Raw genomic sequence first — 144,179 nt, 5'->3', positions numbered from 1 at the left:
AGTAGAAACATCAACAATAATCAACGGTTGCGATAGACACCTATAAACTGTTACATGCTCATAATATCACTTTAGTACATTAGACAATATGGTGGAATAATTATTGTTAAATTTATTAAAAATAATATTTATCATTGTATTGTTGAAAACACATTAAGAATCTATTATTGACATACCATAATTATATTGCTGAATATCTTCTTTTAACATATTTCTGGTCTAAAGAAAATTCCAGGTCACCTAGTTCACGGATAGCGTCTTTATTATATAACGATTATTTTACTGACCGCGAACTCCGGTGAATTCTTGTATATAAACTCTGAATGTCCGCGACTTGACCCGAAACCTCGCGGGTTGAAATGCAATTCTTTAAAGTGAGGCCTCGCTTCCACTGCTCTTTATACTTTTACATGTTAACATGTTGACAGGAATATGGAAGTAAGTACTAAATATGAGAACATAGCCTTTTAAGTATAAACGCTTTTGCGTTGGTAATACTCTGAAAATAAAGGGTGTACGCACAAACTGTATTGATGTCGAGAATTGAGTGTAAAACTGTTCTATCTATTAAGCCTTTTCATTAGAGATAAAATTGTTTCACACAGTAAAACAGTGTTACAAAGACGCGGATATGTTTCCAATGTTCTGGTGGTATACTCAAATCAGCCAATGGAATAAATGAAGTGTATTCATTCGTACCTAGCCGCGGGAAATTTTATTTGAATTTTATTGGACACTTACAAAGGTCAAGTCAGGGTGAAAAGCTGGCTTATGCAGCTTACGCCGAAAAAAAGGAAGCCCAGTCGTGTATAGCTGCCATAATATAACCATTAACTTGCAATACCAACCATCATGTACGTATTTAGACGTATATGACTAAACCGTACACCCATCGCTGAATGCGCCAATAATTTGCTCGAGAAACAGTGTTTCATCTGACACCGGTGTAGCCTCGATGTATGCCATCGGCACAATGGATTTTTCTTTTCACCGTTTAAATGAACAAACTGTCATCAACTTGATATACGGTTAAATACAAGAGTTGGCGTAAACTACTTGTTGCCCAGTACCCGCCCTTCAACGTGGTCATCATGCATATCATCGGCCCGATGTGATCCGGTATGAACAATTCCAGGGCACGCTGATTGTGGTTTGGCCACCTGTATTTCTAGCTCACTCATGTATCCCTGCGTATCTTATTATTTTTGTATTATAAACACTATACGTACAACTGCATTTTTGTGCAATACATCGACGGAAGTTCCACGAATCGCAGAAATTCCTGTAAGATTACTTATCTGGACACATCTGGATTTTGGTTGCGCAAAACAGTTACAGCTCGTCAGAAAATAGTTTATATAGTTAGGGTGCAGATATTAATCAAGTGGTAAATGCTAATCAGGTACGTGTAGTTAATACACATACCTGATGCTAATTAAGGCGCAATTAAAGGCCAGACATTTGCAGCTCGGAAGGTATCGTTTACATTTATAACGCCTAATGTAAGCTAAAAGTGGAAAAGAAACAAATTTTTTTAAGTTCATTAACGAACTCGAATAATGTGAAACGGTAATTAATTTTACAATGCACTTTTCCTGGAGAAGACGGAGAATAAATAGGTACAGCTAGACGCATATATAACTAATATTATAAGTGAAACCGGACAAAAGTTATTATCTGGCATGGGATTCAACGTGAACATGTATATCAAACTGTCCTCCAACAATGGCGGACACACAAGCGACAATTTGTTGGACTGATTGCTTTAGAAAGTACATCGGAACATATCAAACGGGATAATTCAAACGACAAAAGCTAAGCGACAAAAGCGAACGGATTCGGTCGATTTCCTCGAGGTGTGACGAGATGAAAGTTGCGGTCATAAATTACATCCGGGTCACTGATAAGTCGTCTGCGAAGGAATATGTCTTCCCATATAAACACTGCCTCAAGTTACAAGTTGTTCTGTTTGATAGAAGCCTCTCGCAATATTTCCCGAATAATCCGACTTAAAAAAGAAACGAAGGACCTATGAACTTGCGATCCAATCCTCTTGAAAAATGACCCAATCCAGGCGAGTGTTTAACAGTTTAACATATTAAGTGGTCTTTTGAGGATTCTGATTCATTTGTAGATATTTAAGAGAATCAAACAGTGAATACACGTTTTACCTTTTCTTGCCGTATTGATTGGTTGCCTAAGGCTACTATTCCATCTGTCCGCATCCGTATCCGCATCCGTATCCGCAAAATCATAATACGGACGCTATATTCCATTTATCCGCATACGTCGAACGTATCTTTCTTTTTTGGAAAAACTTCTGAACTGAAAACATGCATGCAGAAGAATCGTTTTCCCAATTTGTGTTAATTGGTGCTGCTGTTGCTCACGCGAAGAAGTGTAAACGTAAACCAAAGCACAGGTGGTGGTAGTTCTGGCTTCCATAACTTTAAATGTCGCTTTTTATGATTTTTGACTGGCGCGACTTTATACAGGTCTGTCAATACTATATAAACTGTACGCTGAAGTTTCTTTAGCTAAGGTGGTGGGCACGTGCAATAGTAAGAAATCGCCAAACATTTGGAACTTACAACCATTTACTTAAAAAACTTGAACTTGCTGTTGAGGAGTTTAAAGGTTACTTTAGACTAAACAAACAACAATTTGGATACATTCTCTCTCTAGTTGAAGAGTTTATTTCAAAGAAATCGGTTACAAGACAGACCATTGGAGTCAAACAACGCCTAGCTATTTGCTTGCGGTAACTATAAATATTTTGTTTGTGTCAATAATTTGAATTTTATATACGTTTATTCAACTTTTAATGTACTTACATATTGGCAACGTAAACTTAATCAACACTCATAAGCATAAAACAATAACAAATGATGCATATAATGTATTTAGAAATAAAATGTTCTCGAAAAGACCTGTGTTTCACTGTACTTGAGACATTAAACGAACAAAGAAAATATGTCACTTTAATTTGTCACAAAATTGTGGACAATCGCTCGTTTTACTGTAAGGTTTCCATAGCAGCGCTCAAAATGTTAAGTCCTGTTTGTTGTCCGCCGGTCTGATTGTCCTGTGCGTGTGCCACAGGGTAGGCCACATAACTAGCTGTGGACATCTGCTGGAAACCATGCTCTTGGTTAACAGATGACAATAACGATTGTTGTAATCTATGATCAGGCACGGGCTGGCTGTAATTGTTTAGACCTGTAGGATATGTAGGTGGTGACAAAATAGCGTTCGACTCCGCGTTATACAAGTTAATAGAAATCTGTTACTGGAGCCATGATTGCCTTTCTTTGGACAACTGTTTGGTACAAAGTGCACACTTTTCATTATATGGATAAAACTGAAAATTATAATTGAGATAATTGGTATGAAGGACAAGCATGAATTTAAGTAGATATAAGGTACAAATCATCATTCTGTCTGTAAAAGAATAAAAATGGTAAAAACCTGAAACATCATCTTCTAGCGCCTTTGCTATACTTTTCCAAACATTTGAGGTAAAATCTGAGTCACGATATGAAGAACTGCGTTGATTGTATAGTTCCAGGTAATTTTTCACCTATTCGATAAGTTTTTCGGTTGATTTTTGAGATGACAGCTTTCCCCTCATCGTGCTAAATGCCGTCCGTATCTCGTCTGCACCCGCATTAGAATGCTCAGTTGAGCGTTCTTTTGCGGATACGGATGCGGATGAATGGAATAAGCGCAGTGCATTTCAACTGGTTCTATTTTATTTGCGGATGCGGATACGGACAGATGGAATAGCAGCTTAAAAGGTTGGTGTCATTAACTTCAGCCGACGTATAGTTGTTTCCAGGGGCATAGCTAGCATTTTTTTAACTGTAGGCCCGGCTATGATACATAAAAACGAGGGGTCCTCCCCCTGATAATTATTAAATCCTATAACGCCTGTGGTGAGATTCAAAGCATATCTAGACAAATAAAAAGATAATAAAATATAAGACTCTGGCTTTTTTTCTTTGATATTTTACTGTTTAATCTCAATGTCAGAGAACAAAATTTTGTTTTTTGTTCGGCATCAAGGGACCGAACCAACCCGGATTCAGTCAATGTCTTGGGATACGGGAGCAAGTGCTCCATTTTAAATTTCCGCGGTCATAAACATCATTCGGAATGTTTCTTAGAATTCCAACGATAATCGATTACACCTTACTGTAGATTTGAAGGGGAAACATGTAGACCTACGTGTAGATCTATGTAAACTTGTAACAGCAAGGCACGTGAAAAGAAGCGAGCTAGAATCTATGCACATAGAAAGAAGTAGACTTAAAATTGGAAGATATGTCTTTTGAATCTATTATCTGAGGATTATGTCAATATGAAATGCAGATTTCTAACCCCCTCCCTCCGGGTCAACATGTCAATGCATTTTTCGAAGTTGGAGCGTTTTTATTTTTTTCATGTTTCAAAAATAATTGTAGGCCCGGGTCAGTTGTGCCTAATAGCAGCTACGCCCCTGATTTCAGCCTGATACACGGCCCTTAATCACGCGCGCCACCTCTTTTTTGAGATGCATTAATAAATGAGCCAATGCAACTTCCGAGGTGGCGCCCAGGCCCGGATGTTTTGAAATTTAACGGATAATTTTACAGTGTGAATAGGTGTAATATGTTTTTCAACACATTTCGCAAAATTTAAAAAAATCTGCCAATGCAGTGCGATACAGGGGTTATAAATTCATGTAAAAATGTACAGAAACATACAATCACATCCCATTTAGAAACGTGAAACCCTTTATAAGTTGTGGCATGGTAGAATTCGTACAAGCAAATTGATGTCTTTTGCCTGTGTGACGAGCAAATTCCCTGCCAATTAAATCGCTCATTTAATACAAAACACAATTGCTTTAAACCTGTACAAGTTAATGCGTGCACAAAATCATCGGCATCTAGCTGATCTAATAGATAAATTTGCAATTTTCAAAAAGAGATGGAGCCAATGCCAAGGAGGTGGCGCTCAGATTAGGAGGTGGCGCCAATGCACTTTTATAGCTATTTTACAGTGAAATATTTTAGTGTTATTTAATACTTATTTCGTGAATTATCATACTGTATACAAATATTGATGTTGATGCTTTATTTTGAAAATGTTATACATTAATACATTGGTTTGATTGAGTATTACAAATTTTTGGTATACATGACGTACAATATGTTTTATTCATGTTGGTGACTTCTTAATTGAGTTGATCACTTATTATTTAAAAAAACTACATCTTATTATAGATCGTGTTTATGTTCTGTAAAGATTTGGGCCTTCGTATGTACATTGAAAAATAAATGTAATATAACAAATAACATTATCGATCAAATCTACATCATGTGATAATGTCATTGCGATACAACTGTTTATTGATACATCCTGCATTGGCGCCACCTCCTATCATTAGCGCCGCCTCCTAAGCATTTGCTCCATCTCTTCTGGAAAATGCAAAATTATCTACTACGTCAGCAAGAAGCCAATATTTTTGTGCATGCAGCATCTAATGTATCTTGTACACAATCATTTGATGCTGTTAGCGATTTATTTGGGTCGACATGTTCTCGTCACACAGGAAAAACTCATCAAAACGCTTTTTAAAACTCCACCATGCCACAACAAATAATGCGAATTATGTTGAAAAAAACATATAAAACCTAATCACCCTGTAAAATTGTCCATGAAATTTCAAAACATCCGGGCCTGTGCTCCGACTCGGAAGTTGCATTGGCTCATTTATTAATACATCGCAAAAAAGAGGTGGCGCGGGTGATTAACGGTCGTGTGATAGTGTTATGAACCACATCGCGGTATCGAAAGTCGGTGATTGAAATGATGTCAGCTGTTCTGGGTGTCTTTCCAAAGGAACCAAGCACTTGTTCTCACTAGGAAATTGACACAAGATTGAGTCTATGCAACTGTCAAGGTGTTTGATGTAATTTATCCAAAATTAGTAGGTTGAACCCATGGAATCAACTGTTATCAGTGAAACAATTGATGGGATTTATTATTCCAGTTGTGGGTCACAAGTCATAGTTTACAAGTATTGGTTCACCAGTCATGCTTCACAAGTCATCTTTCACAAGTCATGGTTCACAATTCATAGTTCACAAGTCATGGTCCACCAGTCTTAGCTCATAATTAATGGTTCACAAAGTGTGGCTCACCATGAGTTATGGTTACAAAACCATGGTTCACCAGTTATGGTTCACAGGTCATGGTTTATTAGCCAGGCTTTACAAGTCATGGTTTACAAGTTATGGTTCACAAGTTTTTGCTTACAAGTCATGGTTCACAAGTCATGGTTCACCAATCTTTGCTCACAAGTCATGGTACACTAATCATGGTTCACCAGTCAGGCTTCACTAGTCAGGCTCACCAGACATGGTTCACCAGTCTTTGCTCACAAGTCATGGGTCACAAGTCATGGTTCAACAGTCTTTGCTCACAAGTTATGGTTCACCAGTCATGGTTCACAAGTCTTGGCTCACAAGTGGTGGCTCACAAGTCGTGGTTCACCAGTCTTGATTTATTCTTTATTTTACCCCTTTTTAAAGTATACCATATGTGACGATATTCTCGTGAACTAAGTTTTGATACGGAAGTTGTCCTAAATGAGACTGCAGTTATCTCGTGTTACCAACTTTCATTATATTTTGTACCGCTACCTCAGGTTTTCTTATATATAAAGTACAAAATACAAGGTTCGCAGCGTAGATGGCTGAGTAGTTTTAGCATTAGACTTATTATCCAAACTTCAGGAGCCCAGGTGTGAGTAAAAAAAATCTTTTTAAAATTGTATTCTTGAATTATTCTGGAGTTTTTAGTTCCAATGTTAACATTTATCAAACTTAAGCATTTCATGACAAATTTCAAAACATGCCAAAATCTGTGAAATGGTTTCTTTAAATGACCTTTACTATCTTCTGTCTTAATTGAACTGGGAAGCCCTAGAAAAAGGACGACAAAACAATCAACTGCCCATTTAAAGATATTTTAACCGTTTCTTATACCTTGGCACTGTTCTAACCTGATACTTGTATATTGTGATGAATGTAACTCGTGTCGTAGCAATAACCACATACCAATAATCGAGACAAAACTCAGTTGTGTGGGTCCTCATTTCAGCCCCCTTGACTATCCATGCCTGGAAAAAGCCCACAAGAAATGCAACTAAAGAGCTTTACATATAGCAACATTTTGCAAATGGGTAAATCACAAGATTGCAATTACTTTTAAAAATGTACATAAAACATCACACATGTTTGTGTTTATCAATTAACTTGAGTTAAATGGTGTTGTTGTTGTTGATGTTAGTGTTGTTGGTGGTTTTGTTGTTGTTCATGCTGTTTGATTTGGTATTCATTTTATGGCTACTGTAAATTTTGCTGTGAAGTGCGCATAGCATTCCAAGTATTTCATGTAGTGCTTTATTATTTAGGCGTAAAAAAAATAATTGTTTGTTTCCGGTGGCCGGACCCTACCTAATTTTTTGCCGCCGGTCCTAATCTTTTTTAGCCCAAAATTAAAAATACAAAAAACGACTGCGTATTTTTCGGCGACGCTCAATAAACTGTATACGTTATCCGCATATTATTTTTATTGTTATTGAAGCGCACGTGGTAGCTGGCCAATCAGCATTGAGTTTGCTCACACATAATATTGGGTCATTCATGCGCAGACACTGTACACTTGGAATAAACAGTTGATCTTGTCGTCTGCCAACAATATAGCGGCCGATGGCAAACGTCGTATTTAAAGATTAACGAATCAAAAGAAGCGTAACAATAAATAAATTGTTTCTAAGCTGATTACTTAACACCTTTCTCCCGACTATCGATCTGAATTAAAGGATGATAATTAAATAATTAGTTCTATTTCGACGATGTTACATCTTTCTGCTGATTATCGTTTGAAATTAAAAGGTGATAATTAAGTTGTTTTTTACCAACAAAAAATGCTATTGTAAAGCAATATGTCAACCAAATTGTATATTTGCTAGGTTTTGCAATGTCTGCAGTCAAACGATATGCACATTTTATTTTATGTGCAAAACGCGTACAATTTTTCGGAGTGTGGTTTTCAGATACATTATTTTTCGTCGATGATAATTTATTTTCGAAGTTCTTTATAGAATAAATAGAATGACGAATACACATGCGGTGATACGGACGGTGTGGTTTATAATATTTTAAATTGTATTCACCTGAAAATACAATTGAAAAGACAATAAAAAAAGAACAATTAGTAAGGGTTCTGAATGGGGTGGGGGATCTGCCCTTTATTTCTGTTGGGTTCCTGCGGCTGTGGTTCCAAGACCCCCGGCCTAATTTTCAGGATTTCAAATTTGGAAAAATCAACACCCCTATTAAATGTACATCTATAAAATAACTTATGTTTGTACTTTGACAAGTACCATACTAATTATTTCTATATTGAAAACTGTATGTTACATTATGATATGTGATATGCCCTTGTTGTCATTAAAAGAAATATAAACAAGTTGATAGTACATCATCCAAAAATAAAAAACTGGTTGGCTCAACAAAATTTTGGGACAGCGCTATAATATAATCTGAAAATGTGGTCCTTTGAAAGCATAAACTGCATCCAAGAAATATAATAGCACACCCAGTTTGACTGGGTCTGTTCATGGTGATAATGTTACATGCAACACCACTCCCGTCCCCCTTGCACGGCTTTTGGACTATGTAATATATTATAAATTATGAATAATATAGTATACACTCCTTGATCCCAAAGGAACAGAAAGTATAACAACACTGAATCCCTATAGACACTGAGGGTCAAGCTTACTGCGCCTTTAGTTATGCCTTTTATTGGTTATAAAATGGACTATTAAAGTTGTTGCCAGAAGTCAACATTAAACTCGGAAATAAGGAAAGCAACAAATGCATAATTAATGAACAGCAAGTTTTTATTTCATAAAAGCATTTAAATTTATTGTACATACAGTTGTACACACAAAAAATGAGAAGAAGATGCACTATGTACGACATTTTCTAAAAAAAAAATATTTTAAAAAATAAAATTATTTGCCTACCTACCTACCCTAATTTTTTAGGCCATGTCAGTGAAAACAAACATAATTTTTTGTTAGGCCTTATTTTAAATATTAAATTGAATGAAATACATTTTACAAACAGATTACTTTTTAGCTCACCTGTCACGAAGTGACATGGTGAGCTTATGTGACCGTGTGATGTCCGGCGTCCATATGTGCGTGTATGCGTGTGTGCGTCCGTCAACAATATGCTTGTGTAGACAGTAGAGGTCACAGTTTTCATCCAATCTTTATGAAATTTTGTCAGAATGTTTTATCTTGATGAAATCTGGGTTGGGATTGTATTTGGGTCATCTGGGGTCAAACACTAGGTCACTAGGTCAAAAACTAGGTCAAATAATTGAAAAACCATGTGTAGACTATAGAGGTCGCAGTTTTCATCCAATCTTTATCAAATTCGGTCAGAATGTTTATCTTGATGAAAACTAGGTTGGGATTGTATTTGGGTCATCTGAGGTAAAAACCAGGTCACTAGGTCAAAAACTAGGTCAAATAATAGAAAAACTTTGTGTAGACAATACAGGTCGCAGTTTTCATCCAATCTTAATGAAATTTGGTCAGAATCGTTATCTTGGTGAAATCTGGGTTGGGATTGTATTTGGGTCATCTGGGGTCAAAAACTAGGTCACTAGGTCAAAAACTAGGTCAAATAATAGAAAAACCTTGTGTAGACAATAGAGGTCGCAGTTTTCATCCAATCGTTATGAAATTTGATCAGATTGTTTATCTTGATAAAATCTGGGTTGGGATTGTATTTGGGTCATCTGAGGTCAAGAACTAGGTCACTAGGTCAAATAATAGAAAAAACCGTCGACAATTTGTTTGTGTAGACAGTAGAGGTCACAGTTTTCATCCAATCTTTATGAAATTTGGTCAGAATGTTTATCTTGATAAAAACTGGGTTGGGATTGTATTTGGGTCATCTGGGGTTAAAAACTAGGTCACTAGGTCAAAAACTAGGTCACTAGGTCAAATAATAGAACAACCTTGTATAGACAATAGAGGTCGCAGTTTTCATCCAATCTTAATGAAATTTGGTCAGAATGTTTATCTTGATGGAATCTGGATTGGGATTGTATTTGGGTCATCTGGGGTTAAAAACTAGGTCACTAGGTCAAATAATAGAAAAACACTGTGTAGGCAATAGAGGTCACAGTTTTCATCCAATCTTTATAAAATTTGATCAGAATGTTTATCTTGGTGAAATCTGGGTTGGGATTGTATTTGGGTCACCTGGGGTAAAAAACTAGGTCAATAGGTCAAATATTCGAAAAACCTTGTGTAGACAATAGAGGTCACTGTAGTTTTCATCCAATCTTTATGAAATTTGGTCAGAATGTTTATCTTGATGAAATCTGGGTTGGGATTGTATTTGGTTAGTCAGGTTAGCGATTCAGGGCCATCATGGCCCTCTTGTTATATATTTTAATTTCATACATTATTATAATACATGATTTTACCATGTTTAAGTACTGAATAAAATAGACAGAATGCCATGATCAAAGCTGGATAGGGACAAGAACTTACTGTTGCTTTTATTAAAACATTTTTTTTATTTTTCGGAAATCTTCAATAGGGAATTATACTCAGAAGGCTGTAATTTGTAAAAAATATAAACCTGGTACTTTTTTTAATTGGGAGTGAGGCATTAAGTAAATTTGCATATATTGCATTAAGTGTTTGGCATTTTTGCTTCTCTGATAATAAAATCCCATATATCCTATAACAAGTTCATTTTTGCTATTATAAATAGAAAAAAACATGCAAAGTCAATTTTAAATACCCAAAATGTGTTTTTAGTCATGATAACCTTGTATAAGTCCCCCCGCAAGCAATATTTATTATCACTCTTATGAAAAGCCCACCTCCCTGGTCATGTGACACATTTAACCTGCAGTTAAGGTTGACAAACTGTTATCAATGAGCCATGTCCCGTTTGTATTGGGCTGGAGGTATGTGGTGGTAGTGTCGCTTGGTCAATTTAATTCAACATTTTAGGATTAGACAGTGGTATATAAATAGCATAGTGTGACTTGACAAGTGGAGATGAGTGGATTTTCAACCTAAAGTAGGACATTTTGACTATGCTGGAATAATTTTATTTCAGTGGTTATTGTTAAAAATATATAATTGCAGCGTTAGTTTTATGTAAGAATATTGTGGATCAGTTTTGGTACTAAAAGTTTAATGATAAGAACATTGTTACATTCAAAATGTGATTTATTGTGATAAAAGTTTTGTGGTATTGGATATTAGAATACTGAATATTTGTGAATATTCAAGAACATCACAAAATGGGTGCATGTTGTGGAAAGGACAACGCTGAAATAATTATTTATGTAAAAACTGGAGATAAGAAAAATGCAGGCACTGATGCCAATGTGAAAATTAAATTGCATGATGCTAATGGTCGCACAACTGGCGATCTTGAGCTCGACAATTTCTTCCGCAACGATTTCGAAAGTGGACAGCTGGATGAATTTAGGATAAAGGATTTAAAAGTGAAAAACTTTGATGGGAATGTTTTAAAAGTGGAGTTCTGGAGAGACAATGCTGGACTTGCTGATGATTGGTATGTGGAGAAAATCGAAGTAAAGAATCCTAAAACTGATGACATTTTTGTGTTCCCAATATTCCGTTGGATCAAGCCTGATTACCACTATCTGATCGAGCACTTGGACACATCCCTTCCTCAGTTCGATCACCACCAGGACCAGCGTCGTCTAGAGCTGGAAAGTAAACGGGAAACCTACCAGGTGACCCAGAAAGTGCCAGATGGACCTGCGCAGGTAGACTCAAAACAGTCACTTTTAACCAATTACCGTCAGATTCTGCATTATGACTTAATGTTTGCAGGCACTTAGAAAATCCAAATAAATGTAAGACCTTTTTTTCTAGATTCAAGATTTTAAGGCTTCATTTCCAACCATTAATATACAGATGAGCAGCAAACAGCATACAATTACTTGAAGGCTGTTCTGGTTTTATGCTGATTGCATATATAACCATTTTCTTGCGGGAAACTGGGATAATAGCTTCACAAATTGTCAATCATGTAAAAGTATGTCAGTGTGTTCTTTTTTATTTATCGTTAAATAAATAACACTTTTGGTGGACAGGAATGTCACATAATTTTTTATTGGCCAATTAACCATGATAATTCAGTTATTATGCAATTATAGATAAGTGTTATTAGTTTAACAAAGATAATAAAAAATATGTCAGGAAAATCTGAACCGGCACTTTTCAAATATTGTGGTGCAGGTTTACTAAACTTTGTGAAAAATCTTACTTGTATTCAACACTAACCTTAAAACCTTCATATTATAGCTCAAGGATTTTCTGGTCAATTTTGTTTCATGCATGTTTGCTACAACTTAAAGTTTTAACCTTATAGTTTGTTATCACTACTACAGTGTTTGTGGATGTCTATTATATATGACTGGCAAAAATGTCAATGCAAATATATAGCACTGAACAATTGTAAATCTGAATGATGATGATTCACCAAAACAATGCACTCCATATTTTTCCAGTGATTTCATTCCATAAACAAAATTATGTTTTGAAAAAAAACACATGCCTCTTAAGCCCCTTTTGAAGCTTTCAGGCGAGAGTTTTTTTTATTTACTACAATGAAAATAAAAAATTTAAAAGTGACTTGTGCACAGATTTGTGTCTTTTTTCAATTTGATATTACATGCCTCAATTTGACTGATTAAAGGAATAGGAGATATCACATATAAAAACATATGCTTTTTATTTTAGCTCATGTGAGCAAACCATGTGTTAATACAAATACAAAGATATTACTACTCCAATTTATTTGTCTCATGCTTGTAAAACTGTACTGGTATTTATTAAAATAATGATAAATCATAAATGAACACACATTTTTATTTTAAGTGAGTGGTTTTATTTCTCTCTATTATGTGTACTTGTCTTTTTTTTTATAGCATTGACAAATAATAAATTCACCAATCGGGGAAATAATCCCTTCAATGCTGTCTAAATGGATTAATATTTGTACATGTAGTTACAGAGACCATACTTTACTTTATATTTATATTTATTATATATATAATAATATAACATATTGATGACAATATTTATTTACAAAAATCAGATTGCAAAAAAAGAACAATATGGGTATATTATAGCATTATTCTTAATTTAAGCATTATTTGTCCCCTACCGGTTTCACCGGAGGGGACCTATGGTTTGCGCTGTGTGCGTCTGTCTGTCTGTCTGTCACACTTTTCTGGATCCTGCGATAACTTTAAAAGTTCTTCATAATTTTTCATGAAACTTGAAACATGGATAGATGGCAATATGGACATTATGCATGTCATTTCATTTTTTTCCCTATGTCAACAATTCTGGTTGCTATGGCAACTAATAGACTAGAAATACTGCTTAAAATGGTGGTTTTCTGGATCCTGCGATAATTTTTAAAGTTCTTCATATTTTTTCATGAAACTTGAAACATCTTCATATTTTTTCATGAAACTTGAAACATGGATGGAAACATGGATGGTTTGCAATATGGACATTATGCACGTCATTTCATTTTGAGCCTACGTCAAAAATTCTGGTTGCCATGGCAACAAATAAAAACAAATAATCTGACAATGGTGGAATTTCTGACAATGGTGGAGCCGGTAGGGGACATACATTGCTTGGCAATAGTCTTGTTACATGTTTATCTATTATTACGTAACATGAACAATTGAGTTTAAAAATGTATGCTGATAAAATCCAATTTCTTTGCCCTAAAGCAAAATAACTTAATAGGATTGTTGTTGATAATTTAAGTGTGACTTAAGTAGAGCTTTTTAGTTAACAAATATGCAAATCTCTTAAATCAAGAGGGTCAATGATTCAGATCTAAATATATTTTTGTGGGCTGGGTATCCATCATCATTATAACCTGAAACTGAATTACACAGGATTCCCACTAGCGAAAAAAGTTTCTGCCTCTTAATTTTGCTTTTTCTAAAATGTTTTCATTTTAAATGTAATTCATTGGCACTTAAGAACCTATCCCCTTATTGTTATATTGTATTTCCAATACTTAGAAAACTACAGTGATTTTTTTTGCTTTAATTTGTTCCAGCCTGTGCCATTTGAATTGGGAAAATTAGCGCAATAAACCGTGAAATTGGGAAAAATAGCGCGATAAACCATGAAATTGGGAAAAATTAAGCATTATAAATAGGATTATAAGTAACAGAAGTGATATTGTTTTCAAGTGCATGTTCAGGGAGTTTTCTAGAAAAGGAGTCTGGTCAAATTGGGATTTTTTTTAATCAATAAAAGTGGCAAGTTTGGGAATGATTTATGGACAAAAATGACTAAATTCAAGTTATATATTTTGTAAGATGTATAAAAAATAAAGTTGAGACCTAGATTTAAGAAATCATAATTAAGTTATATGAGACTTCTTTCTAAAAAAAAAAAAAAAAAAAATTATTTTTTTTTTTTTGGAAGTTGGGCTATTTTTGGGAAATTTTGGTCAGATTTTTGGTAAAAAAAGTGTATTTTTGCGATTGGGAAGCAGCCGAAAATCGGCTGTAAATTTGAGCAAATAAAAATCACTGAACTAGTAATATAAAGTTATGTATACATTTTGCCCATTTGGTTTGGGATTGGGGGTAAGTGTGAGGCTAGGCCTGAGGCCAAAAAAAAAGGTCAGTTTCGGGTCGCCAGACCGTGTCTACCGAATCGGCGCTGACCCTCAACATTTAATTGGGGTAGCCAAAAAAAAAATATTTTATTTTTATTTTTTTTTCGTTCATATAAGATGTAATATCAAGCAATCAAAGCATATATATACATGTATTTCTTATTAAAAGCTTTAGTAGCCTTTCATTTTAGTACCCTCGCCTCCCCCCCCCTCCCCCCCAAAAAAAATAAAAAATAAAAAAATAAATAAAAATAAAATCTCTACAGACTGTTCCAGATTAAGTTTTTATCATTACAAGTTTATAGTAAGTGCTCTGTCAAAAAGGAGTTTATAAGAAAAAGAGTATAATGAGTTTATGTCCTGATAGTTTCTGAAATTTATTTGTGTGCTATATTAAATTATAAATATGGAAAATGATATTTCAATTAAAAATCAAGGCAATAACTTATTTTATATAGCAAAAACAATATAATTTAATATGACATATATATGGTTTTCTATGATTAATTTTTCAATTGAAGGAAGTGCATTTAGAAACTCATTAAACATTTTCAAAGAAATGAACTGTAAAAGAATTTAAAAAAAATCACTCACACAAAAGACCAATTATACAAACTGTTTGCAATGGTTATATAAAGATATGTGACTTATAACCTCAGGTTCACAACAGGCCAAATCTGATTTAATACATGAGATTATCCCAGTTGTTCTTTCAAAAGGTTTAATATGTTTACTTATTATTCAATTTTGCTTTCAGTGCGTTTAATGGTTTAATTATCAATACATACATGTATTTCTAGTATGAGGATAGGCTTTATGCGGTCACTTTATTTTGTGTTTTAAACCTTAGTCCATAGAAAATGATTAATATTATGACAATAAATGTTATTATAAGGATATACGTTATAATGAAAGTTTATAACATGCAAACAAATATGTTTATAATATTTAAGTTTTAAGTTTAAAAAGAGTGATTCCAGCATAATCTACACTGTGTTTGGTATGAACATCTAATGATCTATATATTATACTCTATGTACATGTTGATTGATTCCACCAAGTATATTGGCTTATACACTATACAGTCATACAGATAATACATTTCAATTATTGGTCCAACTGCATTTTAACAAGAACATTTGTCTTCACAGTTTCTTGTTGAACTAATATTTGGACTCTTGCTTAAATGTAAAATAATTTATTTCATTTAATTGACAATTATCATTTAAGGTAGACATCCAGAATTGATAGCCACATAAAGCCATCATTTACCAGTACTTAACATGTTTATGTTGTCATGACCACATTACAGGTACTTTAAGGTAATAAGCTTTAATGACCAGTATTGGTAATAATTTTAAGTGCTCATAATAACTGATGATTGCAACTTAATTAGGACTTTGTGACAATGTTAATGAAACTTTTTTGACAAACGTCTGTCTACAAAATACTCACAATTATAACAAGTCTCTACTTTTACTTAGTGTTCAACAGACTTGTTTATGATGTTAATGATACACTGCTGTCTTCTCTTTGGTTGATGAACTACCAGGTCTTGTATTTAATGGTTGAATGCTAAAAGACTGCTTGACATAAATGTGGCAGGGAGCAACATTTTGACCCACTTGCTGTTGATGTTGCTTCCCAGTAAAACAACAAAATTAAGTTGTGACTCTCTTTTCCTGAACTTGTTTAACCCTTTTATCTGCAATCAACAATAGGTTTATTTTTAACTTTCACCTAATCGGAATTATTTAGTACCTGGAACAACAATTGTTGCATTGTCTTAACATTTTCAATGGAAAAATAATCAACACTTAAAACCACTTAGTGATTATTTTTACTATCATTACTTTATCATGCTGATGTGCTTAACACTTATACTTTGCTTCAATAGTGCTGTTATTTATGCATTTGCTGTGCAAAGAATGAATAATGATTAAATGTCACAGAGATTTCACACCACAAAATAATCTTAAAAAAGTATGAAAATCTTCTTAAATGGAAAAGAAATATGGGTAATTCGGGTATTTTATTTGATACACCGACAGTTTTAAACAGTAATTTGATGATGCAGGAATGTATCATGATGTCACTGTAACAGCAAATGATATTACTGGTATTCTATTACAATGCAGTTAAAAGCTAATTAATGGTTGTAACAGTATTAGTGATTTGATATGCGGTTAGACCGTTAGTAGAAAACCTCATTATATTTGTGACAACATATAAGTTACATGGGTTATTATATTTCTGGGTCTAATTTCTAATGTATTTGTGTTTAAAGCACAATATAACTTGTGAATGTTAGACATGTTAGACACTATCCACTCAATTAAATATTGAGCTTGGTTCTGTGTAAACCAGACTTTAAAAAAATAATGGGCAGACTATTCTGGGACAAGACTTTATGCACTGTGATGCTTAAAACCGTTTTTCCCATAGACCAGATAATTAATTAATAAATACATTTTTGCATTTTTTCTTGGTTATGATTATAATGCAATCTATTATGCAAAGATAAGGACAAGTACTGATGGCATATTGCTATTGCTTATATACTAGCAAAATAACTAGTTTGCCCTGAAAGGCTTTACAGAAGTGCAATATAATTAGTAGCTCTTCGTGTGACAAGTTAATCACTATTGTATTATTATTTTGTGTTAGTGAAACATCTAACACATAAAAGGGACTTGTTCACAAACTTTTGTATTTCAGCAAATGCCATTAAATGAATTTACTCACAAAACTCTAAATATTTGGAAGGTTCTTTGAATTAAAAAAATGGAAACAGATTTGTTAAAGTGTCTGTTGTAGGGTTTGAAACCAGGAACTCTTAAAGCAAAAGTGAACATGTTACCACCATAACATGCAGCCTTTTGAATTAAGCTGGCAGTTTAAATGCATTATGTAGATAATACATGATTTCATCAAATTATGGATGAAAAGTGTTTCAGTTACAAAGGCTATTGATTATTTTTGCTAATTCAAGTGATGATTATGATTAAAAAAGTATAGTTTAAACGTTTTTCCAAGTCAGGTGTGTTAATTTGCCAATTTGAACATGATGCACATTCCTTTTTGATAATGTTCTTTCGTCAAACTATGAACAAATTGCTGTATTAAAGCCCAATTATAAATTTGTCTGGATGACAAACTGTGCAGTGTCTAGTTTTGGTAGTGCAACTAATGTGTTTACTTACAAATGCTGAAGACTTTTAGTTTGCTGCTTTATAGAGGTACATTATAGAATGCATGAAATGTAGAGGTGAAATACCCCCATACCCCCAAAAAAGAATAAAGTGCTCTTGGTTGACTTTAAAACAAATTTCACTTTAATAATGTGATGATTCACCCAAAATAATGATCAAAACAGTTTTCTTACTTGTAATTACTATTATTTGATAATAAATGTAAAGGTCACTTTCTCATAAATGTTCGACAAAGAACTGCATTTTGTTGTGACAATGCTATTTCAATGCATTTGTAACAATCAGATTTGTATGGAGACAATTTCCGTAGATGAGGATAAATATTTGATAGAGATAATGGCCGGAGCATTTTGGATAATTGTGCGACAAAATGGCAATAATTTGGAGTTGTTGACGCTTAAGGGCAAAACCATACACGACTTTGATGGTTTTGTGACAATGAAACTTGTTGGACTCAATTTCATGTTGTTTGTTTCTATATTTGATATCTTGTTTAGTCATGACTTGTATATTTTCTTCATAGTTCAGTTATGGAAGGAGATTTCATTACATTTTTCTTCCACTCGTTTTCTGCATTAAATTGCCATTGTTGTCAGTGGTGAAAAATTAAATATTGTATAATATGTGTACATGTACTTGTTTTGTTTAGTAAACTGCTCTGTTTGACAGCACATTAAACTGATTTGCATCAGTTAGGTGATGGGTACGCATTTATAATCTATGTATAGCGGGCATTGACACTTTTTTGCTGAGCCACTTTGAAGCACTCGGTTTGCAGTTGAGCCCACTTAATTTGCTTGTTTTTTTTATTGAAAAACATTTCTGAAAATTTTCAACTGGTGCATTTTCAGACATGCTTGATTGATTGACTAATTATGTACATAAATTATGTTATGGCTACCCTCTTGATCATGAATATTACCTTATCTTAATAATTAAACCATCTATGTTTTATTTCAAATGATTGATAAACATAGGCTAATTAAATTAATTTCTTTACAGAAAGACCTATCTAACTGCCTTTTCAATCTCTCAATCCTTTATTAATTTATTAGATTTTTTGCAGGGTCACCCACCAATCCAGAGCATTCTTAACACAGCCCAATTCAGACAATTATTACTGCATGTGTTACCATAGTACTGTATTATGTACGTTTGTCAACTTGTTTCACTCCCTTTTGATGTGGCTGGAGTTTTTGCATTTGATTCATCTTTCAGATATGGGAAAAAGCACTAGTTGGTTGTGCATTACATTTATTTTACTTGCCCCACCTTCAACTTCACTCTAAAATTCAAGTGGAGGCGTGGTTTTTTTAATGTGTGAATAGCTTGCAAATTTTAACTTTGCACTGAATATTATGACTGTACATAAAGCATTGTTACAAAGAATAAATTAGTTTCAGAACTGGAGGCGATTTTAATACAATCAAGTTTACCTTGCTAAATAAACTGTTATAGTCTTATGAACATGTGATAAAATGTGCACAAACAAAAATGAAAGCAAATAAACAAAATTTTTAAGCGTATAATTTATAGTAATGGAGATCACAAGTGCCAGGTGAATGTTATTGAGCTATTACCAGAGTCTGGAGTGCATTAACTGTGACTTTTGAACATCATGATAAGTAATGTTTGTATACGTATAAAATACAACAAATTATCTAAATATGTTTTACTGGAATTCATTGGTTAATTCATAAATTAATAGTCCAGTAATTAAAATATATTTAATTCTTGTGCACAGCCCATAGTTGTACAATTGAGCAATCAAACCAACAAAGTATACAGCTATGCATTTTTGTACAGATATTTCTAACTTATATGAGATCACTGTCCAATTTTGATATTTGTGTACACTATTTTATTTGAATATCATACCTTTTTTTCTAATTTTCAGCCTCAAGTTAACATACACCTTCACACGCTAGTGAAACAATATTCAACTTCAAATTTCAATTTGGGTCATTCTTTGAGTTGACTGACAGAAATTGAACATTATCATATCAATTCAAAATAGTAGTCAGACGCAGTGTCTAAAAAGTAGAGCTTGCTTAAATATCTGTTACATGAGAATTATAGAATTTACTTAAAATGTGAATTTTGTAAATCTTGCCTATTTTGTCTATTCCACAAGTGTCCCAACTGATTTCCTCATCTCATCTTCGTCCAGGGTCTTGCCACCAACCACCTAGCTCCAGGCGTCTTGGTTTTGTGCGAGTCACTCCAGTTTCCCGCATGTTTTGCGCATTGTGTTGATGAAGACCTGTATTTTCTTTATGGTTGTGCCAGTGGTTCTTCAAGTCTCTGCTCCATAAAGTAGTATTAAAATGTTTTTTTATACAAGGATTATACACCTTTATCATAACAATTTTTGTTTATTTTCAGATCAAAAACATGCCCGCTGATGAAGCTTTTTCCTTTGACTACAAGGTAAGTTTAACAATAAACAATAACAAATAACACATTTTCCAATTTCAGACAAAATGACATTATTTTTCCCAATCCATTGATCTCAATCCATTCCCAAATTGGTCAAAAACACATGACCTTAAAGGGGCCTTTTCACGTTTTGGTAAATTGACAAAATTAAAAAAATTGTTTCAAATTCGCAAATCAAATTCATTGTTGTTATGATATTTGTGAGGAAACAGTAATACTGAAGATTTACCATGCTATAAAATATCCGTTATATGCATCTTTTGACGATTTAAAAACCTGAAAACTATAAAGCGTTGCAAGGCGAAACAATTGAATAATTTGGAAAGTTCTGTTGTTGTCTTAAAATTTTGTGATACTATGAGGATTGCTTATATAAAGTATAAAATACATCACTCATTATATAAGTAAGGATGGCTGAGTGGTCTAAGAGATAGTCACTTTTACTCCAGGGGTAAGTGGTTCGAGCCCAGTTCAGGGTTACTCTTTTCTTTCTTTAATTTTATTCTTGTTTTTTATGCCCCCGAAGGAGGGCATATAGTGATCGCAATGTCTGTCTGTCTGTCCTTTTGTCACACACACTGCATTTGCTCAAAACTTCTATGTTGCTTCAGATGTAACCTTCATATTTGGTATGCATGTGTATATGGACAAGGCCTTTCCATATGTACACAAATTTTGACCCTTTTGATATTGACCTTTAACTTAGGGTCCGCGTTAAGGTTTCGAAAGATGTGTTTAGGTTTCGAAAAAAACTTTTTTCGGGGGCATAATTATGTCTTCTGATGGAGACAGCTCTTTTTTACTGGAGCTTTTAAGATCCAATTTTACATTAATCAATATAAAGCATTTAATGACAAACTTCAAAACATGCCAAAATCTGTGAAAAGGTCATATTTAACAACTTATGACTTATTAATTGGTACTTTAATAGTATGGAGTGAATTATAATCAAAGTCGTCTTGTTGTAAAGTTAGTGAAAGAATTGTGAGATTTGTGTGGAAAGAAATGACAACAGAATGATTACGCTTCACAGTTAACGCTTTCCACATAAGAAGCAAAGTGAAAATGGCTTTTGCAACCAGCATAAAATCAGAACAGCCTGCGAGTTACTCGCAGTCCGTTCCTGTTTTATGCCGTTTGCTGCTTATCAGTAACTAAGGATTGGAAATGAAGCCTTTAAAAGTTTAATCTAGTAAGAAAGGTCTTTAATTAAATTTGACTTTCTAAGGGACTACAAATGCATCAAAATAGGTATTTAAGTGGTAAAGGGTTAAATGCTATTTGACAAATATAAATGTCTTGGAGAAATTATTCATTTTTAGCTCGACTATTATATATGAAATATATATAGTGGAGCTATCCTACTCACCCCGGCGTTTCCGTTTCCGTTAGCGTGCAAATGTTTAAGTTTTCGTACTACCCCATATATTTCCTGTGTCCCTTGACATATTGCTTTCATATGTTGCATACTTGTTTACCATCATGACCCCAACCTATAAACAAGAGCAGACAACTCTATGAAGCATTTTGTAATAATTATGGCCCCTTTTCCACTTAGAATATGCAGCCATTGTTAAAGTTTGCGTACTACCCCAAATATTTTCAATGTCCTTTCACATATTGCTTTCACATTTTGCATACTTATTTTACCAACATGACCCCAACCTATAGACAAGAGCAGACAACTGTATCAAGCATTTTGACAGAATTATGGCCCCTTTTGTACTTAGATAATTGAACATTTTGCTTAAATTGCCATAACTCTTTTATTTATGATCAGATTTTATTAATACTTTGACAAAACAACACTTACCTGAATACCACAATGGATTCCACCCAAACAATACCCCACGCCAAACCCAGAATCCCTGCCCCCCCCCCCCCACCCCCCCCCCCCCCCAAAAAAAATTTTTTTTTTCCCCTTTTTTTTGACAGATTGTCTAGTAAATGACCACACCCCACATTATACCCCATTCTCAACCTCCCCTACCCGCCCCCCCCCCCCCCCAATTTTTTTTTAAATATTATTTTTTCCTTTTTTTATTTTTGAAAGATCGTTTAATAAATTATTGAATATGAACAATTATGGCTTACGTTATACTGTCAAGCACTAGAATAGTTGAGCACGCTGTCCTCTGACAGCTCTTGTTATTTCTCTAGTGAAAATAAATAACCAATTATGAAATATTGCAGTTTCAACATGCCACCGCCCACCATCTCAAATCACCCATGCATGATGCGTGCTTCTGATTTCAGTGGGACATTGTGAAGAGAAAATTACAGCTAATTGCTACGAGCAAGATCGTCATGTTTACGGCCGGCAGGTGGGAGAGCATCCAGCATCTCAGAAATGTCTATACCAAAGAAGTATTTTGCGAGCCTCATGTAAGTAGCCACTTGATTGCAGGTGTCCTAAAAATGAGAAAAAATTATTTATATCAATTTTAACTGTTTCAACTGTTGTTCTATTTATTTTACATTCATAAAAAAATACATAATTGTATCCAGTTTTTTTGATGATACAATTTTTGTATCACACTCTAAAAACAATAGTGCTTTTATTATACTACTGATTTTGTATTCTCCTGGCATTGTGCCATTATCCAGGTGTTGGGCAGTAAAATTTGATCTTCCATTGGACTGGAAATCTTTGCTTTATTGTGAGTGTTATTTTATCTGGACATGCACCTTTTGCATAATAGTTTTTTTCCGTGTTGACAAATATACATCTGCTGATATACTGATAGCCTTAGGGATTAAACTGAAAACTTAAAAGCTTTTCTTGCAAGACAAAAACATGTTATTTAAATGATAGTCAAATCTGGGATTTGATATCCAAATATGGAATAATAATAATAATATATATTTAAATGACAATGAATGATCATCCAAAACTGAATGCCAATTTGTTGTGAGAGGAAATCATTGATAAAAGTGTCTTAGACCAAAATGAATTATGAATATTGTTTTCACCTTATTTGAATGATAAGATCCTTTTTTAATATCTTGTTCATTTATGATGCTATGACTTATTAACTTACGTTGAATTAAACAAATGGACTGTGCTCTGTGAAAAGGGATTTTAATGCATGTGTGAAAAGTGTCGTCCAAGATTAGCCTGTGCAGTCTGCACAGGCTCATCAGGGACGACATTTTTCGCTTTTATGGTATTTTTCGTTTACAGAAAGTTTCTTCTTAGCAAAAGTCCAGTTTAGGCGGAAAGCACAGGCTAATCTGGGCAGACACTTTACGCACATGCATTAAACCCCTTTTTCACATAGCACGGCCCAAATGAATTGCTTTTTTACAGGATTTATCTTCATAAAGCATTAAGCGAACTGCTTACATAAAGACTGTTTTTTTTGCTTTTACCATCACATCATGTAATCGCTTTATTAGTCCCCTACCAGTTTCACTGGTGGGGACTTATGGTTTTCGCTCTGTGCGTCTGTGAGTCTGTCACACTTTTCTGGATCCTGTGATAACTTTAAAAGTTCTTAATATTTTTTCATGAAACTTGGAACATGGATAGATGGCAATATGGACATTATGCACGTCATTTCATTTTGTTCCTACATCTAAAATTCTGGTTGCTATGGCAACAAATAGACTAGAAATACAGTCCAACCTCTCTTAAGCAGCCAGTCAAGGGAAACAGCCAAATTGGCTGCTTAAGCGGGGTGGCCTCTTAAGAGGGGGTTGGGTCATAGGGAGTCTGGAGTTGGCGAGTGCATGGCCAACTGTTCAATTTTTGTATAAACAAAATGGTAAATATGTGTACATGTACTAAACAATGTATAGACTTAAAATAATTTTATTTCTTCCTTTCTAAAATCAGCTAAAAGACAACATTTTCATTCAAAAAAATATTATATTCATCTTTCTAATCATCATCAATATCATCATCATCAGAATCAAGTCAATGAAAAAGAATCATTCTCATGATTCATTGTTTACAAAATGCGCGTTGTATGGCCCCAAGATGGGAACAGTTGTGAATCAGTTATGCGTGAATAACTCCCGTGTCACTATAAATCGATAATTTAATCGGTTTATTGCAGTTTTATGGCTTTGAATACCTACCGCACGAATTGGTCCCGACAGTGATCTCCTTCATGATAAAATCGTGGCCAGTTACTTAAGAGACTGATAATAGAAACCGGGTGTAATCCTCCTGGTAATCATGCTTTTCATGCATAATATTATAAAAACATTTTTTTGCCGCGTAAAGGGTTTTATCAAAATTAATATTGAAATCATTGTAAATATAAAACAAATATAAATGTTTTGTTTTATTCCCAAATGAGAATAATGATTTGTAATCCGAAACGCACTCCCGATTGTTTAATGTAAACGAGACGTTTACAAATTCTAGCATCGTGTATTACCTTTGTCCCGACAAAAGCGCACGAAAATTATGCACCAATGTACAATGTCACGCCATACCCATGGTTCGAAAGCATGCGTGTATTGATTTTTGGATAAAAATTTGTAGCACAAAGAACATGTAGATCAGTTGATTTCGATTAAAAGTTTTGTTGTTCTTTTTAACTTTTAATTAGCCGATAATTGTCATAAATGTGTGCTTGTAATAGTATGAGCTACAAATAATAAATTATAAATTAAGAATCTCCTTTCCAGTAATAATAGGTGATATTCGCACGTGCGGAAACAAAAAGATCAAACGGTCGCATATTGCTTTTAACCCAATAATCCGCCACTAATAAATTGCAATTTGAAAACTGGCTGTCAAAATGTTTATCACACATCACGCTTCAGTACTACAGAGCCTAAACCGCAGACTGGAAGTACGTATCAATTTTTTCGCCGTTGCGTCTGTGTAATTTTGCCAATGTACATGACTGACTTACTTGCGCGTGACCACTCATATGGGGGGAATTTAACATTTGGGATGCAAAATTGCTGGCCGCTGGCCGGAGAAACGGAATTACCGCTTAAGAGAGGTGCATTATATAGTGTTTATCGATGGTCGCGGCACAGACCGGCTGCCTACACGGGGTGACTGGCGATGAGGGGTGACTGGAAGAAGGGGTTGGAGTGTGCTGCTGAAAATGGTGGTTTTCTGGATCATGCGATAACTTTAAAAGTTCTTTGGCAATATGGACATTATGCACATCATTTCATTTTGTTCCTACATCAAAAATTATGGTTGCTATGGAAACAAATATATATTTTTTTAAATCTGAAAATGTTGGAATTTCTGACAATGGTGGAGCCGGTAGGGGACATATATTGCTTGACAATAGACTTGTTGAATGAATTTTAGCATGCAGAAAGGTATTTAGTATTGCCAGAATAAAAGGTTTTCAACCTTTTGTGCAAAAGGATAACTTTGCAGTTTTGTTCATGTATTTTTTTCAAAGAATGGAAGGGATTTCAATGCAACCATGCTGCAAGGAAGAGGTTTTATCTCATGGCAAAGTGGATAAGTGCTCAGTTACGTTGAGTTTTTTGTGTTGCAGGGATGTACGCGCTGGAGTAATGATCTGTGTTTCGCAGGCCAGAGGGTGGCCAGTATGAATCACTCATGCATAGAGTTGTGCACAAAGATACCAGACAAGTAAGTATTTACTGTAATGAAGCTGTTAAATTTAATATTTGTTTACATTTTCAAGATGTCCCTATCTTAAAGGGGCCTTTTCACGTGTTGGTAAATTCACAAAATTAAAAAAAGTTGTTTCAGAATTGCAAATTTTCATTTTAGTTATGATATTTGTGAGGAAACAGTTGTACTGAACATTTGCCATGCTCTTAAATAGCCATTATATGCATCTTTTGACGATTTAAAAACTTTAAAATTATAAAGTTTTGAAACGCGAAACGAATGAATAATTTGGCGTGTTCTGTTGTTATTTTATTTTTGTGAAACTACGAGGATTGCATCTATATAGTATAAAATACATCCTTCATGGGATGAGCACGGATGGCCGAGTGGTCTAAGTAGGTAGACTTTTACTCCAGGACTCCAGGGGTCAGTGGTTCGAACCCTATTGAGGTTTACTTTTTTTTCTTATTTTAATTGTATTCTTGATTACCTGAGCTTTTTAGATCCAATGATTACATTTATTTATACAAAGCATATAATGACAAACTTCAAAACATGCCAAAATCTGTGAAAAGAATGGTAGACAGTGCGCGATTGTATTATTCGTAATCGTTTTAGCTGGCAAGTTCAGTAAACCCTCTGTTCAATCAGATTGTGAGGATAGTGCTATTTATTCTTACATTTGCATAGCAAATAATGTTAATCAATTTGGAGAAATTCAAACTATCATCACCAACATATGTCTTTTTATGCCCCCAGATCGAATGATCGGGGGTATATTATTTTTGGTCTGTCAGTCTGCCTGCCTGCCTGCACGCTCGCCCGCCCGCCCGCTCGCCCGCCCGCCCACCCGCCCGCCGGTCTGTCTGTTCCAAAACTTTTACCTTGCTCATAAAATGAAAACTCTTGTGTCTATGTTCTTTAAACTTCATATGTGCATGCATCTCATTGAGATCTACAATCAGACATGGTTTGAGGTCACTAGGTCAAAGGTCAAGGTCACTGTGACCTTTACAGTAAAAAATATACCATTTTGCTCATAAATAGCTTCTGTTCGGCTTTTAAGCGCAGTAGGGGGCATTGTGATTCACAAACACAGCTCTTGTTATGAAAATGTTTTCACTGATAAAAAAATCTGCTATTTAATCAGTGATCAAATAAATCTTTTATTCTAACCACAAGGCAAAAAGAGGAAAATTTCACGAATTCAATACAGGTGTGTACTTTAATTACCTCGCAAGCAATAAATATTTCAGCAAATGCTTCACAATTTTTAGAGATGAAATTTCAGAAATAAGACTGGTATTTATTTCCAAAATATAAAATTACTGTCATGAACACCATATTAAGAAAACATATGAATGTCTCCAAATTAATGTCACAGCTATTCGGCAATGTTATTGTTGACAGGTTTGGTGTGACAGAGGAGCTGTTGAAGCCATATCTGGAAGGCCAGAGCCTACAAAAGATACTGGACAGCAAGAGGATGTTCATTGTGGACCATACAATACTGGCAGGGTTGCCGTGTCGCAAGGGATTTCATGTAAGCTCCACAATGGTTTGAATTTTGAAGGGACATTTGTTTATTCTGATGTAAATAGTTCCGTAAAAGTCATGAATTGTTGTTATAAAATGAATTAAATAATTAAAAACAATTTTTTTAAAAGAGCCCAACATAAAAGTTTTCCTTTGCCATGCTTTCCATGCCACAATTGTTTCAATCAAAAGAATATAGAGATCATTAACAACTTGGTATTGTCTTATTATGGAGATGTCCACATAAAATGCAATGTAATTAACATTTTGAAAGTAATTAATATATATAATGATTATTGACTTAATACATTAAACTTCTTAAATAAAGGTGATGTTTATTATAGGAAAGATTTTTTTGTTCAAACCAAAAACTTGAAAATGTTTATTGGATTCAAATAAAACTTCATATGAAGGGTAAAGAGCTTTAAGAGGGAGTGAAGAGTTTAAGTACCATGACTCTGTTTTCATTATGTACAGAGTTATTGCTCTTTAATACCGGTTGTGTGCACTCTATAATTCCCTTTTTATGCCCCCAGTAGGGTGGCATATAGCAGTTGAACTGTCCGTCCATCTGTCCGTCCAAAAACTTTAACATTGGCCATAACTTTTGCAATATTGAAGATCACAACTTGATATTTGTATACATTCATGTGTATCTCATGGAGCTGCACATTTTGAGTGGTGAAAGGTCAAGGTCATCCTTCAAGGTCAAACGTAAAACAAAAACAAATACAAGGGAAGTATTAAGCTTTACAGGGAGATAATTTTTATTTATCATTTGGCAGGTACAGATCATTTTCACAAGGGAAGTAATATTTTTTTAAAGGGATATAATAAAAAACAAAAATTAATAAATCAAAGCGGCACAGTAGGGGGCATTGTGTTTCTGACAAACGCATTTCTTGTATCTTATTATATTAGGATGACACTTCATAAATCTAAAGATACATGTATATAATTATAATTATGTGGTTTACTCTAGAGTAAGAATTTCTTTTGCAAAGCATAATTATAAGTATATCATTGATTGTAATAAATATTCATATATCAATATGGTACATTGAGATTTTTCTTCTTTAATAAATAAATAAACCATGTGTTTTTCCCAATTTTCAAAGGTCATGATCACACATTTAAGGAGTCTGGCACTAACACTAAGAGCACCTGTTTTCATATGAGAACGTATTTATCATTGGAAGTCTTTGACCCAGTTCATCTTGCTGCAGATTAACTGCATACTTTATCTCACAAAGCTTAGAGGAAAATGTCTGACAAATCTATTTTTAACAGTTTTTTTTCTAGAGAAAATATTTGATAAACTGATTCAGTTTTTATTTAGAAATTGCATACTATTACATGTGTTATTGTATCACCTGTTCATCTATTTTTATTTTGCTTAACATAAAAGCAATAAATTGACTTAATTATCCCCACGCTTTTTGAAAAAAAGGTGGGGATATTGTGGTGATCTCCGCCGTCCGTCCGTCCGTCTGTCCGTCTGTCCGTCCGTCTGTCCGTCCGTCCTGGCCACTATCTCCTCCTACACTAAAAGCACTAGAACCTTGAAATTTACACACATGGTAGCTATGAGCATATGTGCGACGGTGCACTATTTGGAATTTTGATCTGACCCCTGGGTCAAAAGTTATAGGGGTTGGGGTGGGGCTGCGTCAGAAATTATCACTCATTTTTTTAGGTTATTTTACATTTACTTCTTTATTTCTACACCGATTCACTTCAAATTGATACTGGACCTCACCTATGACAATACGGTCAATCTCAACCATGCATGGCCCCATTCCCAACCCTGGGGCGCCCCGCCCACATAGGCCACACCCACCAAAAATTTCCATTTACTATAATTTTTTCATTTCTACACGGATTCACTTCAAATTGATACTGAACTTTTGTTATGACATTAGGGTCAATCTCAACTATGCATGGCCCCAATCCCAACCCTGGGGCGCCCGCCCACATAGGCCACACCCACCAAAAAAATCCATTTACTATAAAAAAAATTTAGGTTATTTTACATTAACTTCTTCATTTCTACACTGATTCACTTCAAATTGATACTGAACCTCTCTTATGACAAAACGGTCAAACTCAACTATGCATGGCCCCGTTGCCAACCCTGGGGCGCCACGCCCACATAGACCACACCCGCCCAAAATTGCCTTTTACTATAATTTCTTCATTAATACACTGATTCACTTCAAATTGATACTGAACCTCTCTTATGACAATACGGTCAATCTCAACTATGCATGGCCCCATTACCAACCCTGGGGCACCCCGCCCACATAGGCCACACCCTCCCAAAATTGCCTTTTACTATAACTTCTTTATTTTTACACCCATTCACTTCTAATTGATACTGAACTTCTCTTATGACAATACAGTCAATCTCAACTATGCATGGCCCCATGATCAACCCTGGGGCGCCCTTGGGTCAAACATGCGGCGTGGGGATACGCGTCGGCCTCTGCCGCGCCATTTCTAGTTCACATTACTAAACACTTAGTTATGTCTTACATGTTGCATTCTTTTCCAGTCATGTGTCCCCATGGCCCTGTTTTATGTGAACAACAACAAGCAGCTTATCCCTGTTGCCATACAACTAAACCAAGATAAGGGAACAGACAACCCTGTAAGTATTGTGTTCATAAATCAGAGGATAATTTCCATGAATCAGTGTTCTTTTTCCATCAATCAGAATATCACCGATATGAATGAGAGTAATATTTCCATGAATCAGTGTTTTATTGCCATGAATCAGTGTATACTTTCCATGAGCCAGACAATTATTTCAATGAATCAGTATTTTATTCGTATGAATCAGAGAAATATATCCTTGAATTGGAGTATTTTTTTCTTCCATCAGGGAATTCTCTCCATTAAATCAAGTACTTTGTTCACTAATTTGAGTTTTGCTTCACAGAATCTGAGTCATCTTCAATGAATGATGGTATTCTTTCCATGAATGGAGTACTGTTGATATTAATGGCTCTACTGATTTTACGAATTGGAATAGTCTGTAAATTTTATCAATATGAGTACTTGGTCAATATATGATGCCTGCTCTAGCAATACAGGGTTCAATGCATGTAGATATTAAGTGTCGCCCACGATCAGCCTGTGAAGGCTCTCCAAGATTAACGTGTGAAGCCCGCACTTCCTTTATACAAAACAAGAAATATCTTTAAAAAAGATATACGGCGTTGATTGTGGTTGGAGTTTATGGAAGGTAAAGATTTAAATGAATGAGATCAAGGATAGCTAATATCTTTTTCTGTGCAGTTTTTAGCTGCATCAAACGCAGTACGGGATGTTACGCGGAGTTTTCGCGGCTTATTTTACATTATTACATATTGCTGGTCATAAACCTACAAAAAAGAAAAACAAAGTCAACCGGCCACACGCGAAGTCTCCGTACATATTTTAAATATGTATACGCGCGTTCTTCGAACAAACCTGTTTGAGTGGTTTATCGGGAATTGCTACGTGTATTTGATTCGATTATTAACAGTATCGAGAATCATCGCGCTCATACTTAATACATTAGTCAATATGCTGCAATAATACATTAGTAAATATGATGGAATAATTCTTGTTAATTAATTAAAAATAATATTTATCATGGTATTGTTGAAAACACATTAAGAATCTATTATTACATGCCATAAAATAATATCGCTGGATACCTTCATTTCACATCTTTCTGGTGGTAAAGAAAATTCTGGTTCACCTAGTTCACGCTATAGCGTCTTTATTATATAACTATTATATAACTGACCGCGAACTCCGAACAGCACAGAAGGTCTGACCTGTATATAAACTCTGACATTCAAACACACTAACCGCGAACTGACCCCTTATACCTCGCGGGTTGAAATGCAACACATTAAAGTGAGGCATCGCTTCCACTGCTCTTTATACTTTTACATATAACATGTTGACAGGAATATGGAAGTCAGTACTAAATATGAGAACATGGCCTTTAAGTACACAACGTTCTCGCGCTGAAAATCCTCTGAAAATAAAAGATGTACGCACAAACTGTATTGATGTCGAGATTGAGTGTTAAACTGTTCTATCTATAAAGCCTTTTTATTAGAGATAAAACTGTTTCATGCTGAACACGCAGTAAAACAGTGTTACAAAGACGCGGACATGTTTCCAATGTTCTAGTGGTATTATCAAATCAGCCAATGCAGTCAATGAAGTGTATTCATCTGTACTTGGCTGCGGGAAGTTTTATTTGAATTCTATTGGACGCTAACAAAGGTCAGGCTAAGGTGAAAAGCTGGCGTATTCAGCTGACGCCGAAAAAACAATACAAGTGGAAAGTGTTGTCCCTGATGTGGGACAACACTTTATGCACATGCGTTAAGTCCTGTTTACCCAGAGGGAAGCTAATAATAAAATTCGCCCCATTAGTGCAAAAAGGTACCATGTGACATTGGAATTAGAAGGCACATAGCACCTTTTTGCACGAATGGGGCTATTATCTATTATCCCTTCCATGACTTGAAGCTTTGTGGGCTTCAATATTAATGTTATTTGTAGTAAAGATTTTGTAGACAGATCAGGTGTCCAATTTTGCATATTAATGTTAAGTAATGTTGGTACTTAATGTCAACTCACAATTTAATTGCTAGAGTAAAAACGAGGTTTGTTATACAAGTATTGACAAATAGTTTTTACAAAAAAAGACAACACTTTAAATTCAAATAAGGTGTTTTGCAATTCTATGGGGATCTAAATCTCTGTTGTATTAAAGGCAGTTGTGTCAGTGGAAACTCATTAAATGGGCCTTAAGAGTTTTCTTTTGATTTGTAGACTTTTTTTAATTATTCTCCTTTAATATGTTTACATTTAATGTATTATGGCTAGTGTAAAAATCATTGTAGTATACACATTAAAAGTAAGTACAGATTTTTAATGTTTGGCTCAACTTTTCTCCACATATTCGGAGCTGAACTACTCACGGAAATGTTGGAGTCGGCATCTAAATAATGTTAAGGTAAACTTGCAGCATCTTTATATCACTTTCAGCGGTTTTAATTGAAACTCTACTAGGCTTCATTGTGTGAGGTCACTGACCAAGTTCCATAACTCTGATCTGCAATTTAGCAGAATTAGGCCTCTTTTTGTACTTCAGATGATTTTTTGCATGCTAGGACATAAGATCTTTATACATGCTGCAGATATTGAAATAAACTTATCCCTTGACAACTAACAGTATTTTGTACTCCAGGTCATTTTTTGCTTGCAAGGACATAAGCTCTCTGTACATGCTACACATATTGTAATAATCTAAAGATATGTTCTTAAGTCAGGGTCTTTATTTACATTCCTTGACCAAGACTTATAACTGTAAACAGCTTTTCACTGGAACTCCAAAACAGCCATCTTGAAACAGATAAAAAAAAATAAAACATATTTAAAACAGCCATCTTTGTTAAAATCTTTACATGAGTGAATTCACAAGTCCTTGTTATCATGAAAGCTCTGAAAAATTAATATTAAATAAAGTGCTGAAGGCATTGCAGTGGTTTGCTATTGTATAACATGATGCATAACTCTACCTCTAAAATTGGATGTTTTTGCAAATTTCAATTTTAAATGAAACATTGTACATTCAACAAGTGTATTGAGAGTTTGTTAAAACCCAAATATTGTTTATGTTAATGCACTGTTCCAAGAAGTAAAACAGTTATTTTTTTGGCACCTAAAAATCATTGCTGAACCAACCATCATTTCCAGGTGTTTTTTCCCAATGATCCCCCAAATGTCTGGATGAAAGCAAAGATGTGGTTTAACAATGCTGATGCCAATGTCCACCAGTCCCTCACACATCTTGGTAAGTAGCAGCAACACAAGTTTTACCACTCATATGTATTTTAGCCACCCTCTGTTAAAAAGGAGTTTAATGCATGTGTGTAAAGTGTCGCCCTAGATAAGCCTGTGCAGTTTGCACAGGCCATTCAGGGACGACAATTTCTGCCTAAACTGGATTTTTGCTAAGAAGAGACTTTCTTGAAACTAATAATATCATAAAAGCGGAAATTGTCGTCCCTGATAAGAATGTGCGGACCGCACAGGCTAATCGGGTACAACACTTTACGCACTTGCATTAAACCCATTTTTCACAGAGCACGGCTCATATTTACATGTATATAGTATCCCTTATAACTCGATATTTCCCGTCAAGCATGTCTGTTTTAAAAACTGAAAAGCCCTTCTTGCTTTCAAAGGAAAACACCTCTTAACTGTAAAAGCAAAAAGGTACATTTCTGGTTTCATGTTAAATATGAATGGGAACTTTGATGTACTTTTCTTTCAAAACTAAAAGATAAATTTTCGTAACCCCTAAAAGTTATGCAAAATATTGTAGAAGTTCAATTAATTAGCATTTGTTATCTAAACGTTATTCTGAAAAACAATTGTCTGTTTAACCCTTTCCCACTCAGAAGCAAAGTGAAAATGGCTATATGCTCACAGCAGAATAACTCACAGGCTGTTCAGGTTGTTTGCTATTTGCTACTAATCAGTATCTAATGGTTGGAAATGAAGCCTTTAAAACTTGAATCTATTAAGAAAGGTATTTAATTAAATATAACTTTCTACGGGACTGCAATATTACTGCATCAAAATACATATCTAAGTGGTAAAGGGTTAATGAATTATCCTTCATATCATCAAGTTGATGATCCCTTGGGTGGATTGGAACAGTTATTTCTATGAATTTCCAGCTGGTGTTTGAGATAATGCCTATATCCCACAAGTCAAAATTATCTACAGGTAAAGACCACAATCTTTCATATTGTGGAGAGTCCACATATACAAATCAGACAATTTATTTCCTGTTATTTGATGATTATTTGCAAATCAAATAAAAAACTGTTTATTGGTATGGATCACATACCTCAGAATTAACTGGGAAATGCAGATGTTAATAACAGATGTTTGAGGTTGTCTGAATCATTTTATGATTTAGTTATTTCAATCCCCAGTCCTATTATAAGATAGCCACAATTGCTGGATGATTTAAGCCAACGCAAACCTTGGTATTGCATGTACTTTTTAGACTGAAATAAAAAAGTGCACTTTTCTTGAAGTAGCCATTTAGGTGAAACAGGAATGAAAATTCTTCCACAATGAAGAATCAAAATCATGAGAACTAATACTTATTAGTATTAAGATCTGGAAACCATGAGTACCTGCCTATTTTGAAATGAATGAGGTTCTTTTGCACCTGATGCTGCATTATGTGAGGATCTGCAGTGTGTTCCGATGCTCATAACTAATAAACCTACTTGATATCAAGGCTGCTTGCACAAAGCTTTATATAGTTGTCTTAATGGTAGAGTGTATGTTAGCAAATCTAGGACTATTGTTTTTATTGTAACATTTGCCAACCCGTCAACAAGTTGCTTTAATGGTTGAAGGTTTAAACTGGCAATATAAGATTTTGCACACACTGTAACTTCATCCTTTATCAAGCAATTTTCAAATAGTTTACTTCAAATGTTCGCCATGTGCAGACAGTGTCTTATAGCTTTAAGGTAAACATCACACGAAGTCATTAGTCAAATTATGCCATAACACTGCTTGATCAAACTGAAAGATAGTCATCTGTCATGATAAAATAGCACCCCTTTGGCAAAGGTCTATCTAACCAGAAAGATCTAAGGTCAGGCATAATGGACAAAAGGCTTGATATATTGCTAACATGTTTTCAGTTAGTTTTTTTACTGAAAGATACTTTATATTGATGGGTTTATGAGCTGAGCGGAAGAACTATAGAACCCTTTACCTACCCCACCTGTCTTGTATCATGACCACAAACCAAACCAACGTTTGGAGTTGGGATAAAACCTGGGTAGCCAAGGTGAGAAGCATGATTGTGTACCAACCAATGGCTCATCAGACACCCTACCATGATTTTCTCAGTCCTGTTTATTTGAGTACTCACTATGGGAAAATCAAGCCTTATGCAGGTGGGTAAAGTGTTGTCCTAGATTTGCATGTGCAGTCCGCACATGCTTATTAGGGACAACACTTTCCGCCTAAACTGGATTTTTGCTAAAAAGGGATTTCCTTTAAAGGAAATATACCATAAACACAGTGTCGTGGCCGATTAGCTTGTGAAAACTTCACAGACTTATCAGTGACAGCACATTATGTTGGTGTGTTAAGTCCCATTTTCTTCGAGCATGGCTCATTAATGTTTTTTCAGGCTTCACCCACCTGCTGATGGAGGGAGTTACTGTGGTGACGCACAGAAACCTTTCACAGTCACATCCCGTCTTCAAACTCCTCTCACCGCATTTCCTCTACCTGATTGCCATCAACTCGTGAGTAAAAACGTTGTAGTACCATATACAAAAAATACCAGTATTATTGTGGGACTTATTGGGAAAGGATTCCAGGACTAAGGAACCCTCATTATCACTGAATCAAGTATGCCTTAGTATGTGCACTTTGTATTGGTAAACCAGCTTAAACAGGAAGTGTGAGTTGGTTTACGGATGCCATGATGGAACTGAAATACTGTTGTGTACAGCAAAAATTTAAACAAATAACTGGGCTATAGATAAAAAGTGTTTTTGCGTTGTTACGCAATTAAAATAACCCAAAACGTAATGAAATTCAAAATAAAGAGTACAAAAACGCAAATACCAATTTAATAACTTTATTCCCGTAAAACACCTTGTGTCACAAAACGCAATTCTTACCAACACTGGGTGTATTTTTTAGACTGGTTCTTTTCTGTACAAAAATGTACTTGAAAGTTTATATGCCGTCCTATGAAGGAAAGAAGGCAGTCTTTCCAGCCGTTATCAATCTTTGGGTTATTATTGTAATTATTCATAGACCCGTCCGATTCTTACTTTCATTTTCAAGGTTTTCAACTCAAAATGACCCGAAAATGGGATGCATCGCACTGAACAGCCATCACTTCATCAATTGTGCAGCAATTTTCACAAACTCATTCTTATTCAACACAAGAATGATTGAAATTGATAAGAAATTCAGTAATTGTTTGTTGTTATGTACAGGTACCTTTTTGAATTCCATTTGTATAAATAATATAGCAACCTTAGTAGATTTTTATTATATTATATATGTCATTCCCTAAATTACCCAATTGAGTTAAAAAAAAAAGGGGGGTGAAAAACCCAATTAAGCTCAAAAGTATGGGTTGAAAATTTTGCTAAAACTCGATTGAATTTACAAGAACCCCATAGTTGTCAAAAACAGGGGGTGATTACCTAATATACCCCAAAAGTTATCTATAGCCCTGCAAATAACAAGCAATATCAGCATGAACAGGTTGTATGATATATGAGTGTCATCTTAGTACATGTATTGTCGTTTTTTTTTGGGGGGGGGGAGGGGGGTTGGCAGGGGGGGGGGGGATAATTGTGTTTTTTATAGGGTTGGATATTAATTTTTCCATATAGTGTGAGCCTTGTCTATGGAGAAGGTGTACATTTGCATTTAATCTGGTGCTCCCAAAACATTCCTTATTAACATGAGACTTTTCATTTCACATCATTTAAAATAAGTGAACCAAAACACATTAAATTTTCTACTTGTAGTGCTAAACATGTTATCCAGGCTCTATCAGTGAAGGCCAAGTTTAAGTTTACTACAAAAGCTTGTATCAGCTAAATAGAAGAGGTTCTTGATAATGCATGTCTTTATTATCTTGTTTACTTTGATATTGTGTGCATTAGATTACTTTTTTGTAGCCTGTTGAGTTTTTTGATAACCTTGGCAAATACCAGTGGCGCATGCAATATGCATCTAGACAAGCAATCTTAGGACCAACTTAGATATGTAAAGATATAAGCCTCGCTGTGGGAAAACTGGGCTTAATGCCTGCTGGTAGTATTGTCCCAGATAAACCTGCCCACATGCTAATCAGGGACAACACTTTCCACCTGCAGGGCCGTACCCAGGATTTTTTGACTGGGGGGGCCCAACCGGGAAGGGTTTGGGAGGGTTCCCCCCTCCCTATATATATACTTTTTTAATTTGGCACTTTGCAAGGTGAATTTTAATGCTTATAAAAATGGTGTTTTGTGATATGAATTAATGGAATATAACAAGTAAATCAGCACATTTCGGAAGTCTTAAGCTTTAAACATTGGTGTGAATTCACAACAATATTAAAAGCTTTAGATATTCGAAACTTACAGGTTTAAACTGACGATTATCCACATCAACTCTCGTATTGCTTCCACCATTTTTTTCACAAATCAATAACGTCACAGGTTTTTTTCTCTGATTTTTGGGGAAAGACCTTTCCTTTTTTAAGGAAAAAAATTGCGCGAAACGCCTAATTTTTGGGGGAAATAATGAAAGTCTTAAGTAATCAATTTAACATATTTTACTGTTTTCAAACAAATTCAAGGCAACATATAATTTAATTATACAATATTTTTCTACACTGGATCAGATTAACTCATATATTGAGATCGAATTGTTGTTTCAATTTTCTTTTTTTTTACCAATGAGCCATTAATAGGTTGACATTACTCAATTCTCGGTACTCAATTATAAATGCGGGGAATCACGTGGTCAGATTTGATAAAAAAATAGCCACCGATGCCTCGATTTAATGGGAAATTGAGTCTTCAAACAGGTACATCTACCTTATTACGTACTTGTTTTTAATCGGATAACGCCTATCATAGGGCCAGCCGGAACCGTTTTCCGCTGGTTGGTCTGAGTGTGGAGGTAACTCATGGAATATTTCGCAATTTCCTGACGGAAAATGTTTGAAGACTCAATTTCTCCATCGAATTGATGCATCGGCGGCCATTTTTTTTAATCAAATCTGACCACGTGATTCCCCGCATTGAATTATTTTAAATACTGAATTCTGCCAAATTCTTATCTCTTGCTCAGCAAATTTATGAATCTGTTTTTCTTTTCAACAGACATGTTATCTATCTCATCGTAGTCTTTTTCAGTGATTTCCTTGCAAAAAATGATAAATACTAAGTTTTAATACCTTTGTCAGTGTTTTGTTCCGGTTCAAATTCAGGGGCCTATCTCAATGTAAAAAGTATATATTGGGACCTAAAAATTCCCAAATAAAAGGTTTCCAAAAAAAACAAGTTAACTTTTATAGAGGAAAAATACGTCTAGGGGAAAGGGCCTTCTCAAAGAAGGAAAAACACCTGCGTCAGCAATAATCAGACCATATTCTACAACCTCCTGTAGCAGTTGCTTCCATTTGCTGCACTAATCAAAATTCATGTTACATCAACCATCGATAGATAAAGCATTCATGATCACAATGGGGGACTGATCGGGGATGTGTGTACAAGGCGATAAGAAAACATTGCCTAGGGGCTTATCTCCATTGGCGAGCGCTAATCCCCTTGTTTATCGGGGACAATAAAACATAGCTGCTCTTGTTTTGAGGGAAAGTGTACTGTGGGCCCTTACACGAGAGAAAAAATTGCAGTGGGCCGATCATTTAAAAAAATCATAGTTCGACAGCCAGCTGGGGGGGCCCGGGCCCCTGGGCCCATGGCCTGGGTACGGGCCTGACCTGTATGGTATGTTTCGTTTCAAGGAAGTCTTTTCTTTGCTAAAATCATATATTCTGATTATGCAAACACATTTTTAACTCGATATCTGGATTTTTGTAATGTCTGGATTAACCCATTTATGCCAAGTGTCTAGAAAAAAGGCCTTGGCAAACACTGCACACCCTGATTAGACCCTGCATGATGTGGCGTCTCATCAGGGTCTGCGCTGTTTGCTTAAAGGAATTTCTGTAAGATATATTCCAAATATAGAAATAAATATACTAGACAACCCTAATTTTGAAAATGAATTGATCCGATTTAGAAGGTTGGGAGAGTCCACTAGGCATAAATGGGTTAAAGTACTTGGCCAGTCTAGGAAGACAGTGTCCACATTACAACCAAAAAGTGTCAAGCTCAATACTTTTGCAGGCAGTGTTCTCAAGGGCTTTTGTACTAGTTTTTTGGATGAAACTGACTAAAGTACACAAAGGCTAAATAGGGACAACACTTTCTGCTTTTTTTTTTGTTTAGCAAAAAACGAGTTAAGGGGGAAAGTATCAATCCTGATTATCCTGTGTAGACCGAAGAGGCAAATCTGGGAGGACACTTTACCCACATGCATTAAGCCCTGTTTTTTCAGAGTGAAGCTAAAATGTATAAACACTAAATATTCGCACATTGCAGACGTGGGCTGGAGTTGCTGGTGTCAAAGAATGGCTGGGTGGACAAGACGATGAACATTGGCCAAGAGGGAATGTTTGCACTGATTGCTCGAGGGTACGGAATATCATTTAAAAGCTAGCATTAAAGCCTTTGTATTGAATGTGCTTGAATGAAATATTCTTTAATGTAACATTTATTTGATTTGGTTGATTTTTTTAATCGCCTCACATTTTCTGTTTTGCAAACTGTACCTGATTTATTTCTGTTATTCTCTATTTCTTAATTTATGTATTAAGATAATATTTATAGTACATAAGTTATGCTTTCCTTAAAATCAAATTGTATTGAATACAAATAAAAAAGATCAGGATTTAGAATAAAGCTAATTCAGATAATCTTAATCCAAAATATCTAATGTGAAAGGTTATTTAAAACAAGGTTTGTGGAAACTAAAAACTGTTTTTCTATGTTTAAAACTAAAATAAGTTTGTGTCAGAAGAACTACTTTTTTGTAAGTATTTGAATGACATTTTTGTGTGATGTTTCAGAATCAAGAAATGGAGAATGAATGTCGAGGGGACCTTGCCAGAAGACTTAAAACAAAGAGGGGTGCGTATATTTACATTTTGTATCTGTCTGTTTTGAGTTTGAAAATGTTCGTGACCTTTAGACCTCTTACATTTGAGCCATGCTCTGTGAAAAGGGGGTCTAAGTGTTGTCCCAGATTAGCCTGTGCAGTCGGCCCATGCATTAAACCCCCTTTTTACAGAGCTGGGCTCATTTAGATTTATTGTTTGATTTCAAAGAGAACTAGCCTGCAGAAAAAGGTATGATCTGGACCAAAGTCTATTAACATCAGACTGTTTAGGAATCTTGTCTGTAAAACAAAATCATATTAAGGGGTGTTGCGGCAGTTTATTTAACAGAGGATATATTTATAGCAACACCGGTGATGCTATTATCACAACTCAAGATTTTTGTTATCAGTATCATCAGAAATGACCGAGTTGGTTCATAATACAATTGTCAGTGGTTCGATCCCAGGTGGGGTAAACTTTTTTTTAACTTTTTTTTTCTGTCTTTAATTTCATTCTTGTTTTATACTAGAGCCCTTTAGTCCTGTTGTTTACATTTATCAATTTAAAGCATTTAATCGCAAACTTCAAAACATGCCGAAATTTGTGAACAAGTACAAGTTATTAACAATTATGGTCGAGTTTGATACTGTATGGTATTATGTTTGTGATTAAATATTCTTTTTATGCTCCCCGAAATAAAATTTCGGCGGAGCATATAGTTGCTAGTTTGTCCTTCCTTCCTTCCTTCCTTCCTTCCTTCCTTCCTTCCTTCCTTCCTTCCTTCCTTCCTTCCTTCCTTCCTTCCTTCCTTCCTTCCTTCCTTCCTTCCTTCCTTCCTTCCTCACTCACTCACTCACTCACTCACTCACTCACTCACTCACTCACTCACTCACTCACTCACTCACTTACTTCTTTCCGTCACACTTTTGTTACCGTTTCCCATAGCGCCTTCAATACTTTACCGATCTCTTTCATATTTGGCATGCAGGTACCTTGCATGGACCTCTACCTTTTGATGAGGTTTGAGGTCACTGGGTTCAAGGTCAAGGTCACCGAGGCTAATAATAGATTTTCTGTCACGCTTTTGTTACAGTTTCTCATAGGGCCTTCACTACTTTACCGATCTCTTTCATATTTGGCATATAGGTACCTTTTGATGAGGTTTGAGGTCACTGGGTTCAAGGTCAAGGTCACCAAGGCTAATAATAGATTTTTTTAGGTGGTTATTAACACATAGATTGACAAAGCGCATCATCGGGGAGCATCCATCGTTTCCAACGATACTTGTTTATTAATGTCTTTTGGTAAGCTGTTGTGATCCCAGTTAAGATTGTTAATAATTTCTAATGGCTATGCATATTTCTAACAATCTATGTACCGGTACTTGGGTTTTGCCTAATTGCTGTATTTTATGAAATTTGACGTAGACGGTAGGGATAGTTAAAACAAAAAATCTCTGATAAAAGTGCAGTGACCCCCTTTTTATGGGTATATTGCTTTGCTCATGTCTGTCTGTCGGTCGGTCTGTCGGTGGGTCGGTCTGTCCGTCCACCAGGTGGTTGTCATACGATAACTCAAGAACGCTTGGGCCTAGGATCATGAAACTTCATAGGTACATTGATCATGACTCGCAGATGACCCCTATTGATTTTGAGGTCACTAGGTCAAAGGTCAAGGTCACGGTGACTCGAAATAGTAAAGTGGTTTTTTGAATGATAATTCAAGAATGCATACGCGGCCAACAGGGCACACTCTGAACAATATTACTGAAGCAACTGGTCTGTAATCCTAAATCTATAATTATCAGTCCAATGAAACATCATCCTTTTAGTAAAATACAGTGGATCAGTAAAAATATTATCAGAATATGAGATTTGTTGTATATTTCGTATATTAAATATTGTGTTAATGTTTAATTTTGTTGATTAATAAAAATATAAGCAGGACAGGGGAGGTAATACACTACAGGGGAAACAAATGCAATAAGTTTCAATTTATTGTTACAGATTTGCCTCCCTTGTAATATATTTAAATTTTACCAAATGTAAGGCTTACTGCATTTTTGTAATGCATACTTCTACTACTACTACTCCTACTACTACTACTACTACTACTACTGCTACTACTGCTACTACTGCTGCTGCTGCTGCTGCTGCTGCTACTACTAGTACTACTACTACTACTACTACTACTACTACTACTACTACTACTACTACTACTATTACTACTACTACTACTACTACTACTACTACTACTACTACTACTACTACTACTACTACTACTACTACTATTTCTTCGGCTACCACCACCACCACCTACTACTACTACTACGCTAGGACGACGACGACTACTACGACAACGACTACTACTACTACTACTACTCCTCCTACTACTACTACTACGACTACTTCTACTACTTCTACTACTACTCTACTACTACTACTACTACTACTACTACTACTACTACTACTCTACTACTACTACTACTACTACTACTACTACTACTACTACTACTACTACTACTACTACTACTACTATTTCTTCTACCACCACCACCACCACCACAACCACCACCACCACCACCACCACCACCACCATTCACAGTGACAAAAAACGTATTCACACAATGGCTGCTACTACAACTTATAGCCCATATAGGGGGGGCATGCATCTTTTACAAACAGCCCTTGTTTTATTTGTGTTTTATGATGACAATACGTAGATGAACATATTTGAGCAGTTTCGCAGAATTCTATTTGACAGAACAATTTTAAATTATATTTATGTGGTTACAATAGTAAAAAATGCCGTTTTTTGGGGCGACATAAAAATTAAAAAAAAAAAAATTCTTAAATTTAACTTGTGTACTCTTTTTTATTGGTAGTGTGTGGTTTAATTAAATGGTATATGATGTATCTTAGCTTATATTATATCTACATGTTGCCAATTTCATATGTTATTAATCAATTTTACGCAATTAGAGATTTTTCAGTTTTATTGAAAAAGTACATGTTATATAATGGTGAATAAAATCAAAACAAGGCTGGTGACCTTATGTTTTTATTTAATTTTTCATATAGTATTTGTAAATATATCTTAAATAAAAATTTTGGACAAAATCTATTTGATGGAAGAAAATCAGCAAAACTGCAGCAACACCCCTTAATAAAACAATTAAATTCTTTAATAACTGTGACACATGATATAAAAATGTACTCATGGTAGTAATTTTTAGGGGGCTTTACATTATGAATGAAGGCTGTGTTAATATCATTTAGTATTGTAAGATTATTACTCAAATTATCTTATCTATGTCTTGTTTGAATAGTCTGGTTTTATGCCTCCACAATGATACTGGCTGAAGGTCATAAAGTGTTACCCTAGTCCATTTATTTACATATAGGACATGCTCTGTGAAAAGGGGGGTAAATGCAGATCATTATATTGGGACGACACTTTCCGCTTTTATGATATTTTTCATTTAAAAAAAGTCTCTTCTTAGCAAAACGTTTAAGCAGAAAGTGTCATCCCTGATAATCCTGTCCGGACTGCACAGACTAATCTGGGATGACACTTTACGCACATTCATTAAACCCCCTTTTCACAGAGCACGGCTTATATGTATATGTGTGGAACATTTGGCATGCCCATGACTTAGTTTTTCATAATGGGATTTCAAAATAAATTTCCCCAAATAACCACCATATCAAGTCGACATGTCAACAAACGCTCCGCTGTCTTGAAGGTCAGTGTCAGAGTTGACACTTCAAATTTTGACATATTCCTCATATGCATATAGTTAAGTAAATTTTCCTGTGTGGCCTATATCTTTGTCATGTATTTTGTTGTTTTTTAGCTCTACTGGCCATAGGCCAGAAGAGCTTATGGGATGGCATGGTGTCTGTCATTGGGTTTGGGTGTTAGACTTTTTCTTGTTTATCCGATAAAGTCCACATTTTTCATCCAATTCTTTTCAAACTTGTTCAGTGTGTTGATATTAATGAGGACTGGAACCCTATTGAAATTGGGTTACATCCGAGTAAAAAGTCCAGAATTATCTCCCCTTGAATTTGAGAAAATTGTGAAATAAGGCTTGTTTACACAATAAAGTCCACAGTTTTTATCAAATCATTTCCCAACTTGCACAGTGTCTTTATCTGAATGATGAGTCAAACCCTATTGAAAATGGGCAATATCGGAGTTATAAGTCCAGAATTATTTCCCCTTGAATTTGAGAAAAAATGAAAATCTTTAACATTTTGCAATAACTTTTGCAATATTGAAGATAGCAACTTCATATTTGTCATGCATGTGTATCTCATGGAGCTGCACATTTTGAGTGGTGAAAGGTCAAGGTCATCCTTCAAGGTCAAAGGTCCAAAAAAAAAATCAAAGCGGCGCAGAAGGGGACATAGCGTTTCCGACAAACACATTTCTTGTTTGTTTACATATAAACTTCTATCCTTTTGAAACTTCAAAGGATGTTTAATATCATCAAGGGCCAGAACCCCATTGAGAGTGAAGAAAAATTGTCCAACTTTTTGTTGAAAAGGAGCCATTTGAAGTTTAAATTTTACGTTTCTTCTTGTTTATGCGATGAATTTCCCATTTTGGGTCTGTTTGTTAAAAACTTACTCAGATTGTTCATACTATCGAGGGCTTGAGCCCTATTGATTCCAGCCAGTAGAGCGATTCAGGCTCTTATGGGCCTCTTGTTTAAATAAATTGGCACCATTTATCATTAATCCCAGGCTAATCCGGGACAACACTTTCCGCTTTTATGGTACTTTTCTTTTACAGAAAGTCTTTTCTTAGCAAAAATCCAGTTTAGGCCGAAAGTGTCGTCCCTGATTGGGACAAAACTTTATGCATAGCGTTAAACCCCCTTTTCACAGAGCACAGCTCATATCACTTTGACATTTTGCATGTAACAACCATGTTGCAGACTTCAAGGTCAAGATCAAAGTAAACACTTGAAGTTTGTATGTCATTTTCGTTTTATGATAAATTGATAGTAGGTTTTAGTTTGACTGTCAGGGCTATTTCTCTGTAATACATGTAAATTGAAAAATGTGTATCAACATTTCGATATATATAGTATTCCCCAAGCATGGTAGTTGCTTGAAGGTCAATGTGACAAATTGTTAATACAATGTGTGTTTAAACATTTGTTTCAGTTTTCAGTGATATAAAGTGGGGGCATCCATGTCCTTTAGGCAGTTCCCAGTTTATTCTTGGTTAAATGCATTCTGTCATTTAATAACCGCTCCCCAATACTACTTACTTGCAGGTGCTGGATACCAATGTGTTGCCGGGATACCATTTCCGTAATGACGCTTTGTTGCTGTATGGGGCCATAAACAAATATGTCAAGAAATATGTGGATCTTTACTATGGTATTTCAAAGTTATATATAAATTTATATAAACTTTGTTTAAATTGCCCTTAAGATTTTTTTCATGTTCCAAAGCCATGTTTAAATTTAAAATAAATATTGTGTTTTACAACCCATACTTTTTAAATAATTTTATAAATACTAGTGCTATAGTAATACTTTTGAATTTAAATATTTTTATTTGCACCAATATTTTCTTTATATCATTTCACAATAAGTAATAGTTGGACTTGTTAAATATTTAGATGTTTATTATGTTCAGTGTGTTGATAAATTTTGTTATTTTAAAAAATTAATTACATTGTTTTTGTGTTAGTTCTAACCATTTTGAGATGATAATATTTATTGGAATTATGAAAACAAACACAAGATACAAAGCAATGTTCATCACAATATCCTTCTGACTGGCCCTATTTTTACAATCCTTATAAGGCTATTGTCATTTTCTATGAGGACTATGAAATCTAGTAGTCTCCCTCTGTGACAACAGGGCTCATTGCATGTGCATAATGTGTCGTCCCAGATTAGCCTGTGCAGTCTGCAGAGGCTTATCAGGGACGACACTTTCTGCCCCAACTGGATTTATGCTAAGAAGAGACTCTTTTAACCCAAAATACCATTAAAGCGGGAAGTGTCTTTCCTGATTAGCATGTGTGAACTGCACAGGCTAATCTGGGACGTCACTTTATGCACATGCATCAATCCCTGTATTCCCATAGCAAGACTTAAATTACTTTCTCTTAATAGCCTGTTTGTTCCCTCTCTAGACTCCGTGGACAAGATCACTGGTGATTGGGAGATACAAAGCTGGGGGGCGGAGCTCACCAAGGAGCGTGAAAAAGGGGGATGTGGTCTCGAGGTATGTTCAGGGCTCCTCCCCTTTGAAACTGGTAGAGTTAAGTATAAAACAGTGTAATATTTAATGTTCAAGATAAAAACATACTCATTAAATTTATTTAACTAAAATTTAACTTTAATTTGAAGCCTGTGCTAAAATATGAAGCAAGAAAGACAAACTGTAATTCTAATTAATTTACATTGAATGTGGTTATTTCCCTTGAATTATTTAACTTGTTTTCTCACCTGAGTACTGAATGATACAATTTTGTTTAAGCCAACTCGAACCCTGGTACTTTCGTTTTTATGCCCCGGAAGGAGGGCATATAGTAATGGCACTGTCCGTCTGTCCTACTGTCTGGCAGTCTGTCTGTCTGTCCGTCTATTGTCACACTTTGCGTTCAGGTTCGAAAAATGCTCATAACTCCTATGTCCCTTCAGATGTAACATTCATATTTGGTATACATGTGTATATGGACAAGGCCTTTCCATACGCACCCAAATTTTGACCCCTTTGACCTTGACCTTGATCTTAGGGTCCGCGTTTAGGTTTCGAAAAATGCGTTTTCGAAAAATGCTCATAATTTCTATCAAAGCGTTTATCGGGGGCATATGTCATCCTATGGAGACAGCTCTTGTTTTCTTACAAACTTAAGAGAAAATCCCAATAATAGGGATCTAACCTTTGGGCTCCAGAATGAGAAGGAGACTACATATCCACTATACCAATGGCGCTCTGGGAAAATGAGGCTTAATGCATGTGTATGTGAAGCTTCTACATGCTCAAAACCAGTTTAACAATAAAGTATCACCCCAGATTAGCCTGTGCAGACTGCAGAGGCTTATCTGTGACGACACAGTTTACACCTGCATCAAGCCCTGGTTTGCCTGAGCCAGGTTCCAATATTTGCTTTGCCTTCAGGGTGTGCCAAGCCATGGTAAGTTTTCCAGCAAGGAAGATCTGTATCTGACCTTGACCTCTATCATCTACACATGCAGCGTGGCACATGCCTCCACCAACTTCCCACAGTATGATGAATATGCCTACCCTCCCAACTACCCTGCTCTTCTGAATGGAGAACCACCCAAGGATAAGGTTTGTATCTGCAGGAGTTTTAGCAATTTATTGTTTTCCATAACTGGACATTCATTGAAACATATAGCTTTTTCCAGCTCACCTGAGTTTAACATGTGCATGGTGAGCTTTTATGATCTCTTTTTTCCCATTGTTGGTTTTGTGTCGAGTGTTGTCAGCATCTACCTTGTTTACATTCTAGAGGCCACATTTATTGTCCAATCATATGAAACTTGATCAAAAGATTTGTCCCAAATAAATCTTGCCGAGTACGAAACTGGTTCAAGTGATGTCCAAAAGTAGAGGTCAAATTAATGTTGTCCTTATATGGCTAAAGTTAAACCTTGTCTACACTCTTGAAGTCGTTTTTTTGTCCCCTACCGGTGTCACCGGAGGGGACTTATGGTGTGCGCTCTGTGAGTCTGTCTGTCACACTTTTCTGGATCCTGTGATAACTTTAAAAGTTCTGTATATTTTTCATGAAACTTGAAACATGGTCGCAATGCAATATGGAGATTATGCATGTTTTTTCATTGTGTTCCTACGTAGAGAATTCTTGTTGCCAAGGCAACAAAACAACATTAACAAATTCTGACAATGGTGGAGCCGGTAGGGGACATATAATGCTTGGCAATAGCCTTGTTGTCCCCCACCGGTTTCACCGGAGGGGACTTATGGTTTGCGCTCTGTGTGTCTGTCTGTCTGTCTGTCTGTCTGTCTGTCTGTCTGTCTGTCTGTCTGTCTGTCTGTCTGTCTGTCTGTCTGTCTGTCTGTCTGTCTGTCTGTCTGTCTGTCTGTCTGTCTGTCTGTCTGTCTGTCCGTCCGTCCGTCCGTCCGTCCGTCCGTCCGTCCGTCCGTCCGTCCGTCCGTCCGTCCGTCCGTCCGTCCGTCTGACTGTCTGTGAGTCTGTCTGTCACACTTTTCTGGATCCTGCGATAACTTTAAAAGTTCTTATTATTTTTTCATGAAACTTGAAACATGGATAGATGGCAATATGGACATTATGCACGTCATTTCATTTTGTTCCTACGTCAAAAATTGTGGTTACTATGGCAACCAAAAAAAATTATTCTGACAATGGTGGAATTTCTGACAATGGTGGAGCCGGTAGGGGACCATATTGCTTGACGCTAGCCTTGTTTTAGTCTAACCTTCATGAAACTTTGACAGAACATTTGTTATAACGAAGTCTTGGCTGAGTTTTAAAATGGTTTGGGTCGGTTGAAAAACATGGCCGCCAGAGGGCGGGACAGTTTCTCTTACATGGCTATCTTTTAGGATATCTTGTTTTGTTTGTTGACAATTAGTTTAACATTCCAGTTACTATGTCTTTAGTGCTTATGATAATTTGGTCTTCAATTTGTCCAGATCTTAAATTCATATATGGTCTATCAAAAAAATCTATGAAAATTTATTTTGCAATAGTAAGGTATCTGGTGAAAGTTTGCAAGCTATAATGTTGCTGAATACACTGCGAGTATTTTTAGCATTTGAGCCTTACACTTACTGAGAAAACGGGGTTAAATTCATTTGCATAAAGCGTCGTCCCAGATAAGCCGGTTACATTCCCCACAAATATTCAAACTTTCCGTCTAAACCGGATTTTTGCTTAAAAGAACCTTTCTTTTAAATGAAACAAAATACCATAAAAGCAAAAGTTGTTTTCCGTGACTAGCCTGTATGGACACTAGGCACATACATTAAGCCCCATTTAACCAGAGGAAGGCTCATTCAGTGTTTGGAGATGTCTATTGTTACTGTAGTTTAACCACAGAGCCTATTGTTAGTGTAGTGTAACCCCATATCTCCCACAGAGACCCGTGGAGGAGACAGAGCTGGTGTCCATGCTGCCTGATAAGCCCACAACCCTGGACATGATGACAGTCACCAAGATACTCAGCTCTCGAGGCACAAACAGTCTCGGAGACTTTGAGGTCCAGTACATCTTCGAACCAGAGGCCTGCAAAGTGGTCGATGAGTGAGCTGAATATTCTGATAATTTAGTTTGTTCAGTTTTACTTTTAATTAGATAAAATTATTAAAAATATATTTGTGGTGCTCTGAAAGCGTGGGCTTGGTTGTTTGATCCACATTATTCATATCACAGTCGCATATCTATTGAGTATGGTTTTATAGCTTTGTTTGCAACTAAATTGTATTTTTTTATACAGGAATCAGATGTTTATACTCCCCATAATGGTGATCATAGTGTCAACGCTATGTCAGTAACAATATCAGTTCCCATGATATGTTAATCAAAACATTTGTATGTCCCCCACCACTATAGTGGAGGACATGTAGTTTTTGCTCTGTCTGTTGGTTGGTTGGTTTGTTTTCTCCAACTTTAACATTTTGCCATAACTTTTGCAATATTGAAGATAGCAACTTCATATTTGGCATGCATGTGTATCTAATGAAGTTGCACATTTTGAATGGTGAAAGGTCGAGGTCAAGGTCATCCTTCAAGGTCAATGGTCAAATATACAGCTTCAAAGCACCACAATAGTGGATATAGTGTTTCTGACAAACGCATATCTTGTTTTAATTAATATTTAAGATGGTCATTATAATACTTTTAATTTATATATAAATCATATATGTTCTATTATTCTTTGATTGTGGCATTCCAGATTCCGTGCAGACCTGGCTGAAATCAGCAAAGTTATCAAGCAGAGGAACAAAGAGCGCAACCCACCCTACCCGTATCTGGATCCAGACATTGTGCCCAACTCTATCAGTATCTGAGATTATTTCCTCGTGATAAATGATGATACTTAAGTACCAAACCATACTCCAGGTTCTCGAGATGCTAAAAAATACGCAATATCCAAACTTGATGTCAGCAAGTTGTACCAACTAGAGGATCTATAGCTGTTTGCCAAGCTTGTTGTTGTATAAGTGGAATCTCAAAAATATTTTATGGGAAATAATTATTTTAAATAAAAGAACAATCATCAATTTTCTGTATGTTTTTTGTTTGATCCAAAGGAGTTAATACAAACTATAAAAATTATTGAATTTTATTTAGATATTTTGAAATTTTAATATTTCTAGATTGTATACACTATTACAGGTATAATACTAACTCCAGCATCATGATACAATTATTCCCAAAAATTCTTGTGAGGATGTTTTTGATCTTTACTGGCATGAAGTAACAAAAAATAAATAAATGCATATACTGTGTAAAGTTTATTGCAATTATTTGTTGTTGTTGTTGTTTTTTCTTTCACTGAATATCTTATGATTCTGTCACTGTTTTCATTTACTCACCATTCATATTGTGTATTTATAAGAGTTTTTTTCAATTTTCATTGTATATATATTATTTTAACATTTGAATTTTACATTCTCTCTTGTGAATTTCCTTTTTATGCATAATTCGTGCACACTTTTTTTCAAGTACCGCAATAAACCACTTCATGCATTTTAAATATTACTGCTTCATTTTCACTATAATTTTATTTATATGTTTGTATGTTAACACTGCTTGTAGACAGCCCAATCTGTATTGTTTTGTCAGAACCAACAGGTTAGTAAATAATAGTTATGGTTGCATATTTATGGACATTGGACCAAACACCATTAACATATGTGTCGCGTTCTGAGAAAACTGGGCTAAATGCTTGTGCATAAAGTGTCGTTCCAGATTAGCCTGAGCAGTCCACACAGGCTAATCAGGGACGACACTTTCCGCCTTAACTGGATTTTCGTGTAGAAGACACTTCCTTTAAACAAAAAATACCATACAAGCGGAGTGTTATCCCTGATTAGCCTGTGTGGACTGAACAGGCTAATCTGGGACTGCACTTTATGCACATGCATTACGCCCAGTTTTCTCAGAACATGAACATGTATATAAGCAGGTCTCTGGGAAAACAGGGCTTAATGCATGCACAGTCAAAACATACTACTCAGTGATGACACTTTACAATTTGATCAATTTGTTTGTTGAAAAAGTCTGTTATAAAAGGAATTTCAGTCAAGGTGTCCCTCTTATTTACGTGTACAGGATGCACAGGCTAATCTGGGGCAATACAATAAGGGCATTCATAAATCCTTTTCTTTTTCCCAGAGTCAGGCTTGGAATTGATTTTATGTTTTTAGCTCACCTGAGCGCAATGTGATCAAAGTGAGTTATAATGATCACTCTATTTACGCATCCAGCGTTGCACAGTGTGTGTTGGGTGTTGGCATCTTTAAGCTTGTAACCACTTGAGACCACATTTTTCATTCATTCAAGATGAACATTTATCTTGACAATATCTAGGCTGACTTTGAATCCATGTCATGTGTGTTTCAAAACTGGGTCACCAGATCAAACCTTAGAAAAAACTTTTAACCGCTCTACACGTCACATTTCTGACTAAATCTTTATGTAACGGGGTCATAATGTTTATTTAGACAATATTTATATTTTCTCAAACACATGGTCACTTGTGTTGGAAATCTAGGCATCGGTAAGAAAAACAACTTGTAACTTCTCTAGAGGCTACATTTATGACTCGGTCTTGATGAAACTAAGTAAGAATTATTATCTTTACAACTTCTAATAATCAACGTCTACCTTCCCAAAATGTCAGGCTCATAATATAGGGTCAAAATTTATATTTGGCTATGAAACCATCTGTTATTGCCATAAGTTTGCCCTGTATTGATGGATTTTAAAATGTCTTGACAAATACAATCCATCATAAGACAACAAGTCACGTTTAAAACGTGTTTAAACCTTTTCTCCCGACTTCAAAGGTCAATGTCACACTTGAAGAGGTTAAAGGTCAAAGTTGGCCATAAGACAGCTTGTTGGCACTGTACCGATGTCATTCATCATGCTATTGTAAGATTATTTATTACTTGCCCTAAATGACAACCATGAGGAGACAGCATTTTGTGTTAATATTTGTCTCCATACGTCAAAGGTTAAGGTCACAATAAGAGTCTTAATACAAATATAACTATAAAAGAGCTTTAAATTTTCTAATGCAGATGTACCTTTCCCATTTTAGTTTTTAGTGTAAAATAACTTGGCACAAACGCCGTTCATCACAAGATGACATTCCCATGTAGCAGTGTTCAAAGGTCAGCAGTGTTCAAAAGTCACACATAATTTATCAAAGTTGGCCATAAAGCATTGTAACTGCCACTCTGATCACGCTATCTTAAATAAGTTACCACTCATTACAATCACACGGATTTTGTCAGTAAGACCTGTCGCCTTACCTCAGGGGTCAAGGTCACACTTAGAGCTCAAAGGAGGCTTTATAACAGCTTGTCCGTGCTGTTACTTTGTCATTATTCAATTCAATTTTTGAAACAATTTACCTCAAATAAATAACATATGGAGACTGAAAATCAAGTGTTTCACCTGTCTCATTTACTCAAAGGTCAAAGTCACACTGGTAGATCACACATGAGCTGCATGTGTTTGGCATACGCGGGGAATCCATGCCGTATGGATACGTCTTATTCATTTCAATGTATTCCATCTACTACGTAGATCATGCCTTCTGTCAGGTAATGTCTTCGCTGATTGGTGTCCGTGAACTCAGGTGAGCGCTTAAGGGCCATCCAGAGGGCGCGGATTGTATGTAATGATTTATGTACATAAGACCGCAGCCCTAAAAACCTGACTGTAGTTCTAGTAATTATCAGCTTAATCAGTGAATAACTATTGTGTTTGTACATCATTTTTTATGTACAAAGTATGCCTTCACAGATGCCTGTTCTGACGCATATCTCTCTGTATAAATAAAGTAGAAGCAGAACTAATTTGATTGAAATTCAAATGCATTTTCATTTATACACCAATAATTTTCCTTTTTCTAACTTTGTTTTGTTTGAATGATTCACAGGTGTATTTGGGTTTTGATGAACCTGTTGTACTAGGCTTAGTTGACAGTGATGAGTTTATGCATTTGTATTGTTATGCCAAATTTGATGACATCTATATGGCACTATTTCACATTTCCTGGTTTTACAAATTGCGCGTGCGTGTTTGTAAAATACTTAGTTTTGAATATCAAAATCGCACATTCTTCTTATCATGCATACATATTTAATACAAGGTTTGTATGTTGTGCTTAATTGTCACACTTGATTTTATAAAACGTTGACACTGTTTTACCATTTATTTGTTGAATACATATTCGAATATCTTATATTTACTCTATGTTTTCTATTTTGTAAATATTCTTTATAATAAATATGTCTTGCAAGATTTAGCCGTGGTTCAGCTCTTTATTTTAATCATGATTTGCCTAAAATTCATCAATTGTTTCACCACTTTCTTGGGACTGTAACATGAAGTTTTTGTCGGAACTGGAGCAGTGTAAGTCCAGAAAGACCGACAAATGATAGCTGTCATAAAGAGCACAGATTACCACCGAGAAAGCTAACCTACTTGGCCCTACACCATTCTATACTCCTATGAACACCCTTCAAGACCTTTGCCTATTTGGTAAATGATAACTGCGGTCACTGGGTAACTTTTCTAATGCACATGTATATTAGTAATTCTACAACTAACGTTTATTTTGATCGTGAAAATTGTGAAAATAAAAGAATGCCTTTGTATACATACAGTAAACAGACTTGATCATACAAAATCTATAAACTTATGAACAATAAACATAATTTATACATTTAACAAAGGTGAAATGACATTAGAATGTAGCATTATATCACGGACTCTAGATGAGACAATATACGCTCCGTGATAATGTGCATAGTCGTATAATGGACAAAGCTACGTTACGAACTCCTGTATCGCTCAAATAGCAATACCCGGTAATCGTTTTTTGCAACTTTGAATTGTATGTCCATGTTTTTCTCAATACTTTTACTACTTCTCGGAAAAAACACTTTAAGTACCCAGTTCTTTATTAACCGTTGTAGGCAACATGACTAGGATACATGTATATCGTATTATTGTGACTTTGTGGAATAATTTTAATTCGTTTCAGTGCTTAATTTCATTCAATTGTCATTCTTTTGACACAATCACATTGAAACATATAGTGTTTTCATCTGGTAAAAGGATAAATGGGTGTTTTGTAGCACATGTATCCAAAGTAACGTCATATAATGGATACAGGTGCTAACAAAACACCCATTTATCCTTTTACCAGATGAAAATCGATAGTATAACAACGATCGTATAAACTTGACCTTTATACTATCGCTATTTTTTAAGACCATGGTTTTCCGATCTCTATTTTAAGAACACTATATATGTTTCAATGTGACGTCATTGCAAATGATGACGTTTAAGTAAACAAACACATCAGAGTCAACTTGGAAAACCAGCGCTGGTTCTTTGAATTTTAAAGTATTTTTACTCTTTTGAACGATAAACGACCACAAAATAATAGGATAAATAGAATATTATGTGAGTGTCGGATAGAGATCAAGTTTATCATGCTCGGCTCGAAACTTTGTAGCGCTCGGCAAGCCTCGCACTACATGTTTCTCAGCCTCGCATGATAAACTTGATCTCTATCCGACACTCACATAATATTCTCTATATATGACGTTACTTTCTTGTAGTTTTGCAGTACTTATAAAATTATATGGGTGTTTTGTTAGAACATGTGTTAATTATGTGACGTTGCTTTCTGGTAGTTTTGCAGAGTGAACCGTCACCGACTGCATATTGAAATGTTAAAATAAGATAGCGCGTCTTTATATGGACATATTTAATAAATGAATCTTCGATGTACGAAAAACACTGTCCAGCCTGTAAAGATTGGAAAAAGGTGCAAAAGATGAATTTTATATACCTAATGGACATGTAAGACATTTTTAGAAACTGCGTGCGTACTATCTACTATCAGTTATGTCACTAATTTCGTTAAAAGCACGCTTAGTGACGTAATTGCTTCGAAGTACATCAATTGTTTAAAATCCTGTTTGTTTGGGATTTGAAATCGCAGCTCACGTGATAACAACACTGGTTTTGCGATCGTATTTTGTCCGTTGAGCGTTTTTTCGTCAGTGAGTCGAACGTCGCCAACCATTTGTTTACACTCTATATGCCACATTAATTGATTAATCTTCATGAAACGTGCTGATTTGTGCCAATAATATCTCGGCTAAGGTTAAAAACTGGGAAATATGTGGTTAAAACTAGATCAGTAGGTCAAAAAAGAAAAGGCTTTTAAATACTATAGGGCTAGGTCACTTTTGAAGTAAAATCTTCATAAAACACAGTCAGAATATTTGTTCTAAGGTTATCTCTAATGAGTTTGAAAAACGGGGGTGGGGGGATCGGGCCAGTTTTCCTAAGATTTGTTCTAGTGATATCTGGGCTGAGTTCAAAAGTGGCTTCATGCTCTTTGTCCGCCGTGAAGATTAAACATAAAATTTATAATGTTGGAAATAGTTTCAATTCTAAAAGCTTTGTCATAATATGGTGCATAGAATTTAAATAATATATATTTATGTTGATAAAGTACTTTTTTTCTTCCGAACTCCCAACTTCTCAGATTAGTTTCGTTTCTTAAAGTCTCACGTGAGCGCCTTAGGACCCATTCATCTCTTGTTCTCTTGTTGCTTAAGTTACCTCATTAAGTTAAACATCTGATTGTTGACATAAAAATCAGGTAATACTTGCGTCAGACATAAATTCATAATTGACTATACTTTCATGATCAGCATTACGTATTCCTCGGGGTTTGGGACGTGTATGTTTGCATCTGTGCATATAAACTTAAATTCAAAGAAAATCTTTATTTTTCTACACTGACAAGTTAGCCTACGTATGATAGCAATACACTACCCGCACAAAGTTGACATACTTTAGTAAAACGTTTGCGTCTGCTTTGCTTACTCAAAACCATACAGTTGGTTTGTCGTCTGCGACCATCGCTAGCTCTTCTCAATGGTCTTCTCTTATTCGTTGGGATCATTTGGCGAAATTCGCCCCCTATTAGTTCCAGTTTTTTGCCGATTGGAGAGAACAGCGGGTATTTCAACAAACTGAGTGCCACATGGAAGTAATAACAAAAAATGCAAGTTACAATCGACTCTGAACTTTCCGTCTCGAAAAAGAAACTTTTATACATCAGCTTCGTGCTTATTTGGCTGCTACCCCCCCCCCACCCCCCACCCCCCCCCACCCCCTCTCTCAAAACCGTCTAGGGGCAGGTAACAACTAATGCCGAGTGCCTCTGAGTGTAAGCGCAACCATTTAAAGTAATAGCACTATTTCATTATGTCAATCAGCCTTTAAAAAGAAAGTTCGCAAATATAAGACATGATGCGTCCCTATTGTTAAGTGCGTATTTCTTCCCACACATTGAGAAGACACCTTTTCTTAAACTCTTAAGTATGATGAGCAACTTTTATGACCATGGTAATGATATTAAGTTATTTACCAGATATGATTTCTTTGGTGATAAACTACGCATGGGTCTCAGTATCCTCTCATACTTAGGTCCAACTTCACTTTCCAATAACTACCACCCGATCGTAAATGTTGGTTGCCTGTGCATACTTGAAATGGCCAGTGTTTAGTTAAAATTTCAGACCTCCGATAACTCTGTTTGTTTCTGACAAGTTTAACTACTCCGTCAACAACAATAAATCATAAGCTGCCTATGAAAAACAGTCTCCACCCAGATAAAGGTTCGCCTATTGTAAAAAATTGAAATTTGGAATATCATACCTACTGCGGTGTCACTGTAAAAGAAAATGATTTCCTGGCGGAAATTAATTTGTAATTTTATGTCTTTTATAATTTATTTCTTTACTCTATGGAATGTTGTACAATCGGTCAAAAGTAAGTTTATTATTTAATGGCAATAGACTATTGGGTCTTGTATGTAAGAAATGTGAGCCGCGCTCTATGAAAATTGAGCCGTGTTCTGAGAAAACTGGGTATAATGCATGTGCGTTAAGTCCCGTTCCAGATTAGCCTGTACAGTCCGCACAGGCTAATCCGGGAAGACTCTTACCGCCTAAATTGGATTTTTGCTAAGAAGAGACTTCATTTAAACGAAAAATGACATAAAAGCGGAAAGTGTCGTCCCTGATTAGCCTGTGCGGATTGCACAGGCTTATCTGGGACGACACTTTACGCACATGCATTATGCCCAATTTTCTCAGAACACGACTAAATTGGACTTGTACGTGCAAGTACGTGAAGTATCCTTTCAGATTCGCCAGTGCGATCCATACAGGTTAATCAGTGACGACACTTTCCCCATAAACTGGATTTTCTTGTAGAAGAAACTGTCTTAAAACGAAAAAAGTCTATAAAAGAGGAAAGTGTCATCCTGATTAGCGTATGAGCTTATAATGCATTAAGACCCAAATTCCCAGAGACCGGCTCATTGTTTTTGTTGTTTGTTTAAAGATTTATTACAAATACAATAATTGTCGAAAAAGCGAGTGTTGTCTTAAATGTTTTCGCGTTGTTTAAAATTGAAATATTTCTAAGATAATGTTTGAAACCTTATTACTTAAGTTTGTATTTGCAACGTAATGACAAAAAATATTATTACAAACGTTATTCCAAACGTTTATTTTAAAGATATTTTTACGAAAGTTTTTATTTAAGACCTAATTGCAAAATAATGTATATAATTGTTATATTACACAGTCATAAACATTAATCGTCGTCGTCCTTTAACTATTTAAAATGACAATCATCATCGTATTCTTCATCACAATCAACATGGTCGGCGGCGTCATTGTCAAGTCATGTGCCTAAAGTGTAGTCCCAGATTAGCCAGTGCAGTCCGTACAGGCTAATCAGGGACCACACTTTCCGCTGCTATGATATTTTTCGTTTAAAGAAAGTCCCTTCTTTACGCACATGCATTAGACCCCCTTTTCACAGAGCGCGGCTAATATATAAAATTACATGTCAGCTGTAAACGTCGCTCGTGTGAAAAATGCCACACAACTGAGCGCGTTCAATGATGAAACCAATGGTTTCGTGTGGACAGCGGATAAGGCCGTGGATGGGGTGGTACCAGAGAGGTCACCAGAAGTGGACAAGTGTTGCAGTGCCTCACAAGGTAATGCTGCGGACAATTACTGGGAGGTGCATCTAGGAGGAATGTTTATGGTGGGGCGGATCAACATCATTGGACGGACGGACAATAAGCCAGGTATATACTATCGTTCGATAATCTCTTTGGCACGTATTTAATACTTTATAGGTACGGTTCTGTCAGTCAAAAAATACATTTAAAAAGTACATTTGGGAAACTTAACTTAAATTATATATTTCGGTTTATTTTTTTTATTTTTCCTTATAACTTGCATTATTATATATTACATTGAAACGCCATTAATAGTCCCTAATGCTAAAACTGTGTCGTGACTCCTCGCAGCCCAGTTGCAGGGGTTTCAAGTGTACATTCAAAACGAAACTGCCGGGGAGAAGATTCACGTCTATAACAACACAGGGGCACCGTTTCCTGACAACGCCACTTTCGCCATAACAATTGAACCAGTGAGAAACGTTACCATCATCAGAGTGGAGCGGCCGACGCCAAATAACATCATAACGTTGTGTGAAGTGGAGGCTTACGAAGGTTACATGCTGTCGTTTTAAAATAAATAGTGCTCATTATTGTTTCTGCCTACACAATGTGTATTTAACAATCAAATACGAGAAGCAATATTCGTTTCTATACTTTTCTGTATTCGTATCATTCACGTATCACTACCATGTAAACAAGAGGACATTAAGGATCATTGAAATCCGATCTGAGAAACAGTAGTTAAGTTGTAGCTTATGTTGACGACAGGGGCATAATTTGATTGTATCGTGTTTTGTCGTATTTGTGATAGAGATTTTGAGTAAGAAGAATAATTTGAACAAACTTAACACTATCTGATGTTACATACAACATATAACAATATGGAACTGTGTCGTTTCCGGGAAAAACATGTTTGAGAAAACATTTCTTAAATCAAGTTATTTTTCTAAAAAAGTAATGTAGAAAATGCGACACCTGGTGCGTGACCAGTTTTTACTCCATCGACATAATGTGAACAATTGTTTTTTTTCAGGATCATTATCTTATGTTACATACCAACTATCAAAGCTCTGGGCCGTGTTGCAAATAAGAGTTTAAACATCTTGTTTTCTACGTCTCCATTAAACATGTGAACCCTGGGTCGTGGTTAGATTTGGACAAAGTTTGTACAAAACCTCTAGATGCTGCTACATACCAAATATGAAAGCCATCGGTTTGCTTTCAGACACAAATATCTTTAAAGGGTTTCCCTGTACAAGATGATGTAAAAATGTTGACCTCTTTGGATGGGGCCACTTTGACACAGTGTCATAATTTTAACAAACTCTAGATGATGCTACATGCCAAACATGAAAGCCACGTTTTATTGTCACAAAATATAACGATAACAACAGAACTCTGCGAATTATTCAATCGTTTCGCGTTTGTAAAGCTTTATTATTTTCAGGTTTTTTAATCTTCATAAGATGCATGTAATATATATTTTACAGCATGGTAAACTATCACAATAACTGTTTCATTGCAAATAACATAAATATTCCAAAACGTGAACAGGTTCCGTTAAGTGATGCTACGTGCCAAAAAGGAAAGCAATATGATTTTCAGTATCATACAAGAATATTGTTTAACGGTTTTCCCAATAAGTTTATATATGTTATCTTAAGTTCGTGATTCGAACACTCATTGAAGACCGATAATGTTACATTCCAAATATGAGAGCCTTGGACTCTATAACTTCAGATGTAAATTTTTTTTGTCGATGTCTAAACCATTGTAAAACGTGCAACCCTTGGGACGTGAGCGGTGGTATTATGTGAACAAACTTGGTCGAGAACCAATATATGATGTTACATAACAAATACCAAACTCTTGGTGTGGTGGGTTAAGAAGTTTGTTTTATAATTTTCACTTTATATACAAAGCAAGTTTCACCCAAAGCTGGGCTCATTTTCACTCTTGGGAATGATTTGAACGGATTTTGTACAGGGCCACTATACAATGTTATAAATGGATATGAGACGAGATTTATTTTATAAATTTTCGTTATATACTTAAAAAGAAAACTAGTTTCCACCCCAGGGATGGATTAGAACAAACGTTGCAGAGGACCACACTGCGGTGCGACATACTAAATATAAACGTTTTGGCAGTTCTGTTTCAGAAGAGAATTGTTTGTTTCAGTTTTAATGTATTTAAACCTTTGTTACCTAATTCTGCCGAGCGGTTCAGGAGGCAATATCAGTTGAAAAAAAGTTGTCGGTGGACAGACACAAACACACGGACGACGGACATCCCGGTATCCCAAAAGCTCACAATGAGCACGTTTTTCTCAGCTGAGCAAAACCAATTACACATTTTACAATAGCCATTTTAAATGGCATAATTTGCATTTAATGGACGTCATTTTGATCGCTGTCTAACCAATATATTTAGCAAAATAATGTAGGAAATAAAGCAAGAGATTTTTTTCTAACATTATATGCTCATAATTGCAGTTTGTGACGACGGTACGTACGGCCCCACGTGCTCTGGGAGGTGTGGCTTCTGTCAGGATGGGGCTGCATGCCACAAGGAGACCGGGACGTGTCCCGCAGGGTGTCAGGGCGGCTGGAAGGGGGATCTCTGCATACAGAGTAAGAGCAATGTATTCTTAAACTAAGATAGAATCGTCACGATTGTTTTTACCTTGTATTAAACGACTAAGTGTTGCGAAATAAAGAAATCGAAATTTGATTTAAGTATGCAGTTACTCAAAGTGCGAAGTAATTGTTAAACAGAAGTTGATATATCGCTATGGTGTCCGCCTTGTGACAAAAGACACCAAATTCTGGTTCTACCAAGGAAAAGGACGCATTATTAAATATTCAACGAGCTGAAATAAATACATAAATGTTGATAAAAAATAGTATGTTTTATCAAATTCCAACGTAAATTAGCTTAAACGTGTACGCAAAATCCTTTGTTTACAGGGGCGAACGTGTTGTTTAACAAGACAGTTACGTTGAGTGGCGGAGAAGGCGGGGCTTTAGCGACAGACGGATGCACCGACCAAACGACAGCCTCCACGTGCTGTTGCTCAACAGACGCGCAGACGACAAATGCCATCACTGTGAATTTGGGCGGGTCTATCGAGATTGGACGCGTGTTCATTTACGGAAAGGATGGGTTGGAAGGTACATTTCCCAAATTTCTTCCTTAAAAGAAATATTTTTGAGAAACCGGTAATTTAAGTTTCGTTTATGGGTAGGATTTTCGCTTTTGTGTGCGACTTATTCGCACTTTTGTTTGTTAGGTGTTTTACCAGTACTAAGTATTCATACATATGCCAGTAAATGACAACTAACATACTTGAATACGAGGTAGGGTAGAATTGCCGAAGAAATGATGTTATGCACCATACCCTCACATGTGATGTGGCCGAACGGGAATCGAATCCTCGGATTTGTTGTCCAGCGTAACAATCCGACCCAGTCTTTATAATTTTAGATACGCATGCAATCTACCAGTCAAATAAGCACTATTCTTTAGAGTGCAGAATAAATAAAAGTTGTGCCAATTTTTTTCCTAAACAGCCCTTTTTAACATGTACAATTTTTATAAACTGAAATCGTATAAAGTACTGTTTTCATTCTAAATATGTACATGTATTGTATGTATTTGGTATGCTTGGAAATTTATTTCATTAAATACATACATTTAAAAAAACAAAGAGGTCTGTGTTTGAAAAGTTTCTAGATCGATAAACACGTTGTAGGTCAACTTTCCGGCTTCCTTCTGTACGACAACGCACTCCGTCTGCCGCGAGCGTTGCTCTATAACAGTTCCATGCACGCGGCCATCAATGGTATATATGACGTCATAATCAACCCGCACGTGTCTACGCGGTCCCTTATCATAGAGCGGATATCGAACCCCAGTGTTCCGCTGACGGTCTGTGAAGTGGAGGCGTTCACTGGTAGGACACTCCTGTGTATAGATTTGTGTTTAGGCGTATAATCAAATCACAGGAAGCTTTGCATTTGTTGGTTATTGCGTAACATCGTGCACAAATAACTATTTTCATAATATTTCAGTTATGGTTGTATAATGTTAAGTTAAACATAACTCTGATTTCTTAGTGTGTCAACTGGTTAGTGGAAATGTTTGGAGAAAGTGATTGAACAACTAATGAAAGCGCTAACAGTACTAAAAGACGGCAAGTTTCTTGTTAACCTCTTTGCCGTACCAATGCGTAACTATTAAACTTTATATAAGAACTCCGAATCGTGTTTTTTGGACAGATCAGCATCGAAAACATGTGTTCTTAAATACATTGGATGGATATTAAAAAAACGATTAACAAACGTAACACGATTCATCAATTAAAGTCTATTCTCGTGTAAAGACGATACAGTTAACTTTTACTTTTCGTCTGATACATGGCCCAAATATAAATTATAACAGGATATTTCTTCTGCCAGTTTGCCCTGCCGGAAAATATGGTGACACGTGTCTGGAGGAGTGCGGACATTGTCTGGATAACGACACGTGTCACGGGATCATAGGCACGTGTGCACGAGGATGCAGCGCTGGATGGCGTGGTGACACCTGCAAAGATGGTATGTGTTGTATGTATATATTTGACGTTTAAAGCTTCCCTCCTTCTTAGTCCTCCAGGTTAGCTTCCTACATATAATTCTTTGATGAATCCATAAAGACTATATTACATTTCTGTTTAAATGTGTAATAATTAGTTGTGACATAAATATTTTAAGTAGGTTTAACTGGCAGCTTTAACCCAATAAAAATGTCGTAATTTATTTGGTGATATATTTTAAATTAAAAGCTTGTCAGAATGGAACTTTTGGTGCGAACTGCAACCGAAGCTGTGGAGCATGCAAGAACAGCGTCCCATGTGACGTCATGACGGGAGCATGCCCAGCTGGGTGTGACGCCGGGTACCAGGGAGTGGATTGCCTGTCGGGTAAGACTGTTTTGCTAAGTTGTAAAATTAAGTGATTGCCGTGAATCAAAACACATGCATGGACAAAAAACTAATGTACATGTATATACAATTTCGCATGATATTTGCGAGTATTATGATAAACTGTCTGTCCTATTCAAGCTTGCACGAACGGTACCTGGGGACTGAACTGTAGCGATACATGCGGTAACTGCGTGAACGACACGCAGTGTGACGTCATTAACGGAATGTGCCCATCCGGATGTGCTGCGGGTTACCAAGGTGTCAACTGCACACTAGGTATGAAAACATTGACAAACTTAAGACATATAGAATGTAACATGTGATACCTTTTCTTTTACCTTGTTTAACAGTTCATCGATTCTGTAAATAACGAGCCTTTACAAGCGCACTTACGAGCAGATAATATGTTTTTAACGGCGAACTTTATAAGATCTTTTAAGAATATTCTTTTGAAATAAACAGCAACATGTTCTTTTGAATGAGACTTGTTAATATATACCATCGATGGACTATATGTTAAAGAAGTTAAAACATAAACAATTGTTAAAATCAATTTTTAGATTGTGTACCACCGCAGTTCGGGGATAATTGCATGTCCACATGTTATTGCACGGACAATGCCACGTGTGACCGCGTGACGGGCGCGTGTCCTAGCACGTGTCAACCTGGCTGGCACGGCAGCTCGTGCAGTGAAAGTAAGTAGGTCAAGCACTTTCCGTCCAAATCAGTATCATCATATTTATCAATTGTCATGACTCTTTTTTTAATTCTACATAACTATGGAGTAGAAATGCGTGCGTGTTTTTTTATTTGAGCTCATCAAGCAGATCTATATTATTAGTAAGTAATATCTGTGTAGCAGTAGTTCTATTGATTCACAAATATCCCAATAAAGGGGAACATGGTCAAACTTGGAATACAAATTTGAAAAAGAGATTTTAATTTCTAGTGCATTTATGATCTTGAAGTTTAATGAACTGTTTCCCTTGCCAGAAGAAAGTTTTAAATTGTTTAGAAGCGTTTTACATTATAAACACTGTCCTCAAAATAAATCTTTTGATAAAATGTAGCTTTTTTTATTTACCATTGTGGCGAATTCGACACTTTCAATTTTTTACTTTACAATTTGAATAACTAATTCATAAGCTAAAAAACACACACATTGCGGATCCTATATATTATATATATTATGCAACCTTTTAAAAACTTTTTGGATAGGTTCCTGATTACTAGAACCGATTGTCAGTTGGCAAAGAAAAAATATGTTATTTATGTATAACTATTGATGATTAACCCAGAGATGAGCGAATAGTATCAACCTTTGTTTTATTCAATTGTGTAGTTTTTTTATATAGACGAACTCAAAATTAAGTTATTGACCACCGTAACAAGATTTCTATATTTAAACCTTATGAATGTGATCTAAATTTTCTTTAACGAAAAGTAGTAGGCCAAATATGCCACAATATGTAAATAAAGAATGAAACTAACACATATGCGATACCATAAATTGTATTACAAGTTAAAATATTTAAGGTATAATGCTTTATTATATTTATCTTTAAATATTGTTTTTTGAAAAATATTATTGATATGTTTACTCACAAATCTTTACTGTTTCGATTAGTCTAAAAAGACAAAATAAATCAGTTGAAATAAAATACCGCATTCCCCTGATATAAGCCACGCTGCCTTTGCATTAATTTGCAAAATATAAACGTTATGTTAGTATTACACGTATTTTCCAAATAATCTGTGCATACCGCAACACACGCTTGATTATTAGGCAGATTTTTAATCGCGATTATACATCAATGGATCAATAAAAAATCATAGCCAGGAGTGTCATTTCGCTAGATTAAATACAATTTATTTGCTGGTTTTTGAATGTGACAATACTTTTGAAAATCGTCATTTTACTTAACTGTGAACAAGTACCGGAAAATGTGTGTACCCTATACATTATGTCCGCGAAACGTCTATTTCTGATCATCATCCAACATCTAGTTTAGATAAATGAGCAGTATATAAAATGAATTGCCAAACTGATATTGATCTTTTGTCGAAAACTTTTGCACAGCATTCTAAAACATGCAGAGATAAATTATTACATTCATTCATAACCAAATCTACGTAGACGTAGCTTTTTATTATTTAAGCTTGTGTCGGCTCCACGTTCGGACAGAACTGCTCCGAACAGTGCGGTAATTGCCGTGATGGCGTCATATGTGACGTTATATCAGGCGATTGTCCAAACGGCTGTGCGCCCGGCTGGATCAACAACACATGCAAAACAGGTAGGCAATCGTATTTTATTTGTATGCTCCCCAAATTAAATAGTCGCCGCTTCGTCTGTCCGTGCGTGTGTGTGTGCGTCTGTCTGTCCGTCCGTGCACAATTTTTGTCCGGGCTATTTCTCAGCAACTAATGACCGGAATTCAATGAAACTTTATGGGAAACTTCACTACCAAGAGGATATGTGCATATTATCAGCGGGTTCTGGTCGGATGATTTTTCACAGAGTTATGGCCCTTTGAAATTTTCCATTAACTGTACATATAGTGCAATTCTTGTCTGGGCTATTTCTCAGCAACTAATGACCGGAATTCAATGAAACTTTATGGGAAGCTTCACTACCAAGAGGACATGTGCATATTATCAGCCGGTTCTGGTCGGATGACTTTTCACAGAGTTATGGCCCTTTAAAATTTTCCATTAACTGTACATATAGTGCAATTCTTGTCCGGGCTATTTCTCAGCAACTAATGACCGGAATTCAATGAAAGTTTATGGGAAGCTTCACAACCAAGAGGACATATGCATATTATCAGCCGGTTCTGGTCGGATGATTTTTCACAGAGTTATGGCCCTTTGAAATTTTCCATTAACTGTACATAAAGTGCAATTCTTGTCCGGGCTATTTCTCCCCAACTAATGACCGGAATTCAATGAAACTTTATGGGAAGCTTCACTACCAAAAGGAGATGTGCATATTATCAGCGGGTTCTGGTCGGATGATTTTTCACAGAGTTATGGCCCTTTGAAATTTTCCATTAACTGTACATATAGTGCAATTCTTGTCCGGGCGATTTCTCAGCAACTAATGACCGGAATTCAATGAAACTTTATGGGAAGCTTCACTACCAAAAGGGGATGTGCATATTATTAGCGGGTTCTGGTCGGATGATTTTTCACAGAGTTATGGCCCTTTGAAATTTTCCATTGTACATATAGTGCAATTCTTGTCCGAGCTATTTCTCAGCAACTTATTACGGGAATTCAATGAAACTTAATGGGAAGCTTCACTACCAACAGGAGATGTGAATATTATCAGCCGATTATGGTCGGATGATTTTTCACAGAGTTATGGCCCTTTTAAATTTTCTATAAACTGTACATATAGTGCAAATCTTGTCCAGGCTATTTCTCCCCAACTACTGACTGGAATTCAATGAAGCTTTATGGGAAGCTTAACTACCTTGAGTAGATGCGCATGTTGTCTGTGGGTTCTGGTAAGATGATTTATTTAGAGAGTTATGGCCCTTTGAAATTTTTAAGTTGCTGAACCATCCATCGTATTATTTTGTTCAAAGTTGCGCCCCTCAAGACGTTTCCTTTTATCTGAATATATAGTGCAATATTGTGACAAAAAACCTTTGGGGAGCATCACCCGTCTCAGACGGTTTCTCGTAAAATAGTTGATGATTCAAACAATCATTGTTGTTTTTATTTCTAGCCCTATTTTTATCAGTACCATTTGTGTGTTCTTTTTTTTCCACACCATTATCTATTAATGTTTACGTATACCGTATACGTAGCATAAATCAAACACGATGAAATGATTTGAAATCCCCGTACTTCAGAATGCAACGCCGGTTTCTATGGTGACAACTGTAGCAAAGCATGTGGAAATTGCGCTGATGACGTCATATGTGACCCAGCTTCTGGAGCCTGTCCGACTGGCTGCGCTCCCGGATGGACCGGAAATAGTACATCGTGCAAAACAGGTGAGCCATCCTAGCTTAAGCCAATGAGCGTCATCCTGATTTGTGAAACTGTTACAAAAAGTACAAAAGCAAATAACCAAACGTGGTAAAAAAAACATTCACTTTCAAATAAAAAACACACTATCAACTTTGAAGTTGGCTCGTGTTGACAAAATTGGTTTCCGCTTTGTCTGACTGTGGACCGCTATTTCTTTTGGGGGCGACGTTTCCGATTAGTAACTTGTGCAATTGTGATTCATCAATTTTCGGAATTTTAAAATATGATAATAAATTCCACAGAATGTTCCTCTGGTCGTTTTGGTCCCAACTGCGAAGGGCGGTGCTTCTGTGCCAATGGAGTGGCGTGCAATGCCACTTCTGGTGTATGCCCCGCGGGCTGCGACGACGGGGTCATCGGCGAATTCTGCCATATAGGTAACATGTGTTACAGGTTAAACGTATGAACAGGTACACGTCTGTTAAGAAAGCAGGTGCGTAAAGGTAAGACGCGTTTAACTCTAACATTTGGTAACATAATCGCGTGCTCTTGAATAACACGTTTTATTGGTGAAATGTACTGTTAAGTAGCTCGTCCTCATATAACGTCTTTTAACTAAGGTGTCCTACAGATAACGTGTCTTATAATTATGCAACACGTATTTATAGGTAACGCATCCTTTCACGTAACATGTGTTTATTGGTAACATGTACTTAAATAAAACACGAGTTAATAGTAAAACACGTCATGTAGGAAATCGTGTCTGTAATGAAACATGATTTTATTAAAACACCGAATCATGCTTATAATGTTCTAGTTGTTGATATCAGAAATACTCTTTTTGAACTATTCTACCATTTTTTCTTAGTACACTTTGCACAGATGTTTAGAATTGTATAATACAAATGACAAAAACCCTTGCGAAGAAGACAGTTAACATTCTTCAATAAAATATTATTGTTATGTGTGTGAGCATATACGAATAAATGTGCTTTAAGATTTAAATCGGGCGATCGGAAAGGCGTCCAATCAGTCGTCCACATACTTCGGGAACGGGTTTCTCTGGAACCCCTCCCTGGCGGTGGATGGTGACTGGACACAGAGTAACGCGACAATATCAAGGACGTGCAGTCAAACTGACCTTTTTGATGAAGCTCCGTCATGGCAACTGGATATGGAGTCCGTGTCGCGGATAGAGAATATTCTCGTCTATGGTCGCACAGGTGAAAATGATTACCTAACCGCATGCCTTTTTTCTTTATCTCAATATAATATTATAAATATAAATGCATGTGGGTTGGATTTCATTTGGTTAATCTTTATGTACTCATGATTAAATTTTATCTAACACTTCCAGATATGTTAGGGTCCGCATACCTGATCAACTTCACGTTACACGTGTCCAACACGACCGACGTATCCGGCTTGGACCTTGACTATGTCCAGACCGGGGCATACGGAGAGGGCATCTTTAATGTGAGCTTTCCTAGTCCGGTACTGGCCAGATATGTTACCATCGCCCTGCCTCGCCGAGGGGCACTCTGTCTCTGTGAGGTCCGCGTCTTTGGAGGTGAGAAACCACCCTTCCATACATTTTGAGACAGTTTATATTATTTATCGCCAGGTGCATACCATATTTGTCAGCACTCGTCCATATTAGGACTGTTCATGTAAGCTGTGCATACCATACTTTCTATACAAAATATTATTTGTGTCATTGTTCATACGGAATATAAAAAATACATGACTTATGCACGTTTAATGTTTATTACTAACTTAAAAATATATCGCGGATAGTGTTGATTGTGCATGAGTGGAGCATGTTATTTACGAACTTTTAATACATGTTTTAATGTAGAGAAACATAATGTCTGTTTCTTATTCAGTACATATATACGTAAAGGATCGCATCGCTGAAGCATCCGTTTAACATAAACGGATTTCGGATACTGTAAACGGTAACAAGTACCGACAAATTATGTGATTGTCTAAGTTGTTACACTATTAATCGCAGTATACACACGTTTTACTTTATAACTATAGAATATAATTCATACAGGTGCATGTGTATAAAAAATATTTCCATCTATTTTGCCGAGATAGAAATGTGTGCCATCATCGCTTCTTTTTTTATCCTAGGCCGGTTCATTTTTCTATGCAGGCAATATATGAATCCGGATTAGATACCTAGTTCAATATTTCCAGACTGTGCCGACGGGACTTTCGGTGTGGCGTGTGACGGCCGCTGCTACTGTGCCGGCGGTGCGGCTTGCGATAAGGACACGGGGGAGTGTCCAGCAGGCGGCTGCTCCCCGGGTTACACGGGTCTGAAGTGCGATACGGGTACGACGAAAAAATTGATTCAATTTTCAAATATAACCCCATATTTATTGATATATACCATAACGTTATCCTTTATGTGACATTAAATAGCACCATTTGTACGTTATGCTTATAAATTATCTGTATGAATCGTTCCTTTATACACAGAGTGCAATGGCGGTAAATACGGCGACACCTGCCTCCAAGATTGTGGGTCATGCGCAAACGATGACGTTTGTGATCACGTGACCGGACGGTGTCCAAACGGATGTTCTGATGGATGGCTCAATGACACGTGCCAGACGGGTAAAATATATGAGCCTAGCGACAGTAACCGTATGATTACAACTTGAAAGATTAATAAATACAAAATGTATTTAAACATTCTGTAGATATATTTTTATATAATGTTGTTAATCTAAGTATTCCCCTTAGATAGAACAGATATGCAAAATATGGCCGATTGCTTCTTTCTTGTACAACAGGACCAGCGCTTTGGAACTGTTTAAAATGCCTACCGTGGCATGCATTTCAAAATCAAATATTATCTATTTTAACGATGCATAATTGAACTTTTGAATTCGACACAGAATGTTCCAATAGCAGTTATGGAGTACAGTGTAATGAAACATGTGGCTGGTGTAAGAACAATGCGTCCTGTAACCACGTGAACGGAAGTTGCCCTGACGGTTGCGCAGCTGGTTACAAGGGAAAGTTATGCAAAGAAGGTACACTGGTTGTTATGGAGGATATCGCTATTACGGTTACTAGTGACTTTCTTATGAAGCATACATACATAGAATAGCGTAAATGTCAATGTTTCCATAGATAGTAATAAATAACGTGGTCACACAGCACCTTAAGTGTAATTGGGGAGTTGAGCTAAAGTTATGTAACGTGGTTGCTTACACCGTGCAGACCTAGCTTGGAATTGCATTTGCGGAACAAGGTTAAAGGCGCACAAAGCTGGTCCTCCTCAAACACTTGAGTTTGATTGGAGGTAATGCGCTTTGTTACAACCCGGTTTGCAATAAACCCGTTTTGCAATAATATTATTGCAAAAATGGCTGGAGTGTTTGTTTTTGCAATAGACATTTTTTTTATTATAAAAAACGGTTTTGCAATAAGATCAACACAAATGTATTTGCAATATGTTTTTGCAAAATAGGTTGGATTGTCTTATTGCACTCTGCAATTTTCAAATGCATTGGACACGCTTAAAAAATACATTTAATTGTTTCAGGATGCGCCAATGGCACGTACGGTGAGAACTGTGCGATGATCTGTGGCAACTGCGTCAACGACACCGTGTGTGACACCTACTCAGGGTCATGTGACCTGGGATGTGACGACGGCTTCACTGGGGAAACGTGCTCCACGGGTGAGGATCAAAACGTTCGCTTTCAGGTTGTAGAATGCTCGTTAATTGATGAAGCGCCATGGGTCTAACTGAAGTTACATGTGTCTAAGTCCATCAAACACTGTTGGCCATGTAGGAATATTTACATTAAATGTCTAAGTATTCTTAATAACAATAGATGTTTACTTGGATATTCACGCTAGTACTTCAAGGTAATTATCCGTGATCAATCACTAAAGCCCGTGACTTAGACCTGCAAGTGAGCAGACTGAACGGCCTTTTTCTTATTAAAAATGCTGGTAATGTCTGTTTGCAACAACACCTTTTCTTTGTATATTGTACAGATAAGCAGTTGAAATTATTGGAGTCATTTGCGAGGTTATAGAAAAAGGTTCTGGACTATTAATTGCCAATTTGCATTTTTTATTTCCTTTTATTTTGAAGATCTGGTTAAGTTTTGCTTGTGACAGCTTTATACACCCGAAACAACAAGTATTTAATTGTGAATAAGAATTGTATTTAATTAGTGTTTAAGGTACATTTCGTATAGAAATGCTCCTATAGGTTGAACTGCAAGTTGACATTAAAGTTAAGGTTTGCGTGCAACAAGTTGAACTACTACAGATATTCAGTATATACTTCTCACATGTCATCTTGGTCAACATGTGAAGTAATCGACCATGCTCATGCTCATAAAACTGACCTTCTTTTTAGCAGAATTTCGCCTCTTTTTTACTAAAATGAAGATTACAAATAAACTGTCATTACTTCGGATACTCAGTAGAAACTTATAATATATACCTCCAGGTCATAATTTGAAGTCACTGACCTCAAATTATCTGACACTGACAAATACAATCAAAGATGAAACATATTTTTATATGTTCATTTTTTAATTACTTTTAATTGCTGCATACCATGTACATACACAACGAGAATACGTGATTGATTTAGATACTACTATACAATGTGTAGCGCTGAAACACTATGTCTTCGATTAAAATTTGATAACGTTATTATAATATATTTTGAAATGTTACAGAGAATTCTACTGTTATTTTGGTATAAAACCTATAAAAATATAACAAATAAGAATCTTACATAGTCTAGTATATAACACACATGAGTTTGAAAGTCGCATATTGTATAAACACAAAAAGATATTTATAATACATAATAAATGTTACTTTGAAAGTTATATAAAGTATAAAGTACAAATATGTGCAAACGTTGAATAAGTTTCCATACAAATTAGAAAAAACAGGACAATTAGTGTATTATTAAACAAAGTTGAAGGACAAGGCGGGAATCCTGACGGTGATGACGACGGGGTCAACACGGGTGCTATTGTCGGCGGTATTTTCGGTGCTCTGGCTGCAGTCGTCATTGTGGTGGTTGCCTACAAGATCTACATGAAACGATCGTAAGCGCTCGCCAAATATTAACTCCAGTACAGATGTATAATCATATATATTTGCATATTAAAACATAAAACATGAATGTATAAATGAGACCAAGTACAATTTACACACTATGCGTTTTGGGTTGGTTGTTGTCTTCAATTATATTATTGTTAACGATTACTGTACATGTATAGGAAAAGGACAAATGTACGTACACTGTATATGATTATTACGTTTCATGTACTGTAAATACATGTACTGATTCACGTGTACTACTATACAATTATGCAATCACAATGCACTTTGACACCCGCTGCATCTCTTACAACCAAGTTTAACATTTCTGTAGCGCGGGGAGATCTGGTGGTTTCGGTGGTTCTAAGAAGTACGACCCCTACCAGACGGAAAGTAACGGCGGCAGCAACAGCAACATGAGCCAGCGGGCGGAACACGAGTATGCTGGCATCGACGACGGTATGTGTTATATTTTTATAGTCTTGACTGAACGAAACACAATATCACGGCCACTTTTCTCATTAAGGGAGTCCTCGAGAGCAAAAACAGTACGTCTTCTTTATTTCCACACGTCGGAATCCATCTCGATATTCAGCGATTCTTGTTTAGAAATAAACAAAGAAAGTTAATAAAAATCCCCTATTTAAAAAATGATTCAATGTTAAAAGTATGCTAGGGTAAACAAATAAATAAGTTAAATGTGTATTTAATTACTAGTAATAAGTAAGATAGTGGACACTTGAGTCGATTTGAACAGTCGTCTTCCATTCCGTTGGTAAGCGCACAGAAGCGTGTACTCATGTTCTTTTTAGGTAAATATCTTCGCTTTTACGTTTGGCTATATAAAAAAATGAGTGTGCTTCTTTCCAGACATTGGTTACGGGTCGTTCAAAGTCGATAACACGCGACTGTGAGAGGGTTGCAATGATTGCAAGCGTGACAGTGGAGCGACCACCCTACCAACACCAGCACTGGCAGAAATACAGCCGTTACGATAAAAAATATAATATAAAAATAATTAAAGGTTAGACATTATAAGTTCAATAAAATGTAACTTAAAACGCATAGTCGTACCTATACGTAGTAAAATGAGTGTAGGTATGCGAGTAATTAAGTTCTGGATATTTTAATAACGGTATCGAAGCAAAAATTATTATTTTATTCAGTTAATATATGTATAAAGTAAAACTTCACTTAGTGAACAAAAATTACATAAATCGTGTTTCAAAATCGGAAAATATATTGGAAAATATTCGAATGTTCGTGCATACATTCATTAATTGGAACATTTTAATTACATCTACAGTTATAATGTGAAAGAAATAAATCGAATTTAATACTGTCATACAAATATAAGCTTAGTTTATATGTTTATTTTGCAGTATAAATAGATTCATCCATATATGTGCGTATTATATATAATATTTATGTGTTTCATCCATACCTGTGCGTATTATATCTAATATTTATGCGTTTAATTAATTGTGACGAAAGTTTATTGAAGGGATCGTTACCATTAAAAGAACACTAAAACAATAGACTGAAATCCTTAGCCGAGTATGTGGCGATGATAAACAGTTGGAAAACCATGTGTATTTCGTGCATGTGTCTGAACATGACAACACATCTATCAGTTACATAATATATCGCTGCATTATATGAAACATGCAAAAAATATTGAATGTAAGGAAACATTTAATGTAAGGTAAACATCGAAACCGTATTTACATTGTATATGCATCATATTTATTAAAATTATGCCTTTTATAAGAGTATGTATGTGTACATGTTCCATTGTTTATTTGGGTTTCGTATATAGTCGCTGGGATTCACCCGTATAATTGCATACATAAAGACTTATTTACTTAAATAAATACTTATACAATGATATGTTTCCTATTTGTCTTTGTATTGTTCGACATCTCTAAACCGAGTTCACGTATATGTTGAACCAAAAGCTATGCGTATCCCGTGATGAAAGTGTGTCACAGAAGCATTTCAAGTCTTGAAGATCTCCTGAAAAATAGTTTACATAATACGAAATAAGTGGCAAGACAAAGACAATGGAAACAATGTATTGACCAAAATTGTGAATTTCTTCAATGAGTGCGATATAAGCTATAAGTTTTTTGTATTTCTATATTGTTTAATGTTTTTATATAACACATCGTTCATGTTCATCGAACACCGCGTATGCCATATTTGCTTATGTTTAAGGAGACAAACGAGCGTGTAATCCAGGAAAATTGTGTTTTACCGTTAATAGCTATACATTTGTATATACATGTACACAGTTTATGAATTGACTATACATGCGTGTATGTCATTAAATACTTGCCCATTTGCATGCTATAAAATTAATTTAAACGCGGGTTATCTGTTCAGTGTATTTTTGTTTGTTAAGCAAATTAACATAATTTTATTTATACTTTGTTGTAAAACATTATTCAATATTTTCTACAAATGATTGATTATTTTTAATCCAAAGTTTGATTGAAGAAATAGCTGGGATCATATACAAACATGCATATAACATTGCAGTTTTTGACAAAATTAAGTCTTTTAAAAATAGTAAAGAATATATGTAGATGGGAATTTTTAAGTGTCTAATATAAAATAATCTAATATGTTAAACTATATAACGTTTTTATGAAGGAAAATGGGTTGAATTTCAGCCCCGGATAACGACGATGTTGACTACTGATTAGTCTTATTTATAAGACGCGCAAATAATTTAGAGATACTTTTTATATGGGCTAAATTACCAATACAAAAAGTAGCTTAATATTTGAGAGCGTCAACAAGTTCGACTAACTACTGATGACATTGATCTTGATCTTGATGTGATACGGTGAAACATTGACAAACATTTACTCACCGCGCATGCGTCAAGTAGCTGTAATATTGTTCAGTTTTCATGCCCCTCTCGAATTTGATTGATAAACACAGAAACTGAATCGTTGGTAGGCCTTTTTGTATTTGTGAATCAAGTCCGGTGGAAGAGAGTTCCAGTCATATATTGCGCGCTGGTAATGCGGATACTTCGATAACAGATTGCACTTCGATAACAGAGAACAACAAAAGCCACGCGCGAGAGATAAGTTCCTCAGTTTTTCACAAGTTATGTCATAAAGATTAGTTTTCGGGACAATGCACATGGTCGAGTTGATAAATGGTGTATCCCTTTATCTTGGGAAGACAAAAAATGTGGCCTAAATATAGAAAGTTCGGCCGAAAAACAGCATAAACGGGGTGAACAGTAAACATTTCAACAAAATAAAACTACTTGAAATATTGCGAGAAATTGTTTGCTATTCCAGCCTGTGGAGTAATCAATGTGCTTCAAATACTGAAATTTTGATAGTATTCAATTAAAATATAAACAAAGATAGAGCATTTTTAATAGGTGGTATTCATGAAGTTGCGGATACTTTGATTCCCGATATAGGACACTTCGGATAACAGAGACTTTTAACAAATTGGGCAATCTGATAGCAGAGTTTTATCTTACACCTGAAATGCATGTATGTATATTACGGCTATTCTTACCAAACATTTTGAAGTACGAATCAATTTGAATTGTCAAGCACGACACATTGGGAATCTATGCATAACGTAATTACATACACATGTGAAATATAACCAATGGCGTTGTTTGTTTTATAAAATATCATTACTATTAATTTATACAATTAATAGTATAAGTGCAATTTTTAAGTAAGATTCAAATGCTTATTCTGGAGTAATATATTTCAAGTGACAACCGGAAATAATTGTCTACATAAAGAACTTGTTTTTTGGTTGTAACTTGAGATTCAGAGAGATGAAGATATAACGGATAATGTGGATTAACACGATTGTGTTTAATTTTAATTATAGCAGGCCTCTAGATAACGGGAGCAAAGGGATCCGATTAAAAGCGTCAAGTAAACATTTGTTCTTCATAAAATCCTATGTAAAGTAACACTATACTTGGTAAATAAGATGCCAATACAAAACTGTCGCTACTTACATAAAAACTGCGCATTAATTAATAAAGTACACTTAAAAGTATATACTGGTAAATACAGATGAGAAAAGCGATTGAGAGTTAATAATGCGGTATACATGTGTCTTCGTGATTGTAACATATTGTTTTGAAAATAAAAAATAAACAACATGAGCAAAGCAGAAACAATACAAACAATCATGCTTAATTACATTTAAACCTTATCTCAGTAAAATCATATTGAGCTGACTAAGTGAAACGTCCAAACAAAAAGTTATTAAAGGGACCTTTTCACGTTTTGGTAAATTGACAACATTAAAAAAATGTTTCAGATTCGCAAATTTTTCTTGTAGTTATGATATTGTTTAGGAAATAGTAATACTGAACAGTTACCATGCTCTAAAATATCCATTATATGCATCTTTTGACGATTAAAAACCCCTTAAAATTATAAAGCGTTGCAACGCGAAACGATTGAATAATTTGGAGAGATCTGTTGTTGTCGGTATATTTTGTAATACTACGAGGATTGTTTGTATAAAGTATACAATACATCACTCATTGTACTGGAGTTTTTAAGATCTAATGTTTACATTTATCAACATAAAGCAGTTAATGAAAAACTTCAATGCATGGCAAAATCTGTTAAAAGGCCCCTTTAACGAAAATATCAAGTGTTGTTATTTAAGAGTCGCATATTAATGCTTTAAATTTAGATATTAAATTTAGATATGTTATGAAACCATTTATGCGTCATTTGTGGAAATAAACGAATAAAAGGTAACATTCATTAACTCCGAATCGCTCATCCTGTAATATATAATTATATCATGTATATCCAAGTTCATATGCAGAACAGTGTTGTGTTTATATTAATAACAACGACGGGTATACACAACTTTTACACGATTTAATCAACCGTCTGTTCATTATTGCTATTTTTTTTAATTTACTGACATTGAGCCAAAACAACAAGTTCCACTAGAATTTCGGACCTGCACCGCTGCTGATATTTATTTCTAAGTTGTAGTTTTAGCAGAGTGATGTTTCATGACATGCTATTTAGTATATAATTATTATAAGTAAATGGCCTTAGTACCTTCATTAGGACATAAGTATAAATGCTTTAGATCAGCCGTTTCGCTACAAAGGATGTAATTTAAAAATTGTTTAAGCTCGTGTACTACGCGAAAATCCATCTGTTGGGTGACTCGAAAACTGGAAAATGTATGGTCATATAGACTGTACTCATCAGACATATCGAATTATTTTCACATTTATCTTTAACATTTATACAAAATCATAATCATATTCCAAAGGGCTAAAAAATATTTCGGTAATTCGTTTTTAATTTACGCCTGCTTACTATATAACAGTATTCCGCATTTCTGATTCACTCAAAAGAGTGTGTTATATCTGGTAAAAAAAGTGTCGAGTAATCTGGAATGCAAGTGTAATTATCATTGCTATGATCGATAAAAGAAGTGTCCATGAAAATTTGGCATCCGACTCTTTAAACATGTGAATGTCCTCAAATACGTTAGTAAACTAAAATGTAACATGTTGTAACATTAATGGACATATTTATTCTTTATTTGGAATAGTTTGGAACGTTTTTGATTTATTTCCAAGTATTTCTATTTTGTTGAAATACGTACTGATCATCTAAATCATGATGATTATCGATGAAATTTTTTCATTTTTTGTATAAAATCCACCGTTTTTCAGCGAGTTCTTTTCTTCGCAATTTGAAGTGCTATACCATTAATCGACCAAACAATGTTTCGTGTCTGAAAACCAAATGAACAGAACACAAATGCAAATAAAAAACCTGAAGAACTCGCCGCTCGCGCGTGGCTTTTGTTGTTCTCTGTTATTGAAGTGTCCGCACACCCGGCGTGTATTGTGTTTGGAATGAAACTGAACTTCAGTTCGTTTGTTCCTCTCGTAATTCTGTTAAAGTGTTCATTATGCATTTTTTAGTATGGCGAATAGGTCTACTAAGTTGATCCAATGGTAAATTTACACGTGAATTTAGTCCTTTGCATAGTAATATTAATCTATTTTGTTTTCTTCTTTCTTTCAAAGGTTGAAGTTCTAAGTCCCTTAGAATTTTAGTCATAGATCCCGGTTCGTAGTCCCGATAATAAGAAGTAATGAATCTAGCTGAAAGCTTTTGTACACTTTTAAGTTCAGGCCGCGCTGGCATATTCTAGCACTGTGCGGTTTAAACCTGTGTATGCCTTTAGTTTTACATCTTGAGGACACATAGATAAATTTCTTTCGACAAGACCTAAGGTTCTATACGATTTGTTGCAGATTTCGTTAATATGTTTACTCCAGTTCAGATCACTTGTGATATTCACACCTAGATATTTAATACAAGATAAGAATTCACGACGAGTATTTTTCAATGTGTAGTCCAAATTAATTTTCTTCTTTTTACGTGTTTGAGTCATCATGTTTCATTTACTGGGTTGAAATCTCATTCCCCATGAAGTAGCCCAATTACCAAGTTTGTTTATGTCCGATTGTAAATCCAAACAGTCTTCAAATTTATTGATTTCCCTATAGCAAACACAATCGTCGTCAAAAAGCCTTATATTTGAAGTTATGTCCATAGAGATGTCATTTATATGCTGCGGTACTCCAGACTTAACATCTGAGGATTCGGACCTGGAGCCATTAACCACAAAACGAATTGTTTACGGTTTACTAAAAACGAATCAATTGACTGTAGAATGTTTACAGGAGCTCCATATTTGTGTAATTTGGTTTTTAATAATTCATGAGGCACGGTGTCGAACGCTTTTTCAAAGTCCAATATAAAAATGTCCACTTGCTTGATTTTATCTATCGATGTTGCCCAGTCATTAATGACGGTTGCAAGTTGAGCGCGAGTTTCACAACTATGATTTTTAGAAAAGCATGTTGATTTTTGTTCAAAATATAGTTGTTATCAAAATGTTGCATTACATTGGAACAGATGATGTGCTCTAGAAGTTTACAACATATGCAAATCAACGACACTGGTTTATAGTTACTTGGTATCGATCTGTCATCTGTTTTTATACAAAGGACAAATATCCGCTAATTCCCAATCTTCCGGAATAGTACCAATGTTTACTGACTGCTGAAATAGACGCTTGATATACTAGTTGCAAGTTCTTTTAATACTTTTGGATGTTATCTATCAGGACCCTTGGCCTTGGTTGTATTTAAACCTTGATGCATTTTTTACTCCTTTTTCGGTTATATTTATAAAGTCCATTTTATCATATAAAGGTGTTTCATAAGGAACTGATGTATATTCAGTGTGCGTAAAACACTGGCGAATTGTTCATTTCAAACTTTAGCTTTATCTAAGTCGGATTCCACAGTAGAGCCACTTTCTGTTGTTAATGGGGTTATACCCCGTTTGTCGGATATTTGGCATTTTATCATTTTTAATTTCACCAATTAAATTATTCACACGATTGTCGTGGGCATCTTGAACTTCAGATTTAACTTGTTTTCTTAGCAGTTGCCACTTTTTCTTCAGCCTGATATTTCCAGTTTTTTTTTTAAAAATGTGCATGAGTTTTATTTCTACGTTTTACCAATGTTATGATTTCGCGGGAAATCCAAGGTAAAGATTGTACACTTTTAGATATTTTACTTGGAACATGAGTGTCTACACATTTTAATAAGAATTTCTTGATTAATTGCCAATTTTCTTCCACTGTTCTGGAGTTTTGATAACCGTTGAAATAATTGTCCTTAGCAAAGTCCGAAGTTTCCTTTCTCATTGCATCATAATCTCCTTTGGAATATTGGAAATAAGAACGTTTTGGTTGTTGTTTTTTTGTACGGGATGTCACACTTCAACGTACCAGCGATAACATCGTGATCACTAAACTCGTCTGGTGAGTAGATATTTTCAAATTGACCGGGTAGAGTTGCAATTAACAAATCCAACATGTTCTCATCACTTGTGGGAAAGTTCACGAGTTGTTCAGCACTATGTTCGTCTAGGATATCAATAAGGGATTTACCTTCGCAATCCGATAACCATGATGAAGTAAATTTATTAAGTTTATTTTGCCAGTTTATTTTTCTCAATTTTAAATCACCCAATACGTGTATTCATTGTGTGACATTTTCTTTTACATAATTTTTAATTTTACATAACTGATCTTTAAATAAGACAAGATGATCTACTGGTGCATCCGGCTGCCTATACCAACTGCCGAAGAAGTGATGTTTCCATTTTAAAGTCAATTTAGCTCATACTGATTCTGATTCATTTTCTACTGAATATAAGGAAGAAGAACGTAAATTAGATTTGATAAGGAGCATCGTACCTCCACCATTTTAATTTCTGTCCTTTCTATATGTGTCATATAAGCCTGCAGCACCCTTATAAACAAGGTGAAGTCCCAAATGCCCTCAATAACTATAACAGAAGAAGGTGTGGACAAAATCTTGAGTGGTCTCTGCCCCAGTAAAGCATCCGGCCCAGACCAGATTTCCCCACGGATCCTAAAAGAACTTCACAAAGAGATTTCACCCATCATTTGTAGGATATTCCAATTATCCCTTAGCTCAGGTATTGTTCCATCAGACTGGAAGAAAGCAACCATAGCCACTGTGTTCAAGAACGGATCAAGGTCAAAACCAAGTAATTACAGACCCATATCACTTACATGTATTGTCTCTAATCTGATGGAACACATTATTGTCTCAAACTTAATGTCCCACTTTTATAAGCACCAGCTCCTTTCCCCTTTCAACATGGATTTAGGTCAAAACAAAGCTGCGAGACACAGCTGATTAGTTTTTCCCAAGAACTATTTGACTCTCTAGAAAATGGTCAACAAACTGACGTAATCGTAATGGATTTCTCCAAAGCATTCGATAAGGTCGATCACCACAAGCTCATCCACAAATTATCCAAACTTGGGGTGAACTTCGAGGCCACATCCTGGATAAGATCCTTCCTCAGTAACCGTACACAGAGAGTTGCGGTTGAGGGTCATATCTCGGATGAACTCCCAGTTATGTCTGGTGTCCCACAAGGGTCAGTCATAGGTCCCTGCCTCTTCCTGACATATATAAATGACCTCCCTGACAGCACAAAAAGTAATGCTAGGTTATTTGCTGACGACACTGTAGTCTACCTGACAATCAAGTCCCAGTCCGATTCAGTACAACTCCAAAATGACCTCTACCAACTAGAACAATGGGAAAAAGATTGGGCAATGGAATTTAACCCTGACAAGTGCGAGGTGTAACGTGTAACTAGAAAAATAAACCCCATCATATTTCCCTACACCCTCCAGAATATCGAACTAAGTCAACTGTCAATGCCAAGTACCTTGGGGTAACCCTAACTAAGGACTTAAACTGGTCAAAGCACATCAATAACATATCCCTTAAGGCCAAAAACTCCCCCCATTTCATTAAGAGAAACGTCAGGACCCAAAATATCAAGGTTAAGGAAGCTGCCCATACCACATATGTACGCCCACAACTTGAATATTGTTCAGTTGTGTGGCATCCCTGGCAAAACTACTTGGCAAACAGACTAGAAGGGGTCCAACGCGCAGCAGCCCGGTATGTCATGAATGACTATTCATACACCAGTAGTGTCACCCTTATGCCACAGACCCTTCATTGGAACACCCTTGCCCAACGCCGCATGACCAACTCCCTCACCATGCTATATAAAATCCAACACCAGCTAGTCAACGTGGATCACTGTCACCTTACCCCTACAAGAAATTTAAACTTCTTAATCCCCCAATCACGCACCCAGTATCACATGACCTCCTTCTTTCCCCGAACTATAAGGTATTGGAACGATCTTCCATACATGGTCAAAACAAGCTCCAATCTCGATACCTTCAAAACGAGACTCGGGGAGGTTAAATTCTAAGTTTGTAGCCCCTGATTTTATCTTATTTTTAACCTAACACTGCACTTCTGGAATATTCTTACTTTACTGTATATATCTCAAATACTTTCTCTTTTAGATGCACTTTTTAACTGACTAACACTGATTTCCCTGACAACGCGCCTCCCAATTATAATCATGATTGATTATTCGGGAGTATACCGTAGATGTAGATGTAGCATATTCTAAACTGTCTGGTATAATTTCATTCGATTTAATACTATCATCCAACTTGGTTTCCTGTAATGCGACCACGTCCGAATTTTCAGTTGCTGAGAAGGTTTGTAATTCAAGTTTCTTACCCCTAACATTGTTTATATTCATTGACATGATAACTAGTTCACTCCACTTTATTGGAGGTGTTTGCTTTTTAATATGTTTATGAGTTACAGATAAAACTTCAAAAACTGGTTTCTGTTTTCCAATTCTGACAATACACTAGAAAAGGATGATGAAATCTTATCTGAGTCACACTTTGGGCACGACCAAGTACAGTTTGTGGCTTGCACGATCATATAATCCTCGGACGATACTACTGCGCAAGAGGTATGTATCCATGGTCTGCACGAGTCACATTCAATAGCTAGGTATGTCTTTGTGAGGTTTACAGAGGTTTCGTCACACTGCAGTTTCGTCACACTGAATTTACTGTAGATCAAAGCGCTGAGGGCACTGGAGATGTTCGCTATTGCATAATTTAACACGCAATTCATTTTTCAAAATCAATCGCAAGTTTGAAATGAACACACGCCATTTCATAGAAATAACTAAGACAAAATAAAAACAACATGCTTTTTGGAAGTTCTGAAAGCATAGAAAGTATGATGAAAATGGTAATGTGAACTTAATATAAAGAAAATTTGCAGTCACCATCATATTAAAGGAATATTTTTTCTAATAGCGAATGACTATCTCACCAAGAATATAAATTCATAATGAAAGTTCCGTGTACAAAACTTTAGATTTTTGACACCATATACAAATTCAAAATATACAATAATCTTCGTATCTTGTATATGGAGGAATAAAAGTATATAAACATTGCTGTTTATGCTTTACTTGTTACCCGAGCAGTTCACACGGTGTCAACAACGCTAACATAAACATAGCTATAGAGCACTAATGTGCTTTTAGGCGTAGCTGTTTCAGTTTTCATCTAAGTGACTTTTACATAACGCCAACAGATACGCATGAATTTTTTCGAATATTTAATAAGCTGATTCGAGATACAACCTCTGATTTTTTGCTACATCACTGCGTATGTGCTCAATTCAAAGGATGTAGCACTGTTCAGTGTAAGGAATTCCGGACTACTCTCTGTATGCTCAAACGACACAAATTGTGGCCCTGTTACAATTACGCGTTACAATCCATCTCGCAGAATTTCACTCTGGCCTCCAAGATGAGAAAACAATCATTAGCGAAATAGTATAGTGTCACGATAAGAGAAAATCGTTTTATTATCATACCACAATGTTTGCCGTACTTGGTCAGCACGTCTGGAAATGTTTTAGCGATTATGAAACATTTTTTTGTTTTTGTCTATCGTATCGCTGAAGTTATTGTTGAACTTATGTTCAACGTTTTATAAATTGAGAATATAAATAAGCGTCAACTTTTTCCCGAATCTCTCAATTTACGACCGTACTACGTTATTGAGTTGTATGTGAGAGCGTAACCTATTGCGTTGTTATCGCCCGTAAACTTTCCTTTGTTTATCGACAGGCGCATCTACTAATAGCCTCATATCATGAATGCCAAAACACCCGCGAAAAAGAACCACGTGACCAAATAGGACGCTAAACGCAAATACCATGCGACTGCGACTTTTATTATGTAAGAACGCTCCGCAATTCCTTTGAAGCCGGGGCCTTGTGATTGCTATTACGTAAAGAGTTTACCTCTAACTGAATATAAAGAAGTGAAACTCCAGCTGCTGGAGCAGTATTGAATTTTCATTAAAAACAATTAGTTGGTCCTTTATTTAAGGCAAGTGACCGATTGCCCAAACAGTACAAAACAGCACAATACAGCACAATACAAACCAACATAAACACAAAATATGAATAAAGCTGGGGTCACCGCCTTGGAACGGTCAATGCAAAGCATTGGGGGTTTAAACCTGGTTATAGAGCGCTCAACCTCACACTTAGCAAAGGAAACGCAGCACCTAATTGACCCATTCCTTCTATGTGCGAAGGCAGATTGAATTTTTCTAATGTATGGTTTGCCTATTATAACACACATTATAATGCGGTAAATATGCGACTTACAAGTAAAAAACACTATAATTAAACTTTTGTTTTGAATTAAGTTATTTAGAAACCAAAATTCCAAATCTTATTACAAAACAGCAAGACTACATTTTTTAGAGAATTTTCTTGTTATATTTAAATGTTTTTTTAACAGTTTCAGCGATAATGAAACATTTTTTATGTTATCTATCGTATCCCTATAATTGCTGAACTCGTGGTCAACGTATTATTAATTGAGACCTGTGAATAAAACAAGCGTAACCTTATACTAGTGCGTTATTCTCACCCGGACTCCCCTTTGTTTATCGCCAGCCTCAGATTTATGAATGAGATGAGCGAAAATACTACGTCACGCAGACGCAGCAGAAAGTTGACTATTTTAATCATTCATAAACAATCTCCTCCGCGACACGTACAATACGATCATTGTTTTTCTTATTCTTTTCTATAAAACACCATTCGAAACTATTGCATTTAACACGATACTAATATAATGTTTCCATTTGTGAATAAACATAATTGGAGAACTCAAACCTCTTGCATAAATTATACAACTCTTTCGAATACGCGTAGTAAGCGGGAATTGGGCTAATCATACCTAGGCCGTACCGACCTGAATTTTACACTAAGCACTTTAGACGGTCGCTAAAGCGACCATCTAAAAACGGGTAGAGGGTTCGTCACAATGGTAATATAAAGGTGTGAATAATATCGGGAAACTTTAGCACCTTTGATTGACACCTTTCTTTTGTTATCAATCAACATGTTTTTTTTTCTTTTCTGTTAAATTCGATAAATTGAAGTATTTAGTATGTATACACATGCAATTAAATGACATAATACAATGTGGATTATGATTCACAAAAACATTTATTCACAACACAATATTACACAATACATTAACATAAAAATCTCCTTAATAAACGGTATAATAATATACTTACCTTTACACAACACATACATTTATTTGCAAGCAATATTACACACACACACAAATTTGCATATAAAACATAAAGATACAATCAAATACAAATCTACTCAATAAACGGTATAATAATATACTTACCTTTACACAACACACATTTATTTGCAAGCAATATTACACCAAAAATAAATATTTGCATATAAAACATAAAGATACAATCAAATACAAATCTACTCAATAAACGGTATATTAATAAACATACCGTTGCACAACACATACATTTATTTGCAAGCAATATTACACCAAAAATAAATATTTGCATATAAAACATAATTCTATGCAATATATCAGTGTGACGAAACCTCCACTGCCCTCCTTCATAATATCAGTGTGACGAAACTGCATTGTGACGAAACCTCCATCACCCACTTTGTGACGTCCTTTGTAACGTCCTTTGTGCAAATACCGCACGGCGAAACACAATTTGGGCAAAACCATTTTTCTTCCGAGTTTTGCAAAAGTATATAGTGATCCACATCAATATTACCACAGTCTATGTGATTCCAATGATCACAATCGTCACATAGCACCGCATTTCCTGACTCTTGACAATCTTGCTGCATATACCACAGCCTGAACGCAGACCGGGGTTGCTTTTAATGTCACCAGCCAACAACCATACGTTATAGCAACACATGAATTTACTAGTGCAGTGTAGCCTGCTTATTCGTTTGCCTCCCTTAGTATTAAATTTGCCAAGGTTTGATAGAAAAACCGATTCTTTCCTCAGTTTGAATTACGTGTAATGCTTGCATTCAGTGAGGTTCTTAAAAATATTTATACGTTTGCAAACATTTTAACACAGGCTTACGGAGAAGATGTGAAGGAATGGAAGGAAAACTCTCTCCATAATGCTCAAAATTGGGCAAAATATTGTGAAAATGTATTGTGCTTTGTATGTTTGGAATTAAATTTGACAAATTGCTGTATACTTTTCTACCGTCTTAAAGGGGACGTCCAACAGATTTTGGCATGTATTGAAGCATGTCATTCAATGCTTTTTATTGATAAATTTAAACATTTGACCTAAAAAACTCCGGTAAAAAAACAAAAACACAATTTAATTTTTGAAAAAGGAAAAAAAGTAACCCTCAACAGGCTCGAACCACTGACCCCTATAGTCCTGGAGTAAAAAGTCTCCCGCCTAGACCACTCGACCATCCATGCTCATGCTTAGAGTGGATATATTTTTTTACCTATATAAGCAATCCTCGTAGTTTCCCAAAATATAACTACAACAACAGAGCTTTCCAAATTATTCAATTGTTTCGCGTCGCACGACTCTTTATAATTTCTAGGTTTTCAAATCATCAAAAGATGCATATAATGAATATTTAAGAGCATGGTAAATGGTCAGTACTATCAACTTGCAAATAGAGAATCACATGCCAAAAACGTTTAATATTTCCATAAGAATTTTGTTCTTTTGGCTTTTGTGCATATATGAAAAGATGTAAAAATGAAAGCTAGTTTATCATTTTCTGTATTATTATTTTGCAGCAGTACACCTCAGATTAAAAAAAAAAAAAAGGTCAATGAAAGTACCACAATGAAAAAATATCATATGATCACAAAAACTTTAAAATAAACAGTTTATAATGCTGTCATTTAACCCAGCGATTTTTTTCCTTCTTTATAAAGTACCGGTAAACGGCACTTTCCCAATTATGAAAAAACTACAAATTTCCCAATTTTGTCCAAATTTTTTCCAATTTTAGGAAAAAAACAACAAAAAAAAATGTTTTTTTTTTGTGGAAAATGCAACATTTTGTTAGTTTCCCTATGCAGCTCTATGGTTTGACCCTAGGTAAATATAGTATTGACAGCTTGAAAACACTTAGTTATCAATTTTAAAGTATTTGGGAGCATAAAATCAAATACACCAATTTCCCAATTTGAGGGTTTCACGACTCGATTTTTCCCAATTTTCAGGCTTTCACGACTCAATTTTTCCCAATTGGACCGGTACGGGTACTTTTCCCAATTGGACAAAAAAAATCGCTGTTTAACCATATTTCACATTTAAAAAGGTTTCATTGAAAATAAATAAACATTACCTATAATAAAATGATGTACACAAAAACACTTGCTATCGCCAATAAAGGATCACTGCTTACAGCATTATCTCCCCTTTCAGATCCACAGTTGGAGCATCTTTTCACAAATTTGTAAAATTGAACATTTATCCAAGGGGCACACTATACAACCATCATGTTTGATTTGATTATACTTTTTCACACCATAGTGACCCCCTTTTGGTGTGACCCCCTATTGGCGAGTTTACTGTATTACTATTTCCTCAAAAATATAACAAAAACGAAAATTTGCGAATCTGAAACAATTTTTTTTAATTTTGTCAATTTACCAATATGTTGGACGGCCCCTTTTCGAATTAAATGATAAATTTCTGGACCAATAAATGAGGTAAATAATTCAAAAGCTCAATTCCTGCAAGAAAATCTACATTGAAAGCAAAAGAGGGACATAAATTATTATAGTAGGCATTTGTATACTGGCGGGATCCCTATTTTGATTGCGCCACCTTAGTGCTGTTTATCTGTCAAATTTGGTGACCCAATTTCTTTTGCCGTCAGAAAACAGTATTTTCAGTGATAATGAGCAACATTTTGCTAAGTTGTTATTGTTATTCATGAGAAATACGTTTTTTCCAACAAATTAAACAATATTCCCATTAAAGTTTTCAGTATTTTAGCTTTTTACAACTTGTTACTCATCGTCTGTTGCATTTTCCCGATCTCATTAATATGCAAATTTTAACAAGCTCTGCCCATATGACTTACTTTAGGTTACACAACACAGTTTAAAGATTAGGCCTTAAACCACTTAAGCCCACCCTGAATGGAGAGGAAGGGGGGAACAAGGGCAACATATTGAATTGGGCCAACATCCCTTCATACTTTTCTTTGGGAATGGAGAGAGAAATAAAAGGAGGACAACATTTAATGGTGGCAACATGCCTTCATATTTTCCTGAGGGAATGGAGAGGGAGGGGAAACCAAGGACAACATTTAAGAAAAATATTTTTTATTTGGTACATGTTTAGGTAGAAAAGCAGACCAGAGGCAAGCCATACAGATCAGAACTGAACCAGCATATTGAAGGAATGACAGTTGTGCTAAATCCAGCTGCTTTACTTCATCTGAATCTGGACATACTAAGCAAGGCTCAGTCATATTTGATTCAGGTACACATACTGATTATCATGAATATGTTGTACAATTAACATTGATGGATATTTCCTGACATTAACAATTCATGTCATTGAAAGAGAACACTGTGTAGAAAACCTGGGACTTGAACCTAGTATCATAAGGTTGATCATTCTCTGTAGAAGACATTGCTCTACAGCATGCAACAACTGTGATGCACCACCACTTGTTTGGCTTTATCCACTTTTTTGTGGTCGAATATTCTGATTTTAAAGTTTAGCATCAGTACTAAACTTAGTACCACATGTAAATTGCAATTAAATATGTTTAGTTTCTTTTTATGCCTTTCCAATTTAAGTTTTTCTTTAATAGCACAAATATTCACTGAATAGTCCTATGATCTATACTACTCGACCAAACTTTGGTGTTGTTGTCTGCGTAATGGTGTAGTTAAGATTAATGTGCAACATCACCATATCACTGTTTCTACTACATTTATTCAACTTTAACTTCACAAATGTGGTTTGGGTCATTGTGATAGGTCACTGACAAAGTTCTATAACTCTGACCTGCAATTTATCTGAAATTTTCACCTTTTTGTACTTGATAGTTCGGTAAAAGTCAAGAACAAATGTATCTCCGTATCACTGGTTCTTATACTCAATTGAAACTTTACACATGTATACAGGGTTATGGACTGATGTCATTGACCATTACTAAGACCTGTAATTTTGCAGGATTATGCCCTTTTATCTACTTAACAAATTCTGGTATCCACTATGTATATTTACTGCAGTTATTGAAATAAAACACATGTGTTCAGGCTCTTTATGAAAATTCTCTATGACCTAATAAGGTCATAGTTTGCATTCCAGAAGTACATATCTCTGTAGCTACTACAGATATTCAGCTTAAACTTCACACATTTCTTTGGGATCATCCTGCAAAATCATCAACCAATGCCCATATCTCTGATCTGCAATTTAGCATAATTATGCCTCGGTATTGGGTTGAAGTGTACTTGGGAACATAACTTGATAAGTCTAAGGTTTGAGTGCAACAACTCCTATCTACCCCCGAGGCTACATGACATTAGACCCATTTTTGTATGAAGCAGGCTGTATCATAGGGGAAGGATAGTCAAGTGCACTGTCTTTTGACAGCTCAAGTTGTTACTATTTGTTCTGGTATTACAGGTACTTTCTGAGAACCCCTTCATGCCACAGAAACTAATTGCAGTAAAACTGTCATTAGATCCAAGTGCAGCAGCTCAGGTTTGTTTTTTGTTTTGTTGAATTATCACAGTGACACAAACAATATTTACACAAATGTTATATATACATGTTAAGTTTTAATCTTAGCAAATGTGTTGTTTTCTTTCTTGTGGGTGAAGTAATTACAACTACTCATTTAAAGAATAGTTTAGCACATCATGAGAAAAATGATCTTATGCCATATTCAGCAGTTCAGCTCCAGACCAGTCTGTACAATCGCAGTTAGGAGCTTTGACGTTTGCTTGAAAGTTCCACAAGGTTTTGTCGGCTGTCCAGCCAGTACAATGGTTGGTACATGTAGGCAACCCGGTTCCAATCTTGAAAGATTGTACGTTTGGTTGGAATTCACCATACTGGACAGGCGTGTTTCCTCTGGATATTCAAGCTTCCCTCCACAACACATTACCACTCCAAAATAAAAAAAACCTTCCAGTAACAATTAAATACCTGTAAATTAAAATTATAGTTAAAAATTTATCCCAACTTTAGTGAGTCTAGACATTTAATAAGGTATTAGTGCTATTAGTGCACACTTGAGGTCCACACTTAATGCAGCCAAATAAATACACATTGATCTCATTAGCAGACAGGGTTGCTTCTGAATATACTCTTTTTGAATGATGCGGCCTAATATGTTACCAGTATGTTATGGGTGTCTGCAATTAGTGCATACATTTACACATGTATAGGCATAAAATAAATACAATTGCCATGTAATGTGTTTCCCTAAGAGTTTATTATGTTCTTGATAAATATTATGCATAGCTAGGTATTAGATTTTAATGACAATTTTATTTTTTTTCAATTTCAGCAAATTTCAACATGTACCAGCAATATGGAGCAAGCCCCTTTAAAAAGACTGATCTGTAACAATGAAGTTTATGAAACTCACTGCACAAGAAAATATGGTCAATATTTATTGAGCAGACTTGTGTATTTACACAATATGCAACATTCAGCCAAAAGGTTAGTCATATTTACAATATTCTAATTAATCACCATGTATGCATGTATGCATTTAACAAATGCTGTCACAATGCCCCAGCTAGGACTAAACAAAATGGAGCAGCACCATCACGCACCAAGAAATTAGCCCCCCGCCCCTCCACGGACCCACACCATACACATGTTTTTATATACAGATAAAAGTACATGTTATATGAAATATATATGAGCCGTGCTCTGTGATAAGAGGGTTTAATGCATGTGTGTAAAGTGTCGTCCCAGATTAATCAGGGATGACAGTTTTCGCCTAAACTGGATTTTTGCTAAGAAAAGACTTTCTTGAAACAAAAAAAAAAATAAAATCAGAAAGTGTCCTTCCTAATTAGCCTGTGTGGACTGCACAGGCTAATCTGGAACAACACTTAACGCAAATGCATTTAACCCCCTTTTCACATAGCACGGCTTATATTTATGTAACATTAATGCCCTTTTAAAATCCTTGCTCAAGCGCTGATTATCTTTTACGAATAAGAAATAAATTAACATGCGTTTTCTCGTTTAACACGCCAAATTAATGAATAAAAGCTGATCATTCTTTGATGGAGATGAATGATAAACATGTGCTGTCTTTTCTACATTCCGTCTTTTATTTCTTTCAGGCTTGACAGATTTTTGGAAAAACTTTTGTCAGAAATTACAAGTTTGACGGATGGATGGGTAAGCTAGTCTCTTACAGAATAAAGAATAGAAAAATGCAGCAGTTTGCTTTTGTACCATTTATTTTCATATGATTAAATTCGTTCAAATGTTAGAGTTTTATTTTGATTTTTTAGCTCGGCGTTTTCGGAGAAAACCCGAGGTATTGTCATTGCCAGCTCGTCATGTCGTCCGCCGTCTGATGTCCGCCATCCGCGCTGTGCTAAAACCTTAACATTGGCTCTAAAATAAAAGTGCTTCCACCTACAACTTTGAAACTTCATGTGTAGATGCACCTTGATGAGTTCTACAGGCCACACCCTTTATGGGGTCACTAGGTCAAAGGTCAAAACTGTGACCTCTTATAAAAAGAAGAAAATTCTGACAAGCTTTCATTTATTCAAAACTGCACCCGTAGCCGAGCGTGGCACCCGTTATGCGGTGCTCTTGTTTTTGTTTTAGAGTATAGCTATGTTTGCCCTACTTGGAGAAGTGTCTGACATTGATGCAGTGGAAAGTATCAAAGAAAAGATAACACAGATTGTTTTTGGAAAACTTTCAAGGTAAATTTGTAAATTCTAGTTGTGTGTGGAATGGGAACACCCTTACCGGTGATAACTTTTATTAATTATCTACTTTTTATATGTTGTGAAAGCAGTATATTGAGACCAGTGGAATGCATTGAATAACAGTACATGTATTCTTATTGCTGCTGGGAAAAATACTTTGTGTGTTGTATTGGTATTATCTACAATAAAGCCTGTCATTGATATAAGTGTATTGTAATAACGTTAAGTGAACTGTTATCTACCGTTTTGGAATATTTCAGCTGCCTTCACAACTGCCCAGTTGCCATGCTGTGTGTGGCGTGTTGCCATGACGACATTTTCACGCAGTTTTACCTTAGTTACCTAGAGGCCTGGGGAAAACAGATGACTCCAGTCTATGGGAGTAGGCCAGATGGCAGTCTCTACCATTGGAGGTGAGGTTTACATTGATACTCAAGCAATGGAATAGGATTGTGTATACGTGAAACATCTTCTTGGTTATCTTATATCGATTCCAGTCATAACCATCCATAACCATGTGCAGAGAGCAAAATATTAGGTACCGTCTCTTCATATGCTGGATGGGCGTTAATGTTTAAAAAATGATTAAAAATGAAGGTACATATTTCATAAAGGTACTTATTTGCCAGAAGTATTCAACAGTAGTGCATTAAGTCATTTACATAAAAAACAAACTGACATGTGATGATGTTTGATTTTAAGCAGCTCGATTTGCTGATTATCTTATGGTAGGCGAACTTTTTACAATATTTCGCTTCTTGAGAACTTTTAGTAATATTTTGAATGTTTGAATAATGTTTTATTAGCAATCCAGGTTACTTGTTTTTTAGCTCACCTGAGCACAACGTGCTCATGGTGAGCTTTTGTGATCGCTTTTTGTACGTCATGCGTCGTCCGTCGTGCGCTGTCAACATTTGCCTTGTTAACTCTCTAGAGGCAACATTTATTGTCCAATCTTCATGAAATTTGGACAGAAGATTGGTCTCAATGATATCTTGGATGAGTTCAAAAATGGTTACGTTTGCTTGAAAAACATGGCTGCCAAGAGGCAGGACTTTTTCCTTATATGGCTATATATGGCTATAGTAAAATCTTGTTAACTTTCAGGAGGCCACATTTATTGTCTGATCTTCATGAAACTTGGTCAGAAGATTCATCCCAATAATATCTTGAACGAGTTCGAAAATAATGCTGGTTGGTTGAAAAACATGGCCACAAGGGTGCGGGGCATTTTTCCTAATATGGCTATAGTAAAACCTTGTTAACACTCTAGAGGCCACATTTATTTTCCGATCTTCATGAAACTTGCTCAGAAGATTTGTCCCAATCATATCTTGGATGAGTTCAGAAATGGTAACCTTTGCTTAAAAAACATGGCTGCCAAGGGGCGGGGCATTTTTCATATATGGCTATATATGGCTATTGTAAAATCTTGTTAACACTCTAGAGGCCACATTTATTGTCCAATCTTCTTGAAACTTTATCAGAAGATTCATCCCCATTATATCAATGATGCCCTTTGGTTTAAAAACATGGCTGCCACGGTCGGAGCATTTTTCCTTATATGGCTATAGTAAAACCTTGTTAACACTCTAGAGATCACATTTATTGTCCAATCTTCATGAAATATGGTCAGAAGATTTGTTTTTTGATATCATGAATGAGTTCGAAAATTGTTACGTTTGCTTGAAAAACATGGCTGCCAAGGGGTGGGGCATTTTTCCTTATACACTGCAACGCCGATATATCGCGGACCGTTATATCGCGCTGTCCAATATATCGCGCTTTGGCTATGGCTCCCAAAAATCCGACAAGCATGATCACTAAATGTCATGTTTTAATCTGAGAATTCGCTAACTTAAGGAAAAAAACCGGTTCTAGCAAGTGTTAACACCCTATATGTCGCGGCTTACTATGGCACGCAGTGAAGCGTGAAAAACAGTCGATAAGTGACAGTGTTGTGTACACACGGCTGGGATTGTTTTTAACACTTAACAAATAACCAATTAGTGTCATCTCAAAGGTAATAATGGCAGTTTACTGGTATATAAATCGTTTAATTTCGGTACTGGTCATGAATTTCTTTGTTTTAATAAAAAGCGCGCGTAAATTGGCGTGGGTGTATTTATTTGTAAATAAAAGTTTCGTAGCGGGTACGACATTGAGATAATTTAATTTCCATTAAAAGTTTCGTTGTAAATTTCAACTAAAGTACCGCGGTATCTCGCGAATTATGTGGCATTGACATTTCCTCTTAATAAAATATAATTCAAACACGCTGTTTAGTTACCGTTACGCTGTTTCAGTTCCTTCATTAGGACTATTTATAAAGGTAAATTCGAATCTATGCACAATTATATTTTAGACGTTTTTTAAGGCAAGAATTTTTGTTTTGGACTGTTTCGCGAGCGATCGTACAAGAAAATGAAAAATATAATTTACATTTTGGTTTTTATGATAAATACAGATACGTATGTAGTTATGAAAAATGTTTATTGTAGAATTGGTTTGCAATTATTACTATAAAAATATGTAGCATCGCCGTATATAAAATGAAAACATTGGGGAAATTTGACAAATTAGCCGCAATACAATTTAGTTAGACATTTCTCGAATTATATCGCGCGCTGGATATATCGCGCTCGCGATCTTTGGATCCCAACAACCGCGATATATCGGCGTTGCAGTGTATTGCTTTACAATGTATATGGCTATAGTAGAATCTTGTTAACACTCTAGAGGCCACATTTATAGTCCGATCTTAATGAAACTCAGTCGGAAGATTCATCCCAATAATATCATGGATAAGTCCAAAAATGATGCTGGTTGCTTGAAAAACATGGCCATCTTGGGGGGCCGGGCATTTTTCCTTATATGTCTATAGTAAAACTTTGTTAACACTCTAGAGGTCACATTTATGTTACGATCATTATGAAACTTGGTCAGAAGATTTGTCCCAATGATATCTTGGATGAGTTCGAAAATGGTTTTGGTTGATTTAAAACATGGCCACCAGGGACGGGGCATTTTTCCTTATATGGCTATATTATGGCTTTAGTAAAACCTTGTTAATACTCTAGAGGCCACATTTATTGTCCAATCTTCATGAAATTTGGTCAGAAGATTGGTCTCAATGATATCTTGAATGAGTTCGAAAATAATAATGTTTGCTTGAAAAACATGGCTTCCAAGGGGCGGGGCATTTTTAACCAGGTTTTCCGAAGGAAAAAACTGGTTATTAGATTGGCGAATGCGGGCGGGCTGGCTGGCTGGCGGGGGGGCGGAACAAGCTTTTTAAAATCATTTGGCACATTTGTTCACCATCATTGGACGGTGTGTAGCGCGAAATAATTACGTCAATATCTCCAAGGTCAAGGTCACACTTTGAGTTCAAAGGTCAAAAATGGCCATAAATGAGCTTGTCCTGGCCATAACTATGTCATTCATTGTGAGATTTTAAAATCATTTGGCACATTTGTTCACCATCATGGGACGGTGTGTCGCACGAAAGAATCACGTCAATATCTCCAATGTCAAGGTCGCCACGAATAAAAATAGATTTTTAAAAAAAACAAACTAACAAAGGGGGTTAATTTTGTTTGTTCATTTCAAAAGTTCAGTTTGAGTTTTCTCCCTTTATCAGATTTTTTTTTCACAATGAAAACCTGGTTTTGTGACAATTTTGTCCCTTGTTCCTTATATGGCTATAGTAAAATCTTGTTGACACTCTAGTTGTTAATTTACGTAAATGTATGCACATCATCATAAGGGCTTTACAAGGAATCTTCGCATGTAAAGTATATTGGTAAATTGATGTTATTACTGTTGATTTAGTTAACACTTGTAAATATAGAATTTAAAGAAAATTGTTATCTTGTCACTAGATTTAGTTGTCATTGTCTACTATTTGCAGACACAATACCGATGAGTCCATGAAAGATTATTTTGCCCTCAATCAATCCATAAAAGCGCTCATGAACTCGCAGGACAAACGGCTGTGTTCAGTGGTAAAACTTAGACTTAAATCAATGGCTGATGAATCGTTTGTCAATGTTTGGAGAGATTTGTTGAAAGTATTGCCATTTTAATAAAGAATAGTTATTTTTCTCGAAATGTCACGTATGGTTGTAAAAACGTGTGATTAATTATGGTGGATATTATGTAGGTATGTTCTGTTATGTTATATTGTTCTTATTGTTATTAAAGATAAAGGAGACAGTCTTGATAGCTGTTGTATTTTAAAAATGTGTTCATTAATAAGTATGTTTTTTATTGGTGGAGTGTCGGGGGCCTCGAAAATCGACAGGATTTTGCGATAACCCGAATATATATTATTGGTATGATTTGAAAACAAATGTTTTCTTATTGGCTTTCTATGCTTCGTAAACGCGAATCAAAGATCTATCAGGTAATGAAGATTCGCGTTATCATCAGTTCTCGCGGCCATTCAGATTTCAGTCACACGATAAACCAGGTCGACAGTTCATCAATAATGCGTTTAAATCAGCATTTATTTTCAAAGCAGTCGTTGATTGAATTTTATAATTCATACCATTAATATAAAATAACACCATATAAGCTTTTTAACATCACATAATAGTTTGTGTTTACCGGTATATAATATTTTTATTTGGTGACTACTGGAAAGCAGTGCCATTTGCATCCTTTTAAGAGTGATACAACTAGGCATTAATTAGGTCTTGTTATGCCCCCGGAAGATTGGCACATAGCAGTTGAACTGTCCGTCAGTCAGTCCGTCCGTCCGTCCGAAAACTTCAACATTGGCCATAACTTTTGTTTTTTTGAAGATAGCAACTTGATATTTGGCATGCATGTGTATCTCATGAAGCTGCACATTTTGAGTGGTGAAAGGTCAAGGTCATCATTCAAGGTCAAAAGTAAAAAAATACAATCCAAGGGAAGTAATAAGCTTTAAAAGGGAGATAATGTATAAACCTGCCAAATGATATATTATATTTTAATTTAAAAGTGGCGCAATAGGTGGCATTGTGTTTCTGACAAACACATCTCCTGTTTATATACTGGAAGACAAAAACGTGTATAGGATTCGTCTAACAATAGCGTAAACTAGAAACCAGACGAGAAACCACATGTAACCACAAATGACGACGCCGCTGTTTCATGAAACGATGCCGTCTATGTTATTTTTTATGTTTTTATGCTCTTATCAAGAGCATCTGATAGCGTTGTAATCTGTTTTAAAGGCGGACTTTCATCCTTTTGTATTGACGGAGTAACAAAATAACGTTGACATCATATATGCCGGTATTCAGTTATTTCAATTACAAAATCAATCTTTTTGGATTATTAAGACATCACAGAAGATTGGGTATAAATGTTGCAAATCGAACCGGAAACGACTTTAATGGTCTACAGTCAAATATGATACTTGTTGACTCGATACCGGTACTTACCAAAAACACGGGAAATACTTAGTTAAGCGTGAGCGCGTGATTCAAAGCTCAAAACAGTGACTGAATGTGCGAGATATGACCTAAATAGCAATTGATAATCGTATTTTGCTTATTTACAGCTATGTTTATTTAGGCGATCATTTCTTGTAAACACAACAACACCAACAATAAAGCAATTTCAATCACTTATAAAATAGTTCACAATTGCTACTCTTAAAATATAATTGTTTTTCACGTCACCAGGATAACACTATCGTGAAAGGTTGTCGTGTCTTCACTAATTTCACTGTTAAATGTTTACATAAACTAAAGAACGTCTTTGGTTGAAATGCCTAAATAACGGTGATAAAAAGGTACTGAAATCAAATTATATTGGGGTGCGTGAGAAATTTGACAGAGAAGTTCAGCGTTGCAAACGCCTACAGTGGTACTCATTACAGAATGAATTGCTTAATGACTGTAATGGTCTGAGCCGTACCCAGAAAATGTTGACTGGGGGGGCCCAAATGTGGAGGGGCGGGAGGGGTTGCCGCTCCCGAATAGATTTTTTTATTAGGCACTGTTCAAGGTGAATTTTAATAAGTTTAACAAGAGATTGCCAAGCAATAATGTCTACTACCGGTGAAACTTTACCATTGTCAGTGAAAAAAAATGTTGCAATACATTTTTACACTAATTTACAAAATCTCAATCTAAAGTTAGGAAGGATATGCACTACCTTAAGTTGAATAAATACAAAGCTATATACATATACAAGGTCAAGTTAGCAACATTTCACAGAAAATTATTGTCATAAAACAACAAATGAGTTTTTATTCAACTGCCTTTTTTGGATAAATTTCCTAAACAAAGTTCTAAAAATAACTAAAACGTAACTACTTTTTAAAAATCCAGGTATGGTGGATAATAAGAGTCACAATTCTATTTCAAAGGCTTAACAATTTTGTTATTTACCTCTCAACCAAATTGCAAATTTTAAACCATCTCAAATTGAAATAGATTGCAGACGACATATAAAATTGTAAAGGAATATAAAGAAATTGGCAAGCCGATTTATTTTATATTTCGATTCCTTCTACCCATTTTGAAAGCGTGGCCATCGCTGTGCTCCGTAGAAAAACGTGCAAAACAAATCGGTCGAAACCACGTGCAGTGGTAAGAAAACCGGGTATGTGTATACACATACCTGAGAAAACACATATCTTATTTTGACAGTTGGGTGGCAACTAGTAAAACAACTATTAACATAAATCAGCAAGAGATTGCACTAAATAACAGAAATGACCACGTAGAGATATCATCACTTACCCTATTTCAAATATTTTCCAGTTGAAAATTGTCCCCCACACGTCTTTTTTAGTTTATTTGTATTGTTTTTCTGGAGCCGAAGTGCATCTCACAGAACATCCATCCAACTTCCGTTGTTTTCACTTTCGTTATTAAAAACTCCGTTTAAAAGAATTATTTCTACTTTTAGATTGTTAAAGCGATGTATTATTATATATTATCATTATAATAGTATACCGTGATGAATTCAACGGAGTTACGTATCGATCTTTCTGTCAGTCTGTAAGCGTACTATTTTATGCGCAATAATATAAGTAATGTGATTCGACAACGATTGTAAACATTGGTGAAATGCTTCTTACATAGTTATTCTTTTGAGTGTTTATGAGGTCTGATCGTGCAGTTTGCAAACATCAACGGAAAGAGTACAATCCAATGCATTTGTCATCGTCAACCGTTTGGAATGTCAATTAGGCTATGAGTGAGTTTTTAGCATGTTTCTTTCTATTTTATTAATTTAAAAATGGCTGCCCCCATGGTGATGAAATGTCATGTGTTCGAGTTTTGATATTTCTAGATATGTGAACTTTTTTTTACTATTTAAGCGTAACTTGCCCTCGTCAATGTCGATATTAATCACTAGTTATATAATTTTCCGCCGAAGTACGTGGAATAAACATGATTAAGATTTTTGAAAATAATGTATATTTTATTGTTAAAATCGCTTTGTATTTTGATTGATTTTGTGGATGTTATGATACGTTGATGTACAAAATTGGTAGCAGTTTGAAGGAAAAACATCCTTTAAAGCATATATGTATACATTTTCAATGTGGCACTCTTCCTTTAGTCAAATTTGAGTTCAATGCTAGGGGTCCCACATTTTTCAAATTGAAGCCTCTACATGAACCTTAAAGCTTTAGATTTCAGAAATGTTTGATGTTTTATGAAGAAGGAAAAGCAACCTTTGAAAATCAAAAACCTTTATAGCAAGATCCACTCAATAATTAAAGAGGAGTTAAAAACACAAGTTTCAGAACATGAAAAACATACAAAGGGCAATAATTCTGCAAACACTTTTCAAAGTCAAGTCACTTTCTGTAACTGACATATAATCTAATAGTATTTTCTCTTTGAATTATAGCCTCCTCTAAAATTCAAAGTAAATGTTTATCATCTACAACACGGTTTTCACAGAAATGTATCATAAATTATGACTCTAGAGGAGGGTTGAATTCAAAGAGAAAATACTATTATGGTTATATGACAGTCGACCTTCTGTATCAGTTTCATCCATTCGCTGTTTCTCTTTCCTTGGCCAACCAAAAGACGTGTTACACCAACCATCAATAGATGAAGCATTGAGCACAACGGGTTTTTGACAGATCGGGGATGTGTGTACAAGGTGATAAGAAAACATAGCCTAGGGGCTTATATCCACTGGCGAGGAAATTAGCGCTAATCCCCTTGTGTAGCAGGGGCAATAAAACACATCTGCACGTTTTTATTGCGGTGAAGTGTACTGGGGGCCCTTTCATGTGAGAAAAATTTGCAGTAGGCCGTTTAAAAAAAAAAATCGACAGCCAGCTGGGGGGGGGGGGGCGGGCACCTGGGCCCAGTTCCTGGGTACGGGCCTGATGTTAACCAGTCACAGTTCTGGAAATCTATTGGTAGAATAGGGGTTGGTCATTGAAAGAAAAATGGTATCCCGATGGAAGTTATTTTAGATGATGGGTCTGTATCGAAGGATGTTAATGAAGTTTTGGATAAATGGAATAGGGATTTTTGTACATTATACAGCAGAAATGATGAAGAACACATAAATATTATAGCTGATGAGTCAGACACAGTAAATGAGCCCCTGTTTAATGATGGTATCAGTATTCCTGAAGTAATGTCGGTTATTAAAGATGCTAAGCTAGGAAAGGCTTGTGGTATCGATAATATACATGTTGAGTCATTGGAGAATACTACTTTTGTCTTATTTTTACATTCACTTTTTAATATATGTTTTAATAGGGGCGTGATTCCTTCTATTTGGGGTAAATGTATAATAAATCCCATACCCAAATCAGCAATGAATGATCCAAGAGACCCGCTTTCGTATAGGGGGGTTTCCCTTGCATGCTCAATGTGTAAGCTATATTGTTACATTTTGAACAAGAAACCGTCGGAGACGGGTGATGCTCCCCAAAGGTTTGTTTTGTCACAATATTGCACTATATATTCAGATAAAAGGAAAAGTCTGGAGGGGCATAACTTTGGACAAAATAATACGATGGATTGTTTAGCTACTTAAAAATTTCAAAGGGCCATAACTCTCTAAATAAATCATCTAACCAGAACCCATCAATAACATGCGCATCTCCTCAAGGTAGTTAAGCTTCATTGAATTCCGGTCATTAGTTGCTGAGAAATAGCCCGGACAAGAATTGCACTATATGTACAGTTAATGGAAAATTTCAAAGGGTCAAAACTCTGTGAAAAATCATCTGACTAGAACTCGCTGATAATATGCACATGTCCTCTTGGTAGTAAAGCTTCCCATAAAGTTTCATTGAATTCCGGTCGTTAGTTGCTGAGAAATAGCCCGGACAAGAATTGCACGATATGTACAGTTAATGGAAAATTTCAAAGGGCCATAACTCTGTAAAAAATCATCCGACCAGAACCGGCTGATAATATGCACATCTCCTCTTGGTAGTGAAGCTTCCCATAAAGTTTAATTGAATTCCGGTCATTAATTGGTGAGAAATAGCCCGGACAAAAATTGTGCACGGACGGACACACGCACGGACAGACGAAGCGGCGACTATATGCTCCCCCCAAAATTTTTGGGAAGCATAAAAATCATCCGACCATAACCGGCTGATAATATGCACATCTCCTGTTGGTAGTGAAGCTTCCCATAAAGTTTCATTGAATTTCCATAATAAGTTGCTGAGAAATAGCTCGGACAAGAATTGCACTATACGTAAAATGGAAAATTTCAAAGGGCCATAACTCTGTGAAAAATCATCCGACGAGAACCGGCTGATAATATGCACATCTCCTCTCGGTAGTGAAGCTTCCGATAAAGTTTCATTGAATTCCAGTCATTAGTTGCTGAGAAATAGCCCGGACAAGAATTACACTATATGTACACTTAGTGACAAATTTCAAAGGGCCATAAGTCTGTGAAAAATCATCCGACCAGAACTGGTTGATAATATGCTCATCACCGTTTGGTAGTGAAGCTTCCCATAAAGTTTCATTGAATTCCGGTCATTAGTTGCTGAGAAATAGCCCGGACAAGAATTGCATTATATAACAGTAAATGGAAAATTTCAGAGGGTCATAACTCTGAAATCATCTGACTAGAACCCGCTGATAATATGCAAATGTCCTCTTGGTAGTGAAGCTTCCCAGAAAGTTTCATTGAATTCTGGTCATTAGTTGCTGAGAAATAGCTCGGACAAGAATTGCACTATATGTACAGTCAATGGAAAATTTCAAAGGCCATAAGTCTGTGAAAAATCATCCGACCAGAACTGGCTGATTATATGCACATCTCCTTTTGGTAGTGAAGCATCCTATAAAGATTCATGGCATTCCGGTCATTAGTTGCTGAGAAATAGCCCGGACAAGAATTGCACTATATGTACAGTTAATGGAAAATTTCAAAGGGCCATAAATCTGTGAAAAATCATCCGACCAGAACCGGCTGATAATATGCACATCTCCTCTTGGTAGTGAAGCTTCTCATAAAGTTTCATTGAATTCCGGTCATTAATTAGTGTGAAATAGCCCGGACAAAAATTGTGCACGGTTGGACGGACACACGCACGGACAGACGATGCGGCGACTATATGCTCCCCCCAAAAAAAATTTTGGAAGAGCATAACAATAGATTGGTTAAATGGTCTGATGATAATAATATATTAGTTGATGAGCAGAATGGTTTTAGGAAAAACCGCAGCACTAAAGACCAAATATCTGCTTTGACCAGTTTGATCGACACTATGAAGAAATCTGGATTGTTGACTTACACCACTTTTATTGATTTCAAAAAAGCTTACGATTTTATTAACAGGGCTAAATTATGGAGACGTCTTACACAAATTGGAATAAATGGAAAAATGTTCTCCAGTATAAAATCTTTATATAGTTCAGTCTCTTCATGTGTCCGGTTGAATGGGTAAAAGACAGACTGGTTTGATGTCAAATGTGGCTTAAGACAAGGGTGTTCGTTGTCGCCTTTATTGTTCAATTTTTATATTAATGATCTAGCTACTTACTTAAAACTACTGGTATAGGTATAAAGGTCGATGAAGACATTATTTGTATTATGTTATATGCAGACGACATTGTATTACTAGCAGATAGTCAACAAAGTCTACAATTATTGGTAAACCATTTAGATAGCTGGTGTTCGTCAAATGATATGGTTATTAACGATAAGAAAAGTAATGTTGTTCACTTCAGACCTAATAGTATCCAACAATGTGATAGTGTTTTAAAATGTGGTGAATCAGTGGTGTCAACCGTGGATAGATATACCTACCTGGGTATTTTATTGCAATACCATTTGGACTTCAATATGACAGCCAAGGTGGTTGCACAGAGTGCTAGTCGGGCGTTGGGGCTCCTTATTGCTAAATGTAAAACTGCAGTTTTTTTTCCATACGATGTTAATACTAAGTTGTATGATAGTTTAGTTTGGCCCGTGATAGAGTAAGGCTCGGCAATTTGGGGAACAAAATCCTTTTCATGTACTAACGCAGTACATAATCGGGCGATGAGTTTTTTTCTAGGGGTTGGTAGATATACTCCCAATGCAGCTGTAGCAGCTGAAATGGGTTGGGTTCTTACTATTGCGCGACAGTGGAAAAGTATATGCAGTCATTGGTGTCGATTTTCCGCAATGCAAGAATGCAGTCTTAACAAACGAATTGCACTCTGGGCTCTATCCAAGGGTAAAGGTAACTGTACAAACTGGTGCTATTTAGTTAAAACTAAGCTTAGCGTTTTAAACTGTGAAGAGTTGTGATTTGAGTAGCTTGAATACTAATTATGCACTACCTGTAATAGTAAGAGATAAGATTTTTGAACAGTATGTAGTAGACTGGCATGCAACTATTAATCGTGAGCGAAGTGGTCGAGGTGGACGTAATAAACTTAGGAAATATTGTTTGTTTAACAACATCTATTGTTCTGAAAATTATTGTAAAATGATCCTGCCTTTAAATCATCGTGCAGCGTTTAGTAAATTCAGATGTGGTACGTGTAGCACCACTTAGGATCGAAACTGGGCGTTTTGAAAATTTAGATGTCAATGATCGCAAATGATCATTCTGTGACTCGATTGAAGATGAGTCTCATGTTCTGTTTCATTGTTCTGTGTACAGCCATATTAAACATGTTCTCACCCAGAAAGCCTAATTAGTTAATCCAAACTTCGAAAATATGTCATTGTTAGAGAAGACTATTTTGGTGTTCTCCGACCCACTTTTGATTAGAATAAATGCCAAATCCTGTTTAAAATTCTTAAATTACGCTCATTTTATCTATGTAAATAACTAGACAAAGGATTTTTAACAACCTGGTCAACTGGTATTTTATTCACCTGTGTGTAATTCTTTGTATTTTAATCTTTGAGTAATTGTACTCAACATGGTTGTAGATATGTATAGTTGGTTTTATGGTTGTATAGTTAACTCTTGCTCTTTATTTCCTAGCAATATAAACTGGAAAACTTTGATGAATCAATAGCTGACTTGTGTCTTTACACTTAAACAATTAATAAATTATTCAGTGTTGCCTTGTTTTAGTACCATTATAATGTCAAGTAGCCATATTTAGGCCAATATTCTCTTTTTTGTCAGACATCACTACGTTTTCCAATTTCCCAACTCTATTTGTACAATGATTAGCAATGGTTAATTTGTTTGAGTGTACATACAATATATGTTGATATGCATGTAATGTATATCAAAGTCCCTTTTTTAAAGGGATCTTTTCACGGTTTGGTAAATTGACAAAATTGAAAAAAGTTGTTTTAGATTCGCAAATTTTCGTTTTAGTTATGATATTTGTGAGGAAACAGTATTACTGAACATTTACCATAGTCCAATATAGCCATTAGATGTATCTTTTGACGATTTGAAAACCTAAAAATTATAAAGCGTTGCAACGCGAAACGATTGAATAATTTGGAGAGTTCTGTTGTCGTTTAAATTTACGAAACAACGAAGATTGCTTATATAAGGTATAAACTAGTTAAACTGTATATACCCGGCGGAATGGCCGAGAGGGCTAATGGGTTTTTACTTCAGATTACTCCAGGACTCCGGGGGCCACTGGTTCGAGCTCTGGTACCGGCAACTTTTTTTTCGTTTTTTAAAATTTTATTCTTGATTTTTTACTGGAGCTTATAAGATCCAATGTTTACATTTATCAATGTAAAACATTTAATGACAAACTTCAAAATATGCCAAAATCTGTGAAAAGGCCCCTTTAAGGCTTTTGTATGTATAGTGGTCATATGCAATGTATCAATTTTATGAATCTTAAAAGACATTTTTACAGTACATTGTATATGCTGGGATTAAAATAATGCACTAAACTTGCTTCTTAGCACATTTAAATGTTAATGAAAGAAAGATGACTCTGCAGGACTTTAAATTCGATATTTTAACGATAGGGTCTGAAGAGTTACTTCCCTTCAATCTGATATAGAGCAATTGTCTACAGTCTGATAACTGATTGTAAGTTTATACTAGGTTAAAAGTATATATTATCACCACTAATCAGCCTATCATGGTATGCCATGATGGTGGAATGTTCTCTCTTGTTGGTTAATTATTTGTGCGATAATGTCACAATTCACAATGTTGGATAATATTCGGCAACAAATTTGTATGACAAATAGTAAGATTGGTTGTGGCAATATAGATTTTAACATGCATATTGATTGTCATGTATAAGTCTCATATAACTCATTTTATGAGTGGCCAATGTTTTGTCTTATTGTTTAATATATGCAAAACTGTGATCCATGTAAATATTTGATGAGACTATAATAAATAATAAAACTGTTAAGAATATCGATAACATTTGATTGTTACAGATGCGCAAAGAAATGGACATATTTATTGCCTTTGCATAAACATCATTCGATTATCCGACTTTCCTTATAAAACATTATCTATATACAGGCACTCAATATTTGTCCAATGCAGACATATTCGTCAAACTGTCAAAAGAAAGTTATGCCTGGAATTGATTAACGAAGATTCAATAACATTTTTTCTGCGATTTCAATATATCCGGATGCAACGGTTGCATGCTTAGACGCCAGCATACCATAATTATGACGACTTATACAATAATTAATTTAAGTAAATGTTAGGTAAAAGAAATGGAACTAAAGCACTGCGAGTAAATTGAAAATCAGAATATTAGTATAGAATTGAATATAGTTTCACGGAGTGGTTAAATTCCATTATAGACAAAGAAATCCTCGGAATTTGAGATAATGTTGCTGCTCGGACATTTTCTACAGGTCTACAATCTTTATATTGCGGACGTGATTATGCCACGTCTACCGGTATGTCGGTAGGGATTATTATGAGCCAGTTAAGAATCATGTCAAGTAAAATACCAGATTGCAACCAACTCTTAAATATGTGTTAGTTTTACTACATAAATCTGTTCATTATATTTGCAAGTTTTAAAACAATTGATGGCCAATTATGTTATCTTTTTGATATTTTCATTCAATACAAAACCAATTGCAATTCAGTACAAAAGTGTCAGAATTATTGCTGTGACGCATTGTGCACAGCCGCTAAAAGCGTGAAGCGATTGTCATCTCATGTTCCGAGGACATGAACATAGATGGCTCGACTGTTTCGGATTCTTGTTCGTCGTCCGCTGAGCCAGAGGAAGCGTCCGTGCCAGTTTTAGCGATGACTGTGTGGTTAACTTTCTCCACACATCGACACGACTGTCGTGTTCCCAAATGGCTTGCATGCCTTGTTTGGAAGTCTGCACCCGTTACAGAATGACTGCATCGAGACGTACGTCAAATTCAGCGCCATCTGCAGAAAGAGCAAAACAGCGGTAAGCACTGACTTTTCCTGGACGAATAATGCGGCAATACTAATCTGCGTTGTGATCCTCAGTAGAGGAGGTCTTTCTCCCCTGTTTGTTTGTCGTATGCCCCACTTAGAAAAGAACAGATAGCTGTACCCATTTCCATCCGTCGATTTTTTGCTTCGTGCGTAACTCAAAGGGTATTGTTTCTGGAGGGATAAAAATGTACAAGCAGGTAATTTTTTTTTAAATACAAGTACATTTAAAACTTGTGTTGAGCGTAAATAAACCGTGTTGCTGGGAGAAGGATACAACTTCACAAACATATTATTAACTTTTATACGACATAGTGCATCTTCATATTTTGTTTCGATGTTTTAATTCTAACCAACATAGTGGCATTTTATTAGAAAACAAATGAAACGCGGTTACCGGTAAGTAGAAAATATCGTAAGATTGGTGAAACTTAGACAACTAATAAATCAGCCAGTGAATTTGCGCGAACCTCCATAATTTGGTTTATTTTTCAACATTACAGTGGAGTAATGTCGCTTTAAAAGACAAAATCATTTTTACTTGTGTTGCGTGTTATTCAAGAAGGCCGTTAAGAGTAATCACACTTTAAAAGCATATAAACCAGGATCTGACCTTACGCACATGGGAATAATTGTGTTTTTTCGACATTATAGGATGTTAATTGTTCGATATTGGGGGACTGACACGGGCTTCATCAAATTTTGTTACTCGTTCAGAAACATTTAAGTATAGACACAACTGAATAAAACTGTACTTAATGACAATAAATGTATAATATTTCTCGTGATCAAACACTATCGCTATGAATTGTACGGATCGAAGAAATAGTTCAGCATTGGTAGATAGGTCTCTGGTGTGTTCCCAAAGACGCTTCACTACATAAAATGACTACAAACTATTTTAATATTGATATAAAATCCTCCGGTGTAAGCGCAACCACGCTTCACAACATAATTAAATAACTATAACATATTTTAATATTGATCGACATAATGCTAGCGTGTACGCCAAGACGCTTCACTGTATGAAAGGAAATTTTCATTTCAATTTACACTAATATTTTCGGTGGGGGGACAATTTGTCATATTATTTTAAATAATGTGCTATATTTTTAGTGATCCTTGTTGAAATATATAAATGAAAAGTTACTTTCACTCATTTCAATATTCTTAGTAGCGAAAGTAATTTACGTTAAATGTTAACTAATTGATGCAGCTGAAGCATCGTGTATGATCGCTGTTATATCGTAAGAATTTTAATGAGCGAGTTTTACCACATTTGAGTAGAATCAAAACTGTCAATACCAAGTATAATATATAGTAACTATCCTTGAGTTGTTTCTATTTGGACACAACTCGCAAATTCCGAGAAAAGTACCTTTAAGGAAACGCATGATTATGAAGGTCTCGACGCGCAAAATGTTTTCGTCCATTGTTTTGTAAATTAACATACAATTAGCCATACTAATCAACATAATTCCAGAATTCCGCACATGCTGAGTGTGGTTAATATTCATGCATACCAGAAGGCTGTATATACTGTCGACTGCTGTATTTATAGAAGTTTTCTCACAAAAATACAAGTTATCGTATTCACATTCATTTGGCATTCTTCAGGCATTTACGGAAACAATGGTATATTTTTTATTTACAATATGTGTATCATTTCTTCTTAAATATTGGATATAAATGTAAGTATGTACGAGTGAATTTAGAGTAGACATGGTATAATTGATATCATTAACACGATGTCGAAGCGACAACGCCCAGTGTCAGTGGTATGACGTTTTTTTTATTTCAGCAGATTTGATTCTTCTGAATTCACATAATGTTTCATAAATAGCTCTTACCTTTCACAGATTTGTAAAGTAATTGGACTTTTGGCGAAGCCAGCACAGCAGAATGATATTTTATTCGCCTAATGTGCTTCAAAAATGACACCACTGAGTACCTATACACTTTTAAAATTATTGTTAAATGACACTTTTGAAACTGTATTTACAAAGTTTTATTAACGATACATGTTTTGCTAAGACACTGAATGTCCCACATTCCACTTTTTGTCTCCAAAAGCAACCGACGTCAAAAATGCACATGCTGGTTAGTTTCTTTGAAATTTTAACAAATATAGCGGATTTTTACACGAGACACAAGTAAATATTATTTTTGTTTACCAAAACGACCAATATTCCGGTAAAATTTAAACAAAACGAACCAGAATATGGAGGTTTGCGTTAGTTCACTGACTGATATGTTATCTCAAGTGTCATCCCTTTTTTTGTTTAAAAAGTGTTAAAACTCCGGTTTCATCGCGATTAAACTGAACAATATATTTTGAAATAAGCTAGTTTTTATTAGTTACTTATAACTTTGTATTTTTTAAGTTTGATAACATAAGCATCAATTCCTTTTGAAACAAAACCTCTAAGGACGCACGGAAAGATGGACGGACAAGGTCATATCCGTAAAGACTTGTATGTGGGGTCACAAACACACATGGAACAACTATGTTTTGCACAGTGTATTGACCATCGGTATTTACAATTTTTTTAATGTAATCGGAGAGTTTAAAAAGAAGCGTAGCATTGAACTTTAACAATACACATTCAATATGAAAATATATATTTATATCGCAGCTTATTAATGTCGTACGATAATTTCAGGAAAAGCTTGTGCTAACCGCTGTTGTTCTCATTCTGCTGATGGCGCTGAATTTGACGACTGCCTCGGTGCAGTTATGCTGTAACGGGTGCAGACGTAAAAGCAAAGCATGCAAGCCCATTGGGAACACGTGTCGTTGTGTGGAGAAAGCTAACCAAGGAGTCGTTGCTAAAATTCTTTCGGACGCTTCCTCGCGTTCAGCAGACGACATACGAGGAGCTGAAATAAGACGCAGGCTCTTCGGTCATGTCTTGGGAAACGTCTAGGTTGACAATCGTTTTACGCGTTTAGTTCCTGCACACAACCGTCAAACAATCAGTGAGTGCTGTGCAAAATGATTTTGTATTGAATGAAAACATAAAGTATGACATAACTGTTCATCGCTTGTCAGCGATCGTTTATAAACATGCGAATACATTGAAGTGGATTACTTAATAAAACACATTTTCCAAACGTTTGCTTCACCAATTATCCCCAAGCTTTTCGGAGAAAAAGTGGGGATATTGTGGTTATCTCCGTCTTCCGTCCGCCTACACTATAAGCACTAGAACCTTGAAACTTACACACGTGGTAGCTATGAGCATATGTGCGACCCTGCACTATTTGAAATTTTGATGTGACCCCTGGGTCAAAAGTTATGGGGGTGGGGCAGGGTCAGAGATTTTCACTAATTTTTAAGCCCCCACAATTAATGGTGCATTGGCCATATCTTTTGCTACATTGAAGATTTTTATATTTGGTATGCATGTGTATCTCATGGCGCTGCACATTTTGAGTGGTGAAAGGTCAAGGTCATCCTTCAAGGTCAAACAAACTAATCCATGGGAAGTAATAAGCTTTAATAGGAGGTAATTAATGAACCTGTCAAATGATACAAATAAATAAATCAATCAAAGCGGTGCAGGAGGGGGCATTATGTTTCTGACAAACACATCTCTTGTTTTCATTTTACATTTCATAAGAAGGTTACGAGAGGGATCTTATTTTCTTAATCTTATCTTCATAATCTTATCTACACATGTGCATACATGTGGTTTATCAAATATACCAACCGACGCTTTGAATCCACACTGGGGACGTCGGTGGAGAGGATGTGACTCTACAGCAGATGCTTTTCAAGACCATTATCTTGCTTAAATTGATAATTCGTGTTGTTAATTGTTATCTGAACAATACACATAATTCAGAAAATTAATACAGATCATCAATCAATTAGGCAATTTAGAGAACACCGTCGGTTTATTTCAGTCTATTAACTATTCATTATGTATGTTTCCTTCTTAAATGAATACTTTATAGTAATATTTTATGAAGAAAGAAATTAGTTTAGGCAATATTAAGAACAACACAAACTATTCAAGTGTGTCTAATGCTATACATTTCTATATTACCGATTACATTTAGGTTGAATATTATTGCAACAGTGAAGGTGAAGGTGATAGCAGATATGTAGTTTTTAATCACAAAAAAGTAAGCCTTACTTAGTTTCGCTAAATAATACTTCCGACACTAAGTTAAATCTTAAAATTAATGTCAAGAAACATTTATTGTATATCCTTTGTTATGAAACTTAAATCATAAATATCAATGTAGAAATAATGAAGTTTGATTCGAAGGCAGATATCCACTTTAAACATTGTCAACATAGGGCTGAAATTTAACAAAGATTCGCTTATTACTAGGTTTACCAAAGGCTATACATTTTGATATTGACTTTATAATTATTCGTGAAATTACATTCCATAAAGAAATAATTTAAATTTAGACAAAGGCATAACTGGCAGGTTCGCTTTAAAAAAGACCTTCGGCCTTAAATGTTACGTATGGACGCCGAATGTTGGTAGAAAGACACATTTTAGAAATTAAGTATGCATATTTCTGATTTAACTTTAATTTATCAAAGCTGTTATAAATATTGAAACTTTGTTTGATGTTTCGCTCGTTTTTAATTATATTGTGCGAAGTAGGAATAATGTTTATTGGAATAAAGACGACATACACGCTTAAGTTACGCATTTCAACATCAGATAACAGAGGACCGCGAGACAAAAACGGTATTTCCAGAAGTCTCATCTTTTGTTTTTCCTATCTTTGTTTATTGATAGATCTTTGCAATACCAAATTGACAATAACTTACATGCAAAATTGCTCAAAACAACCATGCATATTATATTAAACGGGCCGTTCAACAGATTGGTAAATTGACAAAATAAAAAAAAAGGTGTTTCAGAATCGCAAATTTTCGTTTTTGTTATGATATTTGAGGGAATAGTACTACTGATCATTTACCATGCGCTTAAATATCCATTATATGCATCTTTTGACGATTTGAAAATCTGAAAATTATAACGTGTCGTGCGAGCCTTGTTGAGAGTTACTTTTTTCCTTTTTTAAAATTGTATTTTTGTTTTTTTTTACTGGAGATTTTTAGGTCAAATGTTTAAATTTATCAATATAAAGCATTTACTGACATGTTTCAATACATGCCAAAATCTGTTGGACGGCCCCTTTAAGATATATATAACATAGCAATTTAATTCCGTCATGTAACATTCTATACATAGATGGTGACGTCACTGAGTTATTGTCAGTAAAACCAGTGTCAGTTAGACCGGTGTGTACACAATGCGTCATGTAAAAAATCGTTCTGGCGGACATGTTTAGTGGACATTAAGATCGATTATCTTTGTGAAAGTATGAATAGCTTAAATATTTGTTAAGTAACCATACTTATTATTACGAATTGGACCGTGCTTATTCAGTCATCTAATACACTAACTATTGATATTTAGCGGTTGCCGAAGCATGGCATGAACATTCAAATTGCATCATCAAGAAACAAAAACAAATAACTATTTTTCTGCCATTTGGGTTACATTTCGCTAAATAATTGTGAATGACTCCGTTGCTCAAACATAGTACCTTTTTCGAAAGAGTTTCTTTTCTCTGTTGATATACAAGTTATTTATCCATCGCAAATATGCGTTATATCGTTATTTCCTGTATGTGTCGTTATCACTTTGAGAGTAAATTATAGGCTAAATTAAAAGTTGACGTACAAGAGTGCGTTTTATTGTACGGAGCTTGTATATATATATTATAGTAAATTATAGGCTAAATTAAAAGTTGACGTACAAGAGTGCGTTTTATTGTACGGAGCTTGTATATATATATATATATATATATATATATATATATATATATATATATACCCCCACATACCGCATTGACACATAATATTTTGCATGTTGTCTTAACACATAAGCGGATACAATGCTCACTGTTTAAAACGCACTAAGTGACCCCGTGACCTGGTTTTAACCAAGCATGGCCCATGTTCGAACTTTACCTACACACCATCTAGATACAACTTCTGACCAAGTGTGGTGACGATCGGATGAAATCTACTTGAATTAGAGAGCGGACACCATGCTGGATGTTTAAAACGTACTTAGTGACCCTGTGACCTAGTTTTTAATCTGGCATGGTCCATGTTCGAACTTGGCCTTTAGTTTATCTAGATACAACTTCTGACCAAGTTTGGTGGAGCTCGGATGAAAACTTTTTGAATTAGTCAGCGGACACCATGCTTAATGTTTTAAACGCACTTAGTGACCCCGTGACCTAGTTTTTGACCCGACATGACTCATATTCGAAATTGACCTAGACATCTAGATAAACATCTGACCAAGTTTGGTTAAGATCGGATGAAAACAAATTGAATTAGAGAGCGAACACTTAATACGGACCGACCGACCGACAGACAGACCGACCGACTGACCGACAGACAAGCTCATGTATATATACCCCCTAAACTTCGTTCGTGGGGGTATAAATATTCACTCGAAATGGAAACCCCTTTTTTCGGTCCGTTTCTGAAATCAGGTGAAATGCATTTCCATGGGAAGAACACAAGCAATGTTTATTGCAATTTTCGGAAGACGATACATTAATCTTCAAATTGATACCAAGTTATTACGTGTGTGTGTATTTCCAGATTAATTAGGTACTTTCCGAACCAGATGCTACACAATACGCAGACCCGGAGTGTTCCGCAGCACTCCTACCTAAATCACTTGCTAGAATCACGAAAGTTGGATTTTCTTAATTAAAGCTGAAATTTCCAGCTTTTTCTTTGTTGCTGAAAGATTTTCAATTCGGCCAGGTCTTGTGTTGTGGTGGGAAGCTGGAGTACCCGGAAGAAACACTACCTGTCTGGTATGGTGACCACCAACCAAACTCACACGCTGCCGGGAACTGGAATTAAACCCGGTCGCCTAGTAGAGAAGCGAGTGTACCAACCACTGCGTTAGCCGCACACTAGTTTTATTATATTCTGAAATAAAGGTAATGCAAGAAAATGTCTGGAAAGTTTTCCATTTTAAAATTGGACCCTATATGAAAACCGTAAAGTGGAATGTTACCGTTATGCTATTGAACAGTGAACAAGAAAAGGTGCTAGAAATATACTTCAACGCTGAACTTTCGAGTCTTGGCCCATAACACTGAATCCATTATTTACGATATGACATTTATTCTAAATGGCTTAAATTTTCCGAACGAATGACCATACATATATAACTGAATAATATAGAATTAGGAAGTACACATGGAATCAATTGTTAAAAATTGAAATAAATAATAGAGAATATTTTAGCAATGCGTCAAAAACAGAAAATCGATAGGTCAAACCTAATCCGTAATAGTGTACATAAAAAATATGGGGTCTTACCATTTTTATACATGCAATGGAGTTTGTTTTCGAATGCTGTTCTAGAAGACACAAATCTTTAATTATTTGGCTGGCACTAAACAGGATTTAGCGACTGTTTTATCATTATTTTAATTGATCTATTTCACACGTCTGGCAATGTCAATATGCTTTTATGCCCATAGTGTTGTCTAATTGAATGAGTCAGTCTTTATTTGAAGAAATGCGTAACACAAAAGCGTACTGTACGGTGCGTTTTGTAAGAAAATCGTTTTACTCGCACTTAAAATCCGGAAGTAAACAAAATGTTTGTACTTTCACTTTTAACCATAGCATTTTATTATTTATTCAGCTATATCGCTGGCGCATGGTGTTTATTTCTTCAAATTATAACAAAACACAATGTTTCGAAAAGTGAGTAGGTTTTCAAATAATAGTATTTTAGTTAACATAATGTTCAGAAGCAATGCAGATAGGTTACAGTATACTAAATCTAGGTTGCATTACACAAAATAAAATAGAGATGTGCTATGGCTATACTCATTTTTTTGATCTGTTAATTAAATTGTTATAGATTCACATTGTACAATAAAAAATGTAACAGTCGTCTAGTTCTTTAAATGCAAGCAATTCCTTTATTTCAGAAAGTTTATGTTTTTTTTTTAAATATTCATTGTTACTTTTACAAAAACTGTATGGTATCTTATAAAAAAATACGTTTAATGGAATGCTCTCTGAGTGAACATTAAATTTTGTGAACTACGTTTCCTTAATTTGACTTTCACCACTTATCGGGAGTGTTAATTAAAAGTGTGCAATCATCATACATGCCAGACGTCCCGATCTTGGCGGGACAGTCCTGCTTTTGGGGTGTTTGTCCTGGTGTCCCGATGTAACACTATTTGTCCCGACATTCGAACAAAACGATATACGCTCTTTAAGTTCACAAAAAATTCCCTGTTCAAGCTCCGTCTGGCTTTAATTACCATCGCTAATCACTTTATTGCCCCCTATATTAACAAACCATATCTACTAGTCTAGTGATCCAGTGTTGTTTTTGACACATTATCAGTGATATATCGGCAAATTATTGATTTTATCGGGCATTCACAACAGGGTATTTTTATGATAAGGGTCGTTAATTGCTAGGGATAGATGCATCGTAGTGCATTAAGCATATTGCTTTTGTATTTCATGGCCCAAATCAATTCCAAAGATACTATTATTACGCGGTATTCAGTGTATTATATGTCAAACAAATGGAGCGCTGACCGATACCAGAGACATAAATTTACTTTCGTTTTTGGCTGATTTTCAGAAAATAATTTGTACATATTGCATCAATCTAAATGTAGAGTTAATGGATGATTGGTTGAATAAAAACAGTGCTCGATGTGCGCACATCCCGTTGAACGTTGCCTTAGTCACAAATGGGTTCATCTGAATAGTGCACATGTTGGTTTACTTCCGGAAAATGGAGAACGTCTGTGTTCATGCAATTTTAAACACATTTATCATCAATATTTGCCAGAAATTATGAGGTTTTGTAAGTAATTAGCTGATTACTGACTTCAGTAAAGGTGGCATGAATGATCGTTTTAGGTGTCCTGCTTTTTGGTAAAATGTCCCGACATTTTAAATGGACTGTCCTGATTTGGACCCGAAAATTTCTGGCATGTATGGCAATCATTTAACAGTAATGCTAGATTAGCTTCTTCAGCATTGAAAAATAACTTACTGACCTCACTCCTTGACCATGTTAATGTTATAATAAAGTCCATGTTAAGTTTGATTATCTAAATAAACTTATTTGGTATTTTGCTGATTTTTTTTTTAAACCTTCAATTGGGAATTTTGAGGCTAGCCTATTATTTTGGACAAAAGCAAAACATTTGGCATTAAATTTGACCAAAAAAGCAACACTGGGACTAAGGTGTGTTGTTATAAATCAAATTTCTTATTGTGAGTTCTAAATACTTTCCTTATACAGGTATTGTTATCAGCTAATAATAAAAAAATAATTTTGCCCTGCTTTAATTTGTTTGTTTCTTAAGCTTTTTCAAGCTGAACTTTAATGCATCTGAAATATGTTATGTGCTCTTTAATTTTTGATTAGGCAAGGCCTTTGTGTGAAATGATTAAAAGCTTTATTTTATCGATCGTATACAGGTAATCGTAACATTACCCATGACAATTTAATTTTGAATCAATCGGATTGATAACTTGATATGTATATGTGCAAATTAATGCTGAAAATGGTTTTAGAAATAGTTTTCTTCTTTCAGATATCCCTAACCAAGCTGGCAAGGTAGCCATTGTTACTGGCGGGGCTTTAGGGATCGGTTACTATATATCCAAGGGACTAGTTTCCAAGAGCGTTCATGTTTTTATTGGTATGTGTTGCTATATAGTATCAGCCCTTATTTAAGGAACAATAAGGATCCAGAAACATTATCAGGAAAGAAATTTTTGTTACCATCAGCTTGTCCTTTTAGCTCACCTGAGCTTAAAGCGCTGATTGGGAACCATATTTTCTGTCTAACCTCTGTGTGTTAGGTTTGTGAACTTTTTTCTTATTATGATATTCCTCTTTCACCCCTTGAAAGACTTTAACGAAACTTCACAGGAACGATCATTGGGTGGCCCACTTTCAAAGTTTTAAAAAATGTTCAGATTAATTGTAAATCTGTTCAGGTTCATTGTAAATGTAGGTCTTCGAGCTTAAAAAGATTTAAAGAACTAAAATTTCATTAATTTTTGTCTAAAACCACAAGGCTGAGGGCTTGAATATTTAGTGTGTGAGCATGATCTAATGGTCCACTACTTAGTTTGCTCAAATAATGCCCGCCCCCTCGGGTAAAAACTGGCCGTGCCCCATGAGTCACATGATACATAAAGACTAATATTGCAAAATGACTGAACATCTTGTCTATATAAGTGAAGACCAAGAGGTGTAATATTTGGCGTATAAAAATGTATGGTGGTCTTCTACTAAGATTTTTCAAATCATTCACTCAGGGTTATCTGGCCCAACCCTAGAGCTATCTTGTTTCCCTTATACATTAATGTATATAACTTATATCAACACAGTTCTAGAGTGTAAATTAACATCATTCTCACCATGAACAAGCATACAGTAGACTGCATTCAGAGATGTAAGAACATAATTATAAATAATATGATATATTAACTTAACAACATGTATTTCAAAACATTAATGTATTTTCCAATTATGTTGACAGTTTTCATGCCCCCGGTAGGGTGGCATATAGCAGTTGAACTGTCCGTCAGTATGTCAGTCAGTCTGTCCGTCCGTCCGAAAAAAACTTTAACAATGGCCATAACTTTTTCACTATTGAAGATAGCAATTTGATATTTGGCATGCATGTGTATCTCATGGAGCTGAACATTTTGAGTGGTGAAAGGTGAAGGTCATCCCTAAAGGTCAAATGTCAAATATATGGCGTCCGTCCGTCTGTCCGAAAACTTTAACATTGGCCATGACTTTTTCAATATTGAAGATAGCAACTTGATATTTGGCATGCATGTGCATCTCACGGAGCTGCACATTTTGAGTGGTGAAAGGTGAAGGTCAAGGTCATCCTTCAAGGTCAAATGTCTAATAAATGGCGTCTGTCCGTCCGTCCAAAAACTTTAACATTGGCCATTACTTTTTCACTATTTAAGATAGCAACTTGATATTTGGCATGCATGTGTATCTCATGGAGCTGAACATTTTGAGTGGTGAAAGGTGAAGGTCAAGGTCACCCTTCAAGGTCAAATGTCAAATATATGGCATCTGTCCGTCCAAAAACTTTAATATTGGCCATAACTTTTTTAATATTGAAGATAGCAGCTTGATATTTGGCATGCATGTGTATCTCATGAAGCTTCACATTTTGAGTGGTGGAAGTTCAAGGTCAAGGTCATCCTTCAAGGTCAAAGGTCAAAAAAAAATAAATCAAAGCCGCGCAATAGGGGGCATTGTGTTTCTGACGAACACATCTATTATTTCACCTTATTACAACCAGAGCTCCAGATAAGATGCGTATCTGCGTATTTACGCATTGAAAAATTACAAAAACGCTTTAAAAATTGGCCCAGTACCGGTACGTAACATTACGCAATTCAAATCTTGGTACGTATTTGTAATCGATTAAAGTGAGTAACCAGTTTAACCAATAATCTAGTTGAGTGTCTAGTATAAGTAAACCTTTGAATCAAAAGTAAGTCAATCAAAAGAACCTTGTAATGGAAATGACGGTTCTAGGTTCGAAAAAGGACGTTTCGTGTAGAAAGTAACTGTATATAACAATATGCCAAAAGAAATAAATCTTATGATGCTTCTAGAATTGTTAAAATAATTTTAAGCGATCTAATTGTTGAAGAAGTTTATAGTTAACTTACATAGACCACATGTAGTATGACTTTATTTTCAATGGTACAAGTAGTGCCATAACTTAGTTTACCGGTAATTGCGAAATGACGTTCGTGTACTATATGAATACTATATGCAAGAAAGACAGTCTGTTAATATCATCATTTAAAATTATTTTTTTGCACTTAATATAAACAAATAATATTTCTAGATTAAACACGCCATGTACTAAGTCAGTTTTCTATAGAAATGGAAAATACCCCTCAATATTCCTAAATACCCTTTATGGCTGAAACAAAGGAGTAAAATACCCTTTAACAATAATATCAGGGGGTAAAGTATCCTTAAGACTAAATCCTTATCTGGAGCTCTGATTACAACTCATCATAAATTAAGCATATGTAATATGTAAGACAACTTTTATTCCTATTAATTAAACCATGGCCGTAGTTTGTTCCCTTTGCTTGCAATGCTATTAATACAAGTTCAGTTCAGTTTTGTGTGTGATTGTTATTTGGTCTTAGGACCATGGGGTCAAATGATTTAGATAGACTTATTTACTAAATAACTTAAAAAAAAAATCTCAAAAATCCTGAGGGATTGGGTTTTAATATTTGGTGTGTAGGATTGTTAACTGATCCTCTTCTAAGTATTCAGCTCACCTGAGCACATATAACTCATGGGGAACTCTAAGGATACTTGGTGTTCAATTGTTTGGCCGTCTGTGTGGGCATAAAAAATTGTGTAGCGATTTGATCTTCTGATATTCTGGGAAGATTATAATGCAACTGGACAGGAATGATCATTAGGCTTTAAAAAAAAAATCATCAAATTCTTCAGGTCTGTGGTGTATGTTGGTCTTTGGAGCAAAGAATGGATTTTAAAAATGACAACTTCAAGAATATCTTTTTCTGGCTTGTAATGATCTCTGCTTAGTTTGTTTAAATCATGCCCTTGTTGTAACAACTTGCCACACCCCAGTGGTCAAACTTTTCATCAAGACTTGAATAATACGATTCTGATATACTTTAACAATCTCAGTAACTTAAGGTACTGGTAGTCGCTTTCCTCGGCTAAGTTTGTTCAAATCATGCCCCTGGGTCAAAACTAACCATTCCCAGGGGTCACATGATATATATAGACTTGTAAAGTAAATAACATTAAAAAGCTTATCCTCTGAAATTGCAAGGGTTTGGAGTTTAATAATATGTGTCATACAGTTTCAAATACCTAGATACAACTACAGTTGTAACACAATCATCACCCTTTCTACACATAATAGGTTAGTTTCTACATGTATTTAAATAGTACCAACTTATAGCTCCATGATTGGTATAATTTTTTGTCTCTTTGTTTTAGGCATTAACATTTGAAATAAATGATTTTAGGAAAACATTGTTGCACAGTAATTGTATTTAAATAGGAGATGTATATTTCAGGTGCGAAATGTAAACAGACAGCAATGGCTGCCATAGACAGAATACATGAAGACTTTCCAAATGCTAAAAGTATGTGTGTAATGAATTGATTCTGAAGGTGATCTGTTATCCATTTATATACATAAGCTACCCAGCTTTAAGTGAACCGGATACTTCTGTGACTTGCATGAAGTGTATATATGTATATATTTATGATTGTACATTTGATCCTCTGCTCATTATTCCTTTAACGTTTAATTTTCGGGACCAGTATATCATTGAAAAAGTTACTTTTAATTCCTGGTATCTCAGTCGCGTTGTATCTCTATTTGTTGTTAGATGCAAACATATCAACACGTCTTGTTTGTAATTTGTACAAAACAACTCCGTTCTAAATCATTGATAAAATATCTTTATAGTAGTATGTTAATATGCCCAAATCGATAAAAATACATGATAAGTAGTGCATTATACACATAGTATTAGTGCAGTTGAGCTTTCATTTCATTTTCAGTTGATTTCATCCAGTTAGATCTGGCATCCCTGCAGTCGGTAAAATCGTTTGCAGAGGAATTTCTGTCTAGAGATCTTCCTTTACATATACTGATAAATAATGGTGAGGGCACTCCTTTCTCGCTGTTTTCTTATTATTAGCAATGTGAGGCCCAAGAATTTCCATAGTTTTGTTTTAAGCTGACGCACATTTTATGAATAGAAATTTAAAATAACTTACTATGAAACCATGTAGATTATGTGATTGATATTTGTAAACATACTTTTTAGCTCACCTGAGCACAACGTGCTCATGGTGAGCTTTTGTGATCACTTTTTGACCGTTGTCCGCCGTGCATTGTGCCTCGTCAAGATTTTGCCTTGTGAACACTCAAGAGGCCACATTTATTGTCTCATCTTCATGAAATTTGGTCAGAACATTTGTCCCATTGATACCTCTACTGAGTTCGAAACTGGGTCATGCTGGGTCAAAAACTAGGTCACTAGGTCAAAAAGAAAACCATTGTGAACACTGTTGAAGTCTAATTTGATACCCAGTCTTCATGTAACTTTGTCAAAATGTTTGTCTAAATGATATTAAGGTTGAGTTCAAAAATGGTTCCGGTCCGTTAAAAAAACATGGCCGCCAGGGGGCAAGGCAGTATTCATTATATGGCTATAGAGAAACCTTGTGAACACTTTAGAAGTCACAATTTTTAGCCCAATCATCATGAAACTTAGTCAAAACATTGGTTTCATTGATATCTCCGATGAGTTCAAAAATGGTCCAGATCGGTGAAAAAACATGACCGCCAGGGGGCGGGGCAGTTTTCCTTATATGGCTATAGTAAAACCTTGTTAACACTCTAGAGGCCACATTTATTGTCCAATCTTCATGAAACTTGGTCGGAAGATTGGTCTCAATGATATCTTGTATGAGTTAGAAAATGGTTACGTTTGCTTGAAAAACATGGCTGCCAAGGGGTGGGGCATTTTTCCTTATATGGCTATAGTAAAACCTTGTGAACACTCTAGAGGCCACATTTATTGTCCAATCTTCATGAAAGTTGGTCAGAAAAATGGTCTCAATGACATCTTGGATGAGTTCGAAAATGGTTACGTTTGCTTAAAAAACATGGCTGCCAAGGGGCGGGGCATTTTCCCTTATATGGCTATATATGGCTATAGTAAAATCTTGTTAACACCCAAGAGGCCACATTAATTTTCCGATCTTCATGAAACTTGGTCAGACGATTTTTCCTAATGATATCTTGGATGAGTTCGAAAATGGTTTCGGTTGCTTAAAAAACATGGCCACCAGGGGGTGGGGCATTTTTCCTAATATGGCAATATATCATGCTTTAGTAAAACCTTGTTAACACTCTAGAGGCTACATTTATTGTCCGATCATCATGAAACTTGGTCAGATGATTTGTCCCAATGATATCTTGGATGAGTTCGAAAATGGTTCCGGTTGGTGGAAAAACATGGCCGCCAAGGGGGCGTGGCATTTTTCCTTATATAGCTATAGTTAAGCCTTGTTAACACTCTAGAAGCCATATATATTGTACGATCATCATGAAACTTTGTCAGAAGATTTGTCCCAATGATATTTTGGACAAGTTCGAAAGTGGTTCCAGTTGCTTAAAAAAACATGGCCACCAGTGGGCGGGGCATTTTTCCTTAGATGGACTTATGAATCTTCATGAAATTTTGTCAATATATTTGTTTAAATGATATCTTGGATGTGTATGAAAATTGTTCTGGTCTGTTGAAAAACGTGGCTGCCAGGGTGTTCACAAGTCATAAAAGTTGGTAAGAACATATTGTTCTAATGACATCTTGGGCTGCACAGAACAGGTCAGTTCCTTTGCATCTCAGGTAAGCTACTTTGGGCCTTTCATTCCCTCTTGTTTCAGTGTATAATACTTTTCTTGTTTGTACTTATGCTTGGTATGGAATTCAAATTTTGTGTTTAAAGTTTACATGATACGATTATGATCCTTAATATCTTCAAGGACAAGCAAAATCATAGATCTACGTTACTATTTTGCACAAAGTTTTGTCAACTAAAAAGGATACTTCAATATAAAATACTTGTAAATGTTTTTAAATCAATATAGCATAAATTGCAATCACATTTGATAAATTCTACACATTCCCGGTATTGAATCACATTTGAGAAATTTAAAACATTCGTGATTTTAAAGTATATTTTAATTAAAGGGAGTATAAACGATTTTGTCAAATATAAATGAATTTATATAAAATGTGTAAAAAACTTATTATATATATATTTCAATACAAAATAAAATAAAAGTTCAGATGAGCATGTGTCGAAAAATGCGAAATTAGCCAGATTTTTAATTCTGAAATCGAATACGGCTTTACAGTCGAATTTGCCAGCATGTATATCATGCATGTACGATGTGAATCTAAACTTAGTTTAACGGTTCATTTTAAATTCCTGCAACGATATATATTCATACGACACACGAACAATAACTCTGGTCCTAATAAAAAGACGAATGCTTCGGTTATTCATTATTGTAGGAAAATGTGTTCGTCACAATCAGCTCGGGGCGCTAATTTGTCTTAGCTGCATTTTATGTAATTCGTATTTAATGTATAATTTTTCTTGCCTATGTTGTGTTATTGTAACATATTTTATCAATATATTACAATTTAACACATATAAAAAATCGTATAATCTCGCTTTAAATACGTGTATAGTCTGAAATAGTAAAACTTTTTGAGAAAAGTTTAAACCTGTTTTCGCTTCTTTGCTTAAGCTGGTATAATGATGCCACCATACGAAGAAACTGTCGACGGTTTCGAAAGCCAGTTTCAAGTGAATTTTCTGAGTCACTTCTACTTGACACAGTTACTTCTCGCTAAATTGACACAATCTGGCAAAGATGAGCGGTGGTCAAGAATAGTAAATGTGTCTTCGTATATGCATCGTATTGGCCGACCGTTTATCACTAAACTTGGACAAAGGTAGGTGGCTGATTGGCAGAAGACTCACGTTTTTCTGTAGATAATTTTTTGAATGGGAGTGGCTAGTCGTACGGTCCCGTACGGCTAGACAATAGGCTAACAGTACGGCTCTGTACTTATAGCCTTTCCTATGGAGATTGTCTAGCCGTACGGCTGTTATAAAACATAAATATATTGATTAATTATTGATATACGTGCAGCTTCCGAAATTTCTAGCATTTAGACTAGCTCGTGTAGTCGTCGTCACGGAATTTGAAGTCTGGTTTATGTTTCGTCCTGATTGGAAAACCGATTCGTGCATAGTATATAAAGGGTGTAAACAAGGGATATGAAAATGTAAATTTATTTCGCCAAACAACAATTACAGCAATTAATAGAAATCACAGTTATGGAGTATATAAATACGCACTGTACATGCAAATATCAAATGTATACATTAAATATATAGTAAATAATCTTAACTAATTCAATGAAAATTGCGACATCACAATGAGAAAAGTTTATCACAAAACAAATAAAAGGAAACTTAACCTGAAAAGGATAAAACGATAAAAGAGAATGGGAAACGTAAATTGACAGAAATTAAAAAAAAGTGTTATAGAACGAAAACAATTACTAGTAAATACGATTTTATTGCTTTTAGATAATAGCACTTGACAAAAGCATATACAACATGAAGTTATATACCCTATTTTCACAATATGAGGCACCATTTCACGACATGTAATGTCGACTATGCAAACAAATAAATCATCGGAACGACAATGATTGCTTTTGATGTGTAATTTCTAGTAATGATGCAGCGGCAACAAAGACGCTGATTACACAGTATGAATACACAGGCTTATCCTTGTCTTTGTTGTTCGCATGTATGACAAATGAAGTTGACCATATCTTAAATGATGTCACTTTAAAGAACCGCCATGCGCGATGCACTAGAAATCACACCATATACAAACTTCACTAAATCCACCGATATATACACCGATATATACACAAATTCGACACGGTTCGCTCAAACCGAATGAAACAATGATAATTGTCTTAAATTTGATCAAAAGCAGAGTTTGTGGTATATAAAAGCTTGAATCCATATGTACAACTTTCTCTACACCGAAAATAAGCACCATGTGCATTTTAAGTCGTACTTACGTATTCACACTTTTATTATCTTAATCATTTTATAAAACCTATTTATACCTCTTATCAAGATTATACATTATTTACAGAATCATACATTTGTCAAAGACAGATCGTAATGCAAACGCATCTAGTTTTAAGATCTTTATTACAACTTTTTTACATCGAGAATATGCATCGTGTGAACTTAAAAGTCGTAAAAACTTATTCAAGCGTGTATCAGACAACCTATACCCTTTATCTAGAACATTCACTGCAGAACCATTACTTCGTTTTAGGAGTATCCGATATTGCTGCTCAATGGTAATGGAACCAGCCGTGACACAGGTCGCAGCACACACATCTAGTTACTAACTCCTCATTGCAAACTTTACATGTAATAGACATTAATGAAACACTGTCAAGAACATGTAACAAAGCAACCCATGCGTCCGGTTCAAAATATTTCTCGATACAGTCAATTTATGTTTCAGCGGCAGCCATATCAATACGCCCAGGACAACATTCGACCTCCTCTTCTGTTATTAGTTTTTCTTCCGAAGTAATGCACCGTTAAGCAACAGCATCGTCAACAAACCATTTCAACATCATTTTGACTTTAACACTTGTTTCTAACTGACAAAAAGATACCGGTGGACGTTTCTTTTCAGTCTCTTTTTCGGTAAACCAACAACAGTTAATTCATATCCTTTAGGGCGGCCTCGTTTCCGGATATGTGACGGGAGAGTGATGCTACCTAAGTCTGATGATGCTGAAATCGCAACACCGCTGCTTGTTGCACGTTCACCTTCCGCTGTGTCATTTGAAAGCACAGGCTCTGCATCATTGTCTTCTGGAACGTTGACAGTGTCATTATCACGTCTCCCGGGATTGCTATCAGTGTTTTCCTCAGTAACAGCCGATGAAGCCCCTGCGTCACTTTCGGCTGGTAAAGACCGCGCTGATACAATGTCACTTGCATCATTTACTGTTGTGATACCCACTGAATTGAGGCCTTCAGCCATTGCCACAGCTACTTAGGGAACACCGTCGTCATCGTCGCTGGATTAGGGTGGTGGTATTTCTGTTATTGTCTTTAAGTCGGGTAATCTGTTGTCAATTGCAGGTTCATGAGGTTGAGATGTTGTTTCAATCACAACTTCTTCTCCCTGTTCCCATGCTCGTAGTAATGTTGTCGTACGTCAAACATATGTCCTGTAACCTCCGCTGCGCAATAGGCTAGTTTTTGTGTAACATCATACGCTGTTCTATATCGCTGTTGATGCGATTCTACTCTTGCACGTGGAGAAAGAAGAGAATGTGTTACCTGATTTTCGTGCTGATAACTCATGAAAGTACCCAAATAATGACATTTCGACCAACGTTCGTTTATCAGTGCTCTGTCGAACAGGTTCATGTGCATCTGCTTTCTTACTGCTGAGAATATGTGCTTACATGGCAACTGATATTGCACATAAAATGCACACTCACATTTGGAGTCTGTAATACTAGAATCTGTGTTTTTAATCTTATAGCACCCATCTTCAACCAATTCAAGCTCTACTTCCTCAGACCTTTTAATCTGTTTCTCAACCAAAGAATATGCGTATTCAGTAAGTTCCTTTCTGATCTCAGCAGCAACCGAGTCGTCTAAATGGGCTACAATAGGCACTTGAGCGGTCTCTTTGCACAGTTTGCCGTTTATCTCAGTTCTTTGAATGTTTAAGAACACTATAATGTCCTGTGCAAAGTCATCAAATTTGGCATTTTTGTTTACGACCTTTTGATTTTCTGATTGATACTTTCAAGTCGATTGTTGGTATTGTTATCCAGGGAGCTTGAATTACATAAAAGGAAGCCGCAACAGATAAAGAATTTTTTAACTTTTACAGCTTAAACAAACTTATTACTGATTACCAGCACTGAATGACACTGCTTTACTGTAACAGCCGTACGGCTAGACAATATCCGTAGGAAAGGCTATACGTACAGAGCCGTACGGCTAGCCTATTGTCTAGCCGTACGGGGCCATACGATTAGCCACTGCCTTTTTTAATTGAACATGTTCATTAAAGCAATATTTACTACATACTTACAGTCCTTCATGTTATAGGTCTACTCTTTCTGTGTAACGTATCAATTGCATGAACTGATGCGAAGCTTTTTATTTGATATGATTTTGATGGTGTTCTTAATAGGCATATTGTTTCATAGTATAGTGGTCAGAACTATGCTCTACGTAGTACCCGTACTCATTAACAAGTACGGGTACTACGTTATCATGTATAATTCCATGGTTATGGAATTTCGAAACATTAATATAATGAAGAGGCGTGGTTGAACCAGTAGTATGGGTTGAGGGAAAGGTATTTTCCTCTCCTGAGGTGTTTCGAAAAACATACCCCTGTCATGTTTAATAATTGTGTTTTGTTGTTTGTTTATATCGCTTGAGAGGAAAATAACAATATTAAATAGCGTTTTGTGACAGGGCCCAGACATGGTTCGAATACTCGTCGCATAAAGCATACGCAGATTCGAAATTGCTGATCGTGGCCGCCACTCTTGCACTACACCATCAGCTGCGCGCATCTGGCGCGCCTGTTTCCGCTTCAGCTATACACCCAGGCATCGTGACGTCCGGTTTGTGGCGCCACCTGACGTGGGTACATAGAAAGCCGATCTCCTTGCTGGGAAAATATATTTTTCTGGTACACATGCATGTACTAAATTCCTCGTTTTTGTAACGTTCGCGCGGTTATTTGAACAATTATATTCTGTTAAAATGGAATATTTGATTAAAAATACGGTGTTTTGTTTGGTTAATTTGTTTTTTGTAACCAGGTTTTCCGAAGAAAAAACTGGTTATTAGATTGGCGAATGTCGGCGGATGGGCGGGCGGGCGGGCGTAACAAGCTTGTCCGGGCCATAACTTTGTCGTTCATTGTGAGATTTTAAAATCATTTGGCACATTTGTTCACCATCATTAAACGGTGTGTCGCGCGAAAGAATTACGTCGATATCTACAAGGTCAAGGTCACACTGTGAGTTCAAAGGTCAAAAATGGCCATAAATGAGCTTGTCTGGGCCATAACTATATCATTCATTGTGAGATTTTTAAATCATTTGGCACATTTGTTTACCATCATGGGACGGTGTGTCGCACGAAAGAATCAGTCAATATCTCCAAGGTCAAGGTCGCCACGACTAAAATTATATTTATTTTGAAATAAAGGGGGTTAATTTTGTTTGTTCAGTTCAAAAGTTCAGTTTGAGTTGTCTCCCTTTATCAGACTTTTTTTACAATGAAAACCTGGTTTTGTGACAATTTTTTCTCTTGTTTGTACTTAGCAAATTTGATGATATTTATTATTTATTTAATAATATCTTATAACACCTCGCGTTCTTGCAGACACCTGAGAAAGGCGCAGTTACCGCATTGTTTTCCGCGTTGTCACCTGATCTAGAAGGCAAGAGTGGGTGCTACTACGACAAATCAGCGAACACCATTCCGGCAAGTTTGACGCAGGATGCGCAATTTCAGACAGAAGTGTGGTCCAAGAGTTTGTCTTTGATTGACAGTTGTGTACAATCTTCGGAGTGATGTGTATTTAAATTTTATATAATAAATGTTGAAAGGTGTTATTTAGTTTATTCTTTCAAAATTCAGTTAGCTTATTTAATCACACAATGAGGGAAACTATATAATCCACAACAGTAAAACGAGTTTGCTTTTTATGCACATGGGAATGTGGGCCCTTTGAATGTTAATAAGTGATCTTTGTTTTTCATATGGATAAAAACATCATATAAATTCATAAATACTATGACGCAATAACTGAAAAAGGTGTGCACCCAAAACAAATATCAGGTTAGAAAATATCCATACAAATTGATTCAATTATTGTTTATTTTTAGTTTTACATTGAAATAAATATGCTTTAATATCCCGCACACCTGGCTTTAACGGGAATATAAAATATGTTTTTCAATGCCATGGATCTGAAACCGTTATTTTTTTACCATTATTTTTGGAAACGCATGAGGCGTTCAACAACATGAGCACATATTCTTTCAAAACAAGATATAATTTGCACAAGTTAACAGAGAACAAACAAATCAAGAGACTGGCAATCGTAAAATAAATATAATGCCTACTATTCGTGTTTTACGACAAGTATTTTGTAATATATTTGTAGATCGTGTAGACAGATCATTTACTGGCTTGTTATATGCACAAGTATGCAATTGTATGTTTATAACAATTGAAGTATTCTCCAATGGTCATCTATTGCGATCGGAATAGTCGCGGGTGTTGTGTACTGAAAAACTTCGTGTGTTTCGATCGCCATTATCTAGGGTTCCCTCATTAGAAGGAGACAGCTCTATTGCCTGAATCGTCACACATCTATGACGTGTCCTGTTTGACATTCTTGTAGAGTATACGCTAGCTCCACGTAACCTGAAATATGTTTAGGTAGATTCAAGCAAGCACATTTTCTGGGTAACAAAACCGGTCATGCATTGACAAAAATTGTAGTACATTCGTTTGTACAAGGAATTTTTAATGTGAATTGCAGCATAAAGGTGCCCTTTCACAGATTTTGGCATGTATTGAAGTTTGTCATTAAATGCTTTATATTGATAAATGTAAACATTTGATCTAAAAGCTCCGGTAAAAAAATCAAGAATAAAAAGTAAACCTCGACAGGACTCGAACCACTGACCCCAATTGTTCTGGAGTAAAATGCAACCACTGGGACAGCTTGGCCATCCGTGCTCTTACAATGATGTATTTTATACTTTATATAAGCAATCCTCGTAGTATCACAAAGTATAGCGACAACAACTGAACTCGCCAAATTATTCAATCGTTTCGCGTTGCAACGCGTTATAATTTTCAGGTTTTTAAATCGTCAAAAGATGCATATAATGGCTATTTTAGAACATGGTAAATGTTCAGTATTACTGTTTCCTCACAAATAACAACTAAAACGAAAATTTGCGATTCTGAAACAACTTTTTTTTTAAATTTTGCCAATTTACCAAAACGCGATAAGGCCCCTTTAACTGTTTGCGTGATCTTTTATAATATGATAATTATATATGCAATTATTATAATATATTTTCTATAATCTTTAATTCACAATTGAAGAAAACACACTTTATTGATTTTCTCACGCGCACGTGCGATAGTTGTTCATATGAAGTAAAAAACAAGGATCATTGAAACGCGAAGAATCAATATTAGCTTCACAATATTGTTCCTATCCCAGTTCCCCTACCCCGTCATTTCGAATGATTTATTATTTATGTAATGATAGAGTGGCGTGAGTGAACATTAATACAGTTTGGCATAACATATAACTACCGGGGTGCAATGCACAATGGATAGGATTGTGATTGCTCATCAATACAGCACGGATTGCAAATATGCAGCTAGGAAGTACTTGAGGTAGAGGCCGTATGTGGTGGCATGAGTACGTGTCATACTGATAGTCCATTTTATTCTCTTTGTCATTAGACAATAAAAGAATAGGAGAGCAAATATGTTTTATTTGTGCGTGATTCGGAAAGTGAGAATGTAACGAATCGTAAATTAGTTAGGCATGAATGATTGTTTTTTTTATAATACAGGCATGTGTAAGTGAGCTCAGGTAGTCCATTCTGTGACCTTGTAACCAAGTTCAAAATCGTTTAACTTAAAATGCATATAGCACGTTTGATTGTAAAAGTATTGAACAGCATGATTGAATGTAAGCGAAAACTGTTCAACATGAATGGTATGTTGGTCACATTTTTCATTGATCTCATTCGTTCATTTAAGAAAAAATCATCATTAATTAAAAAAAACCCCATATGATTATGCTCGAGAAACAACGTCACCACCGCAGGTTATAGTAAATTACGCTCAATACATATATATTATATTTATAATCTCTTTCCTAGTGGACTGTGAATGCACCATTCATACCTTGGTTGACACCGCAGCATTGCTTTGAATTCCTTGTAAAATCTGTCGTTTATGGCTGTGTACAGGTAAAAGTTCACGCAGTTGTTTGACAATGCTATCAAGAAACAGACCGTCCGAATTAGGTTCATTCTAGCAATTGCTGAAGCGTTTTTAGATTTTTCATATCCTGGCAGCAGGTACGAGTCGACAATATAATAGATGCAAAGAGGTGCCGTAGCTATTATGAAGTAGGCCGTACCGACAACAAGCATTTTTGTCATCTTCACGCTGGACCGATTGGCTCGTTTTACAAAAATGCCATGCATTAAGTTGGGTCGCTCTCTCTGCTTGATTCGGAGAATTCGTATAAGCAAAATATTGCACACGAACATAATCAGAAAAGGAATGATGCTTGAAACGCACAAGTCTATGTACACAAAAACGAATTCGTCAAAATGTAAATATTCTGGAGATAATGATTCACATTTACCCTCATTATAATAATTAATACCGTTTGTAAAAAAGAAGTGCACGTTAACACAACAAAGACACAACAACGTCAAAAACAGACCTATAAGCACCCGCTTTCTTGTGTACACGTTTTTGTACCTTAGAGGAAAGTTTGTTTTAACCGCACGCTCTATTGAAATACCAACTAAAATCCAAGACGAATACTGAAAGGATAAATACACAATAAAAAAATACAGCTTACATATCGCGTTGCTTACAAGTTTGAGATCAAACTTAAACGTGTAATAAATCCAATATCTTGGCAACACTGTCAGAAGTACGACCGTGTCAGTCACTGAGAGAAACAATAAAAACATCAACGTTGGCTGTCTACGTATTCCCATTCGAAGCAATACTTTGATTGTAAGGATGTTTCCTGCTAGTCCAACACAAAGTAATGGAATGGGTAAAGTTTTCCACATTAATTCGGAGACATTTTCTTCCAGAAATGGGGCGGTTGTAACGTTATTGTTTTCTGTAAGATTACTTCTCGTAAACTCCTCCACTTGCGACAGTGTCGTGTTTAGAGAAACGGTCGACATAACGTTTGCCTTTCTTGATTTCTGTCTTGCACAAACGAGTAATTATTTTCTCTTTTTTTCAATAAATTATAATATTGATCCTTAATTAAGAAATAGTCATAAAACGCTTTTACCGGTTATTTACGCGTACATATATGCCAATTCCAATCTCAAACCATTATGTTCACATTTGCTACGCATGTCAGCTACAATCGAATTGTTAAAAAGTAATCGTGTTTATCATTTACTGTTGAAATATTTTCGATCACATTACAGCTTACATATCCGAGGTGCACGTCGATCCTTGATTTAGACTTTTCAAAATCGCATTCAAGTGGTTGTTGATTATCCAAACTGAATTTCAAGGTTGACGCAGTGACACAAATATAGTATAATGTTTCTCTTTTGTCAATGCTTGAATAATTTAACGGTATTTCAACGCGCTATCCATATCCGCGTTGATGATCATATAATGGGGATTGCGAGTATTGGGTAACTTCTAATGGTTTATGTAAAAAGCTAGGTTTTCTATTCCGATGTCATTTTCACCCATACTGAACCATAGTGTAAATAGCCTGTCGGAATGATATTTTTTGTCAACAGACATTTTATTGGTCAAGCCCTATTTTTAGCTCCACTGGCCAGAGGCCAGCGGGGCTCATGGCATGGTCCTGTGTCCGTTGTGCGTGCGTGCAAACGACTAAACTACTAATCCAATTCTGATTAAATTTCACAGGAATATTCCTGGGGTGAACCTCTTTCAAATTTGTTCAAATTATGCCCCTGGGGTCAAATATGACCCTGCCCCGGGGGTCACAAAAATGAAAATTTGCTTATATAAGGCCTTTTTTGTGAAAACGTTCAAAATCTTTCTCGTCCATAACCATTGGGCCTAGGGCTATCAAATTTGGTATGTAGAGTCATCTAATAGTCCTCTTCCAAATTTATTCAAATTATGCCCCTGGGGTCAAATTTGACCTGCCCCAGGGGTCACAAAATTGAACATATGCTTATATAGGGTCTATTTTGTGAAAACTTTACAAATTTTCTTGTCCTTAACCATTGGGCCTAGGGCTACCAAATTTGGTATGTAGTGACATCTTATAGTCCTCTACCAAGTTTTTTCAATTATACTCCTGGGGTCAAGTTTGACCCTGCCACGAGGGTCACAAAATTGAACATATGCTTATATAAGGCCTATTTTGTGAAACATTTCAAAATCTTCTTGTCCACAACTGTATGGCATAGGGCTACCAAATTTGGTGTGTAGTGACATGTCATAGTTCCCTCTTAGTTTGTTCAAATTATGCCCCTGGGGTCAAATTTGAAACTGCCCCTTGGGTCACAAAATTGAATATATGCTTATAAAGGTCTTATTTTTTGAAAACTTTAAAAATCTTCTTGTCCATAAACATTGGGCCTAGGGCTACCAAATTTGGAATGTAGTGACATCTTATAGTCACCTACAAAGTTTGTTCAAATTATGCCCCTGGGGTCAAGTTTGACCCTGCCCTGAGGGTCACAAAATTGAACATATGCTTATATAAGGCCTATTGTGGGAAAACTTTCAAAATCGTTTGTCCATAACCTTAGGGCATAGGGCTACCAAATTTGGTATGTAGTGACATGTAATAGTTCTCTTCTTAGTTTGTTCAAATTATGTCACTGGGGTCAAATTTGAAACTGCCCTGGGGTCACAAAATTGATTATATGCTTATAAAGGGCTTATTTTGTGAAAACTTTAAAATCTTTTTGTCCATAACCATTGGGTCTTGGGCTGCCAAATTTGGTATTTAGTGACATCTTATAGTCCTCTACCAAGTTTGTTTAAATTATGCCACTGGGGTCAAATTTGACCCTGCCCTGGGGGTCACAAAATTGAACATACGCTTATATAAGGCCTATTTTGTGAAAACTTTAAAAACTTCTTGTCCATACATTGGGCCTAGGGCTACCAAATTTGGTATGTAGTGAAATCTTATAGTTCTCTACCAAGTTTGTTTAAATGATGCCCCTGGGGTCAAATTTGACCCTGGCCCGGGGGATCACAAAATTGAACATATGCTAATATACGGCCTATTTTGTAAACTTCAAAAATTCTCTTGTCCATTACCATCCAGCCTAAGGCTATCAAATTTGGTATGTAGTGACATCTTATAGTCCTCTACCAAATGTATTCAAATTTATCCCTGAAGTCAAACTTGAACCTGCCTTGTGGTTCACAAAATTGAACATATGCTTATATAATGCCTATTTTGTGAAAACTTAAAAAAATTCTTGTCCATAACTAATAGGCCTAGGGCTACACAATTTGGTATGTAGTGACATTGTATAGTCCTCCACTTTGTTTGTTCAAATTATGCCCCAGGAGTCAAATTTGACCCTGCCCTGGGGGATACAAAATCGATTATATGCTTATATAGTGCCTGTTTTGTGAAAACTTTAAAAATTCTCTTGTCCTGAACCATAAGGCATAGGGCTACCAAATTTGGTATGTAGTGACATCTAATAGTTCTCCACCAAGTTTGTTCAAATTATGCCCCTGGGGTCAAATTTGACCCTGCCCGGGGGGGGGGGGGGCACAAAACTGAACATACGCTTATATGGGGCCTATTTTGTGAAAACTTTAAAAATCCTACTGTCCATAACCATTGGGCCTAGGGCAACCAAATTTGGTATGTAGTGACATCTAATAAACCTCTACCAAATTTGTTCAAATCATGCCTCTGGGGTCAACTTTGACCCTGCCCTGGGGGTCACAAAATTGAATAAACGCTTATAAAGCGCCTATTTTGTGAAATCTTTAAAAATCTTCTTGTTGAAAACCATTCAGACTATGGCTACCAAATTTGGTATGCAGTAACATCTTATGGTCCTCTACCAAGTTTGTTCAAATTATGCCCTTTGGGTCAAATTTGACCCTGACCCGCGGGTCACAAAATTGAACATTATATACGCTTATATCTTGCTTACTTTGTGAACACTTTTAAAATATTCTTGTCCTTAACTCTAGGACCTAGGGTTACCCTATTTTGTATGTACATGTAGTGAGATATAGTAGTCCTCTACAAAGTTTGCTCAAATTATGCCCCTGGGGTTAAATTTGACCAAGCCCAGGGGGTCACAAAAGTGTACATGTGCTTAAATAGGGCCTATATTTAAGTATTTGCACATGCAGAGAATAATTGTTTCAGCCTTTGTTCAGCAGTGGAGCGATACAGGGCCATCATGGCCATCTTGTTTAAAAACTGAATTAATTGTAAGAACATTTAAAATAACATGCTTTTTCGGATTATAAATGTTTGATATTATTCTTAGTTTCTGCATATGTTTTTTATATAAATTTTCATTTATATTCGGAAACAGTAATAATTCATTTAAAAGAATAAATAATATATAACATATAGTAAGCACATTTGTCGTCATATCGGTATATTAATGGATGATATTAAATTTATCTCGTACAACTGTAGGGGGCCTGAATATTACATATGTTACTTGTTTGTGCATTCAAATTCTAGAGATCTTTGCACTTTGTTGTAGAAAAAATAATTTAACTATCACATGAAGTAAACTTGAAAATGACTCTTTGTAAGTACTAATTATTTGATTTGGAATACATTACGAACGTGTTTACCTTATGCCTGTTATACGGGCCTTATATAGATACGCTTTACAGCGATAACGTATTTTAAAACTGGTTACTATATAATATGCGGGGGACTTAAATTGTGTATGCGACGTTAAATTGGACTATCCAAATTATACATCCAGTAATAACTATAAAAATGGAATGAAGCTGTATTAATAAAAAATGAAATGAAAACACTTTTATCGATTATTAGATGTTTTTAGAGACAATTAATTAATGCACTACTCATCAATATATATGGAGACGGTTATCACCATTACAACCGGATATATTTTTCTCACTTCTATTTATTTGTTATAAAAAATAAATGAAATCTTATATTGATTCATGTTATATCAGATCATTCCATTATTGACTAGTGTGGCGTATTTACAAGAATAACAAATTCAAATCTTGTTTAAGCTTCAGGTTTAACGTAAGAAACTTCTTAACATTTGTTGTCAAAATTTCCAAGTTACCAAAACTGCAATACCTTGTACAGATAGCGGTCGAGTCTTCAATTAAGAAAAGTAACGTATAATGCATCATTTGCTCCTTTCATAATCCATAACATATACTGAATCACTATTTCTTGTTGTTTAACAGACGTAGATGTTACCGCTTTGAACTTGGTTACTCTTCAAATTGACCGATACAATTCTGAAAGTTCCGACTTTAATAACAATGCCTGTTCATTTCGTCATACCTTGACGACAGGGTCGCTCTTTTTTCATGTTCGCGCGTTGATGGTAATGCATTACCATTCGAATTTTATCATTGAAATTATTTATTTATGGTTGTGTCTGTGCAACAGAAGTTGCTTTTATTATACAATCGCTCGAATTCAATAATTCAAGTTACCTTGACGACAGGGTCGCTCTTTTTCATGTTCGCGCGTTGATGGTAATGCATTACCATTCGAATTTTATCATTGAAATTATTTATTTATGGTTGTGTCTGTGCAACAATATTTGCTGTTATTATACAATCGCTCTACAGCCATCTTGCCTTTCCCTATATAATGCAGGCTAAATGATTTGTAGACAAGTTTAACAGTACACACCAGACATCAGGAATTTCGGGACTCCCCATTACGGGAGGCCTGTTTGCATTTATTAGACTGATTAAATATCTTATAGACTTGATGTTTCCCGTATGTATCTTGTTGAAAAGAATATTGTGTAGAGTAGGAAAGAGTTGTGCAAATCAAATATTACAAATTTTAATGCCCATGTGTCGTAAGTAGCAGAAATGTAAACGATTATCGTATGGGTTTTTAAGTGTTTAGTACACACCAACATATGATTCATCATTATAAGATATTAAACTATCAAGAAAGCGATGTATCTACAGGACTTTTTCAAACAATGTAGGTGTTAGAAACTTTTTGAATATGTGCCATTTACATAACAAAACTTCTCTACTTCTTTAATCCTCTGCAGACTTACATATTAAGATATGCGGGATTGGTTCTACATCATCCACACAACACGTACACATGTTTCACTCCTGTTGTCTAAATACCTGAATGTTCTGCTTATCTGGCGAACCGATGACTTCAGATGACTCCAATGCACTCGATGGGCAATTAAGTCAGGGTTACATGATGGCAGGCGTAGAACGTCGTGTCAACTCCTCCGCACCAGCAATAGCATATGAGGGCGGTTGTTTGTTACGTAGCGGAATTTGTAATGTTTCTGTGCGAAGAATTCTATCGGTACATGGGTGTTCAACAATCCTTAAAAGAAGTAGTTACATTATGGAATATAACAATAAAGTAGGAGCATATAAATTCTTTCACAAGTTTAGCCTCTGAGCATTTATCTGAATATCCGCTCCTCTTGCATTGGTTTTCGAGCATTTTCCCGCCTGCATCGAAAGGCCATTTTCATCATCCTCTACGAAAGCAGATAGAGACGCAAGGTAATAAAATAACTTTTGCTTCATCCGCTTTGTAAAATTGCGCCATATATTTCAATGGTATTTCAACTTTTGTCTTAGGTCATTCTTAAATTGTTTCCGTAATTTTGTAAAAAGGGGTCTACTGTTGAAAGTTTGCACACAATGTGGTACACAAAAGGCATAACACAAAAGAAAACAAACTTATGTTTTTTTTGATAAAAACAGTGCAAATTAATATAATATTTGATAAATTATACACATTTTGGGTTTTCAATCACATTTGATAAATTTTACACATTCACAACCGTTATAACTGTGCATTACAGGTTTGAGCCTATTTTCGTTCTTTTTTTTCCGTTCAACATATTTTATTATTCTCGTCCGTTTTCGTATCTTTGTTGTAGCGGGTATGACGATGAAACCATATGATGAAAATGTCGACGGTCTCGTAAGCGAGATAATAGTTAATAGTTCATAAGTTGTAGAACTTTTCTCGACTACTATATTGTATTTTAAATGCAATTTATGAGTGCATTAATACGCACGATTTCGTGAAATAATTTTATGTGTGTTAGGTTTTTGGTCCTAAGCCAAATTTGTGCCAATTTAATTTATTTTGTATTGTTTAATATTAAGTACGTATTACTTCTAATGTTCTCGAACACCCCTAAGCAACGCCCAGTTACCACGTATTTTACATGTTGTATACTGATATAGAAGGCCAAATTTGAACATTAAATTCGAAAGTTTAGAGATCAATTGTCCGGCCAGTTGACGCGATATGAGCCATGTCAGACTTAAGTTTTGCATAAGAATGTGTCGTTGATTGATCTAGCTTAATTTACCACCGAATTAGGACCACTTTACTATCCAAAATATCACAAGTACATTTATCTTTTATTCAGCCGGCCCTTTGATTGATAATTGGCGATCTTTGTTTTATATATTGATTAAAACGTAACATAAATATTGTAAATCGGTGATACAACAATTGAAAAACTGCTGCGAATCAAGAACAATCATCGGATTAGAAAATATCAATGCTAGTTAATTATTTATTGTTTATTTCAAGTTTTCATTGACTGAAATGTATTCAATTATTTGCAAACCCACACACAAAGACCTAATCAGGAATATGAAATATGTTCAATGTAATGGATCTGCAACAGATTTGTGTTCGTCAAGTCATGCATTCTGCTGATTTGTATATGCTTGTCATTTTCTCTAGAGAGATCGCTGTCTATGTAATACAATGATGATATAAAGACAGGATAAACAAACGTTGTTAGACAATATATTTTGAACACCAATAATATGAACATTACCTTATATCAAATCCATTGTTCGTATTGTTTTTCGTAAACCAAGTATTATCCATAACACTTTAAAAATGCAGTATTATGTATGTTACATGTCACATTTCACACAAAGCAAACCGATCACAAACTTTATAAGCAAAAGTTATTTATAAGAGGTTAAAGTTTGTTTATATTATGCACACATTCGTTTAAACTTTTTACCTTTAATTTAAAAATTGCCTAAAATTAACATAGTTTTAACGAAAACCAATTATTATTGACAACAATAAATAATACATATGTAAGGGTACATATAATAATTGTGTGCATATTATAACCAAAACTATGTAAAACTCTTATACGCACATATATAGATTTATTTTCCGAAACGACAACATACGCAGGACAATCTATCATAACATCAAGTGAACGTTGTAAAAGCTAACAACGGACGAAATGCACATTTCCGCAGGCATGCAAATCTTCAATCAAATATGATGCTCACTGTTGGTGTTTTATTATATACTTGAAATTCTTTTTGAAAATTAATGTACAGGCATGTCATTTGAAAACACAGAAGTACATTTTATATTTATAACGATAGAAGTATGTTATGATAGTTCTCTGTTACGATCGGCTGCGTCGCGGGTTTTGTCCACTGAAAAACATGAAAACTCTTAAGTATTAACCCGCCTTGTTTCCATCGGCATGTTAGCGCATATTCTTCACTGGTTAACTTATAGCGGTCCCGGTATTGCGATCGGCCGCATCTATGGTTCCTCCTCAGATAGAGAAAGCTCTATTCCCTGACTTGTCTCCGATCTACGGCGTGTGCTGTTTGACATTCTTGTGGTGTATACGCTAGCTCTACGTAACCTGAAAATGATTGAATGTATTATTTAAGGGATATTAAAGCAATATGCTCTACTATTAAATTGTATTACATATAATGTATGTTTTGGGGAATATTTCATTAAACAACGCTGCAGATCATATTCTATTGACGTGTCAATTGCGGCGAAACTTGCTTTATGAGATCCGGTCTGGAAATAATTGCCTAATTTTGTATTGGGTGAACGTTCAATCGTCAATTGATAATCCAAAATATATTTTACAATTCGCGGTACTTTATTATTTGGATATGCATATGAGGACTAATAATGAATCATAGATACTCCCTTCGAGAGGTATGGGTTATTTGATTATTTGACGTCATGTACCCACGCTTGACAATTTGTTTGAGTATTTTATAAATAAATGTTTTGAGTGTCCTTATTATCAGCGTTTTAATAACAATATACCCGCTATTAGCGTTTCGTCCAGTAGAAAACTCGCTTATAACCACAATTGGCTTGTACAAAGTAGTTGCTTGTGACTATCCTCAATTACACCATGTACTCGAAATATATGACTTAGGCGTTTACGTGGTCATTTGGCCGAAAATAAACTCAAAGAAATGGTCAGTAAAAGATATGGTAGCTGATCAAAACTGTTACAATGTTGGATCAATATTTTTAAAGGGGACAGAAAAGTCTAGTATACCAACTACAAATTATTTCACTTTTGTGATTTGTCTTGATCGGAGCATTAAATAGTGAGGAAAGGATTAAAACATAAACAGTATAGAACAAGCTAAAGCAATAATATTTTTAACGATCCACTTTATACGGAGCTTCTCTCTCTCTCTGTATTTGTATAGATGACATGCGTTCCGTAGTTTAAATGAACAAATAATAGAGATTTAATCAAAATTCTGAATTTAACTTTAATAAATAAAAATATAAATTTCACAATATTGTTCCTGACCCAGTTCACACGTCGCTTCACTTTGAATGATTGATCATTCATGGAATGATATTGCATAACGCGTTAAATCATATCTTATGTACATAATTTATAACCACCGGAGTAGTCTTGAGGCATGGATTGCCGAACGATTGCGAATGCGTATCAATATAGCATGACATCAGTATCAGTCGAAAGTTGATAGCAAATATCAATCAACGAGGAAGTACTTGAAGTCGAGACACATGGGATGGCATGAGTAGGTGTCATGCTGAGAGATTAAATCATTCCCTTTGATTTAAGACAAGAAAAACGTAAGAGCGAAATTGTTATTTGTGCGCGATGGACACTGTAAGCAAGTACAGAATCGACATTTGTTTGACTTTTATGATTGATATATAGAATAGTCCTGAATTCATGCGAGAAGGCAGTTTCATAATGTGACCTTTTAACACGTTCAAGATGATGTAATTATAAAAAAAGTATGACACATTTGATTCGTACAGTATATACTTGGGGATTTGTTTTGATAAATTGTTCAGAATGAATGATACACGTATCATTATTTTTTTTCCTTAATCGCTTGTGTTCGTGTATGATAAAACGTACTATTAATTTATTTAAAACAATTTTTCATTATGTTTGAAAAAGAATAGTAACCATATCACTGTAAATAGTATGCTACACATAATACATATTTATTATAGTTATTAATGTGTTTACAAACATATGAAATGAGTCATCATTCATACCTTGGCTTACACCGCAGCATTGCTATAAATTCTTTGTAGAATCTGTCGTTAATTGCTGTGTACATGTAAAAGTTTACGCAGCAGTTTGACAATGCGACCAAGTAGCAGACCGTCCAAATTAGGTCCATTCTAGCAATTGCTGAAACATTATCAGATTCTTCATATCCTGGAAGCAGGTACGAGTCGACAATAAAGTAGATGCACAGAGGTGCCGTAGCTATTATGAAGTAGACCGTACCAACAACAAGCATTTTTGTCATTTTCACACTGAACCGATTGGCTCGTTGTACAAACATTTCATGCATCAAACTGGGTCGCTGTCTCTGTGCGTTTCGGAGAACTCGTATAAGCAAAATATTACACACGAACATAATCAGAAAGGGAACGATACTCGAAACGCTTAGGTCTATGTACACAAAAACGAATTCGTCGAAATATAAATATTCTGCAGATAATGATCCACATTCATTCTCTGTATAATCATTTATACCGTTCGTAAAAAAGAAATGCATGTTGATACAACAAAGGAGCAACAATGTCACGAAGAGGCCTATAAGCACCCGCTTAGTTGTATATGTTTTTGTACCTTAGTGGAAAATATGTTTTAACCGTACGCTCTATGGAGACGCCAACTAAAATCCAAGACGAAAAATGGAATGATAAATACACGAAAAAATAATATAGCTTACAATTCGCGTTGCTTACAGTTTTGATATCAAACTCGAACGTGTAATAAATCCAATATCTTGGCAACACTGTCAAAAGTGCGACCATGTCAGCCACTGCCAGAAACAATAAAAACGTTAACGTTGGTTGTCTACGTATTCCCATTCGTAGCAATACTTTGATTGTAAGGATGTTTCCTGCTAGTCCAACACAAAGTAATGGAATGGGTATAGTTTTCCACAACCATTCGGAGACATTTTCTTCCAGAATGTCTCTCGTAGAAATTGGAGCGCTTGTTACGTTACTGCTTTCTGTAAGATTACTCATATTCAACGTCTCTTCTTTCGAAGGCTTCGTGTTTGGAGTAATGGCAAACACCAGTTTAGCCTTGCTTATTTCTGTGTGACACAAGAGCTAATTAAATTCCGTCTTGATTTCTTAATAAGTTCTTCAATGAACTCAAAGGAAAAAACTCCCCAAACTCATACAATGTTAATAAGCACACATATTCCAATATTTACTCGTGTTTAATAGATCTATCGATGTTACGTCTATCAGCTACCACCGAATTATTAAAAAGAAATATTGTTTAATCATTCACTCGTGTAACTAGATGCGGTAACTTTTTGAATCTAATCTGAAAGATAACACATCGATAACACTACAACTTTCACGTGCGAGGCGCACGTCAATCATTGGTTTTTGAATTATCTAAAACGCATTCAACTGGTTTGTATCAGTGCACTTCATTTCAAGGTTGAAGAAGCGAAAAAAAGTGTGCGTACTTGGTATAAGTTTGCCAGACAACGATATATTTCGCAAAATTCATACGTTATCCTATACAAAGTCGAACGCATATGTTTCCGGAGATACATTCTTCGAAAATAGTTGAGATTTGAGCACACTATTTACTGTCAACATGTAAAATTGTCATTGCAGTTACATGTTGATACTCAATTAAGATGGCCTAACAACGCACTTGTTAATATTAAGTTTAACATATGTGGTGCGATAATATCAATGCAAGATATTCATTTTACATCCTGATATTTGCTTTGGGATAGTACAGTTGTGTAGTCTAGAATCCTTCATATAACTGTATTCTTTCTAGCAGCAGTGTCTTTGTGAAGGTTCTTGGCAATCGAAACCAGTTTAGCCTATGATTGCAAGATGCCATCTGCGGTTAACGCGTCCGGCCTTTCAAATTAAATTCAATCGTTTCCAATGTTTTTATTGAATTCAATTAATCTAACACAGGAATTATTTTCCGCTGAAAAGATGGTAGTCTTTGTGGTTATATTTGCCATTCATATATCCAAACATTCACACTTGTTCTTAGGCAACACTGTAAATCCTCGTACCTCGAATGTGCTACCGCATACACGGTATCAACTTAGATCTGTTGTTTTCAAATTAAATATTTAACATTTGTTATGCCGTAATGAACATGTTATTTGTTATCCACGACTATTAGGACACTAGTGGACGCGTATGATAAGAAAACGACGATCAATAAACACCCCACCCAACTTCCGCCTATTGTTCTTTATTTTAAAGGTACAAGTTGCAATCAGAATTATGAAATTTCAGAATATTATGTATTTATATCAATGTATTGTCATAGTATTAAGTCCTAGTAAAGGTTTTTAAATACACACATCGCGGATTAGTATCAATACAAAATCTAGTATGGTTCAATCGAGTAACTATGTACATTTGCATCCAATGTTCCCACAAAACTATGAAATACATCAAATACACAATATTGGTGCGACCAATTTATAGGAAAATTAAAACAAAATTGTTTGATGACATTTTCATGCAACCCATTAAATATGTTCACAACAAGTTTCATGGTACTCTCATATTTGTTTGGAATAAATACGTGTCCACGATTCTTATAACCAAATAAAACAATTCCCGCAAACAACTCAATGCAACACAAATCAAAATTATGAAGATTTCCAAATATTACACATGTTTAATGTACAAACAGGATTTCCGAATCGGAACTCTTCTGATCTGGTATTCCCTTAGTTAGTC

At 35.5% G+C, this 144,179-nt stretch overlaps 4 protein-coding genes and 2 long non-coding RNA genes across 15 annotated transcripts in view; 5 read left to right on the top strand and 1 right to left on the bottom strand.

Annotated features, from left to right (window-relative positions):
• LOC127841037 (allene oxide synthase-lipoxygenase protein-like) overlaps nt 1-53,872 on the top strand; it is a 101,322-nt gene extending 47,450 nt beyond the window's left edge. For 6 of the 8 annotated variants that reach the window (XM_052369542.1, XM_052369543.1, XM_052369546.1 and 3 more), the window contains 14 exons: nt 20,390-20,434; nt 22,700-22,828; nt 25,927-26,024; nt 27,420-27,552; nt 30,100-30,195; nt 33,315-33,411; nt 35,791-35,908; nt 39,788-39,880; nt 40,315-40,375; nt 45,635-45,740; nt 46,507-46,598; nt 47,499-47,672; nt 49,466-49,629; nt 50,282-53,872. In XM_052369542.1, coding sequence (XP_052225502.1) covers nt 20,390-20,434; nt 22,700-22,828; nt 25,927-26,024; nt 27,420-27,552; nt 30,100-30,195; nt 33,315-33,411; nt 35,791-35,908; nt 39,788-39,880; nt 40,315-40,375; nt 45,635-45,740; nt 46,507-46,598; nt 47,499-47,672; nt 49,466-49,629; nt 50,282-50,396 — 1,521 coding nt within the window. In that variant the 3' untranslated portion in view covers nt 50,397-53,872. Of the gene's footprint in view, nt 1-11,362; nt 11,896-20,389; nt 20,435-22,699; nt 22,829-25,926; nt 26,025-27,419; nt 27,553-30,099; nt 30,196-33,314; nt 33,412-35,790; nt 35,909-39,787; nt 39,881-40,314; nt 40,376-45,634; nt 45,741-46,506; nt 46,599-47,498; nt 47,673-49,465; nt 49,634-50,281 lie in introns of those variants that run through there. The other 2 variants (XM_052369545.1, XM_052369544.1) reach the window with 2 other exon arrangements.
• A 4,643-nt stretch (nt 53,873-58,515) lies between these two features.
• Nucleotides 58,516-74,533, top strand: LOC127840358 (multiple epidermal growth factor-like domains protein 10). The gene is made up of 20 exons (XM_052368768.1): nt 58,516-58,672; nt 58,991-59,194; nt 61,138-61,275; nt 61,612-61,815; nt 62,397-62,597; nt 63,103-63,240; nt 63,747-63,884; nt 64,169-64,303; nt 65,768-65,905; nt 67,472-67,615; nt 67,895-68,029; nt 68,591-68,815; nt 68,950-69,162; nt 69,798-69,935; nt 70,083-70,220; nt 70,505-70,642; nt 71,158-71,295; nt 72,565-72,697; nt 73,027-73,151; nt 73,563-74,533. Exons 1-20 carry the CDS (start codon nt 58,516-58,518, stop codon nt 73,604-73,606), a joined length of 3,024 nt encoding a protein of 1,007 aa, XP_052224728.1. The 3' UTR covers nt 73,607-74,533.
• Nucleotides 74,534-86,537: 12,004 nt separating this feature from the next.
• On the top strand, nt 86,538-96,725 carry LOC127841638 (uncharacterized). Of its 3 annotated transcripts, none has more exons than XM_052370631.1 (8): nt 86,538-86,750; nt 88,920-89,060; nt 90,222-90,299; nt 91,111-91,265; nt 91,904-91,961; nt 92,403-92,503; nt 92,770-92,922; nt 96,423-96,725. In XM_052370631.1, exons 1-8 carry the CDS (start codon nt 86,601-86,603, stop codon nt 96,595-96,597), a joined length of 1,011 nt encoding a protein of 336 aa, XP_052226591.1. In that variant the 5' UTR covers nt 86,538-86,600; the 3' UTR covers nt 96,598-96,725. The 3 variants fall into 3 exon arrangements, with proteins under 3 accessions (XP_052226591.1, XP_052226592.1, XP_052226593.1); XM_052370632.1 differs by having other exon boundaries at nt 86,539-86,738; XM_052370633.1 differs by having other exon boundaries at nt 86,541-86,613.
• Nucleotides 96,726-108,846: 12,121 nt separating this feature from the next.
• Nucleotides 108,847-111,928, top strand: LOC127841644 (uncharacterized). Its single transcript, XR_008031191.1, has 2 exons — nt 108,847-108,977; nt 110,006-111,928. It is a non-coding gene; the product is annotated as an uncharacterized LOC127841644 (long non-coding RNA).
• A 235-nt stretch (nt 111,929-112,163) lies between these two features.
• On the top strand, nt 112,164-128,760 carry LOC127840357 (dehydrogenase/reductase SDR family member on chromosome X-like). Its single transcript, XM_052368767.1, has 8 exons — nt 112,164-112,199; nt 112,604-112,697; nt 117,000-117,107; nt 120,532-120,600; nt 121,025-121,126; nt 123,795-124,002; nt 127,610-127,829; nt 128,531-128,760. Exons 1-8 carry the CDS (start codon nt 112,164-112,166, stop codon nt 128,720-128,722), a joined length of 1,029 nt encoding a protein of 342 aa, XP_052224727.1. The 3' UTR covers nt 128,723-128,760.
• Nucleotides 128,761-138,913: 10,153 nt separating this feature from the next.
• Nucleotides 138,914-143,633, bottom strand: LOC127841642 (uncharacterized). The gene is made up of 2 exons (XR_008031188.1): nt 141,471-143,633; nt 138,914-139,809 (listed from the first exon to the last, which is right to left on the bottom strand). It is a non-coding gene; the product is annotated as an uncharacterized LOC127841642 (long non-coding RNA).
• Nucleotides 143,634-144,179: the final 546 nt, after the last annotated feature.

The sequence above is a fragment of the Dreissena polymorpha genome, chromosome 8, assembly GCF_020536995.1.
Source record: "Dreissena polymorpha isolate Duluth1 chromosome 8, UMN_Dpol_1.0, whole genome shotgun sequence".
Lineage (NCBI taxonomy): Eukaryota > Metazoa > Mollusca > Bivalvia > Myida > Dreissenidae > Dreissena > Dreissena polymorpha.
Note: the sequence above shows the minus strand (reverse complement) of the source record. Positions and strands in the feature narration are given on the sequence as shown.

Excerpts from the sequence above, each read along its gene's own strand:
- LOC127840357 (XM_052368767.1), top strand. The coding sequence starts at position 112,164 with ATGCATATTATATTAAACGGGCCGTTCAACAGATTG. Across the intron at positions 112,698-116,999 it reads GATCGATTATCTTTGTGAAA|ATATCCCTAACCAAGCTGGC; the intron begins GTATGAATAGCT and ends TTCTTCTTTCAG. Across the intron at positions 127,830-128,530 it reads TGGGAAAATATATTTTTCTG|ACACCTGAGAAAGGCGCAGT; the intron begins GTACACATGCAT and ends GCGTTCTTGCAG.
- LOC127840358 (XM_052368768.1), top strand. The coding sequence starts at position 58,516 with ATGTCAGCTGTAAACGTCGCTCGTGTGAAAAATGCCACACAACTGAGC. Across the intron at positions 59,195-61,137 it reads TGAAGTGGAGGCTTACGAAG|TTTGTGACGACGGTACGTAC; the intron begins GTTACATGCTGT and ends TCATAATTGCAG. Across the intron at positions 63,241-63,746 it reads TGGTGACACCTGCAAAGATG|CTTGCACGAACGGTACCTGG; the intron begins GTATGTGTTGTA and ends GTCCTATTCAAG.
- LOC127841638 (XM_052370631.1), top strand. The coding sequence starts at position 86,601 with ATGCTTGCATTCAGTGAGGTTCTTAAAAATATTTATACGTTTGCAAAC. Across the intron at positions 89,061-90,221 it reads CTCAGTCATATTTGATTCAG|GTACTTTCTGAGAACCCCTT; the intron begins GTACACATACTG and ends CTGGTATTACAG. Across the intron at positions 91,962-92,402 it reads CAAGTTTGACGGATGGATGG|AGTATAGCTATGTTTGCCCT; the intron begins GTAAGCTAGTCT and ends TTTTTGTTTTAG.